The sequence below is a fragment of the Passer domesticus genome, chromosome 6 (genome assembly GCF_036417665.1).
Source record: "Passer domesticus isolate bPasDom1 chromosome 6, bPasDom1.hap1, whole genome shotgun sequence".
Classification (NCBI taxonomy): domain Eukaryota; kingdom Metazoa; phylum Chordata; class Aves; order Passeriformes; family Passeridae; genus Passer; species Passer domesticus.
In genome coordinates, this window is record NC_087479.1 from 47,028,636 (window position 1) to 47,150,274 (window position 121,639).

Genomic DNA, 121,639 nt, shown 5'->3' on the forward strand with positions numbered 1-121,639 from the left:
CCATGGGCTTGCAGATGACTTAATAGTATATAACGGCCCACAATGCTCCAGTGACTCATTGCATTTGCTATATCTGTTCAAACTCACCATTCTGAGTAAGAGATCTGCCTTCAAAAAAATCTCTAATAAATCCTGTTGCTTTGAAATGTCCCTGGTGCTTTCAAGAGTATCATGGCATATCTCATCCTCTGAGAACACTTCAACCCACTCTGTGGGGCTCTGGTAGGACATGCAGGCAGTTCAGCCTCCTTCAAGCCAGATTAAAACACACTTTGAGCCAAAAGGGACTTGAGAGGGCTCCCCACAATCTTCCTGAGGTGAGTGAAATAGATGATTTGAGATAGAAACACAGTTGAGGTGTATTTCTTATCTCCTCCTGCTAGCCAAGAGATGGGAGATGCTGCATTTGTTGTTTCTGGGCACTGGGCAAGGAGCTGCAGAGCAGTCCCATGCCAAAGATGCCCCCATGCCTTGCATGTATGAACCATCACCAGCATCCAGCCTGTTCCCCTGTGGGGCTTCCCACTGCATTGCTTGTGCTTGATTACTTGGACTTTGACTTTAGTAGGGTTGTATTGGTTCAGCCTTGTGCAAACTAAGGTCCTAAATTCCCTACCTTCCTCTGTGCCTCATAAATCCATTTACCTGTATTTATTGGATGTAGAGCAGCAGCTTAGTGCTGTCAATACAATAATTGCAGTGGTAGCATTAGTGGAAAGAGCACAAAGCCATGCCAGTCCTACTGTGCATGATGCTGCAGATACATGCACAAGAGGTAGGATGCCCTGATCTACAAGATCTTGGCTGTGGAAACAAACTTCTAAAAATCACTTTTAAATTGAATGTTTCATTTTTACAATTCAGCTCAGACTTCCTTCTGCCAGCTTGCTTTTTTTTCCCAGTGAACTCTTTAGCTGCTCAGCTGAATTAATTATCACAGCTTACCACAGGTTCTTAGTTTTTGCTAATTACCAAAATTAGCAATTTCCCTCTGATGTCAGTATGGGTTTTGCCTGTGGAAGGAGTAAATGAGGCCCTTAGGATTACAGTGCTCCATAGGTTTTAGGAGAGGGGAGCTTTTTATGTTGCTTCAGTGAGGGTGTGTGAGAGGGTTTGATAGAAAACTTTCTAGCTCAGCTCTCTTGGTTACTTTTTCCATGAAAGGTAACAGATGGTCATTGTGACGTGAACGTTATTCCAATATCCACAGAGGAGGAAAAAGGACCAGCGTGATCCAAACTTACAGGTTAGTTTATTTTAAGTTATTTTTTGACGTCAATAGGCAGTGATATATATAGCAAAATATTTTTCCTCCTTACTGCAGGGCCTTTAAAAGGATATCTTTGTTGTCTTAGTTGCCATAGCAGTGACAAACGTGGATATATATCCATATGCACATATATACTTGCGAGGAGGGATTCCCCAACCCTGGGGCTGATTGTGTTGGCTTCTGTGCTTGTATTTCCTCTTCCTTCCGCTGCTTGAGGTGCTCCAAGGCACTAAGACAGCTTGTGAAACGTCCCCAAGTTGGAAAATGAGTATTTTCAGTCAACCATCTTGAGGCGTGGGCCTTATCGTGTTTTGCAGGGCTCTGTTATTTAGTGCTTATCTGTAAAAACAGGTAGCAAAGGCTGGGCAGAGCAGAGCTCCTCTGGTGCCAGGTGATTGGTGTGTGAAGGAGATGACAGAGATTTGCGGTGTGATGGGGCCCCATAAATAAATTAAGAGGCTATTAGTAGTAAATGCGCTGTTTACTATTTAGATGGTTCACATGTGCCCAGATTGTGCTGAAAGGCCTTTGATGTATTTAGCTCATCCTCACCTTGGAATAGATTTTTATCTCTGTGCTCATGTTTCAAAACTGTTCCTCCCTTTCAGCAGCCTACTAACATACTCCAGAGATATTCCCTCAGTGGCGTCTGTCACTGTTCTTCCCTGCATTTTCCCTACCCTGAGCTCTGCATCCTGTAAACAGCAGGACTGTGATCCAGACCTGGAATGGTCCCTGAGCGCAGCCCTTAGGAAGTGAAACACTTGCAGAAAGCTTCTTGGTCTCCTTCTGACCAAGTTCAGTTGTCACTTAATTGAGGCCCCCCTGTGCTGGTGAAGGGAGAGGATTAATACACAGCACCATCCCAGAGAGCAGAAATAGGGGGAATCTGAAAACCCAACCAGCCTACTTTTTTTTGGTTTTAAACTCTTGCTTCCTAATGTTTCTGTTTCTCCAGTGATTTTCATGCTGGGCCTTTTTCACTTTACCTATCCAAGCCTACATTTCTGAATGCCCACAGCCTGCCAAAAATCAGCTTTTCCCTTTTTGCCTGTTTTTGTTGTTACCAACAAGTAAGATGCTGGAATGAGAACTTGGCTGGCCATTGTGTTGATGACAAATGAAAGAGAAGCAAACACAGCTTGCTTGTCTGCAGCTTCAGTGGTTCAGCAGGGTTGGCAGTAGTAAAGACATGTTATTTGTTGATAAAACACACAGCACCAAACTCTGAGGAGAAGCTGAGACAGTATCACAGTGCAATCATCTGCCTGTCCTGCCTGCACCTTTGGAAATCCCAGCTTCTGGTGCTGGCTCAGCCTGGAGAAGTCATAATGGGGCAGGGCTCTTGCTGGGTCAGGTCAGGAAGGACACTCCATGAGGGGCTGTGAGCTCCTGACAGGTAGCACAGGGCAAATCACAATGTGCCACTGGCAGCTGTGATGTGCACATTCAGACTTTGTCAATGCAGCTTGTGTGTCCACCTCCATCTTTACACAGATATAAACACGCACACACGTGTGTGTGTGTCCATGTACACGCATGGAAATGCCATGCAAGGAGTGAAGGTACCAAGTGCCCCGGTGTGCAGGGCAGCTAATTGGTGCTCTCTGAGTTTTAATCCCACCTTCCCCAGTTCTCTACACGGTGATCTCACTAGTACTGTTTAATCTCCTCCCCTTTGTGCACTTCCCTGTTGAGGCTGAGAAGTCTTCATGCAAGGACTGTCCTTCCCTGTGTGTATGCCCAGTGCCCAGCATGGGAGGCCTTACCCAGAGAGAATTCAGCAGCTACTGAGCAAGCTTCTGCTGCCTGAAGGCATTTGAGAATCAGCCTTCAATGAGATTTTGGAGCAGAAGCAGGACCTTAGTGGTGTGGTGGCTCCTGGAGTTAAGGATCCTTAGAGCAAAACAGGGAAGAAAAAGGTCTCATACTTTGTACATTCCTGCCTCTGGCACAGCAGAGGTTTAGCCCCTGTAAAGAAAAAGAGTTCTAGTGTCACACCCAGATGTTCTTTTGGTGCTTTGGGCTATGCTGGTCATAAAGGACCCTGTGACTGCATACAGTGCAGTACTGCTTGCACAAAGGTGCTTGCATGCCAGGCTGCAAAGTCAAGGCATTGCCAGAAAGCTCAACAGCCCTCTGAGGTCAGGGATAAACCCTTGCCTTACTCAAGCAGTCATGACAGATGCGTGCTGGGGCAGAGGTGCACCTCAGGGCAAACCCCTCATATTTCTTGTGCTTCTTGTGCAGTACCTTTGCACTGTCACAGCTAAACAGTGACTCCCTGGGTTGTAGTCCCTTTGGGGCTGGGTGTTGGCGTGCTCCTGGTGGGTGATGGGGGAAGATTGTCCTTCACAGTGCATGTATGTCCCAGGAAGGGGTGGTAGAAGCTGGCATGGTGTCTAACAGAGGTCTGTGGGAAGGGGTGCTGGAATGCAGCATGTATCAAATTCTCATAATTACGGTGGTAGCTAGAACAGTAGGAGACAGACTTGGACCATAAAGCTGGCAGCCTGAATAGCCAAGAGGCACAGAATGGCAAGGAATGTGGAACCATGGAGGGGAAACGTGACTTTCCAAGGTTACACGGTGGGGTGGTGGGGTAGCCATGAAGAGTGGCCTGACTCCTGGGCTGCTATCTTAGCAACATGACCACATTCTCCTCAGTAATAGGAGCCATGCTGAAGCTTTGCCAAGAACCATCTTTGTTCTGCTTTGAATGGTCACCATTTTTGAGGGTTTTTGTGGGGGAAAGGGAGTTGAACAGTAAGTAAACCCATTCTTTTCTACTTCTAGAGGTATTAAAAGCAGTAGTGTTGGAAACCAGCAGTATTATTGGCTTTCTTCATTGCCCCAAACCTTCTGGGAGGCAGAAAACCTTCACCTCTGCTGGTGTTTCTTCTAAGGCTGCTCTTTGCTTTGAAGCATCCCAGCTGCTGGGTGCTTCTACAAGACATCTTTTTGCTTTTTGGTTTGCTTACAAGACTCAGTGGTGGAAAACGGGACCATAACAAACCTGGCTCCTCACCAGTTTAAAAAGTTGCTTTACAAGTCAAGGTCCTCCGATATGCAGCAGTCAGTAGTATCCATCCATCCATCCATCCATCCATCCATCCATCCATCCATCCATCCATCCATCCATCCATCCATCCATCCAATTTTACTGACTTGATGATACATAGCAACGACCTCTACCTTGAAAATAAAGCATCAGAACCACAATTACTTTTACATGAAGATAAATAGATTGGTATGGAGTTTCTGGATGTTAGGGACACTGGTCCAGGCTCTGAACAACGGAGCCCATTTAATTTTGAGAGCTGAGTCTCCACAAAATATTCACAATAAAGCCCCAAACTAGGTGCAATAAACCTAACACCAGCCAAGTTTGCAAACCCAAGCTGAATTGCAAGGAAGCCCAGGGCCAGGTTTCCAGTCAGCTTTGAAGCCACACTTTTAAAGAGGTTCCTGATCAGGATTTTGATCTTCTCACAGACTGTGCTTCAAGCAATTTCCACCAGCCAGGATTTGAGCTCACTGCTGCCAAATCCCAAACTCGCTTAGGATGGAGCAGTGGCAGTGTCCAGAGGCAAGTTTTAGCCATTTCTAGCACGCAGTTTGGTGTAGGACTGGTGCCCCAGGGAAGGTGCTCTCAGTCCAGCCAGCAGCGTGGGCAGGGCTGAGTGGCAGGCAGCTTCCCCTATAGATTGTAATGGTTTCATTTTCACTGGGTTTCAGCATTTGGCATTTTGGGCTGAATTTCACGCCAAGTTTTAAAATCCAAGAGGCCCACAGGCCTTGTGGACATGCAAAACCACCAATGTAATGAAAATTGGTTTAAAATTGATTTAGTTAAAAAGAAAAAGGAAAAAGAAAAAAATAATTCAAGCCACCATGTGGAAACATTTAGAAGAGTCAGTTACGAAGTTTAACCAAATGGAAGTGAATGCCTTTGAATGTGTCCATACAAAACACTGGCACTGGTGTAAGGAAATCTATTTACCATGAATTTTAATTAAACCAGTTGAGCTCTTTTTTAATAAGAAGTATTGAGTAAAATTTAGCAAAATACCAGTACCCCTTCTTAGACTTCGAGAAATGCATCAGTCTCGCAGTCACCTTTGTAAAATTTTTCAGATGCGTAACATAATTTTTTAGAGGGGTAGGCATTGGTATTTCAGTCCAGGTCCTTGAATAGATTTACTAAAATGTCCAAGCACCACTGATTTCTAAGAGGATCTAATGCCTGTGAGGATCTTGGCTTGGAGACCTTGTGCTGGTTAACTTGAGGAGAGGTTTCTGCCCTGGGTCAGCTGAAAAACTGTGACTGGGCTGCAGGATCCTAAATGACTTAAGTGCAGTAGCAGTTTATTCTATCTTTAAGGCTTTGAGGCTGTGAAGGACTGTAATCAAAACACACAGGGCAGGGAGATGCACTGTAATACCAAGGTTTCCAGCCTCTCATGGGCTTGTGGAAATCATCTCCAGGCTTGGCACTTAGTGTTCGTTGCTTGATGTCAAACCTGTTTGGTCAAGGCATAAGGCTGGGTGAATATCTTTATTTTGGGTTGTTTCTGTGCAGACTGGGTAATTTCCCATTGAATAAAGATCACCCAGCAGTCCCTGCACTAGGTTTCAACACGGCAAAGAGCCAGATTCAACTTTCCAGGTAGGCTGTCCTGACAGCGGCGTGGAAGAGATTTGTAGCTGATGTTGCTGAGCTCTCACAGCAGCACCAGTGGTCTTTGTCCCTTGGTTGTTTTGTTCCGTGCATTGTGGTTTCTTGTTGGGTTTTTTCCCTTGCTGGGGTTGTCCTGCAAACCCTACCTGCAGTGCCACAAGCGCAGGATGCTTTTGCTCCCTCTTTCCCTCCAGCATCTGCCCATGCGCACAGCTCTGCACATAAACACAGCAGTCTCTGAAGGGATGTGATCAAAAGGTTTTAGAAGGGCTCTGCATGTTATGAAATGTTTTGAGGCTCAGAGCCCAAAGAGGGAACTCCATCATGAATTCCCTGTGTATAACTAATTTGGGAAAAGGGATTAAAATGGGACAGAGCCTCTTGCTTTTTCTCCCCCCTCCTCGATGGCCCCTTTCAGAAAATTAGGGGGCCCCTCTCCAAGGAGAAACTGTTGAAAATTGCACACTGCTTTCCCTTCCCCTTCCTCCTGAACATAGCCAGAACAGCAATATACATTTCTGAGGTTTGGCAGCAGCATCTGAAAGCATGTTTTTTGCCAGAGAGGACTGGCTGATGGGGGCCAAAGTGCATGTGGGTTGGGGGGACACTTGGGGAGGAGAAGGGAAGGCACCTGTATCCTCTCTTCCTGCCACTGCTACTGCAGATCTTGTTCCCACTATTTCCCAGTTGGTACCTGATGATCATCTTTATTTTCTGGATTGTATCATTGGCTGCTGGAATGAGACCCATCAGGCGAGATTTGTGCCTGAACTTCAGTTTCATAACAAAAGCAGAGACAGTTGTTCTTGCGACAGACCTCTCTTGGACTGAACAAAAACATGTACGACCCATGTGCGGTCCATACAACTGAGAAATATGTTAGCTAAGCTAGTCCAGAGCTAGTGATGATCCTGTTTTATGTTAAGCTTTCCTCTGCTGTAACATCACTGCCTTCCTCCTGCCAGCCCCATCTCCATCCTGCCTGATGCAGCACAAGCCCTAGAAGCTTGCTGAAAGCCCCCTTGGTCTGCTTTGGTTCTGGTTGCTGCAATGTCTAGACTGGTATCTGGTGCTGCAGCACGCACTCATGATTTTAGCACCATGCTGAAGTCTAATGATGTCATCTCTTATGTGTCAGAGGAAGAAATTTCCCTATCATTTCAGAATTTTTATGGAAGGATTTGAAAAGTTTGGAAGGGGGGGTGTGTGGAAATTTTGATGCCAAATGAATCTGAAACTTGAAGTGTTTTCATGTCTCACAAGCTCAAAATCTCTTCCTGCACTTCCTCCTCTCCACCTTTCTTTTCTTTAAAAGGAAAAGGGAGAGGAAAAATAGAAGAGGACAATAAAAGAGTTTCTCTCCCCTTCTGAGTAGCACTTTTGAAATATCATAAATGAAACTTTCTCTGAGCATTTTGTTAGCATTTAAAAAAGGGTTATTTAGTTAGAAAGAAGCCTTTGTTTGACAAGTCCAGACTATTTCCAATTACTAATATTCATTTATGGGCACAAACCTGTCTTTTGTTGTGCATGTTTGATGTGGAGCTTCTAGGGCATGCCCAAAGCCCATGTAGCAGCAATGTGAGCTTACAAATGTTTCCTTATTGTTATCATAATTAAGAGAATAAATATGTAGATTGAGATTGCCACCTTCCCCAGCTTGGGATGGGAGGAGGCATTCATGCTCCAGTGATCTATCTTCCCATGGTAAAACTCTGCCAAACTTCCTCTTCCACGGCAGAAGGGTGGATGGAGCTGTTCCTGCTGCCCCCAAAGTTCAAGCCCCCATCAGAGGAGCTGCAGCCATCAGCGTGGGAGAGGAGAGATGGGCTGCTGTTATTCATGTTTTTACATGGCTGGGTTCCACTCTGGCAGACGGGAGAGACTGAAGTCTGAAAGCCGTGGGCTGATAAGCGGTTTTTGAGAGATAAGATATGAAAGACTCTGTAATTCTGGAAGAGAGTGTTGAGTAGTTTATATGTGTAAGTCCAGATGTTCAGAAGAAGGAGCTGTTCCAACCCTTCAGCTGAGAATGTCTGCTTGCACATGTATGGTCGGATGTGCTCATGGCAATGGCCAAGCAATGTGGTCCCCAGGAGCAGCAAATGGAGCACTGAGATCTCTGTGGAACTCAGGGAAACCACAGGGTTAATGCTCAGGTAGTGTCCCATTTCCATCTTGCTTTGACCGATGTATTCCACTGAGAAGACGAGGATGTTTTCTGATCACAGGAGCTGCACACCTCTTGGTCTCAGGGGCTGCCTTGCTGGTCCCATGGGACTCTAATTTACTACTGGCCCATTAAATGCTACCTACATGTGGCTGGTGTGAATGCCTAAGTCTTCCAGAACAGAGAGAGACTTAGGGATAGACTCCCTGCCTTCTCCCCTGAATAATGAGCAATGTGTAAAGTAGCTCTCCACTCACATCTGATGGAGCTAAGGTGACAGTGGCCACTGAAGGCAGGAAGAGGGTTTGTCTCTGCCTCTAGTGTCAGGCTTTGGAGCACAGCTCTGGGATTTGGGTATATAACCTGCTGACCAGCAAAGCTGTGTGAGTATACCTCTTCCAGAAAGTGCTTTTCTTGCAGAGGGAAGGTTTGTGTCCAGAACAGCTGGACCACTTAACTGCTCTTGAATGTGAATCATAGCTGAAGGAGGGCTGCATTTAACTAGAAGTGTATCTTATCAGCAGCCCATGTCTCAAACATGCAGTCACAGGCTGTTTGAGTCAGAGATTCAGGGCCAGGTTCCCAGGATCTGTCAATTGGGGATAGCTTCCCTAAAATGGATATAGCTGTATTGATTTAAATAGGGTGGGAATTTAGCCCTGAATATTCTGCAAGTACATGAACTGTCATTGGCCACAATTTTTCCAAGGAGGCACATCGTTTTTTATTGTGAGGAAGATCATTGCAGACAGGGAAACAGATAAGCAGTTGGATTTTCCTTTGGGCTGTGATTTTTGGAATAGATGCATTGGTTCATCTAACATGGGCTTGTTTATTTGGTGTTTGTATAGAAACAGAAAGCATCCATACTTAATGAAGCCTCTTCAGAACCAAACTCCCATAATTTATCTATTTGTCTCTAAGAGGAAATTTTATGTGGAGGCCCTTGGACATTTTAATTGGTAGGCATCACGGGGTTGTTCATGTGTGCTCAAGGGCAGGTTATTATTCACCTGGAGGATCTAAGTGATGTGGTGGTGATCCCTATCTTCTCTGCAGGGTTGGATATCCCCCAAGGAAGCCTTTCCAAGTTTTGCCTGCTGCTTGCATTCACAGCCTGCTGACTCTGCTGTCCCCACTGGTGGGATGGTGACCCTGACAGGGGTGACATGTGGTGGACAGAGGGGGGTGATGGCCTCTTGAGCATTCACTGTGTGTTGGACACTCTTATGTCATAGAGTGGCTGCTCTTTGCCTGTGGGGATGCCCTGTTGAGAGCCAAGCAAAGCACAGTAGGCTCATGTGGGAAAGAGATGTCTCTGCAGGAGATAAGGCAGGGATGGTTAAAATGGGGTGAGGAGAGACCCTTGGCCTGAGAGTGACCTGGCTGCTGGAGCATGAGCAGCTCGTGGTGCTGTCATTGTGTCCCTGTACAGCAGTACTCTACCTACCTCCTAAAATCCTCCTCGCCTGCCACGGGCCTTCAGGCACCACCAGCTGCTCCTGCAAGCTGCAGCCACAGAGCAGCATGACCACAGCACTCTTCTGTTCCACATTACAGCCCGGGATCCACCTCTGTTGCCATTAGCGTGCATTCCTCACTCTGATTCACAGTGGCATCTCTCTCTGCTCCTTATTCATTACCCAAGCATCTTGGCGAGCAGCGGCCTGTTAGTGGCTTTGGTCACTTGGCACAGGCATTGGAATCTCATGGTAAACCCAGAGACACTTTATGGAGGTGTAATATCTTGGTTTTGGTTCCCATTGCATTTTTGTAGCACAGAGGCCAAAAACACATCAAAGAAATGAATCTGGCAGCGAGCACCAACCCTAAATTCATTACACTCCAATTAGGCTGTTAAGAAGAGATAAAAGAAGCAGCAAAACTGAATGTCCTCCTCAATTTCTGTTTGCTGAGGTTACTTCTCTCTTTTGTGGTCTGGGTCCCTGGGTATCTTAGTCCACCAGGACCAGTGGTGGTGTGTGCTTAGGGGCAGCTGAGGCATCCTTCTCATTAAAGCCATGATTGGATCAAAGTGCTTTAGACAGTCCCCAAGGAAGAGTGAAAGATTTTTCTTTTTGTGCCTCCCTTTGGGACGAACAGCTTTTTCACTATTTCACCTCCTTGTCCTGGTCCCCTCCTTCTCTCTGCAGTTAGTGATGGATGTGGATTCCTTGCTGCAAAGCATGAAGGCTGAGACTTTGGGCAGCTGAGGGAATGGGCATTGTCTCTTGCAGCATCCTTTGCTTGGATGGAATGTCTACAGCTGTCCCTTAGTCAGGGTCATTCCTCTGAGGACAAGAACAAAGCAACAATTACTAAGATATGGATATCAAGAAAGAAAATCAGTAGCTTGGTTGCAGCTTGGGGATTTGGGTGATGAAATATTGCATTCCAGTATCCCCTCTCAATGGTTTATTAAAATCTCTTTAAATTGTGTACCACTGTTTCTTCCCATGGCACCAAGTACAGGAACATCCACGGCTTGAGTGGCAGCAGCATCCATTACTGTTAGCTCCTGGCAGAAGTAATTGCAAGTAAAGTAAGCTTTTTTTATATTTACCAATATTTTATTTATGATCTAGATACCTAAATAATGGTAAAGTCTTCTTTAAAGATAGTTTTACAAACAAACAAAATTGCATCTTTTAATAAGCATTGATTTTTGCTGTTGAAAGTAGTGGCAGTTTTCCCCCACATCTTGAAATGTGAAAACTCCCTATAGTCAGACAGAAAAATTAAGATTTCCAAAAACGTTCAGGAGTGATTTGTTCAGTTCAGAAAACCTGATAAAACCTGTGAAAATTTCTTGACAGCTTTATGGATAATGCTGACTCTATTTTCAAATGGATCTAGCTTTGATGGATAAAGAATATTTTTGTTTGTGAGCTAAAAGTGCATTTTCATAAAAAGTGGAAAACATCACAGTAGGGCCATGGTCTTTCTGTGGGACCATCTGGGATGTCCAGAACTTGACTAGGACAAGGGGGAGGTAAGGTCATCAGTGGTCCTCAAGAAACTCTTGCATATAAATGATGCATCCTGATGAATCCCTCTTAACTAGAGGGTGTGTGACTGTGCCTCAGCTCCCTGACTTTTCTTCAGGGCACAAACCATCTTCTGCACGTGTCGTAGGGGTCATGGGAAGGAAACCTGTGCACATGAGTTAGTCTTCAGTCATTTCCTCTCTCCTGGAGGCCTCTTGTGGAAATGGCCTCAGGTGACAGCATAGCATGAGTCTGCCATGCAGTTTAGATATGACCCCAAAACATCCATCTCTGAGTCCGGGGACAGTCTGTTCTTACTGTGACAAAAAGGTAACAGATTCACTGCATGAAAAACATTAGGTAACAGTTTCCTTAATGGCTGGGACCACTGTCAGTTTGTCAGATCTTACTAAGCAAGGCAAATGAACAATTCTCTCCTTTTCTTTCTCTTCCCTTCATTCACTGTAGCTTTGATGACAAAATCTGGCTTTGTCTTCACTGGGAGAAAATGGGGTGCTAAGTAGCAGGTAAAACAGCACTAAAGTTGTAATTCCACAGAAGTGCACAGGAATTGTATTTTTTGCTTCATTTTCCAGATCAAGAAAATGCTGTCTTTGGGCTGGCCTGTTAGCTCATCTGAAAATGTGTAAACCATCCTGTCTTTCCAAGGCATTTACTTGGTCTCAGCCACACTGTTTTGTTTTCATTAATCTTAGCTGATGCTCTTTATTCCCAGTGAAGATCAGTGTCTGTTGTCCTTCTGGCTGGAGACCACAGGCAGAGGACCACAGATGCCAGCAGGCATACAGGTGATCCTTCCCCATGCAGACACAACCAGCTCTTTCCTCTGCACCACAGGAGGTTTGTAAAGAGCCCTGGGTCAGGCCCTGGTCACCAAGAACTGGGGAAACGTGTGCCCCCAAATAATAGAAAGCAGTTGATGTCTTTCGGAGAGCCAGCATCAGCAGTTTCCTCTTAGCTGTCTGACAAGGGAGGAAAAGGCTGCAGGAAGCCAAGAAGCCTCAAAGGGATCCTCAGCACAGCTCAAAAGGGATTTCCTAAGCTCACCGCAAAGCCACAGGGGAGGACAACTGCTCAGATGCTTTTGATTCAGCACACTGTGGCCCAAATCCCACTCCCTACATGTGCTTTTTCCAGAAGAGCACTGAGCTTCTCCACAGCTTGTAGGGCTACCCTGCCAGGTCTGGCCTCTGTGGTAGCATCAAGGCTGGAGGAAGGGGGCTTTGGGGTGCCTTCCTCCTCACTGAGGAGGGAGCAGGGTTCAGAAAGGGGATTGAACACTTCCTTGAATGGTTTTTGGTATGGCAAGTATCTCAGGTAGGACAGGAGCAGCTGATGAGCTGATAAAGGAGAGAGGAAGGAGGAAACTTATTGTTCCTCTTTGTGCCTAGTGCCACATGATGAGCTAATATCCAAAGGCAGACTTTTCTCCCTCATGCCCTGATCTTTGCTGTGCAGGGAAAGGACAATTGCTGTGAACAGGCACCTCTGGGTGTGTGGGACCCTGGACCCTCATGTGGGCAGGAGCATTTCCCCATCACTCAATTTGTTTCTGGCCCCCTGAAAGTCTGCAAGACAGGAAAGAACTTCTCTCTTCCACCCCATGATCTTTTTGTCTTTGAAGCTTTCAGCTTTGTTGTTGTTGTTTGTCAAACTGGTCTCTGAAGGATCTTCCCTCCGCATTCACACACATGATCAATAAAGACTTCCAGAAGAAATCTGAGTTTGGCTGGAAATTGCATTCAAAACTTCTCCCTGCGGAGGAAGATGAAAAGATTCCTTCAGAAGGTTTTCACCTCTTCTGCCAGAAACTGTAGTTCTTTGGATTCACTTGAGTGACCCATCAACTTCCCGTACTCCTGGCTCAATCTGCGTCATCATTTTCCAGCTAACAAGCATCCAGTGCAATCTGTGTCACCATTTTCCAGCTACACAGGCCTCCAGTGCAATCTGTGTCACCATTTTCCAGCTACACAGGCCTCCAGTGCAATCTGTGTCACCATTTTCCAGCTAACAGGCATCCAGTGCTCCAAGAAAGAGTTGTCAGCTGGGTCACAGCAATGTCAGGAACTAAGGACAACCCCTTATTGGTAAGGCATTTCGAAATCTGTGCCTCACATGTTGATAATCAGAAGCTTCCTGATAGGCCCCCAAGGCAGCTCTTCTTCCACTGCACATGCCTTGACGTAGCCGTGCCACAGTTGGGGAAAGAGGTACCAGGGCATCTCCTGCCCTGCCAGCAGCAGCCAGTTTTAGCCTCAGCAATGAAATCATTAAGCAGGTGGAAGCCTTGCTTCTTCCCATTTGTAATGTCTATGCTAGAATATTTCATTAATGAAATCACTGATGTTTATTACCTACTAAATGATCTCTCTCTCCAACAATCTCTGAGGGTTATTACCACAAAGACTTGCACAACAGATGTTAAAAGCCATCACTTTAAATCAACATATACTTTTATTAAAAACAAAACCAAATGGATTTTTTTTTCTAATCCCTGCATTCCAGTCACTAAAGCTGAGATAATCTTCTGGAGAAGCTAATGGATATTGTTAATATCTGGATTGAATTTATAGAGAGCTAGGAGAGAACAAACAGGAGAGCAGAAACAACCTTCAGCAGCAGCAGCAACGAAGAAAATCTGTTGTGTTTTGCTAGCAGAGCTTTACTTGTGCCAGCCATTTCAGCTATTCAGGATGATGTACAAGATGAAGTCGGGTATTTGTAATTATGCCTTGCACTTTTTTTTTCCTGACTCAGGATCCCAGATTTAAGGAGTTAAGCAACTGTAATGTCAAGAGTGTGTATTTGTTGTCAGCCATTTTTCATTCTTTGTGGTTTGCTACAGAAATCTAGACAGGCTGTTGTTTGTGGTTAGTTTAATGCAATTTGAAACTTTTGTAAAGGTGACTAAAGGTCTGACATCTTCAGTCAAAGCTTATTTTTTCCCCCTGCTAGTGAATGGAGCCAAGTTTAAGCAAGAACAGCCTAGGTTCAAATCTTTCTAATGTACTGAGGATGAAGGATTTGCTTAACTGCAGGAATGACACAAGGAGCAATTAAAAAGCTTTGGATCCTGATTGCGTTGAGTGGATGTTGTCACTACTGAGCTCTAAAAAACCATCAATACCGCACAAAATTCAAACAACTGCACTTTACAGTGCCAGTGGTGGTGCATAATCCATGCTAGTGTGAATGATGATAAAAGATAAGCAGGGCAATATGAATGATGGTCCAGGTGTGGCCTTGCTTTCCAATTTCCACAAAAAGAAGGTTTCCAGTTTGGATTTATTTATGTAGGGGACTTTCTCAAAGATGTCAAAGGATCTCCTGTGAATTGACATATTTCCAGTTGATCTAAACTCAGAAATCAATTCTAGCATGTAGACTTCAGTGGAAAATTTTGTAATAAAACCCATCTTGTGACATTTCATCAGGTACTGGAGAAGAACTTTCTCCAAGAGACTATTTCCCTGATGCTTTCTTTTCCCTCACTTGGGTAATTTTGTTTTAAGACCTGCCGTGAGTCATGTCCATCGTAGTGGATTAGGAATGGTGCCTTTGGCATGTTTCAGAGTACTCGGTTTGGAAATAACGTTATGGTTTCTGCAAGCAGTGTAAACTGAAGATGTGCAGAGCGCTCATTCCTCGAGCTTCAGAGTGCCCCAAGGGATGGCAGGGCTGGCAAATGTGCCTGATTTCAAAACAGAGGGGAGGCAATCTAAACCCAGGGTGCTCTTCCCACCACTCTGTGCATCCTTAATCATCTCCCAATCTCCCACCATTTGCAATAGCCATCCAATCTGCCTCTCAAGGACCTCCTTCATTGTCTTCACCTTTCTTAGATTAAATAATAAGTGGCAAACACTGCTTTTCTCTTTTTGTCCTCTTTTCTTTTCTTTTTTCGTCCCTTTTCCATCCCTTAGCAGAGCCTGATGTCACTCTCTCAACAGATATGTGGGAGGTTCGCGCTGGGATTTTCCTCCCTGGGATAACGCACAGTGTTTACTGTCTGTTGGCTTTCCGGTGGTCTCCCGGCCTCCAGCAATGGGAGTCACGAGGTCCTTTCCCCCCGTCCCATGGTCTGTGGTATCTGTTGTTTTCTGAGCGCTGGAATCTTTGTCCCCGTTACGTAGCCCCAAACCTGACCTTGTCGGAGACCACACACGGGTGTCTCTGGATGAGAGGGGAATGTATGGAATGTTTTTCAATGAGCAGTTTATGAAATTCCTTTCCTATATGTTTCAGAGATTCTTTAAGTTAAAGAGCACAAACATTTCTCCAAGGAAACTAGAGTTCGCAGGAGCTCAAATGCAGGCACTTGTTTTTAAAAACATTCTTTATTAAGAAGGGGGAAAAAAGGAGGGGGTGAAAGAGAAAAGAGAAAATGTAAACAAGAAAGCCTAATTCCCTGCTCTGTAATGCACAGGCAGGAATAACAGCACAGTGGGGCTGCACTCCTCTGAGGCCTGAGAGCAGGCTGTGTCCTCCCACCAAGTGATAGATCTGAACTGACCCTGTGTGTGCCAGAGAGTGCAAGGGGTGAGACCCACAGAGCCTCATCCTGACCCACAAAATGTGGGGAAAGAGGAAACAGGCCAATGCTGATTGTGGAGATAAGCAAAGGCAATGCTGAGGACAAGGGGATGCCTTAAATCCAGAAGACTCTCTTGAAGAGAAAGCATATGGCTTTTAGGCATGTTTTCCTCAGACAGTGTTTTATATATTCACACATTGAAAATAGCAAAATCAGGTATTTATACAAAACTTGACAGAGGAAACCAGGGCCAAAATCTTTTTTTTTTTTTTTTTTTTTGCCTGCAACTGAAGTGCAGGGGGAAGAAGAGGGAGAGCTCTGGCCAGGGCACCCTCTGCAGTGCAAGGCTGAGTCCTCAGGAGCTGAGGGAAACCAGCTCTGCCTGGGTGTGTGCTCCAAGCACTGAGCTATTGTATGATAAGGTGGTACCACCTCTTCCTCTGTTTGTGTTATGGAAGAAAGTGGAGTTGCTGTTGCATGTTTGAAGGGCCCTGGCTTTGGTGGCCATGCTCCAGGAGATCATGGGGAGGTATTGATGAAGGTGAAGAAGGGATGTGGGCATGGAACTGCATGTTGAAGCTGAGGTGCTTTCAGGCATTCTCCAAAGCAGAATTACTAATTTTGAAAACTCAGTGATTTCCAGAGACTGAGGAGGACCTTTGTCTAGGCCTCGCATACCTCAGTCCCACTTTAAGTACCTAGGTCCCTTTTTGGATCTGGGCCTAATCTGCTAATTCAAATCCAGCTTGCATGCGTCAGAACTGTAAGCCAATATAGAGTTGGCAGGAAATGGCTTTCCTATCCTGTGAACATTTTCAGGACTTTTTTTTAAACCGAACCTGGGTTTAAAAATTGGGCCAACAGCCAGAATTTTGAAAATTTTTGCAAAATGAAAACCTAAGTTCTGAATCCTTTTCCTCTAACATCAGCTAAAACATTTGATTTCAATATTGACTTCTGCTTTGTGTTTTGTTCTTTTATTACCAGTGGTTTAATTTTAAAAACAAAAGTGGAATTTAAAACTGGAGGGAGTTGGTTGAACTCTCTCGCCCCATCAAAAGTCTTGGGTTTGACGGATTGGCATGTTCTGATCTGAAAGGCACTTCATCAGAAACAACCGTAGGCCGATGAGCTGCAGCTGTTGGCATCTGATGGCAGTGCTCTGTAATAAATGAGTATGTCAGCGTAGTACGACAGATGAAAAACATAACAGCTGGTGTACACTGGCTATCTCAGCAGAGGCACCATCTCATAGACACAGGAGATTATTTTCCTTCTTATGAGGCATAGTTTCTTATCTCCTGGTTGAGGAAGTGGTGCTGTGAGTTGTAGTATCACTGTATGGATCATGGTGTGATGGACAAGGTTTGGGTCTGGGGCATTTCATCACTGTACACCATTTATGCAACAGATCCATAACAGTATCTTTTAACAATTTGCAGTATGGCTAGGACTTCTCCTGCTGTATATAAATTTGAATTTTACTTTCTGTGCCTTCTTTTATGTTATCCTCTATGCCTGGCGCCAGTTCTTCCCCCCTTGGTTCTGATCCAAAGAGCGTTGGAATCAACCTAAGTCCTTCCAGCAGCTTCAGTGGGCTTTGGAGCAAATCCTTTGCATGCTAAAGAACCTTTGTCTCACCTTTCAGAATCACAGAACATTCTGAGTTGGAAGGGACCCACAAGGATCTTTGTGTCCAACTCTTAAGTGAATGGCCCATATGGGGATCGAACCTACAACCTTGGCATTATTAACACCATGCTCTCACCAACCCAGCTAATCTCAGGCATTTCCTGGAAAATACACTTCTTTCACAAAGCTTTTAAGCACAGCTGATCCCATGTAACTTTTGCATTACTTTGTAATAGACTTTCATCCACTAAACTGTATGTGGGTCAACTGAAGGAAAACCAGGATTCACTGATCAGGATTGCTTTGTGTTTGCTCTGTCAGAGCACACCAGCAAAAAAAAAATGTTGTTTAGTACTGAGGATGAGTTTAAAACTGTGATAAGTGCCATCTAGAAACATGTCTTGTGTCATAACTCTTTCACTGTCATATAATATTCTTGAAGAGATTTGCAGTTTCTTTCCCTATGATATTGAGAGGCTTTTGGAACTAGAGTATGGAAATGTAATGAAAATGTGTGGGTGTGGGGTGGCTCACTTCAGTGTCTTCTCAATTCCAGTGGCCAATAAATTAGAAATATATTTCAGTTTAAAAAATCCTGTGTGCAGTGAAAGCCAGAGAGGTGTCAGATCTGTAGTCTTCCATCACACCAGGTGTTGTCTTTCCTTAGAGGACAGTGAATGCTGTTGGCTTGCCATACAGCAGTTCTTATCTGTCCCTGTATGACATTGTGCAAACAGACCCGTTCAGGCTGTGCTGACAGACTTTTCCACCATGTCTTTTCCATTATTCTCCACCCTCGGCTGTTCTTAATCCCACAGACACTCACTTTGTGTGCCATTTTTTTCCCTCTCCTTCTCTCTGTCCCTTCTCTCTTCATAATGAGTGTTAGTCCTACAAGGACGTTAACTGACTCAGAACTGTGTTTTGGGTAGCACAAATGACATGCAAACATTAGATAATTGTCCTTGCCCTGAAAAGACGAGACAGCTGGAGAAGATGCACCAGATTCGAAAGGTGCTTGTTCAGGACTGAATGTCAGGTTGAAGAGAGAAGCCCAACCCAGTGATTTGCGCACCTCTTACTGTTCCCCAAGTGATGGTTCACCTTACCATGGTCAGCAGAAATATGAATCAAAAGGATTCTTACACCTGGGGCCAGCCCCTTGCACCTTCATGGTGTGTTGAGCAGACATGAAGCTGACATTCCTGCCTTGAGCAGCTGGTGATCTCCTCAGGTGAAGCACGGACAGTGGCGTGGGGAGCAGGGCAGCCTCCCAGAGCAGGAAAGGGCAGGCAGCTGTCTGTGGCATATGGATGGGTGGGGTTACCTGTTCCTTCAACCAGAATTGTGGGGATCTGTTGTGGAGGATTAGGTCAAGGGAATGTGTGAAGAAAGATAGCTATTCAGAGTTTCCATAAGAAATAGAGCTGTTAGGAGGACTTTTAGGAATGGGAAGAGGCTATGAAGAGGGTCAGGAGCCTGACCAACTGTATGGAAGTAATGGAAGGGGCAGAGAACAGAGTCTGACACTGTCTGGGACCCTGCTAAATTTAAGTTCCAAGACCAAAGCAGAACATCTTGGAATTATTGAAATAAAGTATAGTAACTGATATAACTAGATTTGCTGGCTTGAAAAATATTTGGAGGTTTAGAAATTCTCTCTTCTACATGGCAGGAAGGGGGGGAGAGGGAAGGAGTGGGTGGGGGTTGGAGGGGGTGTGAAGAGAAATCAGAGATACTGGAAAAAACCCACAACCTACTGATCTTACAGCATAACATCATTTTTGAGGGTGACAGAAATCTTTGTTCTCACTGAACTCCTACCACACAAAAGTTAAGCTTGTGGACATTGCAAGAGCAGGAAAGGCAATTGAAAAAGCCCTGTCCAGACTTGCCCCTCCTCTCCATCCTAATTTTCTTTCAGATCTAGGCAGTTCTATCCTCAGTACACCCTATGTCACTGCACTGGGTTTTTTGCTGTACAATGAAGTTGTGAACCTGAAGAACAGTGACTTCCATCCAGTTGTCTCTGCAGTTTTCCAAACCAAAAAAAGAACAAACAGAATGAGACCATCAGCCTATCTAAGAGAAGTGAACACAGCTTCACTTTTAAAGCCATCTGTCAAACAGCTGGGTTCAGAAGGAAAATTTACCAAGCAGGAGTGTGGAGGAACTCATGATTATTGTTTTGCTTTTTCCCTTCCTTTCATCTGGCTAGGATTAAGTATTTTGTTTTTCTCTTCTACATGCATCAACGTGCCACCATGGGACTATATTACTTCACACACAGATGAACAAAAGTAAGAAAAAAGAGTTACCAGTGCTTATATGGAACATCAGCTGGGTTGAGGTACAAACTGCTCAGGGCTGAAGCAGAGGTGTGAGAAGCACAGCATTGGCTCCTAGGCAGGGGGGTGAAGTCAGCAGCTTTCTCTGCATGTTGGGGGAGAATGTGAAATTTCAGGTCATTCCAGAAGCACAGGGGTGAGTTTAGAGAAGTGTTGGAGAACACAGAAGGGAAGTTTCGCTAGCTGATTCAAGGTTGGCTTATTACAAAATCATGGGAATCAGGGCTAGAAAAGAAAACATGTTCTATTAAGTCATTCTATCCGGTCCCTGCAACCAACCAGTGTACACTTCCTCCCATGGGCTTTCCAGGCAAGGTTAACCCTTAGAGAATAATAAATGATCATTGCTGAAGTACAAAAGAAATTTGGCTTCTGGATTTCTTCCCCCTCACTCCCCTAGAAAGGTATCCTTTCCTCTTTCTGATTCACATCTCCTCTGCCCTTCCCACCCTCCTGAGAGCCCTCAGACAGATGTCTTCTCCCAGCTCAAAAATAAAGGTCAAGAAATACGGGTATCAGGAAAAACAAAGATTTAGGAGGCAACTTAAAAGATGGATGGTCAGAGAAGTTCTTAATCCCTTAAGAGAGATGTTTCTTTCTTTTCCTATTCTAAAGAAAGCTCCTTCCTGCCCTCCTACCTGCCTTTGCAAACACTTAGCAAAGATGATGATTTACCAGTTGTTATCTAACTTGGAGCTGTCGGTTTCCTGAGGACGAAGGCCCAGTGCACAATACAACAACAAGGTCTTACATTTAACTGCAAAGTCCCTTGACACTGCAGCATTCCAGCACAGCAGGCTGGAAAATGTGTTGCAGCTCTGTATAAATTGAAAGGGGGGGGGAAAGGGGAAAAAAAAAAGAAGAAGAAATGTAATGAATTAAATATGGAAATGAATAATACACTCAAGTATAATCTCCTCTGTGTCATCTTAGTATTCAATTCCATTTATTTTATGTTGTCCCTGCATGATCAACTTCCACAGATTTATGTGTAGTGAATGTGAAACTGTTTGGTTGAGATTATCCAAAATAAAGCTGGAGGCTCAGCCATGGAGGGAGAGAATAGGAAGGGTTTGTAGGGCTTGGAGGGGCTTAAAAAGCAGCCCAAGAACAGAGGGAAGCATGTAATACTGGCGTTTGTTGCTGGGGTAATTGTAAGGATGCACCAACTGCAATTGAAATAAATGCCTTTAGGTTTTGCTAGACCACTGGCTCAAACAAAGGAGAGATCCCATCCATCAGAGCTGCTTTTTCAGGCTGACATTATTTCAGTGTTTATGAGGATATCTAAATCACAAAATGAAGTTTGAGGTTTTTAGAAGAATGTAGAGCTTCTGTGGTGCAGAAGACTGAGCTTGGAGTAATGGAGCTGTCCACCCTCATCCTCCATATGTGACTTTTACTGCTTTGACATAAAGATGTGCAGATGTGATTTTTCTCCTCTTCTTAATACTCCATTATTTCTAGTGTGGGCTTCTTTTTCTTTGATCCCTAGGTGAGAACAGACTGTGGTGAATCTCTGTATTTTTCCTCTTGAGTATAGTTAGGTTGCAAAATGGTTTTTTAGGAACTGCTGTGGAGTGAATGTTTTATGAAATATATTGATCCAAGAACAGGTTAACTTCAGCTGATGAGTTACCATGCATCAGCTGCTCTGCAGTAACTGTCCAAGCACATGCTTTTAAACCTAAGCACTCCCATGTAATCATGTGTGCCAAAGTGCTAAAATGTCAGTTTGTGTTTGACGAACTCCAAATGTTTTGTGATTTCATTACATGTCTAGTATTAACTACCCGCACAGTGAGGAAATCGTATCCTGCTTCACAGTTGCATTTGTTTAACATTAGCCTGAATTCTCTCCGAATCTTTTTGTGTCTATTGGTGAAAGACTTGAAAAGTCTGTAAGGCATCTTTTCCATGCAAAAGTACCTAAATTTAAAAATATCAAGCCACGTTTTGACTAACTGCAGCAGATTAAAGGCTTGTACTCATAGCATTGCAAGACTTGTTTTCTCTTGCAAGGTCATTTTTGTAACTTTCCTTGAACACTGAGATGTCCATATCCTTCCTGAACTGGGGATGCCAAGACTGAAGATTTAATTCTTTTAATGAGTTTAAAGTGGCCAGCTCAGGGACAAAACCACTTCTCTGTTTCTACTTGGTAAAGCCTTTTTTTTTTACACCTGAGTATCATATTAGTCACCAACACTGTACTGAGATCTCATGCTGAGGTGCTTAATTTTGGTGTTCCTTATGCACAGATTTGCATGACAGATTTTTCACCCTAAACACTGGGTCTTGGCTTTAACCCTTCAAACTTCAGTCAGATTTTCCTGCTGGAGGTGCCATCTTTTCTTCATTGACCACAGAGGAAGCCTAAGACACCTATGCTCTTACTTTAAATGCTTTTAGGGGCAGGAGATGGGTGGAGTCGAATCTCAGCTTTTATTGCCAGGTGTGCTAAGTTTCACTTGCCTCTAGTAAAATTCACATATTGTATTGTGATAATTTAAGCAGGTACTTCTTGTACCCCCCTCCCCTGTCCAACCTGTTCTCTTTCTTCTTTACTATGTCAGTAATTTGTATACTACCTGCAAATCCCACTATCAGAGATTTCGTGTCATCTAGGTTATTACTGAAAATACTAAACCTGATTGGACTAATAACAGATTTTTGAAAGCATCTTGCTAATAATGGTCCTATTTACAATAATGCTTCCCAGTTAATAATATATTGAAAGATGTCAGTGAAACACATGTTGGTAGGTCTAGTACATGCCTTACTATTTCCATACGCTGCAAAGTATTTGTGTCTTAACTAAGGTCTCATGAGATATCAAATTACATGCCTTGGAGCAAAACAAATATTCTCTACAATTGCCATTGCCTTTACCAAGATAAACCTTTGTTCAAAGAAAGGTGGCAGTCTGTGTTTCTCATGAGTACCAGCGCATTTTCACACCTCTGTAGGTCTGTTTCTAAGAGCCATTGAATTTGCTGGCAAATGGGGTTTAGCAAAAGTCCTATGGCAAACCTCTGGAACTCAAATTTACTGCCTTTATTCCCTCAGGACATGTTGGCATTCATGTCCTGTTGTTATTGGCCAACATCTCCTCAGTTGTCCATATCTTGCATTTCAAAGAATGTGACCCTTTCTTTGAGGAGGTATCATATTTCCTTGAAATCAAAGACTGTTCCTCTCTCAAGGTCTTGAAAAGTTCAGCCCACACTTCAGATACTTGTGTGATCTGACCACAATTCCCAAAGCTGAGGGATTTTCTTATTTACTTCCAGATACTCAGTGCAGGATGTGTTGGCAGAGGACAACCTGGGAGGGCAGCTTGCTCTCACTAATCAGTGCTGGATGTATTTTACCTCCTGTAGAGCCATTGCTGTTCTTCAAATTGATGTACAGGCAATAAGGAGTTATCTATGTGTCATTTGTCAGATGATGTTGCTCTTGGAGCCCATCTTCCCAGGGTTTGCCTGCCTCTCTCTGTCACAGTTTAATTCTTCTTGCTAAGGGCTTTGGGACCTCTGATTATTTTTTTTTTCCTCATTGTAATTGTAAGGGCCCATAAAGTTGCAGACCTCCTCTAGTACTGAGTAAATAATAAACAATGCTAATTCTTTTCACTCAAAAACTCAGTCTGCAGATTCTTAAGAGGGAGAATAGTGTCATTGCAATCGCAAAAGTGCACATCATCACCAGATGGAAATCAATACATGGCATCACTGTGAGAGTCCACATGGTAGCATTTGTCAGTAATTCTCTTCAGTCTGTCAACACAATACTCCATCACACAAACAGGAGGAGCATGTTGTGGGTTTATGTATTTGAACCTCTCTGGGGACACCACTAATATAAAAAGCATTGCCACCAGAGGCTTCTTCTGCACTTAATGAAAGGAAATACATTTTCCTTCATTCTCTCCTTGAGCTTGTGGGGGCTTGGACTCACAGAGCACAGCTATACTCTTCTTTTGTGGACTGCAGCACTGCAAGAGTTACAACTCTGATAAGACTCCTGCAGGCTAAGCTAGGACCAGACTCTTGGTTCCCATTGGCAACAGCTATAAAAAACTTTAATATCAAGCCTGCAAATCCAGGCACTGGAGCAACGGGATGATGTTGCCCATGCATAGGACCTCCAGGCCTTTCATGGTGCTTCTGTGCTTCACCCTTGGGAGAAGAAATAACTGCAACATGTAGTGGTCCATTCGGTCACAGCAAGGGCACAAGTGCTCAGCCAGCCATGGGCACACAGTGATAGGGAGACCTTCTGGCAGCCCAAACTTATTAGTCTGCCATCTTTCTCCACTGGTCTCCAGTGGGAGCTCTCCACAAGGTGGCAATGTAGCACCACGCATCCCACCATTTCCGCTGGCACGTGACGCCCGCTTGACGTTTCCCTCATCCCAAGAGTGGTGCCCTTGGTTCTGTGCACCCATTGCGGGCATGAAGGCAAGCCCAGCTCAGACTGAGGTGAGTACAGGTGGTCTTCCTGACGGTTCTCTGCCATGTCTTCAGGGACAGAGAGCCAAGTCCAACTCTGTGGCTTTGACACTACTTGTTGACCATGGGAAAAGACAAGGGATGAGCCTATGGAGTCACCAGGCTTGGAGAACTATGGTCATACTCTTTAGGCAAAATGTCAGACTTTTAAGAGACCAAATCTGGTATCTTTGTTTTACTAAATTGTACCTTATTGAAAGAGTAACCCTGCTACAATATGTAGGATGTTTGTGAAGCACAAGATGACCTTGATGTGAACGAGCATGCAAAAAAATGTCTGTCCTAGCTTATACCTGCTTCCCATTAGTTTAAAAGCAGCCAGGAAACATGTTAGCTGAAAATGAGGTGTGATCATTGTTAGGTTGCTTATATCTGCTTAAATCTAGCAGGAGTAACAAAAGAAATACAAATTATAGATACATAATACTAGCTTCCTTCTACACCACAGGCCAGGATCTTGTGAATTATCCCCAGATTTCAGTACCTCCCCTCCAGCTTCTGTTCTGTTTCTTACAATAAAGATTTGCTTGCCAATTTCTTTGAACAGGGGAAGTGAGCCAAGCCAATCCTGGAAGGGGTTGATCTGTGTTTTGCTACGTTTTGGGAAGCCCTCTTTTGATATGTGCCAATGTACTTTGTCCCCCTTGTCTCTTTATCCCTGTGGGGGGTCTCTGTCCTTTAGCTGATGCCTTGAGAAACCCTCTCAGAAAACCTGGGGCAGTTAAGGGTGGAAGTGAGAAGGATGCTTTGTCAGCTCCTCACAGAGAAAGGACTCTGTCTAAAGTTGAAGTGTCCTGGAGCTACTGGGCAGTCATGTTGTCCTCTGAAGCAAAAGGTATTGGTCATGGATGGCAAGAGGAGAGCAGATTAGATGGATCCAATGAACTCATCTGGTATGGCAGGCTTTAAGCAGTTTGAAGCCTACAAGGGCATTTCCATTTCCAAACCACAAATTATTTCCAGAAACTGGGAAACAAGAGGAGGGAAACAAGAGGAAGGAAAACTTGCACATGGCAAGCTCAACAGAGAAGAAAAATCCTTTGCAATGAAGTCATTGGACAGAAAGTAAACTGCCCACAAGCCCTTTTACCAGAAGAGTTTGGATCGGGAGTCCAGTGAATAGGAGAATTATATGTAACATGCAGTATATGAACTGTCTGGACAATAAAGAAGTATTGTCCATGGGATGGTCTCAAAACTTCCACTGAAGCCTTAAATGTATGAGTCAGCTCCAGAGAAGATTGGTATATATTATCAGAGCCAGGTTAGAGGAAAGGTGGAACTTTTCACAGAAAATAGTTAACGCTTTGCTTAATCAGGCTTGCTAAACTTTGCTTAACTTGTGCAATGATTTCTGGCTCCTCCATATGGCCTTCACCTTTGAGTACTATTGATTAACTAATACCTAGTTTACCATATGATCTGAGTTCCTCTTAAACACCTTTCTCTTCTTTATTCAATGAAGTTTGTTATTTTAACCCTTTGACTGGGAATTTACTCACTCAGTAGGTGGCTGGTACCTCTTCTGAAAAGCTTTGTGTTAAGGAAGCAAGTGAGAGAGACTGAAGATTCTGTCAATGAAAGCCAAACTCTTTTGAACTGTTTAGGCTCTGAACTCTTTGTGTTGTGGTAGGATCTAGTAGGAATTCTTCAGCTAGGAGAGGGGGGCCTACTCTGAGACACAGGACCGGCACGAAACAAGGAGGCTGCTCCTGCTCCAAAGAACTGCAGTCTGAATAGAAAATGCAAAGAATGGGAGGAAAACTAGAGGAACAAAAGAAAGAGATTACTTGGCCAAGATTGAACAGTAAATCAGTGGCAAAACTTCGAAGAGTTCCCTTGAGTCCTAATCTGGTGACCTTTCCAGTGGGGCAGGCTGCCTCTGGCTTTTCACTGAAGTGTGCAAAGCGTTGGCTTTTGATTTGCAAATAGATTAAAGCATACAGCACCTTATGCCAAAAAACTTCAGCACAAAGTTAACATTGCCTAATGGTGTCTTGTATTGTTCCAGAATGCATAGAGGATTAATCCTCAGCACAATGTGAAAAATGAATGCAAATTTAAACTCCTGAAAAGTAGGAAATATTGGTACACTGTCAAAAAAATCTTAACTTGTCCCTCTTTGAGAATTGCTGCTATATTTGCTTGTACAGACCAAATGTCAGGGAAAATTCAAGAAAAAAGGCACATGAAAGCATCCAGTACAGATGAATATTGTCTTTGTCAAATCCCATCATGAGAGATGGAACAGGCAGCAGAGGGTTCTCTTAAATTTCTTCATAGCCACTTCCTTTAAGTTCATAGACTTTAAAGCCAGGAAGACCTCCCTAGAATGTCTGACCTATCTATAACAACTTTCAGACTCCTTTTAATTCCTCTTTATTGAGCCAAATGTACTGACATTGTCCACAACATCTTCAACAAAGGCAGGTCTTGAGTACTGGAGTAGTTTCAGACAGAGAACCTATTGTCTGGGGGCCTTGGCTCAGGTCCTCCCCTGCACAGCCACCACAAGGTTGGCTGGCTAACCTTGGCATGCTCAGCCAAGAGGATACATTTTGGGGTGTTGAGGCACGCTGCTTTGGGAGTGCTTAGAATAGTCCACCTAAAACAGGAAAGTGATGCTTGGTATTATCTATAGCAGAGCTGGGATTCCTCTAATACCTGGATGAATTTAATCTAGTGCCCCTTTTCCTTTTGGGGTAGAAGGGGTCTAGCTGTGACGCAAATAGGTTACAATTTAGAAAACGGTTTGTACTCTTCAGGCCTTCTGGTTCCTCCTGTCTATCAGCAAGGTGCTAACAGCTCAACTTTCAACATCAAGAGCAAACAAATACATTTATTTAGTCAGGGTGCTTTCTCACAGAGGGAAAGGGCTAGTAGGGGTCTGTAGATCCAGCAGCACCTGCAGAGATGCTGTCGGTATATGGCTGCAGGGGACCTGGTGCCAGTAGGGTGGCCAGTGCTCCCATCATGGCAATGAGGGACTGGGTGTAGGATCCCCAAATCACCCTTGGACCTTGCTGAAAGCACTGAAGCCCCATGTATGCTTCAGCTCCTCACTAGCAACCCTTCTCCCTTTGCCTGTCTTACTTATTCAGCTTATAAGTAATTTGGGCAGAGCCTGGAACTCACTTCATATGCTCTGGGTGTTACATTGAAGTGTAAAATGCTCAAGTCTGCTATGCTGTGTATATAATCCCTGGTTTTACTGAGCTCGGAGGAAGAAAAATCCTCTTTTCTCATCTGCAGCACACCAAACTCTTGTAACTCTGTAAGTAAGAGCTGGGTAGGGAGAGCTCAGGTTCATGTGCCACTTAATCACGTCTGATCTTACAGCCCAGTGAAATGTTTATGGGGGGCCATTTACTAGATGTCTTATCCCTCTACGTGCTCAGGTGCTTTCAGGAACTTCCTGAATTTATCCCTGTGCAACACTCAGTTCAATCATTCCTCCAGACAAGTTTCAGCCCCAGATTAATAGCAACTTGAGTACAAACATGATTCACTCTTTTGACTGGATGCTGAAAGTCTGGTATTCTCTTGCCTGGACAAGGGCAGCTGTTTTTATCTTTCTTAAAAAGAAGAAATAATGAGTAAGGGAAAGGAAATAATGTACAATGAATTGCAGTCAGGAGTTATTTGTGTAATGAACAATGTCTTTGCAACGCTTCCACGACACTGGGACTAAAACCCAGACGCCAAAGGGAAAGTGGCTGAAAGGGGACGCCCATACAGCCTACCCATCTGGAGTGGTCCCATCTGGTCCTTATCCCTCACACCTCAGGATCTGTCAGTCATGACATGGTTTCATTTTCTCCATCCTGCAGTGATGCAACATCTCTGTGTCATGGTGGGAGCTGAGACACAGGCTAGATGAAATGTCTTGCCCCGTGGTTAGTGGGAGGCAGACTCCAAGTCATTTATAATGTTTTCTTCACTTCCACTGGGCACATTCCCCCAGTGATTTTTTTTTTCCCCAGAGTGGAAGGAGGTTCCCTCATGTGCCCTGGTATCTCGAAGGGACACAGACACCCATTTTGTTTGGTCTCTATACTGCTGCTTCCTGGAGACTAAATATCTGTCCATGCCCTGTTCTTTACATTTGTCCCTGAATACCTGTTACCAGTTACTATCACATCCAAAATACTGCACCGCTTGGACATTTGGTCTTATGCAATGTGGCATTCATGTTCTTATGGGAATTGGGCACTTGCCTGTTTTTCACTGTGGTCTACGCTGAGCAGGTAGCATGCAAAATGACCCCAGAAAATTTGCTGTCGGTGCCTCTCTGACATTTTATATATTTTCCATGCAGTCCTACCTCCAGAGGGGTTGGCAGTTGACTGAGTTCTCTACCACTCCCCAAAAAGGTTTTTTCCAGGTATATATTTTGTGTTCAACAAAGAACTACTTTTCTCAGTAGCGTAAATAGGAGTTTTGCAAGAAAAACATGTCAGATTCTGGAGTCCTTATTATCTTTAATGGCCCAAGGAGCTGCTACTATCACAGAACGTGAACCTTCAAACCAGCCTGAAAAAGTCTAATCCTAATTGTTGCTTTGATCCCAGTCACTTTTGGTTGTGAGTGAGAAGGCACACGGATGCCTCCTGAGCAGTTGCCAGGAGATGGGATAGGTGTCTGGCACAGGAGAGGGCAGTAGAAAGGGGCAGAGCCACATTGCAGAGCCAAGGTGGTACAGTAATGGCCTTTTGACAGGGATGTGGTTTCCAGAATCTCTCTCTATTTCTGGCAGAAGATGTCAGGGCCAGTGAATCCTGGAAGTTCTCAAGTGCAAGTCTGGATATGTTCTGTCTCTGTGTGCCAGCTCTGCTGAAGGAAAAATGACGGCCACACCACTGTCCCATCCCTCAGCAGCTATTTGGCAACCTCACCCCTACATAAACACAGCAGCTGGCTTGCCTGCTATCTGCTGACCCTTTTCTTTTCCTCAACCCTTATGCCCCGAATGGATCAATTTTTGGAATTTACGAAGAGTCAGATGTACAGCTGAGAACAGAACATGGATGAAAAACTACTGGAAAAACAGGTGGGGTTGCTGGAAAGCAGCGTTATTTATCCCCCATGGCCAGCATCAGGTCAAGTAGCACCTCTCCTGGCTCCCTTGCAGTCCTTTGAGCTCCTGCTGAATTCAATGCTTGTTCAAGGTCACCTGGCCACTTTTGGCTCCTGGCTCTGTGCCTCAGCCCCTTGATGGGTGTGTTCTGCCGCATGATCAGCCAGGAAAGAAGGGGCAAACCACACAAATCTCACTCACTGGCACAAGTGGTTTTGTTCAGTTCAGACCCTCTCTCTTTCCTCCATCAACAATCTTGGATCCACCAATTTCTTTGACAACGTCCTTGGCTCTAAGCAGTTACAGGGGCTGGGCAAAGTCAGAATTTTATTTTGGTACATCTCTCACCTTGCAAAGTGTTACAAAAACCCAAAATCACTGCTAGAAAGGGTTGGAAATTTTATTTCACTTTTTTTTTTCCTGTCACAAAAGACAAATATATTCAAACTGTAATTGTTTGTGTTAAATGGGATGGTTTTAACAAGTTTTCCAGGTTACAAAAATGTTACAAGTCTTCTAAACCAATTTTTTTCTTTCTTTATTTTTTAATGATTAGAAATTTAAAGGTTTTCTACATTGAAATAATATTCCATTTTAAAATGTAATTTATAGTAGAAGAAAGACATTAAATAGCAAGGAAAAGTCCAAATTCAATATTTCAAAACTATTTTTATCTGTACCAATTTTTGTTTTACCTTGCTTTGTTTTTGTTGGGTTTTTTGTTTTCTTCTTTTTGCTCATGGTCTGTGGACAGTTCTGAGATTTCCTTCCAGTTTTCTTTCTGATGTGGAGAGGAACATCAACTGAAGTTTCAAAAACTTTTATAAGTAAGGGAAAGTCTTCCCTGCCAAGCTCTAGCTACAGCTTGGATATGTCTGAAAACACTGACTGTCAAAAGCTGTGATCTGATTTTACCAGGAAGGGTTTTCTTATGTTGTCACACCCCTGTGTAGCCTCTGAAGAGTGAGTAACAGGGAGCTATTCCTGACAGTTTCCACCTGCGTGAGCTCTTAAACTTTTCTAAAATAGAGTATATCATGTTTTGGAGATGGAGATGTGTTAAGATGCTTGGAGACAGCCAGAAGGATTTGTAAACAGAATTATATGAGGCAGGAGTCAATGAATAAGAATAATGACATGTAGGAAAGGATTGGGAAATAAGTTAGGGATGACTCAGTGTGAAGGTACACAGCAAACAATCACCCATCACTGACAGAAAATGCACGGGAGAGCTTTGAAGCAGAAGATTATCTCCAGTAGAGACTCCAACTTCTAGAGATTTGCAGCTCAGGGACTCCTTGAGCAGAGCAAGGAGTTTCATCCCTTTGTTTAAATGCATGGCTGAGGTATCTTGAAGGACAGTGTGAATACAGATAAAAATCTAATAATTGTGACTTTTTTAAAGTCAAGTGGAACTGCTCACCGGAGTCAATGGAAAAGACCTTGTGGCACTTTGTTTGTTAGAGCATCTTTCTTTTCCCCATATTTCATTCATGGTTTGGTTTCTAGAACAGTCGTGGCAGTCCTGTGTTTTTGACTTTTATTTTTGCCTGAAAAATAGTTTGTTGTTTTGTTTTGGTTTTTTTTGGTTTTTTTTTTTTTTTTTTTTTTGTATAGTAAGCCTTCACCCTTTCTTCCAATGAAGTTTCAATTTAAAAAAATTAAAATTCAAACTGCAAATTAAATCTTTTATTCCACCCCACTTTTAGCCGTATCTCTCTCCCTAGCAGAGTAGTTAATTGGAGAGATGAAGCACTGGGGTGGCTTTGACCCTGAAGAACATCATCTACTCTTTCTTCTCGTGCACATAAATCTCAGTGGTGCACCTTGCCCTTTGCAGCACGATAAGACTGAGTGACCAGCACACACTCAGCAGAGGAGATGAGCAGGGTGTAAGTACAGATAGTTTCCAAATGACCCCAGAGAAGCGCACAAATTATGTTGCTAACAACCATACTCTACAAGGCAGGGATCCAGGGCCCTGCAATTAGATGTGAATATTACAGTTGGCTTCAAAACACTATAGAAATAAGAAATTGCTGTCTTTTGGGGAATTAGAGCATCTTTTTATTGGATGTGGGGAGAGCAAATTGGTGGCAGGCTTGTTGCATGTTTTTGTATTCCGGGCAGTTTGCCTGCTCTAGAGGAAGCTATTTATTGATCTCTGACTGTGAGGGTTAATAAATCTCTGTTCAGACTAGTTCAAACTCTGGCCAGGTCAGTCTGAGGCAGATGATAACTGCTTCTTAACAAGAGGCACTCTCTGAAGCTGCTCTGGTCTGGTCTGCAATAAGAAACCAGGGGTTTCTTGATCTTCCCTCAAGCCTCTAGCATTCAGGTAGTTCAGATTTAATGCACATGGAGTTCATTTTTTATTGCATGGCATTGAGGCCAACAGCATTTTTTCCCATGCCTTAACATATTCCGTTATACATCCGTGCCACCTTCAGTGGGGGCTTGGCAGACAGGCTGGTTTCATTACCCCTCGCCTCCTGAAGAACAACTTCATTAGGAATCTCTGTGTGTGGAAATCAGCTCATGCTCCACACAATATGTGAAAGCCTCCTGGAAGGATTTTATGAGAGGTCACACGCTCGAGCCTGCCTGTCACTGCCCACCCGGGGGCGGCCACCCCAGCCCAACGCCTCCCCGGGACTTGCCCTTTGATTCCTCACCCTGAGTGGCAATGCCTCTGCTTCAATAGACCTAATTTCCAATTGTCTCCATGCGCTTTGGAAGCCTCTCTATCACACCCTGAACAAATATGCTTTTTTTTCCCCCCCCTTTTTTATTTGTTCTTCTGAGCTCTCTGCTGAATAATCGGTTCTTTCCCCCACTTCCATGTTGCTGTTTTAATCAAGGACAGATTCTTGTGAAAATGGATTGGTCTTCCCACCCCCCAACATGTGCATGTCCTTTTTTTTAATAATTTCCTAGAACTGGTAGATTTGGCTGGCCCTCGGGTCTCTTCTGCTGTAGGAGGGTTAAAGGGAGAGCTGGGTGGCCTGTTTGCTTTCAGCTTTAACTCTTTCATCATTTTCAGAGAAAACCCTTTCCCTTACCCGCCTTCCTTAAGAGGGTTGATCTCATGTGGTGTAGGAACCCTCACTGAAACCTTGTCAGCAGCTTTGGGCTCAGGTAATGCCCTGAACTATGGGTTGATCCTGAGAGGTGCTGGATGTCTGTTGGTTGCTTAGTGTCCTTGGCTCTCACTGGAAATGGCAGGACTCAAGACAGGGACCCTTTTCTCCAGGGCTGTAAGCACACCCTGAAGTGTAGAAGCTCTTGATGTTGAGTTGCATAATTGAGGATATTGCATTCCCTGGACTTCTCAATTTCCCTGGCCTCCCACTGGGTGTGGAAAGCACCAATTCTCACCTTCCCTCAAGGGGGCTGGATGCCTGGCAGTGGAACAGCAGGGCCAGATGCAGTCTCGCATCCAGAGGAAGGTGAACCTCGCATCCAGAGGAAGGTGAACTTCTGCAAAACCTGAGGAGGGCACTAGAGAAATGCAGAAATGTCAAGATAGGGACTCAGCCAGCCAGTGCATGTGGCTGCCATCTGCAGAGCCCTCTGCCTCTTCTGCTAGGCTTTTCCTGGGAAGGTGAGGTGAAGAGGTGGGGGGGAAAGGGTTCTCGGACGATTTTTTATGTTGTGGAGCAGCTAAGGTCTTATCAACACTTTCCTCCCCGTCTGATCTGTGATTACTGAGCCTTCACGTGTGCACACTGGCTGTGTGTGCATATAAAAATATATGGCTGTATAATTAGAACCAGCCAAGAATATTTGGCTGAAATGGTGGTGAAGGAGAGGAGGGGGGAATCAGGGGAGTGTCCAAATATACCGATTCATTGGAGCCAGAGCTCTTCATGGGAAGTGTCAGGTTTGATGAATTTCCTATTCAAAAAAAAAAAAGAAAGAAAAAAAAAGTTTTGACATATTTTAAACATTCCAATGCAGCGTTTTTAAACCATCACCTCCCAGCTTCATTTTTTTTTCCTACTTACAGAGGTTTTTGAGATCATTCCAAATCAGGCAGAATAGGGATTTAAAGTGTGGCCAATGTCCTAAACACTAGGTAAAGAGCGTCAGTCAATCTCTTTCCTTTTCACCAAGAAAAGCTTCCTTTTAAAACTGATTGAAGATGAAATGGTCCACAGGGATATGTCAACTTTAGCCAAATAGTACATCTGACTAGATGAGGTGCTAACCACCTCTAATTAGAATGTCTCCATTGTGTAGTTTAGTGACTCTTCCCCTCTCCAGGATGCACCTACCATCCTACCCTATAGCAGCTTTTTGACTGAGTCCCTTAACTGTGCTGGTTTTTCCTTACTCTCCTCATTTGCCCATATCTTCCCATCTTCCCAGAAAGGCTCCCTGCTTCCTCACTAGTGCTGCAGAACCTCAGCCTTGCCACAGCAACAGGAGCTCAAGGGGATGGCAGCGCTGGCAAAGGCAGAGAGTACCACACATCAAGACGGTGTGAAACCCATGCAGTTCAGAGAGGCTCTGAGGAGCTGAGACCCATCTATTGAGGATCTAAGTCATTATTAGAACCACATCCATCAGGGGAGCTGGTCTGGGGGCCACATGGCTGGTACTTTTGCCCAGACTATTACTCCTGCTCGTCTAGGTAGAAAGTCCTTCCACTGGAGCCCAGATCTCAAAGGTTTGGTTTGACCAGAGAATCAAATACCTAAATACCTTTGAGGATTGCAGCTGTAGTCACTACATTGATGGCCAGTTTTAAATCCACTCTGGAGAACTTATAAATGCTTCTTTATAAGCCTTTCAAGCTTTCTCTGACCCCAACTGGTGACACTGAGCCCCTCAGCCCACTTACTCTCCCTTCCCCATGCAGCAATTTCTCTGGGGTCGTGGCCACAGCTCTTCCCTTCCTCCAAGCCCTTGAGCAAAGCAGTCACCTGAGCCACTGTTTCAGTAGGTCACTGTGGCTTGGGCTAGGCAGAAGTTGGCAGCTGAGCAAAAAGGTAATGTAAATTTACATGTCTGTTCACATTCAAATAATACGTCTATAGCCCTATATGTTTATACATATTTAAATATTCATCTTTTTCTCATGATGGTGTTCCAATACCTTGAACTAGTTCAAAGTCAGGCTGAAGAGCTGGGGAGAAAGGACCCATTCCCAGTGTTCTTCCCACAGTGTTCTCTTCTGAGTGACACCACTGTGGATGGCAGCAGCTTGTCACTGTACCAACACCTGCATTTGGAAGCAGTGGGAGGGACACTCAACTTCTCTGTTTTCTTCCTTGGAACATTGGAAAAGAATCACTCCTGTGGGTCACATAGGAGCCGCCATCTACAAGGTTTTCTGCGCTTTCCTTGCCACCATCAGGTAGAAGCTCTAGAACTCCAGATTTAATTCATCTTGAATATCTATTATTATACTTTTTTTTCCTTTCTGTGCCATCCATGTCACTTTCAAAGGCTATTTATCTCCCCGTGTTCTTTTGCATTAGTTACAAAGGGCAATCTTGTTAGATATGGTGATAAATAGCAGCAAAAAATAATGCAAACAAGAAATGATGAACTGTTAAAAGGGAATTACACTGTAAAGTATTCAAATGTTAATGGAATACTCGTAAGTGTTGACAATACTTCATAATCCTGGGGGTATTTGAGATCAAAGTTTTAATTTATCAATTTCATATTGTGGCAAGCTCAAATCCAAACTCAGACAGAAGCCAGAGGATTGATGTGGTACCATCTGAACAGACAGCAAATCAAAGTGCTGCCACACTGGGAAGCATTCCCACAGGGATACCTGACTGAACCCAGCAGAGCAGAGCTTGCCCCACTGATGTGCAGGCAGTGCTGATGCTTCCAGGGGAGCCTGGCCACCAAACCTCTGCTGGTCCCACAGCCCAAACAAGCTCAGCATTTCAGTGCCAGCTAATTGTGCCTCCATACAGGAGCTGGACTCAATGATCCATGTGGATCCCATTCCCACTCAGAATATTCTGTGTTTCTGTGATACACCCCCCAAAACACTATCTGTCTCTGACCTACTTTTGTCTCCAACAAAACCTTTTCTATTCTTATTTTTCCTGCTCTTTGCCCTGGTTTTCAGCTTGTTTTCCATGCCATGCCTCTGCATGTACATTCAAGGCTTATAGAGCTTTTATTGATATTTTCTTGTAAATATGGGTTTGGTCTGCAACCAACTCATTACACATTCAAAGAGTGCTTGCTTCACAAGCCTCTCCAAATCAACAGAAAAATCGGCTGCACACTACTCTTATAATTTCTTCTCCAGTGATCTGCTTGGACTCCCACCTGTGCTGTGCCAGTGCTCAGGCCTGCCTGCTCCCCACGGACATTTAGGGAAGCTTTAAGGCTACCCTGCATTGATTCATTGATTTTTATGTCCCATGAGCTGTGTGAAGCAGAGGGCTGGCAAAGCCCTGCACCTTGCAGTGGGGATGCAGGTGCTGCCCTGGAGCTCTCCTGCGAGATCCGTGGTGGGGCTGTCTGTGCCAGGAGTGGTGCAGCCCTGCTGTTGGCACACATGCAACCACACCAAAGAAAACACTGCAGCCAGCTCTGTCTCCAGAGCAGGAGAGCATCCCCTGAGCCAGCAGAGGCAGCAGCTCACATCTGTTCAGGCGGCCACACGAGCTGCAAAGCCTTAACACTGCTGCTTCTCATTTATTCACCTGCCTTTTTTTAATTTTTCCCCCTCCACCCTCTTGCAGACGGATTTCCCTCAGACAGGACCTCCCCGTGGCTGTCTCTGCGTGTGTTGTTCCCTCTGCAGAGTTCTAGGCCCTGCATAGGGGTGGGCTGGGGGCTGAGTTTGCCCGAAGGGCATTGCTTTGTACCTACCAGATGTGCTGAATTTCTCACTCCAGCTCCCTCTGAGCAGCCCCCTGCTTCCTATTGACCTTGCTGTAATTTAGATTCTCAGCCTTTTGCCAGTCCCTGCAGCTGATTTATTCTCCCGGTGTTTAATGTTGGATTTGCCTCTTTGGAGAAAGGTTAAAACCACCTTGGAAATACTTGAAGAGCCGACCTTCTCTCTTTTTTGTTATTTTTTTCCTCACTCCTTGAGAGCGAGCTCCTGTTACGGTATGTGGTAGCCTGCAGTTTCCCCGCTAGCAAATTCTCTGCTGCTCAGGTCTCTATGTGAGCATTTGCGTTCTATCATTAAGCCTTTAGAGATCCTGCCAGCCACTGGTTTGGCATCCAGTCATTCTCAGCAGGACTGGTTGCCTGTATCCTGTCTTTAGCTAATGCTCTGTCAACCACAGAGGAAACTCAGCCAACAAGATCTCTATCAGCCTTTCAAGGACCAACCGTTCTGCCATGTGGACTGAAGTCGTGTGCTCTGGCCTGATCTATTTATTAAAGAGCTCTGCCAATCAGCAGACCTTGTCAAAAATAATGTTTCCCCTTATCCTCTTCCTCCTTCCTGGAAAATGTTGATGTGAGTGACAAAATGTTTGTTTTCATTGACTTATTCCATGGAAATTTACAGGTTCTGTTGGAAAATGAAAGATACTTTTTCAGCTGCTGAAGATCTTTCACTTTAAGGCTTTTCAGATTTCTCATAAAAGAAGAAGAATTGAAAATTTTCAAGGAAAGGCACTAATCACTTGCTAACACGTGGATTTCACTGAATCTCAGCTTTCCAGCAAGACTGTTCTTTGCTTGGGTTGACTAGTGATTGAAGGGTTTTCCTATCACAGATCTGCTCCTGTGGGATGGTGTTGAGGCTGGCTGTGGCACTCATTGCCACCTGCTCTTCTGGGCAGTGTTGGCTACCTCTTACCACCCCCATTTTTGTCCTGCGTTGCTGGTTGACTTGACATATGCAAAAATGGTCTTTTTTCTTGATGGAGTCTGATCACCTAGATAGCATTGTTTCAGAAGGAGTGTTTTTTGTTTGGAAGACAGGTGTAATTGTGTGGCTTGAATTCTTCTTTGGCAAAGATCTTGATCTTGTTACCATTTCTTTCTTCCTGTGTGGACTAGGTGTAGCCATATAAGCTATGACCAGAGTCTTCTTCATTCCTTTGTGTTTGGGAGACCATGTCTGCATGGAGCTGGAACTCTCCTAGACACTTCAGACCCAAGACACTTATTCTTTAGATATGTGGAAATCTGTGACAAAACCAAGCAGCTCACACAGGTATGTCACATTTTGATGACTACATTATTCTCTCTTGCTTATCTGAACACATCCGATCCTGCCTTTCCTTCCCATCAGATATTTACCTACTGTTAACCTTCCAGACCTAAGTACACACGGGGGATCCTGTCTTTGTTTCTATCCAGGCTGTGGGCTTCCTACTTTATGGACCAGAGAGTGAGGCATTGCATCACGTCCAGCTCATTAGGCTCTGCTCTGCTGTACAAGCATGAGGGAAGGTGGAGAGGGTTGACCAAATAAAGCCAGGAACTGCACCATTAGTGAGATGTGCTCTCAAAGCCACTGTGATCACTGGAATTAAGCTTTAAAGTACTCTGAGCAAAAGCTGTAATAGCTGAGCTCTGAGAATTGCTGTGTGTGCATGTGTGTGTGTGTGTGCATGCACATGTGTGTCTCAGCCAGATGTTCTCAAGCTCAGCCTCCCTGAGCTTGCAGAGAGCTCTTTCCAGAAACTTGGACTTGTGACTTCAATGCCTAGTGGATTCCTCAGATCTGGCTTCCAGTTTGTCTGGCACATACTGGCTGGCCATTTAACCACAGCTGGATTGGTAGGAGAAAGCTTTGGAAACCAAAGAGCCTTGCCCATCCTTGTTGGCTGGGGGAGATGAATCTCTCCCCCTTTCCTGCCCAGCTCTGGAGGTGCTGTCATTCCAACACCTCAGCTGCACCGTGTAAAAAATCACCAAACAGCTGGTAGGGCAAATACAGGAAGAGCGGGTTTTCCTTTGGAGAATGCAGCTCTGTCAAAACTCCAAATATCTTGAAATATTTTTAGCATGAAAAGTGCTATTTTTGAAATCTTGAAACAACTTTTTTAAATGTGGTGTAATAGGTTATATGAAATATAAAGTAAGTCTAACTAGTCTTGTCCAGATCTAAAAAAAAAAAAAGGGTTTTTTTATCATGAAGAATTTAGTCATATTCATGTTTTATCCTGGCTTTGAAGAGAAAGCCCTTCTCATCTTGAATGAGTCCAAATTGCAGTACCCCACTTCTTTTGAGAACAAAATACTGGTTCACAGTCAAACTTAATGGGATGATTTTTCTTTAGGATCAGACCCTATTTATGCTGCACAACTGAATCATTCAGTTGGAGTTCTCTTACAAATGCCTCAGTCCCTCACCTGGAAAACAGGAAAATCCCCATGTAGCTAACGTGACCGATCATAAAACAAGCACATTGAGGCAAGCATGATAGCAATGAGGAAAAAGAACGACCCTGTGGGTAGGGCAGTGGTCTCGGGCATGAGATCCGGGTTCCCTGTTCCCTGCAAATGGTGCCTGTGGCCATGGCCCCATCTCCTGAGGTCATCCTTGTTAGATAGCAGTTATGGCTTTGGCAGTGGCTCTCAGGGTGCCATTAGGACCGATCAAGTGCACCGTGTGCGCAAAGCCCCAGCCCGATGACGAAGGTGGCCCGAGGTGAGGAAGGTGATTTGGTGCTAGGTATCAGCTCCTTGGTTATAAGGAAACATGCAAACCTTTTTCCTCTTGGCTTCTATTGCATTGCATTTTCCTCTTGGCTCCTTGAGGGGAGCCAGAAAAATGCCACAGTTAGAAGTCTGCTGGAAGCTCACCAGTTGAGGGGCTGGTGGCACACAAGACCTGACAGACTTGGGAGTGAATAGGAGTAAACCCAGCAAGGGTTAGGTGAGGCCAGCGAGCTTTATTTTTGAAGCTGCACAGAGAGAGAGAGGGAAGAAAGGAAGGAGGAAACAGCTGTAAGGACATTTTTGTTGCTGACTGGTCCAAAGGAATGTGTATAAACAGCTTTAGATGTATTTTCCTGAGCATGCTAAGTGTATTTACTCCCTGCTCTAATTGGTCCTGCCTGAAGTTAGCCAGGACTAAGAGTTCCCATGGGAAGTACGCCTCACTGACTCAAACGGTCTGCAGACTGACTGGTGCTCTCAGTGCAACCTGTGTTTGTGATGGCTCCCGAGCTGTCCTTTCTCACAGCCTCCTGCTGCAGTGCCCAGGGCCAGCGCAGGCTTGGCCCTGCCCAGGGGTGCACAGGCCAGGTGGCTTTGCTGCAGGGCAGCAGCAGGGCCTGGCTGGCACCGGTGCTGGATCTGGCAGCACAGGAATAAAGGGCTGCGTCTCCCTCCCGGTCCACACAGCTGAAGCAGAAGATGCTTGAATTTATTTCATGAGCTGGCCGCAGCTCAATTCTTCACTCAATCCAAGCAAGTTGCAGGTGAGGGCTCCATGAGCAGGGATGTTTTCCTGGTGTGTGCATTGCCATGCAGGCACCAACAACCAAAGGCGTTTTTGCACGTGCAAACGGCCCTGGATGCACATAAAGTGTTTGCTCCCAAATTGACACTTTTTCTGAAGAAAGTGCAAGCAGTCAGCAAAAAAGGGGGGGAAGCACAAACCAGTTTCTCGTTGCAAAATGTCGTTTTGATGGAACTGACATTTTTAGCAAAGCCAGTATAAATTTCAATGTTTTGTTTTGTTTGTTTTAAAAAAACAAACACAGAAAATGTCCAAATATGTAATATTGACATTTTCAGAACCAAATGTTTTCCTGTTCCATCCTAGCACAGTTCTTAAAATTTGAGTTAACTTTTTCTTAAAAATACTACAAAGAGACCAAAGGAAAAAGAAGGCTTAAGTTCTTCTGAAGTATGTGGGCTTTCCACAAATATTGTCTTTTCATTCTGACTCAACACTTGAGCCCATCCATCAAAGTGAAAATGAGATGCCCTCTTTTGGGAAATGCATGTTTTACTCCACTATCTAAGCCAGTTAGTTGTGAAAATGTTTCCAAAGAGCCCAGCCCACGACTGGTGATCTTTTGGGCGGCTGGCATCCTCCAGCCAGCAGACACCTGTAAAATGCATCCTTGGCAGGGTACCAGCACCACTGCCCTTCCCCTGCAGGGAGCATCGAGGTAGAAGCAGGTTACAACCTAGGCTATCACCTTGTCCAAAAGAAAGATAAACCAAAAATTTCATCTGGCTGCTGGATTTCTAAAAATTGCTTTCCCTGAAGGTGCTTGAGGGCAAGAGATGTTGAGGAAAGGAAAAGTACAATGTGGGAGCTGCCACTGCCTTGCTGGTTGCCAAGCTGTGGAGCCAGCAGAAGTTGTTGACAGGAAGGGAAGCACTGGTGTGGTTCTGACAGTTTTTAAGCACTGTGTAAACACTGGTGATAAGGATTGATTATGACTGCAACTCTTCTTCATTCATTATATTGCTTTGGATCTACACAGAGAACCCAGAGTGAGTGAAAAACTGAGCAGTGGGTTTGGGTTTTGTGACCTTGCATGCTGAGTTGAGCTCGGGATCTCCAGCAAGGTTTGTTTCATAAACATGCTGAGCCTCTGTGTTCCCTTCTCTTCCACTTCCACTTTTCCTTTAAAGCTCTCTTTCCTTCCGTGCTTCCCAAATCGCACCAGCCTCTGATGGGTTGGATACAGCTCTCAGGACCTGGCAGCAGAGCCTCCCCACCACCCTAGGAGGTGATGCCAGTCACACCTGTCATTCAGAAGAAGATATGGCCCACAAATTTACTAGAACTGCTGCAGGGAACCAGTAGCAGAGGAGAGATGGAAAAAATCAGCCCCCAGAAGAGACCAGATTGCTCCCAGCAGGAAGGCTGACCTTTAGGGGGTGCAATGTGTAAAGCACCAGCTACATGCAGTGCCATGCGTGATACACATGCCAACTCTCCAGGAGTTTTCCAGAAGCATTTCTAGTCTCCAGGAGGCTTGCCAGTTTATATTTCATATAGGAGTTGATGCTCTGGGCCCCAAAGATCTCCTATTCAGTCTCTCAGGACATGGGCTTGCTGCCCATGGCCCAAAAATTCTCAGATTTTTGCAGCTGGTTGGAGGGGTTATGAAAACCTGGAATAAGTCCAGTCTGCTTCTGATTTCTTTTTCCTTGAGCTGGCTCTTTCCATGGCTTTTTCTTTATCTTGCTATCCATCCCATGACATCTCTCTCCCCCTTCTCCTGTGGCCCCACACCAAAACCAACTCCGCCCTTCCCTGAGTGTCCCAGTTAGGAAGCAAAGAGGTAACTACGTGCCAGCTAGTACCTTCTTATCTAGTCACATTATGTTCCCCTAAGGGAATTTTTGGCCTGGGATTTTGTGTGTGTGTGTATATGTGTGTGTTTTATATGCTTTATTTTTATCACAGAAAGGATAGACAGTACATTATGTCTTCAGTCCAGGAGGTTACACACTAGATAAGAGACAGACAGATATACTACAACTGCTCCAGCCCGTGGAGTTGTGTTCCTGAGACAGCACTGGCAATGTAACAGGTAAACTGTTTCCAACCCCCCACATGTGGGCAGTGGATTTTGTGTCAACAAATCCAGATCCAAGCAGAGATTTCAATGTTGATGTTCCTGCAGACAGAGAATAAAGTCCAGGGTGCTTCCTCCATTTCTGCCAGAACTGAACCTTCTCATAGGCATCAGTCTCTCATCACCCCCATCCTATCCACTCCTCCTCTGGCTTCATTTTCACCCCTCTGTCCATCTCCAATCTAGGTGTGTTATGTGGTTTAGTGATCCCCTTGGGCTCCCCTGAGAATGCATCCAGATTCAAAAGGAAAGGGGGAGGGTGTGTGTGTTTAGGCAACAGCGGTGTCAACAACCTCATAGTGGTACCTGTCAACCAACATTAGGAAAGTAAACAAAAAAAAAGGTATTTTGGTATTAAAAGCTAGAATCAGAGATGGTTTATCTGTGCCTACTTCTTGCATCTCTTTTGAAACCATCTGGGCTAATTACAATGCTGGAGACTGTATACTAGTTTTTAAAGGATTTAGGGTGAGCCACAATAGTGGGTGATCCCCTCTACAGTGATCACCCAAAAGAGTGGTCCCTTTTTAATCTACCATTTCAATAACAGTGTCCTTGCCATTGAGCCACAGCTGTGGCAGGCTCCACTGGGCATCCAGGGTTTGATTCACAAGCACCATCACTCCTCACAAATTTCAGGGGCACACATCCACTTCCACGAAGCCATTCATAAAGCGAGGTGTTGCAGAGCCTTTGAGTCATCCCACAAAATCCTGCCCTCCTCCACCTCCCTCCCCAAAGCCTTTGTCTTATTCTGTGAAGGTTAACAGCACGTTGCAGCATCACAGTGCTCCTTTGGGGATGGTGATGCTGGGTTTATTTTCTCAGGAGAAACAGATAAAGGTGGCAGCAGCTCCTACCCAACACTAAAGCTAAATTAGTAAATTTATTGTTCTTTCAAACCTGAGGGATGTGACAGGGACTGTTTTGGATTTTGATCCAAAGCTTAGCAAAGCTGTGACCTTTGAATCAGCCTGACAATGAGCAATTGGGGCTGTGCTGCCCCAGTATCCATCAAATGCCATGATTTAGTGGCTTGACTGACATTGCAGAGATAAAAGTCACTGTAACTAAACACTGTCACAAGATGGATGTCTCCCACTTAGAAAATATTGTCTTAACTTAGGCTTTAGTTTCTGGGTGTTTCTGTGAGGGTCTCATCCCAGTGTCTGCATCCTTTACAAATATTACACAGACTTTAATGAATGTATCTTTGGGGCTTGCCTGTCAGATAAGAGCAAACCATCATCCTAATTTCGGAGTGAGGGAAATAAGATTATCAACAAAGTTTAACCACTCCTTGCAAGAACCATATAAGTTTCAACTTTCCTGATTAGCTTTTTTGTAGCTCTTTATGCATATTCAGCATGGCTCTGGCTGGTCCCAGGTCCAGTCCCAAAGGCTGACAACCATCACATATCCAATCTCTCATGTCTTGCACTTGGCAACTTGAAATGAGACATGGCCAACACACATCTCAAAGCTCTAACTCCCTAACCTGTGAGGGCTTGACATTGCCTTTTTGGTGTCCTGATGCTTCTATTTATGCCACAAATACTTAATATACACTTAAGTTTAAAGTAAAGCTGACATCACCCCTGCAGTGTTATTTTCAAAGACTCCCGTGATAAGGCTAATTAGGCCATTACAGTATCTTGCAAGATTTATAATCACTGTCTATATCAAAGGAATATATCAAATTCAAACAAATATCAGATTAAGTTGTACCTACGTCTCCCTCACCTTCCACAAAACTCCACACTGATTGCTCCAGTGCTACTCATGCAATACAGCTGTAGGGCAATGTGTTTTCTCAAGGTTTCAGATGAGGAAATCCAGAGCTGCAGGAGCCCAGGTCAACAAAACCCCTGTAGTTCTTACAGCCTTCTCCATCTGCATGTGTCCTCAGCCTCAGCCATCTGCTGGGAGTTTGCAGGCTGGGGAGATGGGGCAGGAGGATGGTCCCTGCCTCATCACACTGCTGGGTCCAGCCGAGCTCCTCTGCAAGAGCTGCACTTCTGCTTGAGCCCTTTAGCAGCTTCTCACCTCCATCTCCAGGAGACATAGGCAGAAGGGACAGATTTGGTTTTGATTTTTCCTTCCTACCAAAGTCCCCCTTTCTGGTTCAGCTTTTGGCACAGCTTTTCGCTGGCTGATGATCAGCTTGGACACCAGGACACATCCAAGGTACAAATGAGGTTCTGAGCAATGACTTCTGCTACTCTTAATGCCTGGCAGCTAGTCAGGAGCTTCTCCCAGGTCCCCCAGCCTCCCAAAGACCCTCCTCACCCACTGTGAGGTTCCCTGTTGCCAGCTCTCACTGTATGGCAGGGCTCTGCTGGGCCAGCACTGTGGAGCTGGCGAGCCCACAGCCCAGGTAAGACTTTCTCCTCTGAGACTGTTAAAGCTTGCACATTCCTGAGGCTGAGCATCTCACAGTGGTTTTGGGAACGGGTTATTCTGCCTGCCTCTAGCTTGCTTTTATACTTCCAGGTCTCCCAGCTGCTCTGCATGGGCAGTAGGAGGGCTGGGGTCTGCTTCTTCCCATGTGTGCGGGGGAACTGGGTCTCTGCTCTACCATACAAGCAATAATTTATTGCTCTCCTGGGTGAGGAGGGACTGGCTGTATGCCTGGGCAGTGGGACTGGCACCCAGTGGGTGCTCTTGCCAGCCAGAGGTAGCAGAAATGCTTTCATTCCAGCTAAGTGGTATTGGAAAAGTGTTTTCTTTTCATCCTCTTTCTAATTTTGGGTTCTGAACTCAGTGCCCAAAACACACACACATACACCCGAGTCTACAGTCCAAGAGGGCAAGATACATGTGTCATTATGGGGACTGTACAAACAGGAGCAGGATGCGAGGGAAGGAGCCAAACAATGGTGTCTCCCTTCTTTCTGCCCAATATTTATTGTGATTTTCATGTGTCTGTCCCTGGCTACCCTCAGGCATGTCCATGGCAAGTAGGGTTGAGCTGCACCTTCCTTGTTTAAGCCAGGCCTCCTCTCTCCACTTCGTTTGACTGTTTTTCCCCTTTTTTAAATTCATTTGTCAGACTTTCTATGATGGAAGACAACACAGGGAGCATCACTGCAGCTGCAACACAGCACACTCCTGTTTCCAGGCCAAAGTCACTACACCTCCCACCATCTGTGCTGCACAAAAACAGGACCAGAAGCACAAAAACAGGACCAGAGCCCTACGTGGAGATGGGATGAGGAAACAGCCTACCCATCCACAAACACAGCCACCTCTGCCTGAAGGATGTGGCCCCAGGACAGGATGCAACCAGGCAAGTAAAGAGCCAACAATTCATGAATATTTTGCAGACAGACCTGAAGACATTTTTAAGTTCTAATGGAAAGTACTATTTGATACTTTGCAAGTTAGTAATGCGTTTTATTTATGTGACTTTTTCGGCAAGACAGGCAATGATATCACATTATTGATGGTATTCTTTGTACTCTGTCCAATGTCCTTATTTGCACCATTTCCCATCTCTTATCCCAATCACTCATGAATTGCTCACTCGTTCAGCCACATAGTTAAATGGACAAGAATACAGATCAGCTGGACCTTGAAAACCAAGGGGTTTGTATTTAACATATTTTCACCTGTGAAGCAAGACAGTGATATTGGCTGAAAGTGGATGCTTCCACAGTGAGTTTCCTCTCTCACACTTCCCCAAAGAAGAGACCCCTACCCACCATGTTTCACCACACTGTGTGTCTGCACAGGCACTGGGTACTGAACAGAGTCTGTACTTGGAGCAGTGCACAAAAATATTATATTCATCACACTAAAAAAAAAAATAAAATTAAAATTATCACGTCCTGAGAAGTTCCCTAAACATTCTTAAAATAGATTTTTCCATCATTTAGGGTCTCATGCAGAACCCTGGTTGATGAGATCTGGGAATCTGCTGTTAATTTGCTCATTAGGAGCTGTTTTTACAACAGCTTTGAGCACTCATGAGTTTTGTGCTCTTTCTAAAACACTCACTAATCTTCCAACAGCAAACTGCATGAGGAGACGAATGCCCTCCTGGTTGATCCCATTGATCCCCTAAAATCAGCACTAAATCCAGACTCCCCATGGTCTCCTTCTGTCAGTACAGTGCCAAGGCAAGAATCAAACACGTCCACGTCCCCATATATGCCATGGCTGGAGAGTCCTGGGTTCGGAATAGACCTGAAGGATCCTCTACCTGTGTGTCCCAGGAGTGCACCCAGTGCCTCTGCCAGCTGCGTGTGCGCCAGCAGCGCGTCCTGGGCCGTGACGTACACGGAGCAGCAATGTGGCTGGGAGTGTGCTGGGGAATGCCGAGGATGCCACAACAGGAAACACGGAGACATAACATGTCCAAGTGGGGTAACTGAGGCAGACGGAGCAGGAATGCGATTACATGACCCCCGCGGGATTTGGCTGAGACGCCGGGGCGTGCTGAGCTCATTCCTCCGTCAGAGGGAGGAAGAGAGTGGAGCGGGCCTCGCTGTTTGTGTTTTATCTGATAGAACCAAACGGCATCAGCAAACATTGTGGTTTGGGGAGAGATGGATTCCAGCACATTCCCCAGTTGCCGCTCTGTACAAAGTACAGCGAGAGCGAAAGTTTCCACTGGTGTAGGAGAGGGAGCCACCTGCCAAGGCTTGCCAGGAAGCCAGCAGATGCCAGAGGGTCAGGTTAGTTCAGTTTGCAGGCTATGGGGCCCTTTTACGTGCTCGTTCTTCAGTGGGATCAGGAGTTTTCCTTTGAAAGAGTTTCAGGTTTTTAACTTGAAAATACCACTTTCTCCAAAATAAAACTGTCTGTGGGGGAAAAAAAAGAAAAAAAAAGTTTCAGTGTCAGCTAATGCAAATAGTCCCTTGTCAGTGGTTTCAGCTCTGGGGAATCCTGCACCAAAAATAATTTAGGTTAGTAACATCATTATGAATATAGAGAACATGGAGTAAAAAGACCCTGAGACCCTATTAATAAATCATCTGAGTGTTATTTTCTCGGTATTGCAGGTATCTTAAGTTTTTTTATGTGAAGCTGTGAGAAAACAGAACTACCAGTCCATCTGTGTAACATGGCTTGCTCACTCTTCTTCTTTCTCAGCCCAGTCTGGGATTATTCCTATCAGTCTCTTTGCATTTTATGCACAGCTTCCCAAATTCCATCACTTCATTAGGAAACAACCATGTTCAGCAACACTGACAAGAGTAGGAGCAGATCTGAGGTGCTCACAGAAAAGCAGGAAACAAAATTTTCAAGTTTGGAAAACAGTTCTCATAGCAACTGGTTTGGGCTGGTACCTGAAGCATCCCTCATGGCAGGTTAAAATCAATAAAGGGGGCCTCATCAAAACTACCTTGCCTCCCAGATATATTTCCTTAGAATGATTCCTGCTTTTCCCAGGTTGAACACTGCTTATAGGTTAAATCAAGGTAGCTTTTTACCCTTACCTGGCAATACTGCAAGTCTCACATGGGTATCTGAGCAAGAAGTGAGATTGCTTCCAGTCTTCTATGCAATTCAGAAGTCAGGATGTTTATTTAAGTTTCTAAACTATATGGACCATGTCAGAGCTCTGAGCTCTGCTGGAATTTCTGAAATGGTTGATTATGGGTTTCAATTCACATTGGAGAGGAGGATTTAGGTGACTGCTGGTGCATTTGGTGCATTCATATTCCTGTCCTTGTCCTTCCTGGTTTTAAACTGTCACCAGCCAAAAACATGCTGAGGTCAGGATTCAGCTGGTGGCCTGGCTGGTGGAAGAAGCAAAAACAGGCCTGAACTTCCCTCTTTTAGCTTTGCCTGAGCTTGGGAGTGCTGACTTTAGTGAAAACTTGTTTTTATCAGTCTTCAAAGTACTTGCTTGTTACTCAAGGGGCAGAAAGGCAGTAGACTCAAGCTGGTTAAAGTTACTTCTCTGACCACAGACTTTGACCCCTCCCCAAAATGCTAATTTCTAGCGCCAGCCCAAAAAGGGTTGCTCAGCCCCTCTTCCCCTATCCCTACCCCTACTCTCTGACAAATGTAGATTTTACAACCCTTTTTCTCCTTTTTTTTTAAATCAATTTGTTTACCAATCTCTCTTCTCTTGTTGTTATGTAGCTATCAATACATATACAATCCAGAAACACCTCAGAGTACCTTATTTGTTTTTCTTTTACTAATAGGGTGAGGTTCCTAAACAGATGGCTGAAGAACAAACCCGGGCTCCAGGCTTTAGTGCTGAAATTACTGTATGGACCCTGGGACGTTTCTAGGCTGGTTTCTTAGAGGAATGAGGGAAGTCCCAGGGGTGGTTATGCTGTGAGCAGCTCTGCTGGCTGTCGTCCTTTCCGTGCAGCCCCAGCCAGGCAGCCAAAGGATCAGCCATGAGTACTCTGAGTCCTTTTTCCAGGAGGGACTGACCCAGGTGGAGGTGAAGGATGGGAGGCTGCAGCGTGCCTGTGTCCCCAGCAGCCCTCAGCTGAGTTCAGCTGTGCAGCTGGATGTGCATTTCAGTAGCCTGAAATGTCTCTTTCTGCTGACAGCTGAAGCTGACGATGCACTGGGCCAGACATTGCTTTGCCCAAGCAGCAGTCACTTTGGCCAGGATCTAAGGCAGGCCTTGAGGCCAGGCTGAGAGAAGAGGCAGGACTGTGCCCAGCTGTGCAGCCCTTCAGCAGAGAGCCAGCATTTACCACCCTGACCACAGCCGTGCTCCTGCATAAAATAACCAAGAAAACCTGCAAGAACCATTGGCTTGAAACATGCCCATGGGGAAGACGATTCTCCTCTGGCTCATTAACTCCTGAAAAGACTTTAACCAGGGCAGCTTGCGAAAAAACCCAACCCAAGCTCAATAAGACAGAGACAAGAAGACAGCTGGTTAGCTATAACTAGTGTATTTAGCTACTTCCCTAACCATTGCCCACCCTTATTAATGGTTAAATACTCTCTGTGTCATTGTTTGCTGTTTCTGGCCAATTCAAAGTCTTTCAAGTGGGAGGAAGAGTGAAGTGTGGAGGGAAGCCAACACCAAAGGCCTGCTTGTATTTTACAAGACACCCAATTAAATGGCACCTCAGGTTACCTATAAGTGTCATTACTTTCCTGTTAAGGGACATTTATGGGAACTCAGAAATGCATGAATGAGTGAAGTTCTTAACCTTGCCTTGAGACTGGTGACTGCATATTGTTCCTAACTCCCATCCGTCGTACTTACGTGTTATTTTTCTCTTATCTCCACAGTATTAGAGAGCTTCAGTTTTTTGCTTATTTATCTCCATGGCATCCTGAGGACTTCTTAAAAGAATGAGATCTGACTAACTTGTGCAAAGTCACACAAGAAACTGGTGACAGCACAGAGGATCGATGATTTGTCAGCATGGCAAGTGAGTGACCATTAAGTCCTTCTAGAGCACCCCAAATGTCACAGCAGCCCTTTGGCCTTGGGCCCCTGCCCTTCTTGCATGGGAGGGGTTGAAGCTGGTCTGGGTACCCTGTGGCTGCCCATGCATGGCACATGGAGTCATGGTGGCTTTCCCTGGCCAGGGGCTGTGGCAGGTAACTCAGGCCCCTGCTCAACCACTGATGTCTTGGCCTTCCACTGAAGTGAAAGTGTGGAAAGTGGCAGATCTGCTAAACTACATATTTTTCCTCTTGCAACCAGATGTTCAATAAGTATTAAGCCGAATTTACTACTTTCATTTCTTACTTCCTCACTTCCTGCCCAGTAGCCATGACATTCTGTATGAACCAGAGATGAACCTCCTCTGGCAGATGAAGGCCCATACCCAACCTTTGCATCATACTTAAACCAAACTTGACTCTTCAGTTGAGTTTGAAATGTTGTTTCAACAATTTTTTCAACTTTCACATTCCTCTGCCCTCTTTGGGATTGACTGGAGGTAGAGGCACCAAAATACCCTGAGGAATGCTGTCTTACATTAATTTCTGACCCTGCTGATTAAACAGTCTTTCTGATCCTGGTTAACTCTGCTCATTTACAGGCCAAAAACCCACTTGGGCAAGATTCAAACAAACATCCAGGCCAGCAGCTTCAACTGCTCTCATTCACAAGCAATCAGTCAGAAATCTCTCTGCTGAGTTTGGTGGCACCGACATCAAAGGTACAGCACTTTTCATGACCACACTGACGTCACCACTGCAAAGCCTGATGGAGGATGGAATGAGCAGATCCTGCCAGTTTTCACTGCCTGGATTTGGCAGCACACAGAGGTTTTGTGATGAGCTCTGCAGGTGAGGTGATGTTGGACAGCTGTGACAACCCCTCTGTCAGATGTGGCACTCAATAACTTGACCTCAGGGACAACACTGGGACTTTCTGGGAGTCCATCACTAAACTGTCATGCTACGTAAATAGCTCTCTGCTTTCCGTTTCTTTTTTTTTTTTTTTTTCCTTCTTCTTGCCCTTTTATCTGATAGACAGCCTGGTTCACAGAACAGTATGGTGGGAAGATGGGCTGATATGAGTGCTCTTCCATGCAAAGGCATCAAATATTTTCTCTTGGGCTGTCCTATTTCAGTGCTGATCTACTACCATGTGCTCCTGCAAACGCTGCTGTGGTCCTTGTCTTGCCCTGAGAATTTACTGAGCCCGGATGGGCTGAGGGAGGTATGAGGGCATCAGGACCACCCAGTGCATGGCTGACACGTTGTCCTTACAGCACTCAAGCATCCGAACAATAAAACATTACTCAGGAGATAATGAACCATTTGCAGACAATTAAAAAAATCAGCCAGTGGCATTTCAGCCAGCCAGGATGGCTTGAGAAGCTTCCACTTGCCCTGCCATTAAGATAAGGCCCATCTTGCACTGCAAGAAAAGTAATTGAGGGGCAAGAGTGGCAGTGAACATTCTTATGCTTAACATCTGTTAATGAAAGATCATTTAACCAACTGCAAAAGCAAGAATGGTCACTATTTCAGCTTCCCAAACCCATGCTGCCACAGCACTTCTGAGATTGTGCTCCCTGTAGGACAACACTGCCAGGATGAAAGGGAGTTTAGTTTCAGGCAGATTATTGCTTCACAGCACAGGGGATACAGGGACTTCAGGGCTTGAGTGTGAGCTTGAGAGCCTCCCATACACATTTCAGATGTCCTAGTCCAGCCTCCAGCCCTTCTTCCCTACCACAACAGCATAAGAACAAACCAGCCATTGTTGCTTAAAGGGAGAGCTGGCTGATACCATTTTGGTGGTGAAGTATATGCATCTGGATGGAAGCTGTGTATGGCAGGAGATGGAGATGAAAGATCTGCTATGGGGCAGGAAAGTAGTGATGCCTCCAGTGGGACTGAGAGAGCACTAGGTTCCACAGCTCTGCCTCAGGCAAAGAACAGATGAGTCCTTAAGGAGGTTGCTTTGCTTCCTTGTTGGTTGTTTTCCTACTTCTCAGGGGAGACACAGTGAGGTGAGTCCCAAGATTATCATCTCCCTGCAAGCAGGAGCCACATGACCTCCACCATGCTCTGAAACCAGATGAAGGTTCCAGGTCCATTGCCTGGTTGCCCTCACAGAAGTTACCTCATAGAAGCCTCTTCAGCTTCTTCATCTCGCTCCACAGGAAAATCATGATGGAGCACAGCTGTTTTCTTTATCTCAACTGACTTCTTTTCTTCTTTTTCCCTCCCTGTAGCTGCCCAGGTTGCTTGTTGGCAGCTCCACTGCAGTGCCAGTGTGCAGCAGAAGGGCATCTCATTCTGAGCCATGCTGGATAAGAAGGTGGGAGTCAGCACTTTTCTTCCCACAGATACCATCCAACCTTGACCTCCACCATCCAGATCTGCAGGTCATTGCCCCAAAGTAATGTTCCTCCTTGACCCTGATACTTCTACCCAGATGGTTATTTCAGCTGGTAAAGAATTTTTCTAACATATGAAGAAAAAAAAGACCTAGCAAACCAAAATATAACTAGTGCACTGCTGCCTCTTTATCTGGCTGTGCTTTATTTGCACAAGCTGAAGAACTTCGTGGTGCCAGGAGGGATGCGATAGAAGTTCTTTGTCTCATAAATTATTTTGGCCCAGTCTTCCCCCGGGAGATAGGACTTGAGAGCAAGAGCTGGCAGCATGGGTTCTGCTCCCAGCTTTGGCACTGACCTGCTGCGTGACCTTGGACAACTCACTTCACCTCCCCTGAGCTTCTGTTTCCCCTCCTCTCCTTTGTCTGCCTTGTTTATTTGGACTGTCAACTCCTAGAGAAAGGAATTCAGCCTCCCTGGCAGCTTGAAGATTGCATAGCGTGACAGGAGCCCAATCGGACTCGCTTCTGGGAGGTACTATAGTAAAAAAGTTCATAATGATGACTAGAAACCAGCATTTGCTAAACAATTGTATGGGAGCTTTTGCTTATTAAGGGGCATACATGAACTAGCAGAACATCTCTGACGGTTCAGAGAGCTTGTCCAGGGACAGCAACTGTTTTTGTTCCTTTTCCATGGCCACACTGAAGACCATATCTACCAGCCCCATAAATATTGACATCTTCTCCCTATCCCAGCTGCACAGTGGGAGGAGTGGGAAGCATCTGCCAAAGAAAAGGGAATGTTTGTTGGAGGTAATGAAGAAGGCTTCTCTTGGAGTCCTCCCCCTCGCTCACATCTGGACAGATAACAGCTCTTGTGAGAAAGGTTGAAAGAGCCAGGGAGGCCTCCTGGAAAGGGCAGGGAAACACTCCACTTTGGAGCTGGTGAGCACCAAGGGCAGAAAGGTGGACAGAGGCTGTGGGGGCTAATGCAGGCCCTGTCACCCAGAAATCAGGGATGAAACAGACAAAACCAAGGCCACTAAAATCCTATGGGGCAGATCATCTTTAGGTGAAATCACAAAAGCCTTGATTCCAGAATACACCTCTTTCAGGCACGTGCTGCAGCTTTGAAATCCATTTTACCCTCTGGATGGTATCAAAAGTTGTAATGAAGGGCTTGCCATTGCATTTGTGGCTCTTGAGGAGACTCCATACTCACCCACTGCCTTCTACTCTGCTCAGAGTCCCCCTGGCAGTTCCACAGTGTCCCTCAGCCAAGAGCACAGCCTTCTCTTCCCGCTGAGTGACCCACAACTGGTACACAAGGACATCATGATAGGACGAGAATCACAGCCTTTGTGCTACACGCCACTCCACAGATATAGCTAAGAGCAAATTGTTTCTCTAACATGCCAAGGATGCCTTTAAAAAAACCTCTTACCCCACCACCCCTTCGGCAGTAGCCCTGCAGCTTGACAAACTCCACTGGAACGCTTGTCTGCTTTTAAAATGTCTTGAATGTATTGCATGTATTGGCCTGTCATTGGTTTTCTCAAACCCCAGTGATACAGAGGGGTCTGCTGGGAGCAGTGTGGAAAGCAGCTCCTTAAGTGATGCTTTCCAGTTGACAGGGCTGGAGGGCAGGCACTACCTGCTGTTAGGGGAAAAAGCCAATCCAGTCGTTAATCCATCAACCAGAGGCCAATGTAGAATTGTTCCTCCCAGTGCTGCTTTCCAGTGCTTTGTCTATTTATGCCTGTGCTGGTGAAGGTCCTTCCCCTGCCTGCCTGCCCCCTCAGAAGCATCCTTCTGGGATGAGTTCTTCCTACCCTGGCAGCACCTGGGAGTGCACAGAGGCTTTTTCTGTCTTCAAATGTAACAGGTGGCATAAAGAAGGCACAAAAATAGGAAAGATGATCTAAAAGAATTAACTCCACCTGGCCTTAATTCCCTACTCCCCACTGCAACAGGAGCTTTGGAAACTCAAGAGACAGATAAGCTCACATGGAAGAGCGATGCTCAGGTGCAGAGCGAGCAGGAGTGAGGATCTCCCTGTGCATTGCCACTGATAGTGTTTACAGATCTGTGTTCTGCCATTGCATCCATCTTGCTGCACAGCCTGAGGCCATCACCACATGAAACAGGTAAAGGGCAGTGGCTGCACATTTAAAGGAAATGTAATAAGAGAAAAAAAGTCTGTTTTTCACAGCTTGCAGGTTGTGGTTAAGTAGTTGCTCCTTTCCATGGCAGTCACTGGTGCACAGAGACCACCACAGACATGCAGTTGCCAGGGTCTGAAGGGTGAAATTCCTATGTCTCAGTCTCCAAATTCTTCAAATAGTGCCTCCAATTTCTATGTTTTCATAAAGGCATGGCCTGCTGCCGGGTGACCTGGAAGAGGCATCGCAGTGCTTTGTCAGCACACTCGCCTCACTGCAGAAGCTAAGGACCAAGTTGTCTTATTAATCATTTAAAAAGTGGGGAGGAAAAAAAAATAAAAGGCACAGTTCTGGCTAATTGTAGGGGGGAAAAATGAGGTCAGAGTTCATTTTTTTCTCTGCTGTCACTTCACAGTTCACTGGCTGACAAGGAAAGCAAGATAAGAAGAGACGGGAGATAGTTCAGGGAACTGAACTCCCTCTCCCAAGGAGAAGTGGGGGAGTTCAGGTTTTGATGTGGATGGAGAGGCAACTGTGCTGGGTGTTGAGCCACAGGACTTGGCAGAGGGGATGCCATAAGCTCCTCCAAGAGGGAGGGGAGCGTTTGGCATGGTGCTCATGGAGCAAGCATGTCTCATTTTTTGCCACCCCATAAACGTACTGATATTGGTGCTGCTCGCAGGTAAGTCTGAGCTGAGAGAAACTGGGAGCCCCCTGCACCAGCAGCTGTGCAGGATTTCAAGCAGATATATTTGATTCAGTCTAAGCCTCGGGGTTTATCCACTCTCCGTTTTTGAGGGTTTTTAAAATTTCTTTTTAATTTAACATCTATGCAAATGTATGGATTGGAGGAGAGAGCAGAGCCCTGGTGCTCCTTCCTGCTCTGACACTGGGCTGATGATACAGCAAAGCCTGCCAAACCACCCTTCCCTCATTCTGTCCCCTATGGTCGCTCCCGCTATGAGCAGCAACTGCTAGAGTAACCGAGACCTCCTCAGGAGCGTGAGATCCAGAATCATTCATTTCATGGGGCCCTCCTGCGAGAGCAAGGGATTTGTTACCCTGATTCCTGCTGGGGAAGCGCTCCCACAGCCACAATGTGAAACACAATACGGCACGGACTCTGACATTCAAGCTGGGTTATTTGAGGCAAGTTTGTTACACGGGGGCTATGCAGCACAATTCCAGCAGTAATTATCCAGGCTCCTTGCACCATTCTGGCCAGTTTAATGCTAACTCTGGCCTGAAATTGCAAAGTCACGGGAAAAGCTGATGTGCTGTGCTTGGCTTTAGGGGTATAGAGGGAGGAAAGGGGTCAGGAGGAGGAATCACAACCGGAGGGGGTGGCTGTTTAGTGAAGACCCCAATGCTGGGGACATGCTCTAGGGATGGGATGTTTGCCTCTGTGAGCATGAGCAGTGGACTATGGCAGGTGGCTTGGGACTTTCTTCAGCAGTGGCACTCATGGAAATTCCAGTGTTAATGAGAGACATAGGCTTTCTGCTACAGAAATTGAAGTGATGCCTTCAGCTCCTAAGGTCAGGCCAGGGGATCACAGCAGCCTGTGAATCTCTGTCCCAGGGCTATTGAGCTTAAGAGTTACCTGCAAGATGTTGCTTTAAGGTGGGATCAAAACCAAGGTTAATGTCCTTTTCCTTCCTCAGCTGAGCATGTGCAGAGCAAGCAGGGATTGCAGGGGAAGTGTGAGGTGAGAAAGGTGTCATCAAACTCTTGTGAGAGGTTAACCTGGTTCCTGAAGGTTGCACAAGCCCCCAGCAGCAACACTGGTGGTGTGGCAGAGCTGAAGGCTGAGCAGGTAAAGGCAGGTGGGCCATTTGTGCCAGTCCCCAGACAAACATGAATAACCTCCAGCACAGCCAGTTCCACCATGCTTTGAAACAGAAAACAACTTCTGAAGAGCATTGGAATGCTAAGACATGTAAGAAGGAATAGTGGATAAAAGGGGCTGAACAGAGGACTATAAACATCTACAAAGATATGTTCCCCTGCCCCTCCAGCCAGGATACCCATCCCTTCCCAGCCCTATTTTCCACTAATGCAGGATGATTCCTAATTGCTTTTGCTATGGAAGTAATAACATGTGAGGGTGTTTTCCTTTTTTCTTTTTTTCTTTTTTTTTTTCTTTTTTCTTTTGGCAGGAACGACAATCAGGACCCTTCTGCATTTAGACATGAAGGAAAAGAAGGAAAACAGTCTTGTTTTCAATAAGACAGGGTCTCTTCCTCCGTTGCTCAACTGCCCATTTGCACAAGGCTTTCTGGCCCCGTAGTAGCCTGTTTCCCTGGAGAGTACAGTCAACATGGGGAGGCAAGGCAGCATTGGAAGGTAGCCTGAGGATAACAGGCGTTATAAAGAGGAATTTTTTTCCCTGCTGTTTTTGTTTGTTTTACCACAGAGGCTCAGAGGAGCTGGCCAAGAGCCTCACACAGCAGGTGCTGCCTGGGAATGCAAGGGGAGCAAAATTCCTACTAAATGGAAGCATTATTTGACACCACTGCCTTTCGCAATCTTTTTCTTTTGTTTCAGACAAACTCCAAGGCCTCCTGGGCTTTGTGGTCAAAGCTGAGTTGGACTCTTCTGCAGGGGAGGAAAGGGAAGTAGTAAGGGTGTCCCCAAACATGCCAAACTCTTGGGTGACAGAGACCAAGCCTTCTGGAAACAATACTGCTGGGTTCCCACAGAAGTGACAAGAGGGCCAAGAAAAAAAGAAAAATCACCTTTGGCTCCCTCACAGCAGTGTTGTACCTTTTTTCCTTTTTTGCTCCTTTTTTTTTAGTGAAGGAGAGGCTGAGCCTGCACACCCACACCAAAATGATTTTAATATTTGGAGATCTACAGGAGTGGGTCACTACTCTGGCCAGCTTGCTATTGTCTACCATGGCTGTTGCAAGACTCAAAGACAGTGTAAGTGTGGATAAAGGAAAGCAGGATAACTCCTTCCTTTACCGGAGGCTTCCCCTGTGACTCAGTCCTTCAGCTCCTCTAATTTTCTTTTGGACTTCAGCTCCTTCCCAATAAAGCTGGCAGAATCCATGGGGGGGGTCATATATCAGCAGCATGGGATGTGTAGCTATTTCATAAATGATGGAACAGTGTAAAAACCCAGAAAGAAGGAGGTCAGAATCTTCCAGAATTGACAGGCTTTGCAGCAGACTTTACATTCTTCTAGTTTTTTACAAGCAACCAGGGTGCCTCTGTCCAAACGCCCTCCTCCTACCAACAAAAATGTTGTTTCAGAGAAAGTCTCATTTTTCATAGCCTTTTGGATACCCTCAGTTACCAAAATGACCGCACAGAAGTGATAGCTCATTTCCAGAAGCCTTCAAAGGTGCAGTAACTGTGTGCTCAGGCACATCTGTCTCATGGTTGTCCTCAAGCAAAGGGACAGTGTTCTGGTTTGCTCCACACCTTACATGCTGGCATTGTCCTCCCTGATGGAGCCCTGGGGTGCTCCTCCAAGGCTGGTGCAATTAATATTAATTATTTTCTCCCCCTTCCACACTCTGTGGTTCCTGGGGGGCCAACAACCCCAGCCTGGATGCTTTTAAACAGTGCTGTGTGAGACACGGCCACATTCCTTAGCTGTAAGTCTCCAGAATCACCCAAAACAAGTTCAGAGCACGACTTGCAGCCACACAGATGACGTGGCTCTTCAGGCCCAGAGGTAAAACCAACAATATTAGCAACACAGTGGATAGGTGGTACCCACATTCCACTGGCATTTCTCCCTGCCAGTGTCCAGCTATTGCATTCCTCAGCCCAAACAGCAGCTTTCTTGGATTTCTTGTACTGCAAAAGATGGAGAAATCCACGTGAGACAAATATCTGATGCTTCCCAGTTCTTCCACTGCTATTTATTGAGTACCCTAAAATTAATGAAAACCAAAGACACTTGAATGTAGTGCAGAAAGTCATAAAGTTCAGAAAATGAAAATTGAAATGAGCCTCTTTCAGAAGGCCATTTGTGTATCATTAAAATTTCTGCCCACTTAGAAAGGGGAAGGAAGCAAAACTTAAAAGCTTCTGGTGTAAATTTGCAATGGTGAGAAAAGTATGTCCTTGACAAATAGCCAGAAAGACAAGCTACTGCCATGATCAAGCTCTTCAGGATCAGGAGTTCCACTGAATGGTATAACTGCTGAAAAATAGAAAGGATGTAGAATAAGGCTGCACAAATAGTTTCAAAGATGGAAAATATGCCTTGATGGTGTGAAACACAGATCTATCTGTCTATCTCCGTGTCTAAAGGGGATGGAGAGAGTGTAGTAATGTACAACACATCTGTGCAGAGAGATGGGTGAAGTGTTCAGAAGTCCTTTGGCAAGGCTGGTCAGAGCCCTTGTTTCAGCAAGAAATGTCTGTCTGGTTTTTACATCAGCAAGTTCAATTTCTCTTCATTTTTCTAAATGAAAGTATTTTGGAAAATATTTTCTTAATATCCCCAGTGAATTTTTTCTGTATTAGTTAAGGACAAATGATAATGCAAACAACAGTGCAAAAAGTTTTTAAATAGCTAAAACTGCAGTAAAGTTGACTCACAAATACTTCTGATATATCAACTTTTGTCCAGGTGCCAGGATTAAAAAAAACCCCAACTCCAAGCTTGGAAGGATGTAGGGTGCCAGGCAATGCTGCTCAGTTATGAAGCAGAGAAAAGTGTAAAACTGATGGCTACGTGTGAAGCCAAACAAAAGCGGATTAGAAATGAAGCACATTTTTAAATTAATGTGAGCTTCAAAATCAAGTAATTTGATGAGTCTCCAACTTCTGATGTGTTCATATTCCCATATATTGGTATGTCCGGAGCTGGATGGTTTTCTGGAAGATGCAGCAAAGCTACTGGGCTCGGTACTGGGCTAATTGACTGCAACTGAATAGCTTTGAAATATAGGAAGTCATACCAGATGTTCTCATGGTTCCTTCTGGCCTTAAATCCTGTGATTCTATGAATGAGTTTCTGAATCTGCGAAATCCGAAGTCCTGAGAATACAAACATATGAGCAGAGTTATACTTCTGGCCTCCACATCAGAAGAAAGATATTGAATGTGCATTGTTGCGATAAATCAAAGAAGCAGCTAAATCAGAGCTGTAATAAAAGTCAACTGCAGATCTTTGTGCAGAAATTGGTCATATGTCATGTGAGGACAAAGTTTGGAGATGAGATTTCTCAACATCTGAAATGACTTCTTCTGGAAGCAGCCCCTTCCAAGCACTGTGGTGTAGATCCTTCATACTCACCACAGTCTTCTGTGCCACACAGGAGCTTGTTTGACAAGTGACGATCAGCGAGGCACTGAATGCTGCTGACCACAGTGTAATTGAGATGAGCATCCCTGCCACGAAAACCAGCAGTGAGACATTCAAGCCAAGAGAAAGGGGTTTTGTTTTGCTGGGCTTCCTTAAGGGGAAGCATATCAAAACTGAGGAAACTGAAATCCACAGTCAGCAAGAAAGCTTACTCAGCCATGGTCTAAGCACAGTCACACCAGCCATGATCTACCCACTCCGAAAAGTGTTTTGAAAAAGGAAGAAGAGCAGCAACAAAGGGAAGAAAAAGGAAGAAGAGCAGCAAGAACAACAACAACAACAAAAAAAAAATCTCAGAAGAATTAGGACATTTCTGTGTGATTTGAAAACACATATAAGTAATCTGATTCATTCTGGGAGGAAATCCTCTGTATACCCCATAACTGGATTCAGAGGACATGAGTGTGAGTATCACCACTGAAATTCCTTCTTGCCAGGCTCTGAGCATCTCCAGTTTCCTGCCCTCACCATCTCTCTCAGCTGTGCCTCTGGCTCTACCTGGAGAAGGAAGCAGAGCAGGCAGGACCCACCTGGGAACCAACACGTCTCATCAGCACCACATGGGGCGATTCCTAAGATGCATGGTGGATCACTGTGATGCAAATCTCCCTCCTTCATGCATGGAGGGTTCTGGGCCCTTGCAGCATGGACCCATTTCTTTAAAGAAAACCTTAGAGAAAGAGACACTTGGCTTGAATGAAACGCTCAGAAAAAGAACATGTGCTGCCAAAATTCTCCAGTGTAGCACCCTTATTATATAACACCAGGCTACATGTGTCGTGCAAAGTGCTGTCTGTCATTTGCAGAGGGCCCGTTGATGCTCTAACGTCACCACCAATGTCACGCAACACTGGGTGAAGCAACGAGCGCGGCGATGTCACCAGGAAACACATAATGCCAATGACAGTGGAACTAATGTAGAGGCGATTGTCCTTGCATTATTCAGCACTTCCAATTGCTCTCTGGTTTAAGTGGCTGTATGATGTAATAATATATAAATACTGTAATGAAGGGTTTATTTATAGCCATCCTCAGTGTTACTGGTGAAAGTATTAATGCGTTTTTCCCACGCTATGTTCATTGACCGCAGCCGTGCAACCCATTTTCAAGGGACTATGTCAAAAGAGTGTTTAAGCCATTCCTCAGTCAGAGGAACAGGTGAACAGCTAATGCAGCAAGGGAAGTAATCAGCTTTAAAAATGGGAATGAAGAAAACCAAAAACAAAGCAAAGAAGTGTGGGTGAAGAGAGGACATAACTCAAATGGAAAAAGAGGGTTAAAGTGTCTCTAAAGCTGGCAACTTCTTTCCAGCCTGGGTACAAATGGACTCCACAGAGGAAAAGACACTCGCACCTAGCTCTCATTTAAGACATGAAAACTGATGGAGCGGGGGGAGGGATCAGACCTTGGACCAAAAGCAGCTTCAAGTCTTAGAAATAAGAGTGATGCCATTCACACTGCCAGAGTTGCTCTTGATTTCAGTGTTGGCCTTAATTGAGCTTGCACTTCTGTATAATCCTTCACCTCCTTTAACTTTCCAAACCACCCTGGAGCCACCAGTAGCTTCCAGATGTTTTTTTTTCCTCCTCTCTGAGGATGGCATGGAGAGAAAAACAGCAGGTCTTGAATGGTTGAAGGTGCAGGATTTCAGAAGGACTATGTGGCTCTTGCAGAGACACACAACTCTCCCGTTCCTACGCTCCATCTGCAAAGAGACTTCCCTTTCACTGTAAACACAGTAAAAATGGGAAAAAGCAGAAAGAAAAATTTTTACTTGTGGGAGAAATGTGTGATTTCATCATTGCAAGTGTGAGTTTCTTGGGGAGTGTAGAAGAATCCACAATTACCTGGAGAGCAAAAGTGGTGGAGATGGGGCTTCTGGCTTTCTGGTCTGCTTTCCTCCTGTGCTGCACCAGGTCCTGACCCACTCCTGAGCCCCTCCTGGTACTGCAGCTCCATTGCTGACCTAGGAAGAGATGCTTTTCAGAAATTCATCTGATACCTGCATTTCCCCTATTTAACGAGGCACTTTCCCTGTCTTTGACTTGGCTCATCATTCCTTGCAGGGTGTACCGCCTCCTTTAATGGCTCTTTAAGTGGTGGAAACAGGGCCAGGCTTGTAGAGAAAATACCGAAATTTCTCCACCCAGATTAGGACTTCCCCATTCATCTTTCTTAAAATTTGCCATTCCCAGAGCATAAAAATCCTGTGTATCCATGTGGGCTTTGAGTGCGAAGCAGAGCAAGAAATGGGGCAAGAAATGGAGTGACAGCAGGAGGGGATGTATCTTCCTCCACTGCATTGGCATGCTGCCAGCAAGTGCAAGAATCTGCCTTTTTTTTCCCCTGTTTCACAACAGAGCTGTGCTGTAAACAGCATTCATCACACAGGGAGTTCCACTTAGAAATGGGTGAATGCTAGAAAAATACTATTTACAAGTCCTCCCTCAAATAAAAACCATGAGTTTATTTTGGCACCGGCAGTGATTCTCCAAGTGATTGCTTCTGGCAAGCGCTCAGGCAGGTACAACAACACTTGCTGAAATATTCAGAGGATGGGGACATGTTGCAGAAACTAGTGTAAATGTCAGCTGTGGGACAAACACTTGTGCAAATCTGTGCAGCGAGGGGTTTGCATAGCTGGTTTTGATTGCTGCTTGTGGGTTCCAGACTCCTCGAATCAAAGCGGAGAAGCTCTGCCTCGTGACGGAGGTAAACAGGGACACACGCAGAAACTCATCAAGAAGAGTACAAATGAAAATTAACAAAAAAAAAAGGCAACAACAAATAGTTGAACTGCAGTCAGGCAGCATAGTTTACAACAAGCCCAAAGACTGAGAAACAGCCAAAGAAACCATTCACGTAATAACAGCATGTCAAACACATCTGTAAAGTTCCTGTAGCATTTGCAAGCAGCGGCCTAAATTCAACAGGATTTACTTGGAGCACATCATGAGATTAAAATCAAGAGAGCATGCAAATATCTTACTGGAACAGGGCCAGGAGACAGGACTACAATTGCATGGTTAATTGAATTTGGCAAGCAGTCGCCCAGCTATATTTCCTCCGGGATTGACATGTGGAGTAGATCGATTGATACTGGAAGAATTAAGGATGGGGATTGCATGAAAAATGAAGATCTGACTGGGTGGGCTCACCAAGGTGGGCAGATGGGCTAATGTTCAATAGGTGGCACCTACAAGCAGAGATCCAAGGCTGGAGTCACCTCAAATTGCCCCCCATCTTCCAAACACTTCCCCTGATGCAGACAGACTTAACCATATGCTGGCTGTAACTGCTGTGCCCACATGTGAAAGCAATTGCAAGGCTGGAAGGGCTTGGGTTCTGTTTTGTTTGCGTTGTTCATTATCTACAAATGCAATTACCAAGGGATAAATTAAATTAGGTTGTAGCATTATTTTGAACATCTTTTCTGGTTTGCTTTACTTCAGATTTTCTGAGAGGCCAGTGTTTATAGTAAAAAGTACAACTTGGCAGAAGTACAATCAGGAGTGAGCAACACATACCACAAACAAAACCATTAAGACCATTTAGAAAATTTTTGCAAAAGACAATCAAGTATTACGGGCCTAATTTCCCACTTGGTCACCATGATTTTATGTCAACATTAACACCATTGACTTCAGCTGAGCCCTACAGGCACAAAGCTTGTGTGATGGGGTGGGAAACTGGCCCAGTTTAGGATTATGTATATCGTATTATTTAAAAGACAAAGAAACAAATCCCAGGAGTGTGTAAGTATGCTGAAGTCTCTGAATGTAGACTTTTCCCTCTGAAATCAAAAGCAGAGCATCTGTGTACTGGGAGGAGTGGAATCAGGTGTCCTCTACCTGCTATTGGCAAGGCATGGCCATCAACAATGAACATTTTGGGACTGGATGTAGAGTGTAGGACAGGATGTATATTCTGGAAAATAGAGAGATGACTAAAGAGAAAGGTGTATCTTCTTCCCTGAGAATCTCCTCCCCCAGTCCTAAATACCTTCTTATTTCTCATTACTTCATACACTAGGATCTATTTTTAATGCTTCTCAAATTAGTAATATAATTTTTTTTTCCATACGTGTATGAATATAGAGATATGTAAACCCAAAAAAAGACATGATGTGTTTTTTCTGCCTGGTTGATCATTGGTTTGGGTTTTTTTCATTTTAGGTCTTTTGGAAGTGCAATTATATTAGACATGCTGGGCTGGCCATTAGGATGAGTAAAACAGTTTGGGAGAAGAAAAGGTTTGTGAATATTTCAGGATAATTACTAACAGTTAGTCCCAGACCCAGAAAAAATATTAAAAAGGGAAAAAAAAAGCAAAGAAAAAGAGAGAAAAAGAGTTTCGCCTGTTACTGATTTCCTTTTTGGTTTCAGGGGCCATTGTTTGTTTTAATGACAGGAAAAGAGAGCTGTCAGAAGACATTTGCATAGTGCAAATAGGGTCACAAATCAGAGGGGCTGTGGAGATCATGTAGCAGTGAGCCGGCACCCATCGGTGTGCAGCTACGAGGACGAGGTTGTTTTCTGTAGTAATGGGAAAAAGCTGATAGCTTTTCCACATGCAGTGGAGGGCTCAAGCAATTTGGGGGAAGAAAAGCTTCCCACTTGCAGCAGGGTTTGCTGGGCTCTCATGAAGGCGTTGCTGTTTGTTTATTTTCCTAGCTTGTGTGCTTAAGATGCATTCTTTGAAAATTTAGCTGATGGGTCTGTTTGTATAGACTGCACTGCTGGTGAGTTAGACCAGGGGTTTGTGCTCATTTGGGAAAAGAGAAAGAATCCTGGCCATCAGAAATGTTTACTATATCAGGAAATGAATTCACTACTTGAGGGTTCCAGTGGATATAAAACAAAAATTAAAACAAGAGCCTTGTATAAACCCACTTTGTATTGTCTCCTCCATAAACAACCCCATACATGACAAAGCTCGGAGTGAGTGAGAGAGGTAGTTTTATTGGGGCATGTGGAAGTGAGTTAATTGCTGTTGTTTTTTGATTGTTTTTCTGCACATGTTGGTGAGTTTGAAGTGAAATCTGGTTGTCTTTTCTTTCTCCCATTCCAGGGAGAGCTGAGCCTTTGCTGAGAAATAACACTAGGCAAAATGACTTCAAGCTGTCACCATTACACAACCTAAACTTTATTTCTTCATTAATGCATTACAGAGCAAAAAAACAATGAGAGCATTCCTCTGGAATGTGTGTTTACTGAGCACAAAATGATATGTTTACTGAAATAGCAGTTGCTGCCGGGTTACCCAGTGGGAGAGAGCTCTCTCTTACCACACCGGTCCGAGATCCCGGTGTCGCTCTGCTCCGCGGCCCTCGACGCCAGTCACTTCCCCCTTGCCAAGAGGGTCCTGTGGGAAAAAGCAGTGGCAGTGCTGGCCAGAGCTGAGACTCAGCATCCTCCAGTGGCACCTTTCTGCTGGCTTCCGCAAGCCCTGGAGGAAAGGGGGAAAAGAAGGGGGATTTCAAGGCATCCCTTTCTGGAAAAACCATGAGTCAGAGGAGAAGGGGCTAAACCCAGGATTTCAGGGAGGTGTCAGTGCTTTTGTGGGAGTGGGAGAAATGCTTGGGGCAGAAGACAGGTGCTGGAGCCATGTGGATGAAGACTGTCTCTCCCAAAGAATGGGCAGAGGTGGTGGCTGGGGAGTGGCAGAGCAGGTCCTGGGTACAGCAGCCCTGGTGGGGATATGCCACAGGAGGAAAGGTCATATCCTTTGTGGTCACAGTAAGGAAAACACCATTCCTGATAGCCAGGATGAGATGGGCATGTTGCAAATGCCCCAAACAAAATCAGCCAGGGAAGGGAAGAAAGGGAGTTAGATAGATAAAGGCAAATAAAATCAGTGAGGGAGGTTTCTCCTTTATCCCAAGAGTCAAAGCAAACCATGTGTATATTAGCACATGTATACAAATGCGGGTGCACACACACACACCCTCCTATGCACCCAGTCTCCTAAATTCAAAGGTAGATTGTTCATTTCTCTTTATTCCACTAGGATTCAGACAGCAAAAAAACCCAATAATTAAGAAGCTTTTGCTCAGTATGACTGCCAAGCAGACATCAGGTTGGCTGCAGCACTGTTTGGTGTGGATATGGCTCTCCAGTGATTCATAACCAGCCCAATCGGAACAGGGTTCATCAGTGCCCCAACCAACAAAAACACAACTGCAATGTTTTCAGCTCTTTCCCTTCTCCTTTAAAGAGAAATACACACACACGCAGAGGAAAAACAGAACTAGAGAATGCTTTCTAACCTGGTACAGCATATTACACTAATTTGGGGATGCTGTTACTCATGCATCATTCACGACCCTGCCAAACCTGGGAACAAACAGTCCCTACAATCTTGATCAGACTGTCTGAGCTGAACTTTGTAGAGTTTTCCAATCTGAAAGAGCCCAAATAGGAAACATCCTTCCCCACTGCTAGCTCCTGTAATTGGCAGCATACCAGGCAGTGTCCTCACCCTGATCTGCTTCTGTATTGATATTTTTGTCCAGCAGTGACTGCAGGGCAGGTGAAGGGATCTGCAAACGTCATGTGCTGTCATCTTGCCACTGGGTTGCATTAGAGACCTCAGAGGCTCCATGTTGGGTCAGCTTCCCCCATGGTGGCAAAGCCCCTGGAAACAGGGAGGAAGTTGAACCTGGGCATCACCTCTGCCCTGCAGGTAAAAGCATCTCCTTGCTGAGATGGCCTTTGTTCTGGTTACTGTGGTGTTCATGCTTTTTGGTGTCTTGCGTGACACCACAAGGGCAGGGGGGCACTGCTACCAGGAGAGCCAGAAGCATCTCCTCCCCGCAACAAGTCACAGAATCAAAAAAACATTAAGATTGGAAAAGACCTTAAAGATCATCAAATCCAACTATCAACTCCTTCAAGGTGTCTCCAGCCATGGCTGAGAGGGGCCAGGAAAGAGTGCTATTTGTATACGTGCCATGAATGCATCTCGGCACCACACTGAGAAGGATTGACAGGAGCTGCAGAAAGGCTGAGTAAAATTTTCCAAAATACCTAAGTGATGTGGAAGCCTCCTGTCCTATTTTTAAAATGTGACTGAAGCACGTGAGACCCAGAGCCTTAAAGGTATCTGCCTCTGCAGATAGATCTTTAGAGCTAGGCACCTAAAAGAGCACCTCCATCCCACTGCCCTGATGATCCATCCTCCTCAGTATGGGGCCCTATCCCCTCTCAGTCACATCATTTCAGACCCTCACACCCAACAGGAGGTTGCCTCTTCTGCAAGTCCTACAGGCACAGACCTCTCTGTCCATCACACAACAGAGACCTCCTCTCTTTCCTTCACTAGTCCCACCAGAGATGCATTGTACTTGGGTTTTGCTTCCAGACGTGCTGCCCCTGGGGGTTTTTTCTGCCTTCTTTCCTTTGCTTTTGCCGGAACCCCTGCTGGGTGGTAATTCCTCTCCAGCCCAGCCAACTTCCAGCCGGGACCCAGCCCTCCCAGCTGAGGTATGTGGGCACATTGCTCACAGCAGAACTTGTAACTCCACAATAGGAAGCAAGGTGACTTTAGCTGTGTCTTTTCCTGCTGGCCAGTGGGGTCTGTGAGCTCAAGCCCGGATGGCTTGGCCCAAAATATCTCAGGCTGCTTCCTCAGCAATGAAATGTCTCCTATTTATTGCTGCTGATTATTGCTAATGACAAAGGCAGGTGGCTGGGGACAGCAAGAGGAGAATGGCAAGGCTCAGAGAGATCGGTGAAGATAAAAAGGTCAAAAAGCAGTTATTTTAGCTGCCGGCTTTGTGCAATTTTGGAAGCAGAGGACTGTTTCCATTAGATGTAGAAAGCACAGGTTTTAGCTGCAAGAGCACACTCTTCCCACTCCATGTTTTTGCAAAACTTCCTGCCTATTTGTAGCACCTCCTGCTGTATTGCTCACACCAGCCCTCCTCGCTCAAGAAATATACTGGCGCCATACGTCGGAGCCGTATGTCTCATCGGCATAGTGAGACTTGAGCAGAATCTATTGCCAGAGGCAGAAATACTCTCATGGATGCAGCCAGTAGAATAGGTGGAAATTTTCCAAATTTCTTTTTGCAGAGGGAACATTTATCCCCCGTGAAAAATGTGGAGGGACTGAAGGGAAGGCTTAATAATGACTTTTATGACATGTCCTTTCCCATTTCTAACTTTTTTTAATTGTGTTTTCTATCTTACAATGCCCTTGTGGAGCCCCTACTCTCTCACTGATGTCAAAGCAGGAACAGTGAGGAAAGAAATATTGTCACCCAAGCTGCGGTGCTGAAAGCTCCTTCTTGTCAGCACTGATACAAATAACCATATAGATACCAGGACGTGCTCCTAAAGTTTCTGTCATTGCGCAAGGGCCCTTCTGGCCTCTCAGCTGCTGCTGCAGTGCAGTGCTCCTGACATTCCCATGTTTCTCCTGAGAAAATCCTTTCCCTATGGACGAGGAGATGGCATGGAGGGTGCTGCTGCACAATGGTGCTGCTGTCAGTTAGGATGGAGGGAGAGGTAGGTGGGAGAAGATGAGGGTTTGCAGAACACCAGCAAAAGGCAGGCTGGGTGCTGGGAGCCCAGACGCTTCAGCTGGCACTCAGCAGGAGTGCCCTCCAAACACCATCTCTGCAGTGCAAATTCACCTAACTTTTAAGTGGCAGAATGTCTATTTTGCTTTACTTTGAAGTTGCATTATGCTGGTAGAGCCATCAATGATTTGAGCTTGTTTCTCTGCTACCAGTCACCTGCTGAACCCTGAGGACCTAAACACACCCTTCAGGTACCACCAGTTACATCCATTCTGGTGTGATGCACCACTGGCCCTCACACCAGGGAGCTGCAGACATATGGAAGCCACGGCTGCTCAGATGAAGGTCTCTGATAATTATCCACCCTCCCACTTCCCTGCTGCATGGACCAGATAGCTGCAAGCCAAGGCCATTACTCAGCGTATCATCAGGTGTGTAGCTGTGTCCTGAGCACTCCAAATTGGCAGGGAGATGACTATTGGAAGGAAGCTGAAGCCAAAAGGGCTGTGGAATTTGGCCAAATCTGCTGTCGATTTTAAAGCTGATTCCGCTGTTCCTCCCATGGAGCAAAACAACCATATTTTTCATTTTGCAAAGGACAAAGCTCAACAGGGCTTTAATTTTTTTATTTTCTTTTTTTGGCTTTTTTTTTGGTTGTGCTTGCTAGGAATTTATTGAACGCTGTTACATTATTCTTCTTGCTGTCAGGAAACAGGCTGACTGCCCTCCCAAAGTTTGGCTACTGAGCAACTAGGCTGCATGGGGCTTTTTGGCCACTGGTGAGGCTACTGTCTTAGATGGTGGCCTATGAGTGTCCTTCAAACACTTGGCATTGAAAAGCTTTGCTGTCAGCCTCTGGAAGTTCCCCTATCAGTGGGAGGTGAGTGGGTAGCACAGCTTCTGGGCCCAAAGAGAGCAAAAGACTACGATCATAAAATCTGTAACACAACATCTGCTTTGGTTTATACTCTGTGTGCTGCATTTCAGCCTTGGAGAGTGGCCTAGAGCTGCACGTGTGCTGCATGGGCCAGGGCTGTTGGGGAAGGTGCCCCATCCCCTGGCATTGTCAGCTCATCCCACAGGCTGAGAAATGCATAGTACTTTGATGAAAAATTTGTAAAGCTGAACCCTCCTTCCCTATTCCTTCAGTGGCAAGCATGGGAGGAAAAAGCCTGCAGTATTTTCTTGGGATGGGGATGAGCAGCAGAAACAGGTTGTGAGAATGGACAGTATAATGAACACAGCAGCAAATTGCACTCGTCTTCTGCTCCTTCCTCCTAGTTATCCATCATGATTTTGCACCTGACCCATCCACCTCCATATACAACAAAAATTTGGTGCTTGACCACCTGCCAGCCATCCTCTTTTTGTGCTGGAGTGGGTCTCATTCTGGGGAAAATTCCCCTGCCCTGGAGAAACCAGAGCAAGAAGCAGTTTCCCTGGGTTTGTTCCATTATTCATTGTTATCCTCCCCTCGGGCCGCCCTGAACAATTTCCTTCCCCTCCCCTCCATGTACACCTTTCAAATGGTTTTAGAATATGGCACTGAAAAATAAAGTTAAAAAAAAAAACACCAAATACCCAAGGCATTGAAAACATTCAAATATATTGCTCAGCTCTTTCCTCCCTGCACCATTGTCTTAGGAGGGCTGGCACGGGACCAGACTGCTTTCTTATTACCAATCTTAACTATTCCACTGGGCATCGAAAAATAAAGCCCTATAAAAGTCACTAATTAAATAAGTTCTCCCATCTGACCTAATACAAGCAACATGGGAGGTTGCGTGATTTTTTTTTTTAGTCTCTTTTTTTTCTTCCTTTTTGTAGAGCCCCCTTTTCTGACGGGGATTTGTTGTTTTTCTGGTAGGGGAGAGGGATTTCAAGGTCATGGAATGAATAAATGATGATAATGCGTGGCCGCGGGGAGAAGTGAGCACAGCGAGCGCGCGACGAGCACGGCAGCAGCCGAGGTGCTTCCTGCCTGTCTGGTCCCTTCCAGCGAGGACAGGCCTGCAGTTGTCCCTCCCTGTGGCTGCTGAGAGTGTGCTTGCCCTCCCTGCTTTTGTTTGCCATGGTGGCTGCTTGCTTTTTTAATTATCATCATTATTTTCTTCTCTCACGACTCAAGAGTGGATGATTATCTCATCCGAATGTCGCCCGCCCCAAGGCTCTGTGGGGCTCCTTGGCTCCAGGCCTTGTGGGATGTGGGCTCGCCCCAAAGCAAGAGAAACAGAAAATTAACGGCTGTATTTCCTGTTATTCTTGGGAATTTTAGATGGATGCATGAAGATAGATACTCGCCACGCTCAGCCGTGGTGGTTCCAGTGCTGTGTGCCCATGCTCACTCTTTCTCTCTGCTCCTTGGGCATGAGCCCGTAAGGGGGTGAGTTGGGCAGCTCCAGCTCGCTGCCCACGGCCGGGGCTGCATGGGGCAGTGCTCTTTCCTTTTCTCCTGGCTCACTTGCTGATGAGCTCTCCTCTTGCGAGAGCATCCTGAGGTTTTCTAATAACAGGAAGCGGCGCGCTGCCTGCCCCGGGGTCCAGCCGCATGCGGGAAGAGGTGTGGCTGCCTTCAATTTCGAGGAACACCAGTGTCATGACCTGCCCCAATCACGACGTGCTCTCCCCTTGGCATCCGCCTTGCTGCCTCCGGCACTGTTTTTTCACTTACTACCTGAGTAACCTAAGGGATTACAGCCAGCATTGGCCCTGGGGGAACAGACGGCTCGGGGGGACAGGGTTGCAGCTGATGAAAAGAGGCAGTTAGGGGTGGGGATGCTGAGTCCAGGGAAATGTACAAATTTACATTTCTGCTGTGGCTGCCCTGGTTCAGGTTGCCAAAGATCCTGAAGTTTCCAGTGAAACAGGTGCCGAAGGGTTCAGCAATCACCAGAGGATTTCCCAAATCTCTTTCCCTTTTTAAATGAAGGATCCCTGGCAGTGTAGGGTCTCGTCCTTTAATGAAGTGATGGATGGGATCTGCCCAGCCAGACAAGCTCTTCATCTGGAGAGCCAGGCAGCGCAGATCCCTGGGGACGCCGCCCAACAGTCCTGATTTAGCTTATTCTAGGCCATGCAGGGAATTATTAGCTGCAGGAATCTGCCTCTCCTCTCCTCGTTGAGCCTGCTTTTCCTATTTTAGCTTGGTGCTTTGCTTTCCCCCCACATGAGCTATTTATTCTATAGCTTTTACACTATAAAATCTAGGAAAAATAAACAGCAGCTGAGAGGGGGCTGTGGCCATCAGGGAGGGCAGGGATGTGTGCATGGAGCTCGGAGAGGGTGGTGGGAGCCTTCCCTAATGCTACCTCATGCAGTATGATCCCTGAGCCAGGGATGCAGCATCTGCCCAGCTTTATTCCTGTGGCTGTTGTGGTTAAGCACAGCTGTTCGTTTCAAGCCCAAGGTAGCAAAACAAACCAGAGTCACCTCATGGAGCCAGCAGGCTCATTGCTTAACCCATGGAAAGACTTCACATGATTTTTCTGTGACCAGTCACTTCAAATCTTCCGTGAAATGCCCCCTGGCCATTAACATTACGTGAATATTCCTGTGTACTCATTTATTAATGAGAGACCCGTGGAAATGACAAACCCTAAACAAATGCAGGAGGCTGTTCATAGAACAATTATATTTGCTTTTCACCAGCTTGCGGCCTGGAAAAAACATCGCTGAATTTGGATCATGTCAATTCAGTCATGAGACAAATATGTTGTGTGACTTGGCTTAAGTGATGGGGCTCTCCACTGGCTTTCCAGGGGTTGGTGGTCGCTTTCGGGACTCAGCAAGTTCCAATTCAGTTGACACGTCACACAAGATGCATTATTTTTCTGTGCACCATCTGTAATCTCAAAAGGCTTCCTGCCTCATGGGTCTTACACTGAATATGTGGTGGAAAAAGTATCAAAGATACCTGTCCAGGCCTCTTAAGAGATGGTTTCCAGAAAGGAAAAGCAAATAAGCTGCAAACCTAATGCCAGGATAAGGACAGCATGGAGCAAGCTCGTTGCCAAGCTTCCTAAGACATCCTGGTGAAGGCATTAGCAGGATCTACTTGGCATCTTACCCTGCAACTCAAGGGAGGAACCCTGCAAATTTCCATGTTCTTCTCTACAAAGAATATGAGACACATGCACTGTTGCCAATTTATTGCCTCGGGAAAGTTGATTAGGACAGAGGCCAAGTCATGAGCACAGAGAGGAACAGTTCTCCATCAACAGCAATGATCACTGGATATTTAATATGATGTCCAGCATCACAGCATATCTCAAACAGGAAGATCTGTGGACTTGGCCCTCTCTCTGGTGACTTTCTCTGGACAGCTGAGGACTCTTGTTGCTGTCTTACATTGTGAAGTTTCCTAGCAATATGTGTGTTCCTGCAGGCTACCCAGTGGGAATGACTTCTATTTTTCCATGGGTTTAAGACTGACAGCAAGAATTGGTGTTTGGAGGCTGCTCTGGGAAAAGGTGGAGGAAAGTCACATCTCTTCTCTAACCAAGAAAGGCCAGGGATAAAAGATAACAATTTACTTTTCTGCAGGTGCTTTCTTTGGGAGGCGTTGCATGTCTCCTGTAAGCTCTTGTGCTTCATGGTCAGTGCAGTGGAAGCTTTATTGGTGGGAGAACCTGGCGCTGGGTGGGGTGGTATGAATTAGTGTTCTGCAGAGCAGGAGAGAGCTGCAGGGCTTTTGGTAAGTAAATAAACCATTCGTTATTGAGCAGTAAAGGAAATTTGAATTGCCACAAAGCTTTTTCTGCAGGAAAACGTTGTCAGCTCATGATGGACGGCCAGGTTTAAGGCGACAGGGAAACTAAGTGGATCATAAATATATTCTAGCTTACCCTCTAACAACAAACCTCCAGAAACAGCTTTTGGGTGGTTGGTGCTTAGGGACTTTAAAAGACAAAATAACTGAGATGTCTCCTACAGAAGGCAAGCAAATGAATCAAACTATATTACAGTTGTGTATAAAGACCTCCACAGAGACTACAGAAAATGGGGTATTGTCTGGTGTTCATGCATACCTTAAATACATCAGTTCAGCTGTGTATTTACAACCAAGTAAATCTGTAATCAAAGGCTTGGTAAAAGGGGCTTGTCTTGTCTTCTTTTTCTTTTTTTTTCTTTTTTTTTTTTTTTCATGCTTCAATGAAAATACCCCCATGTTTCTAGCTTGTTAGGACACAGTCAAAAAGGGAATAACTCATTACACACTTCATTATTTTCCAGATAGCAGAGGAAATCTCCTAGGAATACTTGAAATATAAAGGGTAGTATAATGCCTAAAATCAAATTACATGAATTTTGATAAAGTGTCAGCATTTGCAACTGATCATGCTAATGCTGATTTTTGGGGACCCGTAACTCAATATGCATCTCAGTAGCAAATGAGAGCAGGATTGCCTCATAAGCAGCTGCTCTGTTCATTTTCTAAATAATACTACAAAATATGGTATAGATGGATCCCTCTTTTTTACCTTTCCTTATTTGCAAATCAAAGCTTCAGAGTTATCCCTGATATTTTCAACATGAGCCTCTGAGATACAGAAATGCTGAAGCAAATCCCTACATGCAAGCAGCATTTTATGGGCTAAAATATTCTTTATGATAGTCCTAAAACCAGAATTACCCAGTCCAGGAGCTGCTGAAATTTACAGTGGTGCATTAAAGCTACGACAAACAATCTCTGACAAATAATTTGGTCATAACTCTTATTTCAGTACACATTATGGTGAAGCAGTGTAAGTGGAAAAGGATGCTGTTGGGTAGCAGTGGGCACCACCTTTCAGTGCCAGACTCCAGATTTCACTTCAACAAGCAAAATGATCTTAACCTACTTTATGGGTTTTTTTTCTTTTCTGGAAAAAAAAAAAAAAAAGCTGTTTTTTTTTTTTTCAGAAACTCTCTATTTTATAATATGTTTGAAACTTGAGAAGAGACTGGATATGCTTTGTCTCCATGAGAACTACTTCATTCTGATTGATTTAGTAGAGAATGTGTCTGTGCTCCATGAATCTTCCCCTAAGAAATAGCTGAATGTATTGTTTCCAAACACTAATTCTCTCAACTTCTTAAAATCCCTTGGCACTTATTATATTCATTCCTCACAAGCAGTAGTGAAAACAAATGTTCTTTGTGTAAACAGATTTTGACAGAATGTGGGAAACTTAAATAAATATGGTTATAGTATGGTATAAAAATCAGCTTCAAATTTGAAGCAAACTGAAAGTGCATGGGTAAAGAGTCTTGTCACTCATCTTCAAAAAATATCCAAACCCAAATATATCCCGAGATATATTAAAACAGGTAAATATCAGCTCTGAGGCTCCCAACTGCGTCATATGTTTGAAGACATATTTACATGAGAACTGTGTAAATATACAATGTTAAGTAAAACAGTTGCTCCAAAATGTCCTTTCACATAGAACATGCTCTCGTATGTGTTATTCCACTCCAAGAAAAATGAGCATCCTACCAGTGGTGTTTTCCTCAGCTGGCCAGAGGTGTGGGGTGTAGCTCTTCCTTTCGGGTGGGCAATGATGTCATAGGACTGATGGAAACTAAGGATATTTTGAAACATTTACATGGCTTATTTAAATTAGAGGGGGGCAAAAGAAGAAAGTACTTACTCCAGAAAGCACAACTGGCCACAAAGGCTTCCTGTGAGATTGGATACCCTGGGTGGTTTTCTGAGGCATGAGGCCAAAGGCCAAAAGAGCAAAGCCACCCAAAAAGTGTCATAATTACCCTTTGGGGCAAGGGCTGCATGAAATGGAACTTATGAATAAAGACAAGGAAAACCCATTAAGTAATGTTATTGACATGTGTCTGACATCGCCGATAGCCAATCAGCACTTGCCACTTGTGCTCTGGATTTCTGAAATAATTTCTTAATGGAATAAGGGGTTTCCAATTCATAATGTCTTTCTACAGATGCTAGAGGATGCAGGTTTGCCAGCTATTCACGTTCCCAGCCTATATGCTGTTAATAAATTCAAAATTTGGTTGAAGCAGGGTAGTAGTCCTCTGTTATATCAGTATTGCAAACAAGTTTCAGCTTCATGTAATAACATAAAATTGCCATATATCAGCATTTCCTAAGCACCTGCCCCTGACAGTGCCAAGCCACTCTGAGAATTACAGGGGGAAGAAATGAGAGAGACCATTTTCCATGTGAGATGTAGTGCTGCGGCGACAAATATACCTTTTGATTACATAGTGCAAACAGACTTCAGTGCCAATTTCAGAGGCAAAATGAAGGAAAATAGGGTTCAGACGATGCTACAAGCCTGAAAAATGTGTCTAGACCACATAAGAAAGGCATAAATGGAAGATTTGTTACTCCTGAGGTTTTTAAGCTTTAGGGTCCAAACAGCTGCTTTGCTTCCATGTTTAATAGCAAAGCACTTTTAAGTAGAAGTGAAATCAGAGCTGAAAGAGGATCAGCTGAGTAATGCAGCTGTCGAGCTAAAGCTGGATACCCATTTACTGGAGGGTGATATGGTGGTCATGAAGAGGGAGGTAGTCCTGAAACTAGGCAATATCTCTCCTCCAAAAGCCCTTCTCCTCACCTGCATCATGACATGGACACAGGTTCTGTTGGGCTGGATGTGGAGAATACATTTTTCTAGAGGACAGCATATAAGCAAAGTCTGCTCCCACTGCCTGGGCTTAGGGAGGAAATGGACTCCTCTCTCTTTGTATGTTCAATGAGGTGTGAAGATGCCGATGGCTCTAGAGAGTTGAACCTTTTTTTTTTTTTTTTTTCCAACAATGATCCTCTGCCCCTTTAAAAGCATTTCTTTTCAGAGCTCAGAACAAATCTACATTTACTTAATTTAAGGAAGTTGACTCTGCTATGGGAAGCAATATAGTATTAATAATTCCAAAATTCAGATATTAATCACAGCTAAAAATGACACTTCAGAAAGTGCATGACTGTTAATCTTTTGGAGGTGTTTTGGATGTGCATCTGCTGGGTGAGTTGTACTTTACAACTTGAGTTGGGATGGCCAGTGAATCACAGATGCTATTTCTGAGACTTTTACTTAGCCTTCCTTATATATATGTTATACCCATCTTAGCACATATCCTGATGGCTTTACTGTGTCCTTTTGATCACTGAATCAGGCTGCATGATCTGATGATGTGTTATGCACCAGGACAGCTCAAACACAACCTTCCTGTCTTGCCTACACAGTGGTGGTTGGTGAGATGGCTGCAGATTGAGTTGGGTGACATCCGGCATTCTTTGTGGGAGTTTCTGCTCTTCCCCATGTGCCAAGTAAGACAAGCTAAGGTATCCTTCATGTAGTCAGGAATGCAAGGGCCCAAGGAGGGACCCAGCCCTGCAGGGCAAAGCAGATGTGGGTGTGTGACCTTCCTATTTCCTCCATATAGGTGCCCAAGCAGACATGGGCCCCAGATTTTCATGCCAGGACCCTTTTCTGCCTTGCAGGGACTACACAGTCAAGGGTGGCAGCTGCCCACCCATCAGTACCCCAAAGGGTACTTCCACAGGGTTTCATGGAAGGGAAGGGTCCCTTGAGGGAGAAGGCCAGGGCTGCCTGGCAAGGTGAGGAAAACCAGCTCTCGGACCACCTCATGGTGGGAGGTGGACTTGTTTATCAGCAGAGCTTGCCTGGTGCCACCCCTTTTCATTTTGGACTGAGTCAACCCCCCAGACACCAATGAATGTGCTCTTGTAAACAAACACCATGGGTTGTTCAGTTTTTGTTGCTGCTGTTGCTGCTGTTAAATGTTTTTCTTCCTTTTCCAGATAAAACTGCTTTGCCTTCAGAAAATGGGGCAACATAACCTTTGCAGACACTTGAGCAACTTTTAAATGTTCTCGGTTGGGATGGGAGCCTTTGCTTTCCTGGTGAAAAAGGCATCACCATGAGCAGTAGACAGATCTGAGGCACTAGAGAGGACAGTGAAAGTGCACTAAAAATAAAAAGAGAGACTCAAAACCCTTCCTTGACCTCACATGTGGGAAGAGGTGCAACAGGGGTGTGTCTAGTGGAGTCCACAATGTCTTGTCTGTCTCTTTCATGTTCCCGTTCTATTTTTCTCTTTACTAAGTGATTTTTTTTAAAATTACTATTCTGCTCTTCTCATGCTTGTGCAGCCCTGCTTGTACTGATAGCTTCCCTTTGCCTATGGTTGAGCATTAGTGTTTAACAGCACAGTGTGTCCTACCAGCTGGTGTATGGTTGGCCCTGGAACTTATGGCTTTTGAGGGATGTAGTGTCCCCTTTGCTGTCACAGAGTGCATACTTGGATGCCTCTGGCAGCAACACTAATGCAAGTCTTTGGTTTTCCCATTTTGTCCTTTCCTGCTCTCTCTGTCAGTTCTGGTGGCCCAGGAAAAGAGGTAAGCTGTGTCTTGCTCAGATGCCGGATGCTCCTCGGTGTGGGGAAGAACTTGGTTCTGTTTCCCAAAATGCCTGTGCATGTCCTTTGCTTGGCCACAGCAGCAAATCGGAAGTGGTGGGGCCATCTCAAAAATCAGAGGGGATTTTGCCTTTGCACAAAGTTTGGAGTTTGAGTATTATGAAACTGCAGATGACTAAACTGGTCTCATGGGATATTGCCTTCCCTTGGGTGACCATGCTCCCAAGGGTTTGTTTCACTCATGCATTAAATTGAGTGACTTCACTGTTGTTAACAGCAAAAATACAGATTTTTCTATGCTTGCTACAATAGCTCACACTGGAGTTTTACTAAAGAAGAAGTTACACTTTACTTTAGGGTCAGCCAGAAAAGCTTCTTTGCTGCCAGCTTTCCTCTTTTTCTTTTTCCAGTTTTTCCTCCTGAAACCATTGAAGACCAAGAATCCCAGTTCACACATTGGTGGACTCCTCCTTGCCATGCATCAAGCAACCCTGCAGCAGCATGGCAGCTGTGATCCTGACACAATCAAGTGTGAAGGCGAAGGGATGTCAAGAAAAGCAAGCTGCACGTTCCTCTCCCTTGGCTTGCCTCTCCTAGCACTGCAAGACACAGAAGTTGAAAGTTAAGCTTTTGAGTTACCAGCAATGTCCATGCTGGTGCATTATTGACTTTGCTGCAGCACTTTTATATGCCTGTTTATAAGACAATAGACAATGGGAGAAGTTGCTGAGGCTCCCAGTGGACATATGTTGACAATAAACCCCTGTAACAGAGGTCAAATGTGTGTTCCCAGAATAGCAGAGGGTAACTTGCTGCCTGAGGAGCGTCACACTGCAAACGAACCGATACAGAAGAGAAGTCTGATTGTTCGAGCCACTGAGTCAGCTTGGCCCAAGACTAATTTTCCAGAAGATCTGATCTCTCTACTTGCTGCAAGGATGTGACAACATGTCCCTCCCATTGGTAATGCTTATGTGTATGCAAAGGTCCCCGTAGTCATAGATATAAAGCTGTTTGAAACCATTTGAAGTGTAAAGAGGCAGCACCACCCTGAATGTCATGTTCTTGACCAGGTGCCCCCGTTGGTGGAAAGCCTCTCTCCAAGTGAGACATGAGAGTGAATCAGACAACAGCTTCATGTGGGTGGGATGGCTCTGCACAGTATTGAGGGAGTGAAGAAAATATAAAATGCCGTGTCCTATTTTTAAGAAGTTGTAACTTAGCTTTACTTTTGCCTCGTATGAAGTCTCCTTGGGCGGGAAAGCATTTTTAACACATGGTTTGCAAAAAGAAAAAAAGTACAGCTGACGTAGTGGAGATTTCATCTTTGCTGGCCACTCCAGCTCCTTGCAGTTGCCAAAAAGAATTCAGACCTTCTTTTATTTTCAGTGGCTGCAGATACACTGATTGTGCTGTGATAGCCAGAGAATGGTAGGATGGCTGACTGAATAGGACAACCCATAGTCATTTTTGTCAAAGACTAATTTCTGGCAGGCAGACTGCTCAGATTGGGTTTCATGTTTTGGGAGCTGGTAACCCCAAGCTCTCCCTGGTGCTACAGGAGCTGTGCTGTCTGCAGGGTGTTTTGAGTAGCAATGTGAGCACTGGGGTGGATGGGATGGTCTGAAGAAGCATCCTGGCAAACAGAAACTCTCTCCTTGAAAAAACATGGGTGTCAATCTATAGAAAATACATTCATCTACAAAGTGATACAAAAGTGGCTGTGGGACAGTCCAAGTCTCTTCCACATGCCAATTCCACAGCAGCAGGGAAGTGAAGTTGCTAACATGTAATGACAACAATTGTCCTATGTTTAATGCTTATTTTAACTCTTCTTACCTCAATTTTTCCTGGCACATGAATGGCTGAAAGCAAAGGCACCACACCCTGGTGCGGTGAGGGATATTACAGTGGGAACACATGCCAGGGTTACAATTAGATCCTAGGTCTCCCTTGATTGGTACCACAACAATTTTTTTACAAACTTTGTCTTACGAATATCCAAAGCTCTGGGCCAAGAAACAGGTGTTGGTTTCTTTTCATTCTGGAGCCCTTTAGTTAGCAGCAAGCAGTAGAGATTGGAGGCAGCTGTACTATAAACGTCATGTTGATGGGCTAAATACTTTTTCTTTTTCAGAATATTGTGTTGCTGAAGCCAGTGGAGTCACTTAAAGACCCTGAGACGTGTAAACTAGGACCACGTGGCCCAGCTAGCAGAGGACGCTGCATCCTGGTCAATCCCTCATGCTATCCCTCAGTTATGTTCCATTCAGCTTGCAGATTGGGCCTCCAGTTCAAATGGACATGGATCAGGGTGTGAAGAGTGACAGGGTTAATGGTACCTAGGAGAAAAACTGGAGGGATAGTCTCCAATCAATCGTGTGACTTCAATATTTCCCAACCAAAATATTGGTTCTTCTTGGTTATTGAATTTCTGCAGCCAAATTCACAGCTCACCCATCCAGCTCAGTACACTGACATCTTCACAGCACATGGCTCATTTTGAGCAAAGTTCCTTGATGGGTTGTTTTTTTTTTTAAATTATTTTCAACTGTCTGGCCTAGAATACGTAGGTAGTAAAATAATTATTGCACACCTGGAAAGATGTATTTGTTTGTGGAAATCTTCTTCTAGCTTTATGAATTCCACTGGTAGTCATAGGTTTTGCCTATAAAAGGAAGCTAGCAGTGACAATCATGACCTGGAGACCCTTCGGTTGGTTTAGTAACACCCTGAAAGTCTTGCTGAAGGAACAATTTATTTAGGTCTTTTAAATTATCTACATGTCTGTTTGATGGGGTCATTCACTTTCTTGAAGGTTTTGCTGTCCAGCCACATAACACACTTTTCCACTCTGTGCAATCCATGGGAGAGAAAAACTTTTATGATGCCATGCAGTCTAGTTACAGCAGGTAGCTGACGAGTCCTCACATCCCCCTTAGTTTTTATGTCAAATCTTTCACAAAAATGCCAGAATTCTAGGAGGAGTGGGAAAAGTACCTGTTAGAAGGTCAAACAAAGCAAGCAAATTAGCATAGAAGGTAAATACAATCTGAAGACCCTGCTAAAACACTGTCCTGAAAAGGGGTTACCCATCTTCATCTTGTCTGAGTTGGAAATAATATCAAGATGTTTCTTCTCCATTCTCTAGTAAACAGGCAGCAATGAAAATGTTTTTCAGGTATTTAGGCATTAATAACCTATGGAATAATAGAATCATAGTATGGTTTTGGTTGGAAGAGACCTTAAAGATCATCTAGTTTCAAACCCCCCTGCTGTTGACAGGGACTTTTTCCACTGGAGCAGGGTGCTCAGAATCCATCCAACCTGGCCTTAAACACTTCTAGAGATGGGGCTGGAAGTGAAGCACCATCAACAGCTTCACAGCTTCTCTGTGCAACACTGTTCCAGTGTCTCACCATCCCCAAGTAAACATTTTTTTGCTAATATCTAATGTAAACCTACTCTCTTTAAGTTTGAAGCCATTGTCTCTAGTCCTGTCTCTGCATTCTCTTCTAGAAAGTCGCTTTCCATCTTTCCTATAGTCTCCCTTCAGGTACTGGAAGGGTGAAATTATTCAACCCAAAGCCTTCTCCTTTTCAGGTTGAACAACCCAAATTTTCTCAGCCTTTCCTCATAAGAGAGATGCTCCATCCCTCTGATAAACTTGATAGTCCTCCTTTGGACTTGTTCCAATAAGTCCAAGTTCTTTCCTGTGCTGGGGAGCCCGGAGCTGGATGCAGCACTGCAGGTGGGGTCTCACCAGAGCAGAGGGGAAGAATCACCTGCCTCACCTCCTGGCCATGATTCTCCTGATGCATCCCAGAGCACGATCCCTTCACCTATGTCATCAATGAAGATATGAAATAACCCTTGTCCCCACAGAGACCCCTGAGGGACATTACTTGCCACTGAATCCATTGGGACTTTGAGTCATTGATGTGACCCTACAATCATCTTTTAATCCATCTAACAGTCCACTCATCAAATCTGTCTCCAGTGTAAAGGGAAGAATGTTGTGGGGGTCCATGTCAAAGGCTTTACAGAAACCCAGATAAATGACACCTGTATCCCTTCCCTTGTCCAGTCACTCCATCATAGAAGGCCGCTATGTTGGTCAGGCAGGAGTTCCCCTTGGAGAAGCTGTGCTGGCTGTCTTGATCACCTCCCTGCTCCCCACGCGCCTTCGCATTTTCAGCAAGGAGTTTGGAATTTCTTTGTAACCATCTTGGAGGGGAGAGATGAGCAAAGAAAAGAAAAATCAGTAAAATCAACACTGCATCATCTACTTTAGCCACAAGCATTACACTCACAGGTCTCTCTTCCCACATCCAAAATGGACTTCACATGGTCACAAGCCATTGATTCAATTGCCTCGTTGGCTGAGCTGTCCTGTAAATGAGAAAAGCAAAATCTTCTTCCACCCCACCAACGCTTTACAAAGTTGCTCAGGAAAATTTGAAATGCAAGAGGCAGCAACAGTCTCATGTTAACTCACAGACACAGATATTATACAACCTGAAGCTTTCCTTGCTGCCCTCAATAATTCCTGCCTACACTCACATATCCAAACACTGTTGCACACATGTGCAAAATCCAGGGTGATTTAGCCCTTATTTTATCAAAATGGAATGCTTGATTAGCAATCAGCTAGGGAAAAAGTAGTTGCTCCTGACAGTAGCAATTACTTCAAACCCAGGTCATGGGACTCTGATATTCAGCCTCTCAGAGAAGAGACAGAGGGGCCTGGTGTTGGTGGAGACCTTGCTGAAAACCAGCTTTTTCCACCACTGGTCAAGACTCAATACAATGATGCTGCTCAGCAGTGACCAGTGACCTCACCTTCAGCTGTCTATTTGAATTTTGCTTAAGAAAACACAATTGGATTGCTCAGCTTAGATGCTCCACTACTTTTAATGTAAATTAACTGATCTGTACCCATCTATGTCATATTATCCCAATGCCTCTGTAGCTGGTCATGATAAGGTGATCCTCCCCAGATGATCAGGCTATGCTGTTCCTCTTTTCTTCTCCTCAATTAATAGTGGAGAAATTGAGGAAGACAATGGGTAAGGCTTTCTTGCACTTATCAAGTGAATATGAATTATTATTTCTTGAGGAGTTTTGCAGCTGCTTTGAACATCTTATGTTCTGCCCTAAGCTGGTTCGGCATTGCCTGTCATGGGAGTAGCTAAACCTTGGTTAAAGCCAATTCTCCTTTCAGGAAACTGAGCTGGCAGCAAGGTTTCCGTGGATGGAGACTGGAATGCTTCATGGTCCATGAGCCATGATATATTTGGGTGAACTTGTTCCTACTGGTTCTCCTGCTGCTGTCTCAAAATCATCTAGTTGCCTGCTGTGTTAGCATTTGGCTGAAGGCATCTGCCCCTCTGTTCTGTCCTCATCTGCATCTCACCATTGCCTGTTGGAAGTTATTATCCTTTTTGGTGTCTGAACTGCCTGGGCGGTTGTTTTCTGAGCTACTTTCAGTTCCTTGCCAACCAATCTGAAGGGGCAGCATCCTGCAGCAGGAGAGTGGTTCAAGATAGTAAGTTGTCCAGCTGGCTCAGTTGCTTTTGGAAGATGTGTGATCATGCTGTAAATAGAACCATTTCCTGTGCTTTTCCTCCCAGACTTTATCTTGTTTATTCATATGAAAGGTACCTGGGGAATAGCTGTGCCTGGCCTTGGCTTTAATTTGTCTGTAATTCAGCAGTGTCATGTCATTACATTGGTGCAACATCAGAGCTGGAGGAAATTCATGTGGGTGACCTATTCTTGATAGCCCTTTAAGTGTGGCCAGATGGAGCGTGACCCGCTGGTGGCCACACATTGCACAGTGAGGAGCAAAAGTTACTGTGCATGGCCGGGAATATATCAAAACTCTCATCACATCTTGCTTAATAGAGGGTTTTGCTCCATGAAGCATAAGGCAGAGCAACCAGCTAAAGAGCTGTAGGGTGTTTCTTGGAGGTCTCTGGTGCCCTGATCAAGTGAGGAGTTGCTCTCTTCCTCCTTGCTTTGGGGAGCCTTAGGTTAAGCAGATGAGCTGCAAGCGTGACCCTCTACGGCAGCATCTGCAGTGTGACTGCCTGTGCATGGGATTTCTGCTCTAGTCTCTTGTCCCCAGTCATTGTGGCTTTGCAAAACTGCATTTCACTGTGCCAGTTGCCCATGTGTCACCTGTAGCACTTGGAGCAAGAAGTAGCCTTGCACAGCCATGTCTAAGGCACCCACTTTGTTAGCATCTTTCCTGCAAGAATCTCAAAACACTTAATACAGGGAAATTTTCTCAGGTTTTGCCAAAGGGCTGCCTAGAGCCAAAGGACAAAGTGATCTTTACAGGAACACTTTCAAACCAAGCTTCCTGAATGCTTTTCCAGGACCTGTTAAGGAATAGCGCTTGCATCCATCAGTCTCATCTAGTTCTGGTTCTTGTGGCCACTAAATATTTTTTCAGTGTGTGACTGAGAACCCTCCACTTTAGGACTCAGGACAACACTTAAATTATTCCTGCTTCCATGTCACCGTGTATCACCATTAAGTCAAGGCAGCACAGGAAGAAAATATTCTGAGCTACTCAGGTGGTTAAGTAGGAAGCTTCACCAAATATTTAACAGAGACAATCCAAAGACCAGAGGATGGCCACCACCCACTTTGGGAGGCAGCAGTGGGGTGGTGAAATGCTCAGAGCTGCTGAAGGGTGCCCCGGTACTGAGGCAGTCAGGAATAGCTTCACCTTCACCAAATATTAGAGGCTCAGGGTTAGAAGCAAGCTGGTTTATGGGGATGATCCTTGTGAGCATGAGGCATGAGATAAACTTGGACCCACTGTTTCCCATTTCATTACAAACTCATAAAAAATGTTTTTAAAGAAAACCTAGGTTTCTCACAGCTATTTAATAAAGCTGTAGAAAGGAAGATAGAATCCTGCAGCATGTTGGGGAGATGGGATTAGCTGATATTCAACCACTCCAGCAATGCACTTGGCTCAACACCCCTCACAGCCTTACATGATTTCCAGGGCCTGAAGATCTCCTGCAGCTGGACCTATCATAGTGGCTTGTCCCAGGTGATCGTAGCAAAACACAACTTCACTTTCTAGGATTAAACTCCACAATTTCCTTGCTCTTAAACAAGTTGCAGTTCTCTGGGGTCAGCAGCAACTCGGCCAGATCCTGCTTTCAATTGCATACAGATGTAAAATGCAGGGTAACGTGGTGCTCTGCTATTCCCCCTGGGCTGAGCTGCTCTGCTGGATGATGTGCCTTTCCCCACCCATTGGGAGGCCAGACAGATCCCCTCAAAACAGCACAGTGACCCACTCCCCAGTGTTGCACTGGGACACTGTGCGCCTCCATGCTGTCTGGCTCTTCCACGGCTGGGAAAGGCTTTGGATGGAATTCATTCATTGCAATCAAAACCCAACAAGTACTGGAAGAAAGTTCAAATGTATGTGAAATAGCTTGTCCAAAAAGCTGGCAAAGGCAGCTTATTTTTCCTGTCTTACAAGAAGTTATGCAATCAGGTGATTAATTACCCGTGGCACAGTCTGAGGGGTGAAAGATTAATATTCCTGGAGACTGCTGCTGTTGACCTTGTGTTATACCCAGCATGGGAATAGCCTGAGCTTCCCAGCAGAATAAACCTTGCCCAATGGTGAGATTGTCTTCTCACTATAGTTGAGTGAAGAGGTTAAAGTTTTATTTTTCTTCTAAATTCTGTCCATCCAGCAGGAAATAGTACCATCAAAAGTCTCCCACCCATCTCCTGGAGAAAAAATAAAGCTCAAGTCTTTTATAATTCCAGGGCTGTGCCTCAGCCAGCTGCGGCAGTGGAGTGGGAGCCCAGCCTTGGACATGGGCGCAGCTGGGAAATGGTGTAGCAGCATTGTATGTGTTAACCAGTGTCCAGACAAGGCTGGGAACATCTCGACTGCTGGCTGTTAGTCCTGGGGGGACGAGCCTCAAATTCAGTCACAATTGTAAACATTGGTTCTTGCCTGCACAGAATGCTCATTAACGCACATTGTAATATTATTTCTTTCCTGGGGGAAGAAATCCTGGGATGTGACAGAAGTTAAATCTGTGTGCGGTTGCAGCACTCATTCATTCATGCTGCTCGTCATGTGCAGCCCAAGGGTGCCACGTTTCTGTGGCGTAGGAGGATGTGCCTTCTACAGCACATTGCTCATTCCACCTTTCTTCCTCTACGCAAGCCCATGTGCAGCAATTACTTTCTGCTGGAAATCCTGCCCTGGCTTGCTGTCAGCAGTCTTAGCTTACACCAAAAGTTATCTGGTACTTTTCCTAAAAGGTTGCTTTTCAGTAGCTTTTAACTTTGCCAAACTGAGTGTTCACTTCAAGATGAAGTTATGTAGCCAGGGAAGGGTGCAGTAAATTGTCAGTCATTTTAATCACTTGATGTGCAAGGAATAAAGTCTAGCTTTCCCTATATAAAAAACCTTGTCCACTTTGTTATTAAGTATTTTCAACACCATTCTTTGGAGTATATCTTATCATATTGTGCCTCTCATGGCTGGATTTGCAGTGTTAAATACTCCTCTAAGAAAACAAATGCTCATTATTCAATTTTAAGCTATACTCAATACAGAAAGAGGGAGTAGAAAAAAAAAATCTCGTGCAATTTTTCTTTCTCAAGTAGTGGTTTCCATCAAAGCAGCTTGGCATGTGAAAGCTCCTAGTGAAGGAGAGAACCAAGCATAAGAAAGGAAACCAGAAAAAACAGGGCAGGGGGCAAGCGGTTACTTCATGTGCATTAAATAAAACCTCCCATAATCTTTGGTCTTGTGAAAAGATCTATAGTGCTGGTGCCAAATAATTCCTCCCAGCAGGAAGACTGGACAGCAGAGGGGCTTCCAGGGCCAGTGGGCACCTCTCAGCTAAAACAAATGGAAGGGATGAGGCCAAAACAGTGAGATGGTGAATGGGGGCTGGGTGGAGGGCTTAGAACAGAGTTAACAGCCTCCAAAAATGCTGCAGCAGACCTGACTTGGTGCAAAGTGGAGCTCACAGCTCCTCACATAGTCAAGGATGGTGTTGGTGGTATGACTTGCGTCTCACTGTCAGTCCAGAAGAGCTTGTGCCCATCACCTCTTATCCTGCCAATTGGCATCACTGGGAAGAGTCTGTCTCCATCAGATATTTATACATAGTGACAAGATCCCCCTGAGCTTTCTCTTCTCTGGGCTCAGCAGCCACAGCTCTCACAGTCCCTCTCCCACAACAGATGTTGCAGTCCCTTAATCACCTTTAGGGCTTTTTGCTGGGCTTGCTCCAGCACATCCATGTTTTGTACTGAGACACCCGGAACTGGACACAGCTCTCCAGGGCTGGATCGCCTTCCTGGACCTGCTGGCAATGCTAATCATAATGAAGCCTAGGACGTTTTTGGCATCTTTTGGCTGTGAGGCCATGTTGCTGGTTGACATTCAGTTTGTTGTGCACCAGGACATTAAGGTCTTTTTCTGCAGAGCTGCCTTCCAGCTGGCTGATCATCTCCCAGTCCATACTTCTGTCTGAGGTTATCCTTCTCCATGTTCAGGACATCCCATTCCCCTTTAAACATTGTGAGATTCCTGTTGACCCATACCTCCAGCCTCCTGAAGTCCCTCTGAAAGGCACCACAGCAATGTGCTCTGTTTCTGTAACTTCAGTCAGATTTCAAGCCACCTCACTATCCATTTATGTCATCCATATTCCATCAGTTTGTCTGTAAGGATGATATAGGAGACAGTGTTGAAAAGCCTGTTAAAATTGGCATAAATAACATTTTACTGCACACCGAGCCACTCATCTCATTGTGGAAGGCTATCATGATTCCTGTGGAAGGCCAGGAATGATTTCAGCATATCAAATTCACCAGAGCATGAGGTTTTGAGAAACTGGAGAAAGGGAACCGCACCTCATCTCCCTCCGGCCTTGCTTTTCATAATAGTTGGAGGGAAACTGGTGTTTTAGCTTTTGTTGTAACTAAGAATGTCTGTCTCCCTTCTGGGGAGTTTTGTAGGAAAGGCAGAATTTACTGTAAAAGCTTAGTTATGTGTGCTAGAATTTTAGTCTCTGCTTTGGCATGAATTTAGAAAAATAATAATCATTTAAAAATAAACCTAGCTATTGTATTTAACCTTGGCCCGTGCAGCCAGTGATATTTTGTAAGACATTCCAGCTATCCAAAGATTCTTTTCACTGAAGCTTCCCTTCAGGAAACAAAATAAATTAATGATACAAACAGGAAGCAGCTGTCTTTTCCTAAATAATGATTAAAATGGGGTCCCCTTAGCAGAGAGAGGAATAAATGGGAGGGGAAAGACTGAAGTATTGTCGGTTTAATTTTGACCAGCCTTCAGAGGACAGACTTAGAATAATGACACAACCTGTGAGGCTGGGAGGACTTATTTTCTTATGAGCCATTTTTGGATTTGAAAAACAGATAAAGGTCTTTGCAAGGGGCAGATGAGCAAGACAAAGGAATGCTGCTCTCTCAAGGCACACAATCTGTCCTCTTTCAGCAGTATTCACATGGAAAGAAACATTAATCATTGTAATCATCGATGCTGTTCTTCAGTGGCTTTCATCTGCTATCAGCAATCACTAGGAAATTCCAGGGTGTTCCTGGATGTGCTTTTTTTGTTGGTGGGGTTTTTTTTTTTGTCTTTGTCGCAGACTGTTGACTTGACACAGTTCCTTGAAATTCCACTTTAAGAAGGAAGAAGGACAAGAGAGATGGAAATTTTTGTCTCCTTCCAGCTGGCTGGGAGGAGGAGGTGGTGGCAAAGAGTGTGGTGGCTCCTGCTGTGGCCCCAGAGCTTGGTCTGGTCAGGGCTTCCAGATGTGCAGGGCCCTTGCCCCTGTGGGCTTAGCAGCTGAGCCTGCGGGTGACCGCAGAAACATATTGGCCAGAGGCAAGGAAACCATGGGAGAAAACTGTGGCCAGCAAAAGCCACAAGCAGCACAAGAGCTGCCACTTTTCAGCTGTCATTACCACTGGGTGAAGCAGTACATGGATACAACATGGCAGTGTTGGGGAAGGTGCATTTCCTAACAAAGTGAAATCACACTTCATTAAAAATTGGGTTTGTGTTTGCTTCATCTCAGGAAATAACATTGATGTGTAACCAGATGACGTGGCCCTGAGAGGTGACTTGGGATGCACCTGCCCTTGGTGTTCTGCCATTGGCTTGAGTATGTGGGACTGCGTGGCAAGTGGCTCTGGTTATAAAACGGTGCCTAATGTCAATTTTTATGGCTGCAACCAGAGAACCAATGCAGAAAAAACCTGTGCCATAAACACAGTGAGTTAGCCAGTGCCACCTCCCAAAACAGAGAGTGGGTGGAATAAACAAGTCTTAAGATTTATTTATAAGATTTCAAGAAAGAGCCTTCTGTCCACTCCCAAACATATAATGGAGTTGCTGGATGTGGCAGGGATTTACAGGTGGAAAAGAAGATGACAGAAAATGGGTTATGACATGCCTTATGACTCCTTCTGGCATTTGAGGGTACCATCAGACTATCTTAGATCTTTAGAGGCACGGAAACTCCAGAAAGGCTTCATGCCAGAGGCTTTTGTCCATGAATCAGAGGTGGCACCAATTTTGACCTAAAATTTTTAAAACTGTTTGCTTGTAAGATGGGAGGGCAATAAGGCATCTGGACCTGAAAAAGATTTTGACATGGTCTGTTTAGTCTGCACTCAGCAACCCTAATATCTGTACAACTTTTCTTTTTCTCATTGTATCTTGTCCAGAAGCTGGTATTCTCTGTGAGCAGTAGTATATGTTCATTTCTAGCTGGGCACAGCAGTCTCCTGCCAGTCATATGTCTTTGACACTAAGGGGACAGAGCTGATCTTGTGGCAAAACTGCAAATGCTTCTTTTAGCAGCACAGAACTTAAAGGTGTAAGAAAGTTCAGCCAGGATTGTCTGAGACACTTAACAGCCTTTACTAGTTCACAGGGAAAATTTTTCCATGGAAAAATTTATCTTGAGTTGCTTTCAGATAAAGATGGTGTACTTACAGTCACCGGGGAAATTCCCATCGATGTTTCCCCTCTGTGAGAAGGGAAACCTGTTATGGGCCTCTGAAGGAAAACATCACATTTCAGTGTGGGTTTTTTGCCATTCTCTAATGGCAATACAGTCCTGTCCCTGCTGTAATATCCCGTAGTAGTTAAAATACAGGCTCTGCATCTTTCCTGCCATGAGGCACAGTGGAAGAGTAACACAAGCCAGGGATTCTCCTTCAGGTGCTCAGAAGGAAGGCAGGTGAGCTGATGTGTTATGGGTAAGCACAGCTGTTAAGACAGAAAACTTCAAGGACAACAAAAGAAGGAGTTAATATTTCCCTATTGGTATGGCAGTGCCTCCACAGGGCCCCAGGAAACTGAGCAGCTGGCAATGTGATCACCTTTGGTTTTGCAGATGCTTGCACATGGCACTTGCACAAGTGAGATTCCTAGCAGTGGTAAACTTCTAAAATTTGGGAGGAATTTTCAAGAAAGCACATTTTATTCAATGTTTAGATTCACAGAGCACACATACCAAAAAAAGAATAGTATTAAAAGGGAGTCATATGTCATTTGAGGCTTCTTGACTCCCGACAGTACATGTGCCCTGATTTTTAGTTTAAACTAAATTAATCTATTAAGGTACAGGAAACCTAATTTCACATCTGACTCTTCTCAGGCAGATGCTGGAATACCAAAAAAAGGCAGCTAGGTCTTTATTACAATGTACAATTCAAGGGAAGTGAGAGGTATTATTCATGTGGGTGTGACCTGATGGCCCTGCTGATTCACTCTTCCACTCCAAAGCCCTCCCTGTCCTTCCTAAACCTTGCAGTCCTTGGCGCCTGCCCTTACAAGGGTCCTTATTTGGTGAAGAGGGCTACATATTTTGGCCTACTCTCTTTCCTCCCTGCTACAAGTTATTGTTGTGGAAATGGCTCACAAAGGGGTTGGTTTTTGTGTTTTTTTTCCTTAAACATTAGGGTCCAAGCTGCTAAAAATAGCTTCTGCCATTATTTGAGCAGCAGCAAAAAGTAAAAAGAGTATCAATAATGTGAATCTCACCTGAGACAAGAATTCCACTACACCCATTGCAACAGTAGTCCACTTTTGAGGATCTCCAAGTGGTGCTTGGCTAATTTTGAAACTTCCTCAGTGGGGATCCACAGTCAGTGTGACAAAAAGCATGGCAAAGTTAGGACCACAATTCTGCATCAAGTAATCCTTGCACTGCTGCAAACATGCTGATACTTGGACATCATTGACCCCAGCAAGTTTTGAATTGCATGAGAGCTAGGGTTTTTGTTTCCACAACAGATGGCTTGCTATGAAATCCCAAAAATCTTCATGTATTCATCTCAGAAGACAGTTCTTGCTCTAGCTATGCATGCTTCTCCCTCTAACTGTCTGGGAGAGAGAAGACAGTCAGCAAGCTACAGGTATACATATTTTCTCATGTTCTTTCTTTTTTTCCAGACCATTTTTTCCCAATTCCCCTTCAGAGTTAACTGCTGTTCTTCTTGCTTTTAGTTTACAGCAGTTTCTCAAAGCCACAGTGAGAGACCCAGGACAGGAGAGCAGCTGAGAAGAGGTGAAAGGAAGGCTAACAAGGCCACTTGGTTGTTATTCAAAGATTCATCTTCAAATACTGTTTTTTCAGGGAAAAGAGGGGTGAGAAAGGCTCTGACTGTTATTGCTACAAATAAAGCCTTTAAAACATATCCCAAGTAGGATGAATAAAGTCCCAAAGCAGTTCATCTGAGATATGTACAGATTTACATGTCTTGGCAGCTTCAGCAATTTTCAACACAGATATCAATAAGGACTCAATTTCCATAGCCAAATTCAGTACCAAGTGGTGACCAGAGCAGAATTATAATTTGCTGCAAACAAACAGTTGAGTTCAGAATAGTTTTGAAACTCTTTGCTAAAATGAGAACAAATAGGGCATCGTGGAGGCGAGAGAGGTAGCAGTGACCAACATTGATGTTATTGCCAAACACCTGATAGCATCAAACCCCAAGAGTGAGTGTATGTCAGGCATACAAACCTTAAGCTGTTCAAAAAATCTGTCTGCCAGCAGTCAGGCTCTTCAGCTGCTCAGTCAAATGCAGCCTGGAAAAAGGTGAGCCTGCTGCTTGAGCCGTGGTGAACAATGGGTGAGGGGGCTTGAGGGTGGTGAGCTTTGGGAAGGAATCTTGCAAGAACCCATCTTGTCTGTATTTGAAGTTGCATAAGGACATAAAACCAGCTCCACTGGGTCAGACTAAAGGTCAGTCTAACCTGACATCCAGACCCCAACAAAGCCCATGAGTGGAAGCCTAGGGAGAGTAAGAACAAGGGCAAGCATGTACAATACTTCCTCTCAGTGTTGCCCCAGACTCCAACTATTTTCAGCTCAGGAACTTCCTGAGCCAGATAGAGTTTCTATCTATTTAGTCACTCTCAGAGGATTTCTCTTCTGTGAACTTTCATTGAATCCATGCAAGCTTCTCATATCCACAACATCCTTTGGTGAGATTCACAGATCTACTGCGTGTTGCATGAAGAACCATCTCCTTCTCTTTGTTTTCCAGCCTGACTCCTACTAACTCCCTGTAATGCTGCCTGTTCTTGTACAGGGAGGGACAGCAAAGCTTGACCCATCCCTGCTCCCAGGCCACTCACAACCTCAGAAACCTCTCTCATGTACATCCCAGTCATTCCTTTTCCAGCCTGAAGACACCTGGCTGAGTTGGGAAGGACGCTAAACTGTAAGGTGGAACTTTTGAAGGACTTGGGCTATTTTATTTTCCAGCCTCATTTGCCTTCAGACTCCAAAGGATCTTGTTGCATCTTGTAGATGTGAATGAAAGCCTTCAGCTTGCTCAGGGCTTGAGTTCTAGCTCTAATGCTGCAAGCACCATGCACTGGCAGAGCTTTGAGAATATAAATAATAGCCTGCACTCAAATTCCAGGCAGGAACAGTTCCTAACCATGCCGTACACATGCACAAGCCATTCCTGGAAGCTTTCCATGATCCCATCCTCCTTTACACCTCCTCAGTTTTGCCAGCAACCCATACTCCCAGCTTCTCTTCCAGGGGTCTTGTGAGGTTATTCATGTCTACAAGCTGCACTTTGTAGACAAAATTGTGGCATTTCTGGCAGTGGCCAGCAACTTATCCTTTTCTGTCATTGTGCTGGCATGTAAATCCATGGTGAGTGCCCAGGGAAACCAAGAGCCTGCCACCTGCATAAACATTACAGAATACCTACCAAAAGCATAGCGTGCTCTCCTCTCTGTGTGTATGTCACAGTGACCTCTGAGCACACCATCTAAAATAACCCCATGCATGGAACCAAAAATAGAAAGAAAGGAAGGATGCATTTTATGTAAATGTAGTCAGAAAGTCTGCAAGACAAATTGCTTGAAGTGGTTCGAAAGATGAAGAAATATGACTCACTTCCAGAAGGAACTGTTTTTGCTGGGCTGGACTGAGAGTAGCACTGTGTCTTGGGCATGTACATGGTTGCCATTGGGGCTTTACTGGCATCCACAGGGATAGGTTGGACACCCAAGAAACTCTGTGATGGACATGCAGAGCAGGTGTGCTTCGTGAACGGGAACACGAGGGAGATCTGCAAGCAGAGGATGCACTTGTTTATCTGCAGTGCAGATTTACACATAATATTTCCAACCAGTGGTACTAACATAAGGATTCTTGTCATGCTCTTGACAGAAAAAATTCTGCAAAGCACCTTTGTCTAGGCAAGCAGAAACCGCCTGAATGGTTCAGAGCAGTGCTGTATTTAATTAAACACTGTAAAGGATGAGGTAAATGTGTTCAGAGACTAACAAGCTGCTAGCAGAAGTCTCCTCTGCCCCCCAAGTTATCATCACTTAGCTCCCCCGAAGCATGAGGGTTTAGTGTTGTTTATCAACACTTCCCCTGTGAAACACAGCTCTGTGTACCCTTATTTGTCACACAGGCAGCATTCTCTTCCCAGTGTTTTTCTTTCACTAACTCCTTGCAGCAACGAGCGGTTTCACTGAATTAATCTGTGGCTGTTGACGACATTGGGTATTTTATTTCAGACCATCTTTCCTCTCCATGCGTCACTGCCTGCTGAAACCAGGGTTGCTGTTGCATGTAGGAGAGATGAGAGAAGTTCTTCATGTGCAGCTCCATGGCATGTCCCTGCCCCACTGTGCCAAGGGGACAGCAGGGGCAGGTCCTTCCTTCCCTGCAGTTCTGGGAGCCTGGTTTGGCCGAGGTGCGTGTCTGAGCAGGACCCAGCTATCGTTAATTGCCGGCTGCCTTGAAACAGACCAGAGTCTGAATTTTCCAGAGCCGTGTTTCCATCCGTATCCATTGAGTACAGGAATGCAAGTTCACCTGGAAACCGCCTCTCCCTTTCAAGTGTGCACATTTTTGAGCTGGTTAGGTATTTCCCATCTCTAGATGGGGAATTTTTTCCACTGACTCCCCAGGCAGCGCCAGGAGTTTCACTGAACGCCTGGATCCATCAGCGCACCAGGAAGCGCAGGAAGCCAAACACCGAAGCGTCTCATCCCATTTCCAGCAGAGGGGTCAGAGCTGCCTCTGCCCTGCGGAGCGAGGGCCGATTTACCGCCATCCCTGCCTCCAGCGCCGGGACAGGAAGGCGCTCGCAGCCCGACTCCATCCCGGCGCCCCATCCCTCGCAGGGATCCCGCCCTGGCGCGGGCGCTGCCCCTCTGAGCACGGGGGCTTTTCCTTCCCCTCTTCCCTCCGAAGACGATGGGTGAGCCAGGCTCTCCCGCACATGCCGGGGCCGGTGGCAGGGTGGCACAAAGCCGGCATTGTGCACGCTCGCCGCCCCGAGAGGCGAGCTAATTGTCTTTCCCAGCTCGGAGCAACAATTTGCTGGCAGCCAGGCTTGTGTCATTATATAACTGGAGATAGTCCGACTTGTAAACGGATCTCCAGAACATGTCTCTCTCCCCTTATTTTGGAAAAACAATAAACTCGGGGCTGGCTGACACCTTGATGCTGTTTGCAAGGTCTCTCCCTTAAAGGAAGAAATTCGTCCAGAGTATCACCTCCTCTTATCCGAGGCAATAGGAAGTCAGCAGGGGAATCCCAGGAAAGGCAGGAGCTTTAAAAATAAACCTGGAGATCTGCAGGGCTCCTTCAACTGCACCTCATGCGATGCAGCAGGCTTTCCTCTGGCTGGGAAAGGAGCTGTGCAGGGAAGGCTTTCAATAATAATAATAAACCTGGAGGAGCCCAGAGAGCTAAAGAGGAGGAATTTGATTTCCGTGCTCACTTTCCCTCCTCTCCCTGCCCAGCTCTATCCTATGCTAACCGGCTGGCCGTAAGCAGGTGAGAGAAAGACAAAAGCCATCCTCACCTACTTCATTTGCATTCCTATGCATGACTTCCAGGATGGTGAGAAATGCCCAAAGGCATCTTCTCCCAGTGATTGCCAGAGTTGAAGCTGAAGGGCATCATGTTGTCACGGTCACTTGTGCTCCTTAGGCTCCTTTTCCCCTCCCCATTGTGGTTGCTCTGCACTGGTGTCTGTAACCTCCTTGGGGAAAGACAAGAAACTGCTCTCCCTTTCTGAGTTTCATCTTTCTATGCTTCTGCACATGCTGATATTGGTGGACAAAATTTATACTCTGAAAAACTGTTTCTCACGGACTGCAGGAAGCAAATTAATCTTCAAGTTAACTTCAGTGGTGGGCTCCCCAAACAGCCGTTCTGCTGACTGAGCCTGAAACAGGGAATGAGGATGGGGCATCATTATTTATTTGGCTGGAAACTCTGAATTTTCTGTGCAAAGACTAAAAAGGCTGAGAGAAAAGGGCTGCTAGAGCCTGGTCAGAGCCTGCCTGAAAGCAGGTGTCTGCATAAGGCCTGCACCTGAGTATCCCAGCACCAGAAAGGGGCTATATACCTTGTAATGATTCCCCCTTGCCACACCTTTCCCCTGCTCTCGATGCTAAAGCCTGTCTCTACTGTTTATCTCTTCTGCCTCACTTTCCCTGGGCCTCCAAAGCTCTGATCATCGCATCCCTCCCCCAGAAAGAGGACAGAAAAATACTGGGAGACTGCTGCTCTGTTATAACTTGGCAGCTGCTAGCTCTGCGCGTCCATCTTCCCCCACTCCTCTCTCCCCCACTGTTTGGTTCAATTTCATAAATAAATACCCTGCGTATTGACGTCAGTGTAGGCCTTGAGAAATAATACTCCTGCCGCTCTCTCCGCTACGCACGGGGAACAGAGGGGACAGGGAGGAGGAACAGAAGCAACAACGTCTTGGAAGATGAAGTCTTAATATTCTATTAATTGCCTTCCTCCCTTTTCAGCTATGCCCCAGCTGCGAAGAAAACAAAGATTACCATTATCAGTGTGCCCTTCTGGCTTGAGACAGGACAATCGAGTATCCAAAATTCCTGTTCCTTGTGATTTTTGTTTTGGGGGTTTTTGGTTTGTTTTTTTTTGTTTTGGTTTGGTTTGGTTTTTTGTTTTGTTTTGGTTTTGGTTTTTTGTTGGTTTTTTTTAGTGAGGGGGGATAATGGGGAGAAATCTGTCCTAGAAGCTGGAGGGGTAAACACCATAGGTCTCTGTGCTCCTCACATGGAGCTTAAGAAAAGTGCACCCAAAATGCTGTCACCCCGGTGAAATGAAGGAACTGGTTCCTCCATCCAGAGAGAGAAGATAGAAGACAGGGTTGCCATTGGAATAGGTGTCATCATAGGTGGCTTCATTTGGTATTTAGGAAGTAGTTTCTTCCAACCAGAAGTAACAAGTCACCGTAGCCCTGCCATAGAAGCAATGAGACAAGAAACTTGGATGCTTTGAGGGAAGACATCTATTAATAAATTATTTTTTAAAATAGTATTTGTTTGCAATGACAAGCTTTGTAATAAGCTCCCTGGCTCTTGACTGCCTTTCTAAATCAGTTCCTTTCAAGTTTGACACAGCTGAAGGATGTGGTTGTGTACAGAAGGAGCATGACCTTCATTGAAACAAGCTGCTGAGGGGACAGGGAGGCAAAGAGACTGTGCCAGTACTTCTCCCATGGAAAGGCATACAAATACATTGTTTTACATTGCAATCATTGGTATCATTTCACCTCGTGGACTTTAAATTGTGAACTATGCTCTTTATAAAGCTGGCAGCAAAGAAGCACAAGCATGTTCAAGAACAAGATGCAAGAGCATTGAAAAGTCAGCAGAAGCTGAATGAATTCCTAGTAATTTTGGAAAGTGAAACAGGTATTTTACTGCTGGTGACAGGGGGCAAGTTCTGCACTTACCTTGGCTGCTCTACCTGTGAATTACTCAGGTATTTGCATAGTGTATTTTTCCATCTAAAGCTGTGATATGCTTAATGCTTTCTGGCCAAAGCTGTGTGTCATGTTGCCCTTTGCAGAACACACATGAAGATGGATGTCCTCTGATCACTGTTGCATGCTGTGCCTGCCCTGAAAACCTCAACCCAGAACTGCAAGCAGCCAGATGAAGACCAGAACAGCCCATTTTGCATGTCAGGTTTGACCTTCCATGATGCCCAAGTCAAAAAACACCCTAGTTCAGAAATTTCCTGCCTTCAGGCTATTGCTGGTCCCTGAGCCAGAGCCTGGCAGGTTGGAAACCTCAGCTTTCAGTCTGCTGTTGGCAGGTACAAGAAGAAAGCAGGGAAAGAGGCTCTCGCAGGGCTCTCTGCAAACTCTGACATGATTTTAATGAGCAAGTGCATTCCTTGGGTCGTGCACAGCTGGGAGTGCAGCAGCAAAGCAGGCCAAGATTCCTGTGAGGACTTGTGCTTTTCCAGCAGGTTGAAGTTATGTCTGCCACTGCACACTGCCTGCTGGCAGACAGCATCCTTCAGCCACCCAGGGGAGGGAGAGCCAATGCTGGCACCTTGGTGGCAATGACAGACCCCTCCCAGGACATGGGATCTATTTGTCTTTGAAAACCAGACTTCCCCCTTTGTCTGCACTGGGAGCAGTGGAATTGCTCTGCTATTCCAGCCTCGGGGTCGTTTATGACTCACCTGCTCTTTAGAAAATAAATAAAGTGGAAGGGGGAAAGTTGTCAGCTGCCAGGAGATTGTTAGAAGTGCTTTGCTTTATTGATGCTGTGTTACAAATGAAAAGCACAAAAGGTGCAGAAAGCATCTGAGTCTTGCCTGCTGCTGAGTGCATGAGTGAAATAATCCATGGTACAACAGTATCTTTCTCAGGTCTCCTCACAGCCATGTGAAAAATCAGTGGACAATTATAGATGCAACAAAGAAATCAGGTGATTTTAAAAAACAGCAAACGTGGTGCTGGTAGGTCCTTCATTTAGTGCAGCTAGGTCCTTCACTGAGAGACTTCTGACAACAGGCAGGATTGAAGGGATGAAGCTGCTCTGAGACACAGAGGAACCAGTTTGAGGGCTCAGTCTATTGTGATGGCATTAGTACAGCTCACTGAAAGCTAGGTAACAGCTCATCTGCATTCTGGATTTATAAATAACAAAACAAAAAACTCCTAAGAAATAATGTAAAATGGCAAAGAAAACGGAAAAATATCTGTTGGTTAGCGGTGTTTTTCTCCTGTGTCTCCCTCTATCCAGACAAATCCAGAGACACTGATTTATACACCTTGAAAATACTGTGGCCACTTCCACACAGCAAGTTGGACCTTCCCTCTGTTCCAGTATACCTCTGGGTATCACCTGGGAAAATGCCCTCCAAAGACATGTTTTATGCAAAAAAAATTTTGCCCTTTGTTTCCTGCAGAACTACATAATAATGCTGAGACCCAGGGGCTGGAGCTGGGGCTGGGCTAGGATGCAGGGTTAGCTGTCCCTGTTGTTCCTGGGTCTCTAAGCAGCATTTAGGACTTCTCTGCTGAAACTATCCTTTGCCTCCCCACCCTCTCGCACATCAGCAGAGCAGTGGGTGGAGGTCCCTGGGCCAGCTGGGCTGGACGTGGAGGTGCATTAAAGCTCAGACACGCCAGCTGTGCCTCCCCAGGGATCACTGCCCCTCACTGCTGCAGCCATGCTCCTGCAATCCAGCAGCTAAGCACTCGGAGCTGTGCCTGCACAGAGAGGCACCATCACAAAAACCACTTCTGCCCATCCGTCTGAGAAACACATGGGTTTCTTCTCAAGCCTGCTGTCTGAGATTCCCAGGCTTAGCCCATGACTTACCTGCCACCTGGCAAAGAGCCTTTGCAGGCAACAGAAGATACTTGAGACAAAGCAAAGGTCCAGTCTCATCCAGACTCCCACCCTCTGGCCAGGATGATGCTCACAGGCAGCTTCTGCCTCTCCTTGCAAGTGAGGGCAGTCCTTGACAAGCCAAAAGGCAAGATGGCACATTTTGAAGTGTCTGGGTATCCAAAGAAATTAGCTGCTCTCGTCTGGCCCCATGGTGACTCCTGACAGGATAAGGCAAAACAGAGGGTTTATGAAGAGCCCTGCTTGGAAACATCATCATCACCCTTATGGTGCTTCCAGCCTTTTTGCTTTCCTTCCTGGGGAATGCAGCAAGACATTTGGCTGAAGATTTTCTTGCTTTTTAATCAGCTTTAAACACCCTCCACGACAGTGGCTTACACAACAAAGAGGAGAAAAGGACCAAAGTTCCCAAAAGCAAAAAATCCATTGGTTACAATTCTGGTTACAACCAGAAGCCACAATGAAATCAGTCCTCACTCTTCACAGGGACACAACTGAATGTGAACGAAACCTGCATTGGGTCGTGGAACATGGTCAGAAAGGCAGACACATCCTTTCTGCACCGGCAATAAAGTACATGGCCAGAGGAAGCAGTCAGACCTACATCTGTACAAAACCCTCCCTGACCAAACAAAAAAATCCCAAAGGGAAAAATTGTGTGAAATTTTTGTTGTTGTTGTTTATTGCAAATTTTTAAAAGAAACTGTGGGCACTGTTTCACCCATAGTTGTTCTACTACCATACTGAAACTGCAGTGTCCTGCCTTCTGTTTGCTGTGGTGCATGATGTTTGTATGTGATGAAAAGCAGATCTTTGGGATTCCTAAAAACATAAAGAGAAGCTGCATCTACCCCGAGAAACAGAGAAGCTCCATCTATCAGGAAACCAAACCTAGACACATTTCTTTGCTCTTTTTTGCCATCTTCAGTTCCCATCCAGCTTTCAGGTCCCTGAGAACAATCCAAACTGGTAAAAGCTAAGTAAAGCCCAACAGCTGCTGGGAAACAACCCCAGATCTCACCAGGAATCACTGGACAGATGACTGGGGGTTTCAGGGGCGCATCTGCCACAGGAGTGAGGCTTCATGTTGTAGTACATGAAGTACCGTAAGTAAGTAAGAGTACCGCACGCTCTCTTGCAGTTTTGAGCTCCAAAAGAGGAGCTGCAGTGCACTCTGCTCCTCCACAGGGAGTGGCTCTTGGCATGGCCTTCTTCCCACCCAACTCTCTCCCCAGGAGCAAAAATAAATGAAAAGTAAAAGTCAGGCTTCATATTCTGGATGGATATTTATTTGCTTAACAGGTTTTCTTTTTTTTTTTTTTTTTTTTTTTTAATTTTTTCTTTTTTGGTACAAAGCATCCAGGAAAGCTTTTACTTCTCTTTTCAAAAAATAAAAACTAAGTTTTTTTAAAAAAAGACACATGAAAAGGAAAAAAAAAGTCAATTATTTGCAATTTCTCTGTTTTTATTCTGCCTTCCCACCCCACCCACTTCCCTTCCCTCCTCCCTAATTTGGACTGATTTTCATTCTTTTCCATATATATTTAATAAAATAAATAAAGGATTTTCTTTGTCGTGTATTGCAGTGCCATTTTTTTAAACAAAGGCTTCATGGCTCAACATTGCAAGGTAATAACAAACAAAAGGATTATACATTAAAATCCTCCCCCTCTCAAGACTCCCTTAGCCCTCCCCTCCAAACCACGAAATAGAATACAATTCAAGTAGTCCTTTTTTTTTATGTTTTAAATGTATGGATATATAAGACAAAGCAAGTACAGAACTGGTTAACAGAGTGTCCCCATTTTATTAGCAAGTGAGAGTATATCAGGGAGATGTAATTGATTCCCCCCCCCTTTTACGGTTTCTAGACAGATAATATATATTATTTTAAACCCAACCTATTTTACAGCCCTCTGCCCACCTCTCCAACCCATCGACTCACCGAGCCCCGAGCCTCAGGACTCGCCTTTCCCCACCCCGTGCAGCATCCCCAGCCCTGCGGGGACAGGAGCGGCCCTTCCTCCCGCGCAGGCAGCGAGGGGAGCAGGGCAGGGACGCCAGGGGCCGGCCAGAAGGACGCAAAGGGCAAGAGAAGGAAAAGGAGATGGCAGGGCGTGGAACTGCTGCTTCTGCGGGGGCTCGGTGTGAGGGCTGCCCGCCCGCCTGCTCGCTGGACAGCGGCGCTCCAGCAGGGACAGGGAAGAGCAAGATTCCCCTTGGATCGGGAAGCCAAGCTCCAGGGGGGTGTGTGCAGAAGCAGGGCCTTGAGTTCTGACTGGCAACACCTTCATTGTTCAAAATAGTTTGTCTCCAGAACAGTTCCCTTTTAGGCTAAGTTGCGGTGGTTGTGTTGTTTTTGTTTTTTTTTTTTTTTTTTTTAAACAAAAAAAAAGGATGCGTGTCGATGTATTCTGTGTGTGCGTGCATCTGTGTACATGAGTAACAGCCAACTAGCTCGTATGGTCATGACCAAGCTATATTTCAGAAGAGAAAAGAAACACATTTATCACACTTTTCCTAAAACGAAAAGCTAAAATTTCAAGTTCAGTATTCGCTATCTTGTCCTTCCCTCCCCACCCTCCCTTGCTATTTCTGGGTTTTTTCCCTTCCAACTTACTTTAGCACCATAACACATTTTAAACATTACAATCCCTCTTCAGATACTACACAAAATGTCCCATAAAAATAGTGCTTTTTTGCCAAAAAAGTTATATAATATATTATATATATAAATCAACTAAATCCGTGGCAAATGTGCAATGCAGACGCCGCCTCCATTTAAAGTGAGCATCAGCTCACTTTTTTTCTTTTTATCTTCTTTCCCCTTTCCTTTTCCTTCTCTCTTTCTTGCTTTCTCTCTCCTCTTCCTCCCTTTCTCCCGTCATCGGTGATTTCAAAAAAGGTGCAAGTCGATTTGGAATCTTGTAATGAAGCACACACACAAAAACGCAGATGGGGGCTCCTCGGAACTTCTTCTCAGGTACGTTTTTCTTTTAAAGGTGCAAAAGAAAGTTATAAAAATAAGAAAAAACAAAAGAAAAAAAAAACAAACAAAAAAAGAAGAAAAAAAGTGGGGTGGGAATGAGGCAAAAAATTTTCATCCCTCAATGTTTCTCCCCGTTCTATTGTTTTTTTCACTTTATTGTCAAGAAAGACACGGAATGGACGCTTCGAGAGAAAAAAAAGATTAAGAAAAAGGATTTAACTTCGTATCCTTTTTTCCTCTTGCTCTTTCTTTTGTCTTCTGGCGTTGGCACCGGGGATGTCACGCAGCACCCAGCAGCAAAAAGTTCAAGTGCCAAACTGTCCCTTCGCAAGTACAGGCTTGGAAATACCGGGGGCGCGGGGAAACGAAACAGGTGTGGGAAACGAAACAACCCTCCCCCCCACCCCAAAAGGAAGATGCCGTGGGAGCGGTGCTACTCGCCACCGCCGCCGCCATCCCCTCCTTGCTGTGTCAGTTGTTTGGTTGGGGCCGGAGCGGCGTGAGGGTGCCCCGCCGCCCCGCTCCTCGGCTCAGCGGCCCTGGGGACGGAGGGGCTCGGGGGTCGGGAATCGCCAGTCCTCCCGCCCTCCCCCAGGAGATCAAAAATCGAGACAGCTGGTCAGGGTTCATTTCTGGGGGCCAGCCGTTTCCGGGGAGGCTCGCGCCGCTGGGGGCCTCTGGCTGGGCAGGGAGATGAGGGGACGGTGCATCGCCTTGGCTTCCTCGGCCGCTTGCAGCCCCTCCGCCTGCCACCGGTACCGGCGAGCCTGCAGGATGTTGGGCACGTCCCGCTGCCGCCGCTGGGAGCTCTTCTTCTGCCACACGTCGTACTTGGAGTACTTGCCGTGCGAGGGCTTCTGGAAGCTCTCCTGCAAGGAGAGGGACAGCAATATTAGCCTCCCGCTCGAGCCTGCCCGCTCTCCAGATGGGGATTCCCTTCTTGGACCTCCATCCCTCCCATGGAAATATTGCCTCATCCCTGGAAACAGTCACAGAAAGGTTGGACAGGGCTCTGAGCAACCTGATCCAGTAGATGCTTATTGCAGGGTGGTTGCACTAGATGACCTTTAAAGGTCACTTCCAACCCGAACCATGGTATGACTCTGTGACCCAGCCCACCTCTGGTTCCCCACCTTACTAAGAGCTGACTTTTGGCAGCCTATTTGGCACGACTTGCCAATGGTGGCTGTCTCTCAAAAGCTCTGCAGAAACATAAGACCTTGCAGCTGGGGTTTGTTCTCTCCACCCATGGCCTTCCCATCTTTTCTCTCTCTGTTTATTTCAGAGGAGGGCCACCATCCCTGCACAGCCTCCTCACCTTGCTGAGCGCCGGCAGGCCCGCCAGGGAGGTGGCAGAGAGGTCACGCTCCGACTTGACGGATTTGGCGCAGTACGTTTCCAGCAGAGCCAGGTCGCAGCTCCGAAAGCAGCACTCCTCCACGATCCCCCGGTTGATCCGCCGGTTATTTCGTCCCACCGGCCTACCTGCAACAGCAGAGACCCTGGCATTAGCCACCAACCTGAGCTGGACTCCATCCCCAATTCCTTGTAGGCATCCCTCCTCCACCAGCCACCAGAGACTGGTGGGCTCCACATCCTTCAAACACAGCAGCGCTTCTCCCAGACCAGCTGACACGCGCCCGCAAACCAGCCAAGTCTCACGTTAAGACTTTCCCAGACAAATGCTACTGATGCCAACACGTGCCTCCAGCAGCAGTTTAAAGGCACTTTAAATGATGGGGGTTTATCTCCCTCCTCTATCTCTGGCACGGGTGGCTTTCCCGGGCCCAGCTGAGGTGAGGAAGCCCAAGCCCAGCCTGACCGCCAGCGCAGTGCCGATTACTGCGACCGTCTCCGATGTTGATGCTGGCAAGGGAATTTTATTAGAAAGAAGCAGCACAGCGTTGTGGCTGCCAACCTCCCTCCGCCGGATCAACACTCAGGCAGGTGAAGCGAACCAAGGCGGCTAAATTTTACCAGATGGGACAGCTCTAAGACAGCTGCAGAAAGAATACAGGCTCCCACACCTGCCAAGAATAGCTATTAAACTTAATCTTTTAATAAGGGTTCCTCTCCCATTTCTGCCTGCAGAAGGATGCAAAAGTCCATGTCTGGTGCAGCAATGACCAAGTGCATTTCATATCACTGCTTAATGACGGCCAAACTGCTCCAGAGGAAAAGCTTACGTCAGTTTTACCATGTTTCCTCCCCCTCTCAAAATAAAAGAGATGGGTAAAGTTGAATTTCTGATGCAAAGCAAATCTGCTTTGGAATTGTGCCTTCCAGAATGTAAACTGGCCCAAAACAAAAGGATTTTCTCCATGCTTTTGCACGTAGCATGTTATGCTGTTGTGGGGTTTGTAGCCAGGTTTTGCACACTGTCACAAGCACCTCTTCTCAGGGCAAGGTGCACCGAAGGAGGGAAACAGAGGCCAGCAACAGTGGGGCTTGCAAACAGGGTCTGGTACCACATCCCAGCCAGGAGATTTCTGGCGATTCAGAGAGTGAGCAGTGTAAGCGCAATGCCTAGCGCTGCTCACTATGGCATGCTGAGCCGTCACCTCCCAGCTGGCCTGCAGGAACACACACCACTGTCCACACCAGCCCTGTGCATGACCCATGATCCACATCCCCTGCACTCCTGATGAAGCAGGCACTCGAGTCTTAGGCCTTGGTGAAGACCTAAGTCTACCTTACATGGAGCTGACCACTTTCCCTGGAGGGTATCCCACCCTGGATGCACCCAAAGTGCTTCGGGACAAAGAACAACGCACAGTTCTCTATGCATACAGTGCAACCCCACAAGTGAGAAGCAGCCCCAGATGCGCACGTGGGATGCAGTTCTGCGCATTCAATGCAGCCCCACATGTGCAATGCAGACAGTATTCAACACAATTCTCCATGCACAACAGAGCCCCCTGTGCACAATGCAGGCATGCAAAACACCACAAAAATGCTTCACTACGGCCTCTGTAATAGCCTGGCAGCAGGGCACCTGCTCTCTGTTAAAATCAGTTGTGTTCCCATAGACCAGGAGCCCTCTGGTCCATGCTGGTGCATTTCCACCAAGCTCAGAGGTCACACAAACAAACAGCATCAGTGTGCTGGTTGAGGGGCAGCTGACCCATACCATGAAACCTGCCTGTGGGAGTCATTTCAAATGCTTTCTTGTCCACACTTATCCCCATTTTGTCACCACCTTCCTTTTCTTTTTCTCTAGAAGACCTTCAGGCACAACCTTTAACCAACCCCACAGGGAGATGACAAGGTTGGTTCCCCCTTGGCAAAGGTTCATTGAAGGGATCATTGTTAGGAGTTTAATTTTCTCTCTTGTGGTTAATAAATACTGGACTGGGGCCTCCCCTGAAAGGTAGGGCGGATGTGTTGGGTGCCCACAGCTCAAGTGATGCCAGAGTAGGCAGCCTGGGTGGTGATGGCCAAAGGAGGCAGGGACAGGAGCACTCCAGCAACACCCCACACCACACATGGGCCCTGCTTAGGTCCTATCAATTCCAGTGCCCAACTCAATCCATGGCAGGCTGCTGAAGCATTAAGCTGCTCCACAAAGGCATCCTGATATGGGCAGAAGGAGAGTTCAGAAGGGAAAGAGAAAAAATTCAAGTCACCCCCTCTTGCTAGCACATTCCCTAAGGGCTACATTCACACTCCTGCTGAACAGAAGGTTGCACAAGTGATGACACACATGGTTTGAGGAGAAGTTGAGGTTTTCAAAGGTTACATATCTCGTCTCAAATACAGAAGTTTCCCACTTGCAGTTATGTGATTGTTTGGAAAGAAGAGGGGAGGAGAAAAACAATGAGGAAAGAGGGACTACATTCACCGCTGTGCCTTCAAGGGCAATTTCTGGCGTAGGTATGCACAGGAAGATCACGTCAGCGTGTGTTTGCAAATGCCCAGGTGTGCCACCACCAGGGTGAGCTCCCAGCAGGGACCACCACAGTGACACGGCCTCTTCCTCCCTGATTGCTGCCTCTGCCTGGTTGCATATGGCCCCCAGCCCCAATGTGCTGCCCTTTCTCTCCTGCACAAAGCTGCTGCAAGCCGTTCCCCCTGCTGGCACCACTGCCAGCTCCACCGTGACTCTCTGATGGGGCACGTTTCCATTACATAATTGTCCGTACGGACCTTGCCAAATGCCACTACAATCCTCCGGGGGAGAGTCGCTTTAGGAAAAAAAATAAGCAAACACAACAAACAGGAATTTAGTCTCAGAAAGTACCTGGAGACAACAGGACATTGCTGGCTAACAGCAATATTGCTGCTGACCTGGATTGGGAAGAGCGTTTGTTCTGTAACACAATTTACACAGGGACTAAAGGTTGAATTTCCTGGCTTTTGCCCATGGGTGGCATCTCTCTGTACCGCCACTGCCAAACCCAGGGAGGGTTTTGCCACTCCGTCCCTTGCCCCCAGGGGAGAACTGTGTGGGCAGCAGGCTGCGGCATCGCCGGGGCACGCGAGCCACTTCCCATCACAGCAACGACCTCCTCCTCCTGAGGAAATGCGCTTCCTCTCGGCCTTCAATGAATGGCTAGGCTCCCTTTCTCCCGAAACTGTGCTTCATCGAAACCTTCTACAGTGCTGCTGAGGGGACAAGCCCCGAGATGCAAAGTCCTGTGATGCAAAGCCCGGCAGTGCGAAGCCCTCCAGCTGCCTGGGGTTATCCCTGCCTAGGTACAGGCTCTCCTGACAGGGCATCCCAGAAGTGGCACAAAGCCAAACCCGTTCCTGGGAAAACCCAGAGGCCACGTACCTGCAGTTCAGCTATGCCACTGTGCCAGGAAAGGCACAGTGCCCACTGCCATGGGGAACAGGAGGGTCCCTTCCCTAGCACAGACACCCCACTGCTCCCGGCTCCCCAGCCTCACCGGGGCCGGACAGATGCTGCGGGGAGGGGTGCACGGTGCTGGTGCCACCCTGGCTGGGTCCCCTCTCCTCCGGTCAATCAGGCGGTCAGCCGAGTGGAAGGGGACTTTGGGTGTAAACAGTCCCCGTGCCCCTGTCGCAGGAATGTTGGGAGCAACAAGGGGGCCTTTGTGCAGCACCAGGCCCCGTCCCAGTGCCCCCGGCCTGGCCCTCCCCCACCCCGGCACCGCACTTTCCCCCCTGCTTTTTCCTAGTATTATTCGGAGGAGCGGCGGGTGCGCAAGAATGTGCCCCGTCAGCACAAGCGGCTGCAAAGAGCTAAATTCTTATCAGCTGTTGGAAAGGAGGAAACAGGAGCTGTTGTTTACAGAGAAGTCGGCCGCCTCTCCCCCTGCAGCCCCTTCTCCCTCCCTGCCAGTGCTGCATGACAGCAACTTCAGGGCTGAGGCTTCCTCTCGACCTGCCCTGCTTTTCACTCCAGGCTGGACTCAGCATCCCTCCGTGGGCTGTGCTGCTGTCCCTGGGTGGCTGCTGGGGACGAGGGGACCAACCTTGCCACAGTGCCATGGCAGCAAGCCACCACCTTGACAGCAGCTGTGGCCAAGGCAAAATACTTAAAAGTCACAGAGAGGAAGCATCAGCAGTGCAGAGCGAAGCGTGCTCAGATTCAGCTCTAGCTTGTCCATGCATGCCTGGGATAGATACAGGGCTGGCATCACCATGTCCACTGTGTCCCATGGCTAGGTAACCTCAGTGCTGACGGTCCTGCCCCTGCTAGTGCAGCTCTTCTGCAGCCCCAGCTCTTGGGGGCAGCTTCAACATTCTCAGTCCCAAGCACCTGCCAGCCGTGGTGCCTCCCAGGACACCATCTGTGCATGCATCCCCCTTGCACTGGTGCAAAGATCACTGTATTCCACAGCCAGCTTCACTAGCAATGTGCTCTCTTGCAAGAAGGCAGAGCATCACAAGTTCTTAAATAATTGCTTCAGCAAAAAAAGTAATTAATGGATTTTCATACCATTTTTGGTTTTTTCAGTATTACCAGCCTGTCCAGCAGGCAGGCCCTCGGGTACACACAGGATGAGGCTCCCCAAGTCTTTTATTTCCTGTGTGAACAGCTGCTTTAGCACAGGCTGCTCATCAGGTCACACATCCCAAGCTGTGAGGTGCTCAATGCACACCCAGGCCCAGTTTTAAGATGTAAACCCCCGATGGTGCAACACAACTGTGCCCTGTTGCATCTACATGGTGACAACAGTGTAGCCATGTGGGTTTAGGAGTGAAGATGAACATGGTCAGGAATAATCACTTATGAGCCCAACTGATGGAGGTAGAGAGGGAAAAATTAAGTGAAATGGGGATGTCCAAAACCATAATCAAGTAGAGACATTGCCCAAACATCTTCAGTCCCGCATGGCACAGGCTGGTCAGATCCTGAAAGGGTTAAAATATTGGACTATGTTTCACCCCCAGTACCTGGGCTCACCAGAAATATTCAAAAAAGTAAAGACGGGAGAGGACAAAAAGAAATAAAGCAAGAACCCCCTTGCAAGCACCCGACTGGCCACTTGGCACCAAGAGACTTGTCTGCCTTCAAAAGTGTTTTTATTTTGGCCTGGGCAGCTGGGTTATTTGAGGTGAAAGGAGGTCAGTTTGACCTTAAAACAAAAGCCCCATTCCCTTTCATCCCCAGAGAGAGGGAGGAGGGAAGAGAAAGCAGGGAGCGAGACAGATGCTCCTCTACATATAGAGGGAGAAGAAGAGCTGCAAGAGCAGGAGAGGCACTTGCCTCCTTGCCATGCTGGTAAGGGAAGGGGAGATGAAGAGAAGAAGGGCAGCTGCCACGCAAACCTTCGCTGCTTGGCTCCATCCCAGCAAGGAAGTGAAGGAAGCCCTTCCCAATGTGAACCCTGCTGTGGCTGGGTGTGGGATCCCTGCACTTCTCTCTACCCAACATCAGCAGGCAGCAGGAGACAAGTCTAGTAAAGCATCCAGGTTGGGAAGGGACATCCAGGTTGGAAAAGGACATCCAAAGCCGTTCCCTAACTTCGCAGCACCCCGTTGTTCCCTGCACAATCAGACTGGAACAAGAGGGAGGCTGGCTCTCAAATCTACTCCTCAAAAAAACCACCCTGTTTACTTGAAAGTGACTTTTCAATTCCTTTTCCCAAGGCAGAGACAAGACTGCCAAAACCACCATGTGCAGCTGGTATCTCCATTCTCTTCCCCTCCATTTGGCTTTGTGTCTTTCCTGTAGTCAGTCACCCTGTGGCTCAGTCCTCAGTGGGGAGCAGGACACAGTGTCTTCCCACTCCCAAGCAGAGCAGGGCACCGAAACACCAAAACAAGGTTATCACACTTGAGGCACCTTTGCCCACAGATTACTGAGCATCCATTGTCACTGGTTTACTCCTCATCCTCCCTGTTTACCAGCTAATCCATTCTACTGCCAATGGTCCAAAGACCCAAAGCATCCTGGTGGAAAGCCCGCTGCAGTCAGCAGGTCTGAAGCCATCTGCACGCTGCACACAACAGCTGCCCTGCATCAGCTGCCCTGCAAAGGGGTAAGACATCACTCTTCAGCAACAACTTCACCAGTGGTAGCTGGGCGGTCACAAAGTTTTGGGAGCAGCCTAGAATGTACTGCTACACCCAAGCAAAGCCTCCCAGGAGGGGAGAGTGCTCAGCTTCCTGCCTGCTGTCAGGATGCAACGCTTAGGCAGCAAAGTTTCAGAATAAACCAGGACCCAAGCTCAGCAGAGCTCTGGCTGCAGACATCCTCGTTACTGTAATGATTGCCCTTATCACTGGCGAACCAGCCACATATGGTTCCCCAGACACATTCAACTCTCCCAAGCATCAGATGCGGGACCCAGCTTCCCCACGGTCCCCAAAACCAGTGGATGCATGTCACCCTGAGCACACCCATTTTCTTGCTCCTCTCCTGGCCTTCTGCCATACACAAGGAAATCACGAAAAGCATCAGGCTGGGAAAGCCCTCGTTTCCCTCCCGGCCTGGCTCTGCTGAGGCAAGGTGTGGTGTGGGGGCAGCCTGCTGCCCAGCACTTACTGAAGTAGAAGCCCCTGTCCCCGCAGACGAACTGCAGCGTGTCCACCAGCTCCCCGCCGCACAGGGTCTCCGCCGTGCCGTAGGCGGCGGCCGAGTCCAGCGCGTAGGCCAGGAAAGCCAGGAGCAGCAGCAGCATCCGCCTCGCCGCGCACATCCTCGGCACCTGGGGACAGAGGCACAGCGTTAGCACCGCGGACAGACCCCCCTCTGCCACCTCCCCCGGCCCCTGCCCCCCGCCCGCAGCACGCCGCCGAGGGGATGCCCAGCCGGGTCGGGATGCTGCTGCTGCTGCTGCTGCTGCTGCTGCTGCTGCTGCTGCTGCTGCAGCAGGGAAGGAGCGGCAGCGCTGCGACAGCCGCTGGGGTGAGGCCAGCTCCCTGCGCCCGGCCCGCCGGGCAGACAAGGTTTGCATTGAAGCAGGTTTTCCATTGGAAAATCCCGCTTCAGCCTACCTCTAAAAGGCTTTTATTTCCCCTGCTCTTTCAACAGTGTGATTTTTTTTCCCCCCTGTTAAAAGAGAATTTATTCCAGTTATTATCAGTATGTGGTTTTTTTTCCTCTTCTGATGACAGGTTTTGGTGCCCTGTCTGAAAACATGTCCGTGCAAAGCGAAATCAAGTGAAGCTTCAACCTGTCCTAGAGCTGCTTTTGAGGAAAGCTGGGAAGAAGAGCTTTTGTCCTGGGCATGTGGGAGAGATGAGGCTCAAGCAATCAAGAGGCTGATTGCACAAGCTGTGTTTGCTGACAAGAGTTGGGACTGAGAAGACATCCCTCAGGAATAATGTGATCCCATGGGAAGCACACCTGAGGCATTACTAGGGAGGGTAAAAGCAGTGTCAGACAGTGCAGAGCATTAAAAAACAAACTCCCTGGATATTTGCTAACTAGCCCAAAGACTCGGCTCCAGCAAACAGCTTTACCTCCGTGTCAGCCTCTGCAGGTGTGAAGCAAGGGTGCTATCGCCCCACTGGATGGGGCAAAACCCATGAATGGCTCAAGGCATTATAGTCCCTCAGTGAAGAGCCTCACAGTACACATACAGCCAAATAAGACTGGGCTTTGACCAGACAGGTAAGCTCAAAATGAAGAGATGCACGTCAAGATAGCAGACGGTGGGGTGGCAACCCTAACCTCAAGCAGAGCATCCTCCCTCCTTGCTAATATTCAACCAAGACACTAGGTCTCACATCCAGCTTTCATCACCATAGCATCTGAGCAGCTCGAGAATAATATCAGTTAATGAATATTACCTCACCCCCCCGGGATGCTCAGAGATGGAGCCGAAGCCCAGGATAGATTAAATGACTCGCCCAAGGTCACAGGGGAAGTCTGCAGCACAGCCAGGAAATTAGCCCAGGTCCCCCAAGACCCCACTACGGTCCTGCCAGCAATACAGACACCCTTGCTCCCGAATTTTTAGTAGCACGTAGCTCAAATTGTCACCGCTAGAAATGCATCATGCTTACAAGTCATGAGTTCTACTGAGCAGCGGAAGGACAGGCATCAGCAGCAGGAACAGCCAAAACAGAGGTTTCAAGGTCTGGATGGGCTGTGGAGGACATTCCTCCTACTTCAGCTTTGATGGCCATAGTATTTATTGTTCACCCTGTGCTGGCAGAGGTCAGCAAGCCTGGCAGAAGCCCTCCAAAGCTCTGGACAAGAGGCAGCAGCCCTGGGAACAAACTGGTCTCAAATCAGCAAGTGATGGGATCAGGACCAGCTTTTCCAGCAGCAATGGTCCCTTCAGCACACTGCAGGGACTTTTTTCTGTATTACAGCAGGAGCAGAGGGATGGCACCAGGCTCTGACACCACGCTCCCAAGTTGTAGTGTTTTACCACCAGCACCTTTTCACCTCAACTTTTTTTTATCAAGCAGCCCACAGTTGTTTGTTGGGCCTCTCCAACATGAACACAGCATCACTTTCACTGCTGGAGTCATGCCTCTGATGCTGCAGCATCAGGAGCCAGATCTCCAGCTGACAACAGACCAACCACTGTGTTCCTGTGCCTTTTTCAGCCCTTTTCTTTACATGCAGATCCCAGCTGCTGGTGTCCCCAAGTCTCAGGTAGTGCCAGCGCTCATTGCCGGGGTGACGGATTTTCCACCAGCCAGTGTTGCCATCAAAGGCACTCATATGGGATGACTTCAGGACACCCACAAGATCCCGTTAGGCTGGTGCTGGCTGCGGGCACTGTGGCTAATGAGCAGGCTGCATGCTGGCCTCCCCAAGCCACAGCCAGACCCGACACGAAGGGGTTGATTGGTGGCACAGGTGACAAGCACCATTTTTCCTTCACATTCAGTCTAAAGAAAAGGGTGAGATGCTCTGAAGCAAGGGGAGAGAGAGATTTTGTCAGCAGGTGATATTTGATGCTGAGGAGACCTGATACCTTTTGTGGAAAAACACTTGTGCTCCTCAGAAAATACCCGCTCCTCCACAAGCTGCACTGCAAGCCCCTGGCAGCCTGCCCTGCCTCCACTGCAAGCTCTTTCCAGGTGCCCACACACCCCAAAACTCTGGCCAGGAAACGCCCCTGAAGCAGCAGGAGCAGGGAGAGCCCCAGTGCTGTCATCCAGAGCACGGCTTGCCACGGTGGAGGTGGGAAATGCAGCTAAGTCCATCTTTGCCCACGCACCTTCACCAGCCCTTCCCTCTGCTGTCACCTTGGCGTCTCCCTGCTCCTTCCAGTAGCTGTGTCATGAGAAACCAGGCAGCAAAGCAAAGAGCATCTTTATTTACTACCCAGAGCTGCAGTTTCTCTCCACCTTGATGGAACTGCGACTCAACTCAACCCCACAAATCCTTCCCTCTCCCTTTGGCCCTACTGACTCTGCAAATGAAAAGCCCCCAGACTTCACACAAAGGCTACAGAGGTTCCCAGGGTTCCATCACTGGCTCAACATGTCCCAATAACCTTTCAACTGATCCTTCCCTCCCTCACAAGCAGGGATGAGCAGGAAAGCTTGCACCCACCTCACCATGGCTGCCAGAGCAGGTGCTGCTCACCCCAAAAGAGAGTGTCATGGCACAGCTGGGTACCCTGGGTACCTGCAGCCTGGTGGGTGCAAGCACCATGCCAGCTGCACCGATGGCAGGAACTGAATGGCTGCTCAGCATGATGAGTCTAAGCCCTGTGAATATCTCCAAGACTTCGTTCTCCACTGGAAACATGAGACAGCACAGCTTTCAGTTTCTAGTCCCAAGCATTAGGATAGGCATGGTCTCCTCAGCTGTTGAACAAGAGCAAATTCACACCAATGGTTGGAAGAACCTTCATATTTTATTAGAAAGCCTCTATTACATGAAATGGAACAGGAATAAGGCAGCGCAAGGGAAGTGGGCCACTTCCCTAAAGGACAAGGTCCTGTCTCTGCTAGAGAGAGGTTACAGCTACCACTGTCCCATTCTTGCCAAAGCAGGTTCAACCAGCCACTCTGACTGCTATTGCTCCTCGTGCCCAGGTAGAGCTCAAAGGCCTTAGGGTGAAGTGGGATGGCAGCACAAGACATGCCAGATGCCCAAGAACCTGAGCACCAAATTCCTCCTGAGGAGGGCTTGGACCCCACAGTGTGCAAGAGGGCAATGCAAGAGGAATCTCTTGGTTGCACAGGTGACCTGTACCATCCTGGGAATCACACTTGAAGCTCCTCTGAGTAACTCACATCTGAAGCAGCATGATCAGTGCAGAGCAGGCCCAGACAAGGTATCAGCACACACTGCTGGCCTCTCCCTCCCTGGAGAGGGTCTGCTTTGCTCTCCACCCTTCATGCCCCTCTCATGCCTTTCCTGGCATTCCCAGCACCGCACACAAAGCCAGGCTGCCACTGGAACCAGTTCAGCTGCAGGCTGCCATGTGCAGGATGGTCCTACCTTGGAGCTGCTGTGCATTCCTGCCTTACGGCACATGCCACTGCACCCACGGCCAGGGACCCCCAAACACCCCCAGGCAGCAGAGAGGGTTCTCTCTGAGAGGCTGTGGTGTGCTGGGAGTGAGCCCGAGGGCAGGTCTGCAGTGGAGTCACCCTCCCACCCGAGACTGTTAAAGGATTTTTTCAGGATCTGCTGCTGAATCAGCTGGATCGACAGTTTCTGTCCAGCTGCTGGGGAGTCGGGGGCCAAGAGGCCACAATGTGCTAAAAGGCCCAGTTGCCAAGTCTCGGAGTACAGCTCAGGCATCCCTTGCATCCAGGCTTGTGCTGAGCAAACCAAACCATGATGCCTCTTGGGCAACAAATATCTCCCCAAAAACAGAGACAAAACCTCCTGTCTGACCTAATTCCTTCTTCAGTCTGGCCTTCATTGCAATTTAATATGAACAGAACAACGTAGGAGGGAATTGACAGATGGCCCAGTCTGTAAAATTTGGACAGCAAAAAGAAAAAGAAAAAAAATCTTGCTTCTTTGTGGAGCAATGCAGTGTTTAAAAGGGAGCATGGCAAAAGAAAAGTCATGATCCCAAACCCAGTGGCACGTGTCAGAGGGGAAAACCCCAGTTTACACATGCCAGCATCCCTTACACTCCACCCCTTCAAAAAAAAAAAAAAAAAAGAAAAAAAAAGGCAGACTGATGTTTTGCTACTCTGATGACTGCCTGTGAGAGATGCTGAACATCTGTCCCTCTGCATTATTCCTCTCCATGGAGGAATGCCCCAGGAGAGCGGGAAGCTGACCCGGTTCTGAGCGTGGCAACCCCGAGGGAGCAGGATGTGGGCATGTGCCAACTCGCAAGCGCCAAGTGAACGCCGCCCCTGCCCACGGGGCAACCCAACCTCACCCAGGGCACTGGGCCATGACGCCCCGAGGTGCCAAGGAGCCAAGGCATAATGGAAGCCAGTGTGAGAGGCAGGTGCCTTGGCAGCCGAAAACCACCCAGGAACCGCATGTTGGGCAGAGGCACAGGGATGAGGTGCACAGCAGAACCCGAAGGCAGAGCAATCACCTCATGCTGTGCCACAGAAGAGCCTCTCCTTTCATCTAAAACAGAAAGGAGATTTCCAGCCACCCACAGCTTGGAAGAAGCAAGCTTCAAAACACAAAACTTTTGACCACTGAGTTGTCAGGAGAGTAAAAACTACTCAGGAGGACCAGGGGTTTTCCTGTTTATCTCAGGCTTGAAAAAAATAAAATACCTTCTGATTCTTGGCACCTGGCTTGCATGACATTCATATGGCTGAGGCTGGCAATACTGCTGCTATTTTTAGCCCTCACTTTTTTTGTCTTCACTGCTCGTCCCCATCAGCAGCCCGCTCCACCCCACGCCAAGGTGGGGAGTCACCTTTCTGCCTTCCATCCCGTGAGCCTGGAGAGGCACCTGCCTCCTCTGCCTGTGGGACAGGGGCTGGGGCAGGCAGGGAAGTGCTGCCTGCACCCCATGTCCATACTGCTGCAGGAGAACTACTGTGCCTGTGGAAAAATCAAGCTGAAAAAGGTGAATGGGGTATTCAGTACCATTTACTCACCCCACTGGGGAGTAAGAGTGTATTGCATAAATTTTGGTATGCAGCCCAGAAATATTTGATTTATTGTATTAAAAAAAAAAAAAAAAAGGAAATGCAATCTTGCTTAACTCTTCTAAAGACAGCTGGCAGGACCCAGGGAAGGGATTTAAGTCTGTTTTAGTAGCCTCACTTAACTCCTTTCTTTATTGTTCCTCTCTCCTTTCTGCATTCCCTTCCAAAACCTGGAGTATATCAGGGAAAGTTAACAGCAAGTTAAGCTGTTAAATCAGGAACTGTGGTGACTGGAGTCTACTGGCAAATGATATTCCCACAACACGTTGAACTTGCTTTATGTCTTGGCAGAGCAACTTTAACCCCTTCAGAACCGGGCTGTAAGGCCAAGGCAGACTTCCTCCCCTAGTGCCCCCCACCTCTCCTGACCCCTCACACAACCATGGCGAGGGAGGCCGATATCGCTTTCCCTGCTAAGACACTCATCAGCTTTTAAAAGCAAAGACAATCCAAAGAAGGATCGGAGAGGTCAGCCCCAGGACACGAGCTGGGAGAGGGTGGGCCACTTACAGTGCTCGTATGCACTGCTGGAAACACACCAACTCCTCGGTCCCTCTAAAAATAAGACCTCACCTGCTGTGTTTGCTTTATTTAAAAAAAGAAAAGTACAGAAACGCTTTTCTCTGGTGCTCCGTGAGACAAGCTGGGCTCGTGCTGAAGCCTATAGGAATCAAGGGGAAGACACACACTGACAACTCTGCGTTGACTGGTCAGAGCAGCAGCCCTCCAGCCAGGCTGAAAAAAAGATCACCTGTCAGAAAGAGTGCTGGGACACACACGCAGACACATTTTGGCTCTCAGATTTCATGCAGCGGTGGGAGGGGACCTGCGGTGTCAAATCTTTTATCCCTTAATGAATTTTCACAGGAGCTGGGATAGCCCCTTTGAAAGGCTGAGTGAACTTGTGTGGGTGTCAACAACACGGAACAAGATTTACAGCTCTGACCCATTCACCCCCACCAAAATTGTCAAGTTGGGTCCAAAACAGCACAGTGGAAGTCAAATCAGAAGTGTCAGTCAGTTTTATACCTCCAGATGTCCTTAGCACAAAGTCATCCTTAACAAAACCCCACGACCCAGGCTCCTCAACTCCACTCTAAATCAAGGCAAGAGGAGGAATAAAAATCCCAACACGTTGAACCCTGCAAAGTAAAAGGAAAAGAAAAAAAAAAAAAGCCTCCCACATACACACACAATCTGACAATAAACAAACCCGAAGAAAAACATGCCTCAGTCTCCCAAACACATCCCAGCACTTGGAAGAAAACTACAGATTTTGTATAGGAAGCCTGGGTTGAAAGCAGAGGCTCTCCCGAGGTGTCTGTTTAAAACCACCCACACAAACCTTGTTTTTACACTTGATTGCTCCACACCACCCTAGCGAGACCTGGCGTATCAGCAGCCCTGCTGAAGTACCCTTGGCTGGAGGGGAGGCAGCCACATCTGCTGGTACAGTTACGCTAAATCCGAGTTCCCTCATGTGCCCCAATTCCCTACTGCTCAACAGAGTGCTAAAACCATTCCAAGTTGCGCTCTTAAAACAATTACTGTAGGGAAAAGCAACTGGGAAAGAAGAAGAAGAAAAAAAAAATTTAAAAATCACAGAAACTCGAAGGCTGCGCGCCAACCATTAACTCTCACTCCATTTTGGCTTCGCTCTCTTGTTTTTCCTCTCTGTATTTTTATCCCTCCCGAGACCAAACACACCGCAGTGTTTTGCAGGAGAGAGTTTAACAATCTCCCCGCTCTCCGGGGCCGGAGAACCTCCGGCTCCCTCCCCGCGCGTCTCCCGCTCCCGCAGCCGCCCGGCGGGGGCCGCGCAGCCCTGCGTGACCTCGCATAGCCCCGGCCCGGCCCCCGCACGCCCGCTCCGCCGCTCCCCGCGCGGGACCGCGCCGCCGGCAGCATCCCCGGCGGCGGCAGCATCCCCGGCGGCGGGCGGGACCCCCGGGACACCCCGCGCACCCCACCGCAGCGGGGCCGCCCCGCCGGCCGCGGCTGGCCCGGCGCTCGGGGTCCCTCTAGTGACACGCGTGGGGACGGCGCGGCTCGGGATGGCTCGGCGGTGCCCGGGCGGCACGGCGCGGCACGGCACGGCTCTGCCCGGCACGGCGCGGCGCGGCGAATCGCACCGCGCTCTGCCCGCGGAGGGCCAGCGCGGAGCGGCGCTTACCTTGGCGCTGCCGCTGCTGCTCTCAACTTCTGGCGGCGGCGGCGGGCCGGGGAGGAAGGCGGGCTGCCGGCAGCGCTCATCCGTGTGTGCCCCGGCGCTTGACATGCTGCTCTCCTGCCCTGGCAGCGATCGCGGCTTTGGCTTGCCTTCCCCGCGCCCTGGCACCTTCTCCTCGCCTTGCCTTTTTGGTATGTCAAGTCCCTGCTGGATTTTGTCTGAAGGATGTTATTTTGTTACGATCAGGTATTCTGTTATTCTAGAGAAAGAGCGAGCGAGCGCTTTCTTTTCCTCTCCTTTTCCTTTTTCCTTTTTTTTTTTTTTCTGGGTTGTTTTTCGCCCCCTTTTTTTTTTTCCTTCCCTTCTCTTTCTCTCCTGCTTTGGCTGCCCCTTTGGTGGCTGTCGCTTTTGTGTTTACTGAGTGCGTCCCTTTGGTCGGGGCGAAGGGACCGGCTGCCTCGCTGCCCGCTGCTACCGGCTGCTGCCCCACGAGCGAGGAGACAAGCAGGGCGCTCCGGCTTTTATACCTTTTATACCCCCCCCAATGGGCATGCTCTCCCGGCGAGCACCAGCCCGGCCACGCAGCCAATAATGTTGCAGAGCGGTCTAACCCCCTCTCTTCCCTCCCTCCCTTCCTTTCTTCCCTCCTTCTCCCTCGTAACCCTCCGGAGTCCAGCTCGGGAGGGAAGAGGGGACAGAAAGTTTTTGCCGCACGGTTTCTTTGCGTGCTGCTGCCCGGGATGGGAGCTGTACCCCTTCTGCCGGCCCCGGGTGGGAGGGGGGCTACGCGCATCCGCGGCCGCCCCGCAGGTGCGGGGACGAGCTGCGGATCCGCGCCCCGAGCCCCTGCCCAAAATACCGGGGGGCACCCCTTGAGCGCCTCTCGCTGCGAGGTGGCCAGCCCCGAGTCCCGGCGGGGTGACAGAGAGGAGATCGCCCGGTCCGTCCTCTCTCGGTGCCCCTGTGGGTGCACACGGGCACAGGTGTCGGCGCCGGCTCGGAGGAGCTCCCCGGCCATGGCACGGGCATTCCCGGCCGGCCGCCGTGCCTGCCCCGCTGCGGGCAGCGAGCCCCGCGGCCACCCTGCGTGTCCCTGTGCACAACATGGACGCTGCCCCTCCGCAGCCGGCTCTGGCACCTCGCTGAGCACCTTCCCGCCGCGGTTCCCGCTGCCTGGGTCGCCTCGGCTTCCCGCCGGCTCCTGCAGGCGAGCACTGCTGCCTCTAAGCCAAAGGGACTTTTCCCAGGCTTTGCCGTGCGGGCAGAACGCGCTCCCGCTGCTCCGCGCTGCGCACCGGGCTGCATCGGCCGGCACTCGCCCGCTCCCCAAGATCTGCCTTCCACGCCTGGCCCGGGAAGGAGCCCCGCTGGCTTTCAAAGGCAGCCCCCAGGCAGCCCCGCTGCCCGGAGGGTGCCCCTCTGCAGGGGCAGGCTGCGCACACCGCGCACCCGTGTCGGAGCAGAGAGGAGCAGGGCTACCTGAGACCTGAGCGGCAGGTAGCGCTTGCCATAGCTGGTGGTGCGAAAGGGCAAGGATGCAGCAGTCCTCACCCCAGCATGCAATAAAACACCCTTCCTTTTTTTTGGTTTTTTTTTTTTTCTTTTTTCAAGTTTGTACTTTATGTTTCCCTCCAAGGATCGGGGGTTTGCTTCGTCTCTCAGCAGTCGGAATTGCCCTAAACGTGCCCAAGAAAACGTGGGCAGGATTATCCTTTCTCACTAGGCTTTGGGCATCCCTTCCTTTCGTCCCTAGCATCCTTCTGTTTGCTGTGCTGTGCTCTGGGATGTGTCGCTGCGCATCACACCCAGCAGTCCCGGTGTCAGGGCTGTAGGCTGCGAGCGAAACATCGGCACATCTGGGAGGTGCTGAGGAAGCTGTTCCGTGCACAGCAGACTCAACCGCAGGCATCAATTCTCAGCTCCTGCACTGATATTTAAACATGTAAAGAAGTGACCTGGCCGTCCACGAGACTGAACATCTGCTGGCGTGTGCCAGGGCTCCACATTTCCCCTTACCTTGGGCTTTTGGAGCTTCTCCTGGATGCCCAGGACTTAGTAAATCCGAGTTGTGGGTCCTCGCAAACTGCTCAGCAGAGGTGGTCTTAACAAAGAGCAAGCCACCTTTTCCTCCCTGCAAAAGCAGAACCCCATCAAAGGAAAGGACCCAACCTTGGCAGGGGGGTCAGCAGGGCTGTAAGCTACTGTTAATAGCTGAAGGAGCCCAGCTCCCTTCCCCCAGCTCACCACAAGGACCTCCTGAGAGTAGACAAAAGAAAGCTTGGAGGGTTAATCTCCCTGAGAAAAACAAGTGATTTTCCAGTAAACAACTGCAATAGCAAACAATGGGGGTGAAAAATAGCGATCATAAAAAAGTCGGTTTGGAGGAAGAGGCGACCCAGTAAGAGAGGTGTCCTTTGGCTGGGGGAAAACCACGGCAGCAGTTTGATGAAGATTCAGCAGCAGCAGCAGCAGCAGCCACAGCAAAATAAACCCCACAAGTTGCCACTGGATCTACTTGTGTTTGTGCCTTTTGATCTTTTAATTGCTTCTTAGTTATCCTTCAGTGCAAGTAAATAGTGCATTGTGTCAAGAAAGAGGAGGGGGGCGGGGAAGGGGAGAAAGAGACACAAAAGAAAGAGCTGTCTCCCAGAAGAGAAAAGGAACAGGTTCTTTCCCCCTACCTTTAAAGCAGTGAATATATCTGTATTGGTGGGGGGGGAGGAAGGGGATAGGATTAGAAATCAAAGCGAAATTGGAGAGAAGCACATTAAGCCTCGGGCATCCTTACAGTAGGAAGGAAAGAGTGAGGTGGTAAAACCCTCGGGGAGTTTATTCGGTGAGTTATGAGAGGATCCACGAGTGTAATATTGTTAAAGGTCAGCCGAAACCTAATTTAAACTAGGGATGTGTGACCTCCGCCCTTCATTTAATACAGTCATAAGGAACATTACACTGCAGATAGCTGGAACAATAGCTGCCTCCACCCCAAACTCCAGCCCTTGGCATTGCCTGCGAGGAGGGCCGGCAAGGGGGAGCAGGAGAAGGACCAATAAAGCCAAGGACGCAGCAAACCTGAAGGCAGGGAGGCAGAAAGAGAGGGATAGGAAGGCTTCTAGGGCACAGCATTGACCACCAAGGGTCTTGCAAAATCCCAGGAAGCATTTTGGTTTGAAAGTGGATGGGGCTGCAGCAAAGCATCATCTGAAAACGTCGAAAATAGAGTAAAAATAAACCACTGCCTCTTGCATTTATCTGCATTTGTCTGACCTCTGGTCATCGGTGCAGCTCAGGAGAGAAATTACAGTTGTGGGTTCCCATTAAATTTTCAAGGAGGGAGGACAGTGTTCACAAAGCAAAGTCAACCAAAGTAAGCTGAAACTAAGTGAAGCTAAAGACAGAGCTGAAATAAAAGCAATATCTGAAAGGTGCCTGAAAGGACCAGGGGATGTCAGGGACTCGGAGGGGAAACCTCTGCTCTGCTGCAGCAGCTCGGAAGCTGGGGCAGACTGCAAATCCTCCTGGCGGCGCTGCCCATCTGAGCTGATCAAAGCATCTCGTGGGTGGCCACCAACACGTGGCCTTGGGCCGGAAAGCTTTCCAGGGAAAGGGGGAAAAACCGGAAAGCTTGGGCCAGCCTGGACCTCGCAGACAGGGATGTGTGCTTCAGCAAAAGCAGAGGAATGTAAATAACTGCAGAAATGCAGTGGTCCAGGGCCAGGATGGATGTTAGAGATGCTGCTAGGGAGGTGAGCCAAGCAGATACCTTCAGGGAAAGGAGCATTTACATGACTTTTCCCTTCCTTTCCCACCTAGAATCCAAAGAGAGAAGAGGTCACCCGATCCCAACCAAGACACCCTGCGATGCTCATTTGGTTTATTTCACAACTGCAGCCCAAATGACAAGGTGGGCAGAGCAGGGATGTGCAGTACGTGGTTCAGGTGCTGTTCAGTGCCTGCAGCACTACAGAGGTGCCCCTGTTTGTGTTCTCATGTGTCTCCCTAAACCCTCCTGTGCCAAGAGTGAGGACAGCCAGGAGAACCCAGGCTGCTTTACTGACATGCCCCACAGGTCTGGGTTGAGATGTCCAAGATGAGCCGAAAGGAAGGTGAGGGTGGGCTGGGGGTCACTGAGGACTAGAAGAAGTCATCCGTGGTGAGAGTGGAGGGGGATTAGCCCCAGTCCTATATGCACTGTTCAGTGGCTGAGGAGTGACTGTACTTGGCCCAGAGCATCTTCCAGTGGCTTTAAGAAAATGATACCTTTTGCTTTGTACAACCCAGGAACCTGACAATAACACCGTGTCCTTGCATGCTGAGATATATTGATCCCGGGCCACACTAAACTTGGAAGGGGAAAGATTCACTGGCAAAGGGGGATGTGATATATGGAAGGTCCCTGCAAAAAAATTGAAGTCAAAGAACTAAGAGGGAGAGAAATAATTCACCTGGGGCCTCTGGTCAACAAGGAACAAACAAAAGTAGAAGCTGGGCAGGTCTGTTTTAGGACTCTTGGCACCCCTGGGTAGCAAGAACATTTTGAGGCCGTGCTCAGAGGGTTTCTGCTGCAGGATTTTTTTATGGGCACTAAAAAAGCCAGTTGCCCTTAGGCATCAGCAGGGCACCTTTTTTGTCATGTTCAGAGTGAAAGAGGGACTCATATCAACTCCTGCCCAGATCTGCTGATGCCTTGAAGCACTTACTGGACTAAGGTGTTCAGGAGAGGTGTTGGCATTTGCTTCCTAAGGACCTGGAGGTTGCTGAGAAAGCAAAAATGAAGTTATTCCACCATAAGTTATTGCACCGTGCCAGAGGAATTTGTGACAGTGGTAAAAGGCACTGTCTGTGAAAACAGGGTAGTGTTTTCACCCCTGTTTATATGGAGGAC

The 121,639-nt window shown here is 46.5% G+C and overlaps 1 protein-coding gene and 2 long non-coding RNA genes across 4 annotated transcripts; 2 read left to right on the forward strand and 1 right to left on the reverse strand.

The window, feature by feature from the left end:
- Positions 1–988: 988 nt before the first annotated feature.
- On the forward strand, positions 989–45,021 carry LOC135303426 (uncharacterized). Its single transcript, XR_010364911.1, has 4 exons — positions 989–1,246; positions 7,693–10,663; positions 37,239–37,395; positions 44,790–45,021. It is a non-coding gene; the product is annotated as an uncharacterized LOC135303426 (long non-coding RNA).
- Positions 45,022–50,848: 5,827 nt separating this feature from the next.
- On the forward strand, positions 50,849–63,818 carry LOC135303427 (uncharacterized). 2 transcript variants are annotated; one of them, XR_010364912.1, is made up of 3 exons: positions 50,849–54,320; positions 55,798–56,563; positions 58,230–63,818. It is a non-coding gene; the product is annotated as an uncharacterized LOC135303427 (long non-coding RNA). The 2 variants fall into 2 exon arrangements; XR_010364913.1 differs by having other exon boundaries at positions 56,436–56,563.
- A 35,574-nt stretch (positions 63,819–99,392) lies between these two features.
- IGF2 (insulin like growth factor 2) lies at positions 99,393–117,280 on the reverse strand. The gene is made up of 4 exons (XM_064425233.1): positions 116,758–117,280; positions 109,072–109,234; positions 102,433–102,599; positions 99,393–101,983 (listed from the first exon to the last, which is right to left on the reverse strand). The coding sequence occupies exons 1-4, from the start codon at positions 116,860–116,862 to the stop codon at positions 101,741–101,743; spliced, it is 678 nt and encodes a 225-aa protein (XP_064281303.1). The 5' UTR covers positions 116,863–117,280; the 3' UTR covers positions 99,393–101,740.
- Positions 117,281–121,639: the final 4,359 nt, after the last annotated feature.

What these genes read in the sequence shown, in the direction of transcription:
- IGF2 (XM_064425233.1), bottom strand. Translation starts at nt 116,862, where the DNA reads ATGTCAAGCGCCGGGGCACACACGGATGAGCGCTGCCGGCAGCCCGCC. An exon ending in GCAGCAGCGGCAGCGCCAAG is followed by an intron (nt 109,235 to 116,757) that starts GTAAGCGCCGCT and finishes CTCTGTCCCCAG; the next exon opens with GTGCCGAGGATGTGCGCGGC. An exon ending in GGACAGGGGCTTCTACTTCA is followed by an intron (nt 102,600 to 109,071) that starts GTAAGTGCTGGG and finishes CTGCTGTTGCAG; the next exon opens with GTAGGCCGGTGGGACGAAAT.